Raw genomic sequence first — 134,945 nt, 5'->3', positions numbered from 1 at the left:
TGACCCCGGCCCAGGGAGGCGGCTATTTGGGGACATCACAGCCCGGCCCCGCCGCAGCGGGCGGGGCGGGGGGGCGAGAGGGCGATGCCCTGGGGGGGAATGGTTTGGATCCATCTGTCTGGGGCAGCTCCGGGCCCTCCTGCCCCCCGCCCGCTGTCACAGGGGCAGGAGGGGCCATCCCCACCCCCCCGGCACGGCGGTGCCAGCCCCGCTCCGCTCCTCAGCCCCCGCGCGGAGCCGCTCAGCTCCACCTTCAGAACCCTGCCCGAGGGGTGTCCGGCTGCCCGAGCGCCCCCCGGCACCCCCGTTAAATCCTGACCCCCAAAAATGTCCCGTTCCAGCCCCGGCCGCGGGCTTGGACCCCCCCGGGCACTCCCCTCTCTGCTGCCCCCCCTCCCCGTGCCCTGAAGTTTTGTGTCTGGGGCGCACGGGGGGCTCTGCCGGGAGGAAAAGGCTCTCAGCCTTCGCTCTGGGAGTGTTCGGAGCCCGGAGAGTCTGGGGGAGGTTTGGGGGGCGGGTGATGAAGGCGCTGGGGGGTTCTGCCCGCTCCCCTCGGACCGAGGCTCCGTCACCCTTCACAGCGGCAGCGGAGGGGCTGCGGGACCCCCGTCCCCACCCAGCTCCCCGCACCCCAAAGCGCTCTGCCCGCGCCCCCCGGGGCTCCCCGGCACCTCCGGGACCCTCCAGCCTCCAGACACCCCCTCGCCATGGGGACCCTCCATCCCCCGCTGCCCCCGGGGCTCTGCACCCCCTCCCCGCCGGGCTCTGGGGGCTGCCCCGGGCGCTGCCCCCCGCACTCACCGCCGGCAGCAGGAGCAGCAGCAGCGGCAGGAGCCCGGCCATGGCACAGCGGGGGGAGCGCGGCCGGTGACACCCCCGGGAGCCGGAGCGCGGCCGGTGACACCCCCGGGAGCCGGAGCGCGGCCGGGCTGCCCTCGCTCTGCCGCTCCCCGCCGCGGCGGCGGCCAGAAAAGGGCTGCAAGTCCCTCCCCCTCCTCCTCCTCCTCCTCCTCCTCCTCCTCCCCGCCCCCGGAGCATCACGGAGCGGCCGAGCCCGCACCCTCCGCCGCCGCCACACAAAGCCCGGGCCCCCCCCGGGCTCCCCCCGGGCCCCCCCGGCCGCCCACGAAGCGTTTTTGGGGCGCGCCCGGCTGGGCACGGGGCTCTTCAACCCCTCGGTTCTCGGCGCCCACCCACGGCTTTTTATCTCCTGTGCTGTCTGTCCGTCCTTCCAGCCCCCTCTCTGTCCCCTCCTCTCCCGCGTCTGTCCTTCTGTCCCTGTCCTGTCCCTGTCCCTGTCCCTGTCCCTGTCCTGTCCTGTCCCTGTCCCTGTCCTGTCCTGTCCCTGTCCCTGTCCCTGTCCCTGTCCGTCTGTCCCCGTCCCCGCCGTGGGGTCACCGATGTCCTCGCATCCCTGTGGGATGGGCTGCGGTTTCCAGCCCTGCAGGGGACAAGGGACAGCGTCCCCCAGCCTGGCGACACCCCAGGGCTGTCCCAGCCGTGCGGGTGACACAGAGAGGCCCCCAGAGGGGGAGGAGCGGCGGGGACTGAATTAAATCTTTGTAATTCTGCCCTCCGCAGTGAAATAACCCCAAATGGGCGTCCCGTGGTCCCCGCGTGCCGCCCTCCTTTGTGCTGGAGCCCGCAGGGTGACTCTGCCCGGCCTCGGGCCCTCCCCGACCCCACAGCGCTGGAAATGCCAGGCCTGGAAATTCCTCATCCCCGTCAGCCCCGGGAGCGGCTCTGTGGGGTCACCAGGCCGGGATGGGGTCACCGGGCTGGGATGGGGTCACTGGGCCGGGATGGGGTCACTGGAGCGGGATGGGGTCACCGGAGCGGGATGGGGTCACCAGGCCGGGATGGGGTCACTGGGCTGGGATGGGGTCACCAGGCCGGGATGGGGTCACTGGGCTGGGATGGGGTCACCGGGCCGGGATGGGGTCACTGGAGCGGGATGGGGTCACCGAGCCGGGATGGGGTCACTGGAGCGGGATGGGGTCACCGGGCCGGGATGGGGTCACCGGGCCGGGATGGGGTCACCGGAGCAGGATGGGGTCACTGGGCTGGGATGGGGTCACCGGGCTGGGATGGGGTCACCGGGCCGGGATGGGGTCACTGGAGCGGGATGGGGTCACCGAGCCGGGATGGGGTCACTGGAGCGGGATGGGGTCACCGGAGCGGGATGGGGTCACCGGGCCGGGATGGGGTCACCGGGCCGGGATGGGGTCACCGGGCTGGGATGGGGTCCGGGATGGGGTCACTGGGCTGGGATGGGGTCACTGGAGCGGGATGGGGTCACCGGGTTGGGATGGGGTCACTGGAGTGGGATGGGGTCACTGGGCTGGGATGGGGTCACCGGGTTGGGATGGGGTCACTGGAGCGGGATGGGGTCACCGGGCCGGGATGGGGTCACCGGAGCGGGATGGGGTCACTGAGCTGGGATGGGGTCACCGGGCCAGGATGGGGTCACCGGGCCGGGATGGGGTCACTGGGCTGGGATGGGGTCACCGGAGCGGGATGGGGTCACCGGGCCGGGATGGGGTCACCAGGTTGGGATGGGGTCACCGGGCTGGGATGGGGTCCGGGATGGGGTCACTGGGCTGGGATGGGGTCACTGGAGTGGGATGGGGTCACCGGGCCGGGATGGGGTCACTGGAGCGGGATGGGGTCACCGGGCCGGGATGGGGTCACTGGGCTGGGATGGGGTCACCGGGCTGGGATGGGGTCACCGGGCTGGGATGGGGTCACCGGGCTGGGATGGGGTCACTGGAGCGGGATGGGGTCACCGGGCCGGGATGGGGTCACTGGGCTGGGATGGGGTCACCGGGCTGGGATGGGGTCACCGGGCCGGGATGGGGTCACCGGGCCGGGATGGGGTCACCGGAGCAGGATGGGGTCACCGGGCTGGGATGGGGTCACCAGAGCGGGATGGGGTCACTGGAGTGGGATGGGGTCACCGGGCCGGGATGGGGTCACTGGAGCGGGATGGGGTCACCGGGCCGGGATGGGGGCACCGGGCCGGGATGGGGTCACCGGGCCAGGATGGGGTCACCAGGTTGGGATGGGGTCACCGGGCCGGGATGGGGTCACTGCTGGCACTGGGAACAGCCCGGACCCGCTGTCCCTGCCCCGGGGTGGCTCCTGTGGCCACGGTGGCCGCAGCACAGCGGATTTGGCCTCGTGTGCGTCCAGCTCCAGGTGTTTCCTCCCCGCTCCGGGCTCTGCAGGTGCTTTTGGGGCTCCCGAAATCCGGCCGTTCCCACCCCTGCAGCCACCGGAGCCCCAAAATCCCCGCGGGGTCACGGTGGGAAAGCGCCGCTCCGCTGGATTTCCTCTGGAAAAGCCAATTCTGGATTCTCCGAGGCGCTCGGGGCCGGCTGCTCCCGCCCGCCTCATCCTGGAAAGGCTTGACGGAATTCCCTCTCTCGCAGCTTTTCCATGGGATTAAACCCGAGCCAAAAAGCTGCCGTTTGTTCTCCGTCACGGGCAGAACATCTGCGAGCCACATGGAGAAGCTTTCCCAGCCAAAAAAACCACGCTGGGGCCAGGTGGGAACGGCCGGGAGCTGCCCGGGGCTTGGGATGCCCACCCGGGATTTGGGGTGCCCACCCTTGGGATGCCCACCCGGGATTTGGGATGCCCACCCTTGGGATGCCCACCCGGGATTTGGGATTCCCACCCTCAGGATGCCCACCCGGGATTTGGGATGCCCACCCTTGGGATGCCCACCCGGGATTTGGGATTTTCACTCTCGGGATGCCCACCCGGGATTTGGGATGCCCACCCTTGGGATGCCCACCCGGGATTTGGGATTTTCACTCTCGGGATGCCCACCCGGGATTTGGGATGCCCACCCTTGGGATGCCCACCCGGGATTTGGGATTCCCACCCTTGGGATGCCCACCCGGGATTTGGGATGCCCACCCGGGATTTGGGATGCCCACCCTTGGGATGCCCACCCGGGATTTGGGATGCCCACCCGGGATTTGGGATGCCCACCCGGGATTTGGGATGCCTACCCTTGGGATGCCCACCCGGGATTTGGGATGCCCACCCTTGGGATGCCCACCCGGGATTTGGGATGCCCACCCGGGATTTGGGATGCCCACCCGGGATTTGGGATGCCCACCCTCAGGATGCCCACCCGGGATTTGGGATTCCCACCCTCGGGATGCCCACCCGGGATTTGGGATGCCCACCCTCGGGATGCCCACCCGGGATTTGGGATGCGATAATCCCGCTTTTAAGGGGTTTTTATGGGATCACCGATGTCCCCGCTGCCCCAGCGGGCCGGGATGGGGTGGCCGGGCTCCCTCGGGCTGCGGGGGACAAGGGGCAGCAGCCCTGGGGACATTCCCGGGAGCAGCGGCGCGGCCGGGCTGGCACAGCGGGGGAGCAGCCGCGGGATCCCGCAATTAATTTCCAGCAGCAAGTGGCAAATCCAGATGTTTTCCTCAGGCCCTTGGATAAATCCCTCCTCCTCCCTCCTCCCCCTCCTCCTCCTCCTCCTCCTCCTCCTCCTCCTCCTCCTCCTCCACCGAGCCCCGGCCCTGCCCCGTTCCCGGTCTGGGAATCATCCCGGGAATCGCCGATCCCGGCTGGGCTCCATCTGCGCCGGGAAGGGAAAATTCCAGCTCAAATCCCAACCCTCTGGAAAAGGGGCTGGCGGAATTCCTCAAGGAATCGCCCGTGCGTGGCTTTTCCTGTCCCCCCCCCAAAAAAGCTGCGGCGCTTTCCCGGCTCCGGGAGGTGACAAAAAAACCTCTCAGCGCTCCGGGGTCACCTCCAGGAGCTCAACCCAAAGGCTCCGGGGGTTTTTTTTGGGGGGGGGAAATGGAATTCTCGGAGCTTTGCAACCCCTAAGGTCACCCAAAACTTCACCCGCCTGCCCCTGGCTGTGGAGTGGGGCTGCTCACGGTCCCAAAAAGCCTCGAGGGGACCCAAAATCGGCTCCCGGGGACTCTCGGGGTGCGGTGGGGAAGAGCCGGGGCCGGCTCTGAGGTGCAGGGAGGGCTCGGCCCCGCTTTTCATCCCACAAAAAAACCTCCCCCGGCTTCTCCTCTTGGCTCCCCAGCTCCCCTCGGGCTCAGCGGGTCACGCATGGAGAGGTTTCCCTGCCGGAAAGGGCAGGATTAATTAGCGAGAGGCCAATTAGAGCTGGGTGAAATATTCCCATCCTCGCAGCGTTTTCACCCCCTCGTTTTCTCCCGTCGTTTTCCAGCGGCCGCTCCCAGAAGGATCCCGGGGATTTTCTCCTCTCGGGAAGAGCCCCAGGGACGAGCCCGGGTTGGACACTCGGGGTCTGCGAGGATTTTATGGCTTTTACTCCAAAATTCCCTTCCCGACAGAGCCGATCCCGCGGTCACGGCGAGATAAAAATGAGGATGAATTAATAAATCCACCTCGGGAGCTGCCAGGGAAAACCCGCCGGGAACCAGGGAATGGGGCCCGATCCCGCCTGCTCCGGGGGAAGGGAAAAATCCCTTTTTTGGGGAAAAAGAGGAAAATCCGGCTGGAATCGGGCTCTGAGCTGGTGTCACTTCACTGGGAGCCACCGGAGCATTCCCATCTCCGTGGGTTGGAGCGGAATTTGTGGCAAAAAGGGAACATTTTCAACAATCCCTGCTGGTTTTATTTCCATTTTTTAAAAGAAAAAAGGAGAAAAGTTTTTGTTTGAACTCTCCAGAGCAGCTCGGCTGCGAGATTCGCACCTCGGGCCGTGTCTGGAGCAGGGAGGGAAGCGTGACCCCAAAACCCCAAACACCCCAAAAGCTCCAGGGCGGGAGCACCCAGCGCTCCCCAAGCTCCCCGCAGCTGATTCCCTGCTCGGTTCCCTGGGATTTCATTCCCTGGGATTTCATTCCCTGCTCGGTTCCCTGAGATTTCATTCCCTGGGATTTCATTCCCTGGGATTTCATTCCCTGCTCGGCTCCCTGGGATTTCATTCCCTGCTCGGCTCCCTGGGATTTCATTCCCTGGGATTTCATTCCCTGCTCGGCTCCCTGGGATTTCATTCCCCGGGATTTCATTCCCTGGGATTTCATTCCCTGCTCGGCTCCCTGGGATTTCATTCCCTGCTCGGTTCCCTGGGATTTCATTCCCCGGGATTTCATTCCCCGGGATTTCATTCCCTGGGATTTCTCTCCCCGGGATTTCATTCCCTGGGATTTCTCTCCCGGGATTTCTCTCCCTGGGATTTCATTCCCTGGGATTTCATTCCCCGGGATTTCTCTCTCTGGGATTTCATTCCCTGGGATTTAATTCCCCGGGATTTCATTCCCTGGGATTTCATTCCCTGGGATTTAATTCCCTGGGATTTCTCTTCCAGGGATTTCTCTCCCCGGGATTTCTCTCCCTGATTTCCACGCCTGCAATTCCCGCCTCCATCCCCCTCCCTTCCCCGCTCTGGCAGCTCCCGGCCTCCCCCCTTCCCTTTTCCCTTTCTTCCCGTGTTTTCCAGCGCGATCCATCACCCTGCCGGCAGCAGGGGGGATTCGGGATGGATCCTCGCGCCCTTATAAGGCCGGCCCGGAGGAATCTCCGGGAAAAACAAAGCCCAGAGAGAAACCAGGGCCTGTCCAGCTCCAAACAGCCCCGGGGGGAAAATCCCGGGGGAAAAATCCGGGGGGAAAATCCCGGGGGAAAAATCCGGGGGGAAAATCCCGGGGGAAAATCCCGGGGGAAAATCCCGGGGGAAAAATCCGGGGGGAAAAATCCGGGGGGAAAAATCCGGGGGGAAAATCCGGGGGGAAAAATCCGGGGGGAAAAATCCGGGGGGAAAATCCGGGGGGAAAAATCCGGGGGGAAAAATCCGGGGGGAAAATCCGGGGGGAAAAATCCGGGTGGAAAATCCCGGGAATTGCAGGCGGGCAGGGATAAAGGACGGGACCACGCCCGGCAGCAGCAGCGCCGTTATCGATGATCGATCGATCCCCCCGGGATTGGGAAGCGATTGATGCTGGGATTGGGAAGCGATTGATCCTGGGATTGGGAAGCGATTGATCCCCGGATTGGGAAGCGATTGATCCTGGGATTGGGAAGCGATTGATCCCCGGATTGGGAAGGGATTGATCCTGGGATTGGGAAGCGATTGATCCCCGGATTGGGAAGTGATTGATCCCCGGATTGGGAAGGGATTGATCCTGGGATTGGGAAGCGATTGATGCCGGGATTGGGAAGCGATTGATCCCCGGATTGGGAAGGGATTGATGCCGGGATTGGGAAGCGATTGATCCTGGGATTGGGAAGCGATTGATGCCGGGATTGAGAACGGGAATGGGAACGGGGGAGGGAACGGGAATGGGAGAGTGAACGGGAATGGGAATGGGAACGGGGGAGGGAAAGGGAACGGGAACGGGAACGGGAGAGTGAACGGGAGGGGGACCGGGAGCGGCTCCAGCCCCGTGTCCCTCCCGATCCAGAGCGATCCGTGGGGCCATTCCCGGGTCTCCGCCTTCCCGGCCCCTCCACTGCCATCAGCCCAATTATCCCGCGATGATTTTTGTTTTAATTAGCGGCCGGGGCGGTTTGGGTGGGAACGCCGGGAGCTTTGGGAACCCGGCTGGAGTCTGACAAAGGTCACGCAGCGAGGATCGATCACATCGGGATAATCGGATTGGGACGGGCAGCGCTGTCTCGGCCCCGCTGGAATTCTCCGAGCCGGCAAAGAGCGAGGAGGAAATTGGGTAAAAGCAATTTTATCCTGGCTCAGAGGAGGGAGTTAATGAGGGCCAGGACATGACAGCGACAGGGAAAGCGGCCCCAGCCCAGCACGGAACCTCCCCGCGCCCCCAGACCCCTCTGGGCCACCTTGGGAGGTCGCGGGGATCCATCTCCCCAAATCCAGCGCTGGGATCATTCCTGAAATCCCCCCGGGCCCCGCCGCAGCCCCGAGCGATCCCGGGAGCTTCTCCCGGCTCCGGGCCCTCCTCTCCCCGCTGGATCTGCTGTCCCCGGGGTGGGATTTGGGATGGATTCCTGCTGGATGGACAGCAGGAGATGGAGAGGGGAAGGATCCTCCCGGGACACGGATGAGCTTTGGGATTCTGGATGAGCTGTGGGATGCTCATCCCTGCTCCCACCTATGGGGAATCCATCCATGCATCATCCATGGATCCACGGATCCATCCATCCATCCATCCATCATCCATCCATCCATCCATCCATCCATCATCCATCATCCATCCATCCATCCATCCATCATCCATCCATCATCCATCCATCCATCCATCATCCATCCATCATCCATCATCCATCCATCATCCATCCATCATCCATCCATCCATCCATCCATCATCCATCCATCCATCCATCATCCATCCATCCATCCATCCATCCATCCATCCATCCATCCATCCATCATCCATCCATCCATCCATCATCCATCATCCATCCATCATCCATCCATCATCCATCCATCCATCATCCATCCATCCATCCATCATCCATCATCCATCCATCCATCCATCATCCATCCATCATCCATCCATCCATCATCCATCCATCATCCATCCATCATCCATCATCCATCCATCATCCATCCATCATCCATCCATCCATCATCCATCCATCCATCCATCATCCATCATCCATCCATCCATCCATCATCCATCCATCATCCATCCATCCATCATCCATCCATCATCCATCCATCATCCATCCATCATCCATCATCCATCCATCATCCATCCATCATCCATCATCCATCCATCATCCATCCATCCATCATCCATCCATCCATCATCCATCCATCATCCATCCATCATCCATCCATCATCCATCATCCATCATCCATCCATCCATCATCCATCCATCCATCATCCATCATCCGTCCATCATCCATCCATCATCCATCATCCGTCCATCCATCCATCCATCCATCCATCCATCCATCCTCCATCATCCATCCATCATCCATCCATCATCCATCCATCCATCATCCATCCATCATCCATCCATCCATCCATCCATCATCCATCATCCATCATCCATCCATCCATCCATCCATCCATCCATCATCCATCATCCATCCATCCATCCATCATCCATCATCCATCCATCCATCCATCCATCCATCCATCATCCATCCATCCATCCATCATCCATCCATCATCCATCCATCATCCATCCATCATCCATCCATCCATCATCCATCCATCATCCATCATCCATCCATCCATCATCCATCCATCATCCATCCATCCATCATCCATCCATCCATCCATCCATCATCCATCCATCCATCATCCATCCATCCATCATCCATCATCCATCCATCATCCATCCATCCATCATCCATCATCCATCCATCATCCATCATCCATCCATCCATCCATCATCCATCCATCCATCATCCATCCATCCATCATCCATCCATCCATCATCCATCATCCATCATCCATCCATCATCCATCCATCCATCATCCATCATCCATCCATCATCCATCCATCCATCATCCATCATCCATCCATCATCCATCCATCATCCATCATCCATCATCCATCATCCATCCATCATCCATCCATCCATCATCCATCCATCATCCATCATCCATCCATCATCCATCCATCCATCATCCATCCATCATCCATCCATCCATCATCCATCCATCCATCCATCCATCATCCATCCATCCATCATCCATCCATCATCCATCATCCATCATCCATCCATCCATCCATCCATCCATCATCCATCATCCATCCATCCATCCATCATCCATCCATCCATCATCCATCCATCATCCATCATCCATCCATCCATCCATCCATCCATCCATCATCCATCATCCATCATCCATCCATCCATCCATCCATCCATCCATCCATCATCCATCCATCATCCATCCATCATCCATCATCCATCATCCATCATCCATCCATCATCCATCCATCATCCATCCATCATCCATCCATCATCCATCATCCATCCATCATCCATCCATCCATCATCCATCCATCATCCATCCATCATCCATCATCCATCCATCCATCCATCCATCCATCCATCATCCATCCATCCATCCATCATCCATCCATCCATCCATCCTTCCATCCAATCCCCGTTTCCCCCCCGGTGTTTTTCCGGGGTCTTTTCCCCCTCCCCTCCCGGGATGTGCCGGGACAGCCCCGGGGTCCCTTCGGGGGGCTCGGGGGTCGCTCCCAGCCCGCTTTGACCCCCGTTTGGGGCGGGGCTGAAAGCGGAGCCGGGCCGTGGCAGTGACGGATGGGCCGGGGGCTGCTGGCCTCGCACATCTCCCGCTTTTAAAAGCATTACAGCTCCCAGGCCGATAAAGCCGGGGATTTGCTGAAGCCGCTTGAGGTCCCATTTTCCCTGGAACCCATTTCCATGGCATGAATCACCGAGCGGAATGAACTCAATTAGTCCAGACAGAGGCAGGAGATAAATCAGGGTCCCATTAGGAAACCTGGAGGGGAATTTATGGCCCCGAGCGGCAGCGCTGGCTCGCTCCCTCCCCTGCCCATCTGCAGCCTGCTCCGAAGCCGCGCCGGGACCGCGGGGCCCTCTCCCGGTGCCGGGGATGCTCGGGGGATGCTCCGGGGATGCTCCGGGGATGCTCCGGGGATGCTCCGGGGATGCTCCGGGGATGCTCCGGGGATGCTCCGGGCCGGCTCAGCCCCGTCTTGACCGGCTGACCCAGATCGGAGCCTTCTCCTTCCCGGGCAGCCTCATCCTCCCTCCTTGCTCAGTCATCCAAGGCTGGATTCCTGCTCGGGGACGTTCGGGAGAAACCCGGAGCCTTCCTGGAAATCCGGGCTGCAATTTCCCCGATTCCAGCTGCTGGAGGCTTCAATCGGTGCCGAGCTCCTCGGGGCGCTCCCCGACCCCGCTGTGCAATCCTGGGGGGCTCCTGGGGGGTCGCGGATCCCCCTCAGCAGCCGGGGGTGGAGGGAGGGGGCCAGGGAGGAGCTGGGTGGGAGATCCAGGGCGATCAGGGGGGTTCGGGGCGCTCACGGTCCCCGGGGAGGTTCTGGGCGCTGGCTCTGAGCTCTGCGAGCCGCAGCCCTGCCCCGGGCAGGAGCCGGAGCTGATTTTATCAATCGCTGCAGCCGCCCTGGGCTCCCTCCAGCAGCGGAGTCTGCCAGGGACAATTCCTGGAGCCCGGGAAGCGGCAGCTCCATCCCCGCCCGAGGGCTCCGGGGGCAGCCCGGGGGCTCCCGGCCTCCCCCACATCCCCGAGCCAGCATTTCCCAGGGCTCAAAAAGGGAATTTTTTGTCTTCCGGACAAAATCCGCCTCCGGCGCTGGCCCCGGGAGCCGCTCCAGGGGCTGGGAATGCCCCGCGCCGCCCGCAGCTCCTCCCAAAACCCCCCCAAAACCCCCCAAAAACCCCCCAAAAGTGTGGCAGGAGCTGCTCTTCCCCAGGAGCCTCCCCGGGAACGTTCGGGCGCGGGGCTCGCTCTCCCCAAAATCACCGCTGGCTTTCCCAAGGCTTTTCCCGCAGCCGGGGGCAGCTTTTGGGTGACACAAACTTTGCCCCAGGGGACCCAGTCAGCCCCAAAAAGCGGCTTTTCCACCTTTTCCACCTTTTCCATCCACTTTTTCCACCTTTTCCATCCACCTTTTCCACCTTTTCCATCCACATTTTCCACCTTTTCCGCCTTTTCCACCTTTTCCACCTTTTCCACCTTTTCCACTTTTTCCACCTTTTCCACTTTTTCCATCTTTTCCACCTTTTCCATCCACCTTTTCCATCTTTTCCACCTTTTCCATCCATCTTTTCCACCTTCTCCACCTTTTCCACCTTTTCCACCTTTTCCACCTTTTCCACCTTTTCCATCTTTTCCACCTTCTCCACCTTTTCCACCTTTTCCACCTTTTCCACCTTTTCCATCTTTTCCACCTTCTCCACCTTTTCCATCCACCTTTTCCACCTTTTCCATCCACTTTTTCCACCTTTTCCACCTTTTCCACATTTTCCACATTTTCCACCTTTTCCACCTTTTCCACATTTTCCATCTTTTCCACCTTTTCCACCTCTTCCATCCACCTTTTCCACCTTTTCCACCTTTTCCATCCACATTTTCCACCTTTTCCACCTTTTCCATCCACATTTTCCACCTTTTCCACTTTTTCCACCTTTTCCACCTTTTCCATCTTTTCCACCTTTTCCACCTTTTCCATCTTTTCCACATTTTCCACTTTTTCCACCTTTTCCATCCACATTTCCACCTTTTCCATCCACATTTTCCACCTTTTCCTCCTTTTCCGCCCTGGATTCTCCGCGCTCCGAGCGCGGCCGGATCCGCCCGGCCCTAATGGGAGTCAGCGGGGAATTTGGGGATCAATGGCGGGCAATTAACGCGCCCCGGAGTTGGAAGAGGCGGCGCGGGGATCCCACCTGGGACCCGCCGGTGCCAGGGAATGGGAGCGCTGGGATGGAGCCATGCGGGAAGTGACGCCTGGGGAGCGCTGCGGGCGCATTTGGCACGGAAAGGGCCCGGCCTGGCAGCCACGGGAGCGGGGAAATGGGAGCGCTGGGGGTGCTCAGACAGGGCTGGGGCCGCCGAACCCCCCGTGGGCCACTGAACCCCCACCATGAGCCACTGAACCCCCTCCATGAGCCACTGAACCCCCTCCATGAGCCACTGAACCCTCTCTGTGCACCACTGAACCTTCTGTGAGCCACTGAACCCCCACCGTGAGCCACTGAACCCTCTGTGAGCCACCGAACCCCCACCATGAGTCACTGAACCCCCTCCATGAGTCACTGAACCCCCTCCATGAGCCACTGAACCCCCCCGTGAGCCACTGAACCCCCTCCATGAGCCACTGAACCCTCTGTGAGCCACTGAACCCCCTCCATGAGCCACTGAACCCCCACCATGAGTCACTGAACCCCCACATGAGCCACTGAACCCCCTCTGTGAGTCACTGAACCCCCACCATGAGTCACTGAACCCCCTCTGTGAGCCACTGAACCCCCTCATTAGCCACTGAACCCCCACCATGAGCCACTGAACCCCCACCATGAGCCACTGAACCCCCTCCATGAGTCACTGAACCCCCCCGTGGGTCACTGAACCCCCTCCATGAGTCACTGAACCCCTCCATGAGCCACTGAACCCCCTCTGTGAGCCACTGAACCCCCACCATGAGCCACTGAACCCCCTGCATGAGCCACTGAACCCCCTCCATGAGCCACTGAACCCCCTCCGTGGGTCACCGAACCCCCCCCGTGGGCCACCAAACCCCCCCCGTGGGCCACCCGGCCGGGTGCTGAAAGCGGAGGTGGCCCAGGTTGTGCTGGGGGGGGGGGGGGAGAGCAGGGGAAGGGACCCCTCAGGTGTGACCCCCGATATCCCTGTCCCCGATATCCCTGCCCCCCGATATCCGTGATCCCGATATCCGTGACCCCGATATCCCTGCCCCCGATATCCCTGCCCCCCGATATCCCTGCCCCCGATATCCCTGCCCCCGATATCCCTGCCCCCCGATATCCCTGCACCCGATATCCCTGCCCCCCGATATCCGTGCCCCCCGGTGCCCCCCAGTCTCCCCATCCCATCCTCATTCCCAGCCTCATCCCCGCCCTGTCCCCCCCGGATCCCCCCGGGCTCCGCCCGAGGCTCAGGAGGCAGCGGGGGCTCCCTGACCCCGGGGCGGCTCCTGCTCCACAAAGCTCGGGATTGTTCCCCCCGGCGGCCGCCGAGACACAGGAAAAACGGGGGGAGGCGTTTTCCAGGGATTTCTGCGGCCCCCGGGAACGCTCCGGGCGGATCCTCTGCTCCAAAGGGCTGCGTGTCCTGGGGGGGTGTGGGGTACAGTGACCCCCATCCCATCCCATGGATCCCGTCTAATCCCATCCCATGGATCCGATCCCATCCCATGGCTCCGACCCCATCCCATCCCATGGATCCCATCCCATCCCATGGATCCCATCCCACGGATCCCATCCAATCCCATCCCATGGATCCCATCCCATGGATCCCATCCCATCCCATGGATCCCATCCCACGGATCCCATCCAATCCCATCCCATGGATCCCATCCCATGGATCCCATCCCATCCCATGGATCCCATCCCATCCCATCCCATGGATCTGATCCCATCCCATCCCATCCCATGGATCCCATACCATGGATCCCATCCCATGGATCCCATCCCATCCCATGGATCCCATCCCATGGATCCCATCCCATCCCATGGATCCCATCCCATGGATCCCATCCCATGGATCCCATCCCATCCCATCCCATCCCATCCCATCCCATGGATCCTATCCCATGGATCCCATCCCACGGATCCCATCCCATGGATCCCATCCCTTGGATCCCATCCCATGGATCCCACCCCATCCCATCCCATGGATCCCATCCCATCCCATCCCATCCCATCCCATCCCATCCCATCCCATCCCATCCCATCCCATCCCATCCCATCCCATCCCATCCCATCCCATCCCATCCCATCCCATGGATCCCATCCCATGGATCCCATCCCATGGATCCCATTGTCCCATCCCATCCCATCCGGAATGAGCCGGGACAGGGACAGGGACACCGGGAAGCGAGCCAGGCTCAGCGCTGAGCCGGGGCCTCGTCCCTCTCCAGGATCTGATCGATCCCGAGGCCTGGGGTGGGATGAGGAGGGACCCGCGGGGTCACCCAGCCGCGGACGAGCACCTGGGACTAATTGCGCGAAATAAATGAGCAATTAAGGAGGCCGCGGGAATACTGGAAGATCCCAGACCTCCCGCTGACCCCCGGGCAGTATCCCTGGAAACGGCCGGAGCGGGATGCTCAGCCCGGCTGCTCCCGGCGGGATCGGGGCCCTCGGAGCCCCCCCGGCGGCGGAAGCGGCTCCGGCCCCACGGGCAGCTGGAGCGGCCGCACTGAGGGGCCTTTGTCCGGCCAGGGGTGCGCTGAGCCGGGGAGGGCAGGGAGTGTCCCGGGGAGGGCAGGGAGTGTCCTGGGGAGGGCAGGGAGTGTCCCGGGAATGGCAGGATCTAGCCGGGAATGGCAGGATTTAGTCGGGAATGGCAGGATTTGTCCCGGGAATGGCAGGATCTAGCCGGGAATGGCAGGATTTGTCCCGGGAATGGCAGGATTTAGCCGGGAATGGCAAGGTTTAGCAGGGGAGGGTAAAATTTGTCCCAGAGCTGGCAGGAATGGGGGGATTTTGAGAGATTTGGGGGGATTTTGGGAGATTTGGGGGGATTTTGGGAGATTTTGGGGGATTTGGGGGGGATTTTGGGGGGATTTTGGGGGATTTTGGGAGGTTCTGGGAGATTTGGGGGGATTTGGGGGGATTTGGGGGGATTTGGGGGGATTTTGGGGGGATTTTGGTGGTCCCCACCTCCAGGCCGGGGTTTTTTCCAGCCCCCACTCTCTGCCCCCCATCCCGCCCGGGCCAGCGCGCTGGGAGGAAATGGAAATGGAAATGGAAATGGGAATGGGAATGGGAATGGGAATGGAAATGGGAATGGGAATGGGAATGGAAATGGAAAATGGAAATGGAAATGGAAATGGAAATGGAAAATGGAAATGGAAATGGAAATGGAAATGGAAAATGGAAATGGAAATGGGAATGGGAATGGAAATGGAAATGGGAATGGAAATGGAAATGGGAATGGAAATGGAAATGGGAATGGAAAATGGAAAATGGAAAATGGAAATGGAAATGGAAATGGAAATGGAAATGGAAATGGGAATGGAAATGGAAACAATGGAAAATGGAAATGGGAATGGGAATGGAAATGGGAATGGAAATGGAAATGGGAATGGGAATGGGAATGGAAATGGAAATGGGAATGGGAATGGGAATGGAAATGGGAATGGGAATGGGAATGGAAATGGGAATGGGAATGGGAATGGAAACAATGGAAAATGGAAATGGGAATGGGAATGGAAATGGGAATGGAAATGGAAATGGGAATGGGAATGGGAATGGAAATGGAAATGGGAATGGGAATGGGAATGGAAATGGGAATGGGAATGGGAATGGGAATGGGAATAATGGAAAATGGAAATGGGAATGGGAATGGGAATGGAAATGGGAATGGAAATGGGAATGGAAATGGGAATGGGAATGGGAATGGAAATGGGAATGGAATGGGAATGGGAATGGAAATGGGAATGGGAATGGGAATGGAAATGGGAATGGAATGGGAATGAAAATGGGAATGGAAATGGGAATGGAAATGGAAATGGGAATGGAAATGGGAATGGAAATGGGAATGGGAATGGAAACGGGAATGGGAATGGGAATGGAAATGGGAATGGGAATGGAAATGAAAAATGGAAATGGAAATGGAAATGGGAATGGGAATGGAAATGGGAATGGAAATTGTGCAATTCCAGAGCCGCAGAGGGTCAGGGGTTCACGCGCTAATGCAGGGGATCGGGTTTGATTCATTAAGTCATTAACTCCCTTTTAATTGCAGCCCTGCTCGGGGACGCCCTTTTACCTGCGCTGTGCGGCTGGGGCGGGCGCTTCCCGCAGCACCTGCGGTGTCCCCAAACCCCCGGAATGTCCCCAAAACCACCGGAATGTCCCCAAACCTCCTGGAATGTCCCCAAACCTCCCGGGAATGTCCCCAAATCCCCCCGGAATGTCCCCAAACCCCCCGGGACTGTCCCCAAACCCCCCGGGAATGTCCCCAAACCCCCCGGGACTGTCCCCAAATCCCCGGGAATGACCCCAAACCCCTCGGGAATGTCCCCAAACCCCCCGGGAATGTCCCCAAATCCCCCCGGGACTGTCCCCAAACCCCCCGGGACCCCCTCTCGGTGCCCGGACCCCTTCGCTCTGCAAATCCGCCTCGCTCCCGAGGAAGAGGAGGATGAAGAAGAGGTGGGAACCAGGGGTGGGGGGGGGCTGAGGGGTTTGGGGGGGCTGCGCTTCCCCCAACTCCCCGATTTCCCTGGAGCTGACGATTCCCGGCTCCCGGAGCCTTCCCGGAGCCTTCCCGGGGGAAAGCCTCGGTCCCGGTGCGGAACCGGCCAGTCCCGGTGCAGAAGCGGCCGGTCCCGGGGGAAAGCCTCGGTCCCGGTGCAGAAGCGGCCGCTCCCGGTGCAGAACCGGCCGGTCCCGGGGAGAAGCCTCGGTCCCGGTGCAGAAGCGGCCGGTCCCGGGGAGAAGCCTCGGTCCCGGTGCAGAACCGGCCGGTCCCGGGGAGAAGCCTCGGTCCCGGTGCAGAACCGGCCGGTCCCGGTGCAGAACCGGCCGGTCCCGGGGGGAAGGCTCGGTGCCGGTGCAGAAGCGGCCGGTCCCGGGGGAAAGCCTCGGTCCCGGTGCAGAACCGGCCGGTCCCGGTGCAGAAGCGGCCGGTCCCGGGGGGAAGCCTCGGTCCCGGTGCAGAAGCGGCCGGTCCCGCTCCCAAAGCGGCCCGGGTGGGTTCGGATCCCGCTGGGATCAGGGATAATCCCCCTGTTCCATCCCCCAGCCCCAATCCCGGCCCAGCCCAGCGCTCCCACCCCGCGGGGATTTTTTCGCTTTCCCCGGCGCGGTCGGGCGGGGCCGTCTGAGCGAGAGCCGGGCTGGATTTTAAAGCGGATTAATTAATTAAAGTGCATTGCGGGGCCGCGCGGACAGAGTTCAGAATGCAAACAGCCTTAATTCGATTTCTCTGACTTGCAAATCGCGGCAGGGAACTGGGCTGAAATCACATTAAGGCCGTTTCCACCCCGAGCCGCGTCCTCGCAGAGCTTTAATGCAGTTTGGGTAATTTAATTTAAACGCTTATTGAGCCTAATTCGGGTTTGTGCCGGGCGCGGGGCTGGGCTGGGACCCCCGGGATGGGCTGAGACCACCGGGATGGGCTGGGGACCCCCGGGATGGGCTGAGAACCCCCCCGGGATGGGCTGGGGACCCCCGGGATGGGCTGGGGACCCCCCCGGGAAATGCTGGGGACACCCCCGGGAAATGCTGGGGACACCCCCGGGATGGGCTGGGGACCCCCGGGATGGGTTGGGGACCCCCGGGATGGGCTGGAGACCCCCCGGGAAGGGCTGGGGACCCCCAGGAAGGGCTGGAGACCCCCGGGAAATGCTGGGGACCCCCCCGGGATGGGCTGGGGACCCCCCCGGGAAGGGCTGGGGACCCCCGGGATGGGCTGGGGACCCCCGGGATGGGCTGGGGACACCCCCGGGAAGGGCTGGGGACACCCCCGGGATGGGCTGGGGACCCCCGGGATGGGCTGGGGACCCCCCGGGAAGGGCCCAGGGAGGGGGCCCAGCGCTGTTTTGGGGTGCGGCTCCACAGCCAGCCCCCAATAACGGGGTCCCAGCTCAATTTTGGGGTCAAAGCCCCCGATATCGGGCTCGGGTGGCTTGGGGACATCAGCTGGGACCTGGCCCCGCTTTTAGGGTCCCCTCCAGCCCCCCCTGGGAGGGCGCTGAGCAGCGCCGTGCCTCAGTTTCCCCACGCGAGGTGACACAAACTCGGGGGGGTGACACAAGCTCGGGGGGAGGTGACAAAGTCTCTGTGCCCAGCGGGGTCACCTCGGAGCGGATCCCGCCGCGGGCTCGCGCTTGGGGCGGGGCTTTTTTCCCCTTTTTTCCCATTTTTTTCCCTGTTTTTCCGGGATTCCAAAGGGAGAGCGCTGCTTCCCTCTAGCGGCTCCGGGAACGGGAGGGGACAGGAGGGGACAGGGACGGGGAATGTCCCCTTTGGGACATTGGGACTCCAGGGAGGGACATTGAATCCCGGTGTCGCGGCTCGGGAAGGACAAAGAGCGGTCGGAGAGGACCCCAAAAATGATTCGGGGTCTGGAGCGCCTCGGGTGAGGAGAGAGAGGGAGCCAGGCCTGGTTAGGATGGAGAAGGGAAGGCTGAGAGTGGAAATATCCCGAATTTCTATGGAAATATCTCAAATATCCATGGGAATATCCCGAATTTCTATGGGAATATTCCGAATTTCTATGGGAATATCTCAAATATCCATAAAAATATCTCAAATATCCATGGGAATATCCCGAATTTCTATGGAAATATCTCAAATATCCATAAAAATATCTCAAATATCCATAAAAATATCTCAAATATCCATGGAAATATCCCGAATTTCTATGGGAATATCTCAAATATCCATGGGAATATCCCGAATTTCTATGGGAAATATCTCAAATATCAATGGGAATATCTCGAATTTCTATGGGAATATCTCAAATATCCATGGAAATATCCCGAATTTCTATGGAAATATCTCAAATATCCATGGAAATATCCCGAATTTCTATGGGAATATCTCAAATATCCACGGAAATATCTCAAATATTTGGAATATGTGTCCCCTGTCCCCTCATGTCCCCTGTCCCCCGCGTGTCCCCTATCCCTGTGTGTCCCCTCATGTCCCCCGCGTGCCTCCCCCCGCCGCGCCTACATCTCCCAGGAGGCCTCGCGCGCAGCCCGGCGCTCCAGCCAATAGCGCGCGGCCTTGCTCAGGGAGCCGGGGGGTACCCCGGGGTCTCCAGGCGGGCGGGCAGCGGGGGGGGCAGCGGAGAACTTCATATCCCAGAAAGCCACGGGGCGCGCGGGCCAATGAAGAACGCGCGTCTTGGAGAGGCGCGCAGGCGCGCTGCGGCGGGCGGCCGCGGATTCATGTGGAGGTCAGCGGCGCGGCGGGAGCGGCGGTGGGTGCGGGCGAACCGGGGACACCGGCGGGCCCGGGTGACCGAGCCGGGCCGGGCCCGAGCCGCGCCCTGCGGGCGGGAGGGAGGGGTGGAGACAGCGAGGCCTTGGTCCATGGGGTGTCCGTGCTGGGAGCGAGCGGCCTAGCAGGGAGCGGGCAGGGGGAGGCCTGGGGGGCTCGGGGGGAGCTGGGGACGGGTGTGGAGGGGTGCCCGGGGGGCTGCGGGGCCTGAGCCCGGGGAGGGGTCACGGGAGAGAGACCCCCGGGGCTGGGGAGACCCCCGGGGCTGGGGAGACCCCCGGGGCTGGGGAGCCCCCCAGGGCAGGAGGAGCCCCCCAGGGCAGGAGGAGCGCCCCGGTGTTGGGAGCCCCCCGGGCCATGCGGTTGGCGGTTCCGGGCAGGGCTCGCTCCCCGGGCCCCCCGCTGCCCCCCAGGTGAGGTCTGAGCGGCCCGGGGGGGTTTGCAGGAGGGTTTCGGAGCGGGGGCTGCGGCTGGAGCTGTGAGATGGCTGCCAAGGTGTTCGAGAGCATCGGGAAGCTCGGCCTGGGCTTGGCTGTGGCGGGTGGAGTCGTCAACTCCGCTCTTTACAACGGTGAGTGGCACGGGCTGAGCCCCCGGGTCGCGTTTCTGTCCAGTTTTGACTTCCCGGCGCTTTTATTGCCCAATAAAAACAGACTGAGCCCTTGCAGTGTGAGTTCCTTCCTCCGAAAGGCTCCGTGAGGAGCAGCCTGGGATTCCCTGCGGTTTCAGCTGCGCTTTCTCCGGGCTCTGTTCTCCCGAGGGCCCCGTTCGTTCCCCGCCGGGCTCCGGTGGCCGCGGTGCCGGCCCTGATGTGTCCCTTTCCCTCGGCAGTGGACGCGGGGCACAGAGCTGTGATCTTCGACCGCTTCCGGGGGGTGCAGGACGTGGTGGTGGGAGAAGGGACCCATTTCCTGATCCCCTGGGTGCAGAAACCCATCATCTTCGACTGCCGCTCGCGGCCCCGCAACGTCCCCGTCATCACCGGCAGCAAAGGTGGGTGCTGGCCCCGGGAGGGGCTCGGGGGGCTCCGGGGGAGGTTTGTCCTTCCACACCTGGAGTTGTGTGCAGGCACAGACGGAACAAGCTCCACCTGGAGCTGAGGGAGGCTGAGCGAGCACCGGGACAGGTGAGCTGGGGGTGTCAGTCCCACCCCACCCCGCTCCAGGTGACCCTGAAGGTGTCCTGGGGTCCCGTCTGACCCCAGCTCCGTGGAGATCCCGAGGGTTGGGAGCAGTCAGGGAGGGTTGGTCTCTGATAAAGGGGCTAAGGAGCTCTTTGGTGCTCTGGGGATCCTCCAGCCCAAACCATTCCCTGACCGTGGCGATCCCAGGGGTCCCCCTTTGGCACGGGAATGGTTTGAGGCTTTTAATAAAGAACAGGTTAAGGAGCTCTTCCTTTGGTCCCAAATGTTTGGAGTTTGAAGGGATCTCTGGAGATCCCACAGGTCCCCAGAAAGGTTTGAGCTCTTTAACTCAAGAACTCTTCCTCTCCTGCTGGAAATCGCTGGATCCTGAGCAGTTGGGCTTGGAAGGGAGCCCCGGAGCTCCCCCAGTGCCGGGCAGGGCCAGCCGGGGCAGGTGACAGCGCTGGGGTTGGAATTCTCCCTCCTGGAGGGCAGAGGGGAGTGAAGCCAGCCCGTTTTTCCTGGGATGCGGGGGGTTTATCCGTGCTCGGGGCTCAGCGCAGCTCCCTGAGCGCGGCACGGCTTCCCCAGACCTGCAGAACGTGAACATCACGCTGCGGATCCTGTTCCGGCCCGTGACCGCGCAGCTGCCACGCATCTTCACCAGCATCGGCGAGGACTACGACGAGCGCGTGCTGCCCTCCATCACCACCGAGATCCTCAAATCCGTGGTGGTGAGCAGTGAGAATTCCAGCCTGCTTTGGGTGGGGAGGGACCTGGGAGCTCATCCGGATCCGAACCCCATCCAGCCTGGCTGTGGGCAGTCCCAGGGGTGGGGGTTCCAAAACTCCCTGGGAGGGTTTTTCCATGGGGAAATTCCTGCTGCTGTTTTGGCTGGGGCAGCATGGGGCTGTGTCCGGTCACTGCCTGTTCCCTCTTGTTTCATCCCATTCCCAGTGCTCTTCCCAGTGCTGTCCATCCCATTCCCAGCGCTGTCCATCCCATTCCCAGCACTGTCCATCCCATTCCCAGCTCTGTCCATCCCATTCCCGTCCTGTTCCCTCCCGTTCCCAGCTCTGTCCGTCCCATTCCCAGTGCTGTCCATCCCATTCCCAGTGCTGTCCATCCCATTCCCAGTGCTGTTCCCAGCTCTGTCCATCCCATTCCCACTGCTGTCCATCCCGTTCCCAGTGCTGTCCATCCCGTTCCCAGTGCTGTCCGTCCCATTCCCAGTGCTGTCCATCCCATTCCCAGTGCTGTCCATCCCATTCCCAGTGCTGTTCCCAGCTCTGTCCATCCCGTTCCCAGTGCTGTCCATCCCGTTCCCAGTGCTGTCCATCCCGTTCCCAGTGCTGTCCATCCCATTCCCAGTGCTGTCCATCCCATTCCCAACTCTGTCCATCCCATTCCCGTCCTGTTCCCTCCCGTTCCCAGCTCTGTCCCTCTCATTCCCAGTGCTGTCCCTTGTGTTCTCAGTTTGTTCCATCCCATTCCCATCCCATTCCCGTTCCCAGTTCTGTCCCTCCCATTCCCATCCCATTCCTGTCCCCAGCTCTCCATCCCATTCCCTGTGGTTCCCAGCTCGTTCCTGTTCCCGTTCCCATCCCATTCCTGTCCCCAGCTCTCCATCCCATTCCCCACCGTTCCCAGCTCTATCCCATTCCCGTTCCCATCCCGTTCCCAGCTCTATCCCGTTCCCATCCCGTTCCCAGCCCTGTCCCTCCCGCCCCAGGCCCGTTTCGATGCCGGTGAGCTGATCACGCAGCGGGAGCTGGTGTCCAGGCAGGTCAGCGAGGACCTCACTGAGCGAGCGGCCACCTTCGGCCTCATCCTGGACGACGTGTCCCTGGTGGGTTCCCCTCTCCCGCTTCCCCTCTGGCCACCAGGGAGTCTGAGGGTGGCCACAGGACGGCGGGCTGGACATCTGGACATGTGGACACAGCTCTGGCTGTGTCCCTGTGGCCTCGGGCAGCCCTGGTGGCCCTGGTGGCCTCAGGTTCCCTGTGCAGGGGTTCTGTAGCGCTGCATCCCAAAGCCAAATTTGGGATTTGCTACCCTGGGGCACCCCAGGGAAGCACCAGGAAATTCCCGCTGGTTCCTCTGCTGAGATATCCGAGGGCAGAGCTCTGTCCTCCCACCTCCGTTTATAAATGAAATTACAAATGAGATTTATCCCTTTATGAATGAAAAGCTGTAATCGGGCACAGCTCCCTCTTTCCCCTCGGGATCCTGCAGGGAGCCTGGGCAGGAAGGTGATTTTGTTTGTTTGTTTATTTGTTTGGAAGGTGACTTTGTTTCTGCCCAAAGGGAATTTGGACACTTTGTTTCTGGAGCTTTCCTCATGGGATTCCTGGATTTCTGTGGGGGATTCCTGGATTTCTGTGGGGGATTCCTGGATTTCTGTGGGGGATCCCGGGTGGATTCCTGGATTTCTGTGGGGGATTCCTGGGGGATTCCTGGATTTCTGTGGGGGATCCCGGGGGGGATTCCTGGATTTCTGTGGGGGATCCAGCAGAGCTCTGGTGCCCGTTCCCGCTGTCACCCAGCTGGGTTTGTGCCCCCAGACCCACCTGACGTTCGGCAAGGAGTTCACGGAGGCGGTGGAGATGAAGCAGGTGGCGCAGCAGGAGGCAGAGCGCGCCAGGTTCATCGTGGAGAAGGTACCTGTTCCTGCTGGGAAATCTGGGATTTGGGATTTTCCCTGGAGCAGAAGGGTTTCCCCAAATATCTGACACGAACCCGGCTGGAGGGGGCTCCTCTTTGCTCGTGGTTTGCTCCTGGGTCACTGCTGGGATCCACACTGGATCATCTCTGGGAGAATGGGATGAAAATTTTCATCCCTTGTGTCACCTCACATTTTGGAGACCTCTGGCTTTGGCACACAAAATAATCGGCATTTCCACGTGGGATGGAGAGGTGGAAAATCAGCAAAATTCACCTCAAAACTGCCTTTTTTCCTTTTCCCGCAGCAGGCAGATCCGTTATTTCCTGTCCCACTTTAGAGACCACCAACCAGAACCTTCCATCCCTCTCCTGGCTGGGGAATCCCTGCGGGCTGGGGTGGCTCCTCCCGCTCTCCCTCCTTTCCTGCGCCGCATTCCTGGTTTTCCTTCATGGTTTTCCTTCATGGTTTTCCTTCATGGTTTTCCTTCATGGTTTTCCTTCCCGGTTTTTCTTCCCGATTTTCCTTCCCAGTTTTCCTTCACGGTCTTCCTTCCTGGTTTTCCTTCACAGTTTTCCTTCCTGGTTTTTCTTCCCGATTTTCCTTCCCGGTTTTCCTTCATGATTTTCCTTCCCAGTTTTCCTTCCTGGTTTTTCTTCCCCGTTTTCCTTCCTGGTCTTCCTTCCCCATTTTCCTTCATGGTCTTCCTTCACAGTTTTCCTTCCTGGTTTTTCTTCCCGATTTTCCTTCCCAGTTTTCCTTCACGGTTTTTCTTCCCGGTTTTCCCCGCAGGCCGAGCAGCAGAAGAAGGCGGCCGTGATCTCGGCAGAGGGTGACTCCAAGGCTGCAGAGCTGATTGCCAACTCGCTGGCCACGGCTGGGGACGGGCTGATCGAGCTGCGCAAGCTGGAGGCGGCCGAGGACATCGCGTACCAGCTCTCGCGCTCCCGCAACATCACCTACCTGCCCTCGGGCCAGTCCGTGCTGCTGCAGCTGCCCCAGTGAGCCAAGGGGGAAAAACAACACAGCCCCCCGCACCCCCCCACAAAAAAACAAAAATTAAAAAAAAATCATCGCGGTTTCCTCGCGGAGGAAAAGGAAATTTGGAAATTGGAGGGATTTTATTTTTTTTTTTTTTTTTTTTTGGATGGGTAATGGAATAAAAAGTGAACAGGCTTGAGGTTCCTCCCCTGTGTGGTCACAGCGGTGGCTTCAGTGACTCCGAGCTGGGGAACTGAGGAAAATTTGGGAAGTGAGATTTGCCCCTTTCCGGGCAGCTGGAGCACCCGGAGCTGAGTTTTCCCGGGATGGAGCCCAGGAATCCACAGCAAGTCCAACGCTCTGGAATTCGGCATTTGCAGCTCCGGGGCAGAGAGGGCGCCGAGATTTTTTTGGCAGAATAACAAATCCAGCGCCCTCCGCTGTTCGTAGGTGAGGAAACAAACCCCAGGCAGAGCTTGCAGACGGGAGGATTTAGAAAAGGAACAGAAAGATGTGGGAGCAGCCCTGAACTCCTTTGGAAAGAGCCAAAGGGCTCGGTGCCCTTCCCCCTGCGGGCCGCTCTCACTAATAATTCCTGCACGGCTGCCAAAGCCAAACCACAGCAGCGCTGTCCCCTCCTGCACAGCCCCGGCAGCGGTTCTGGGGCTGTGCCCGGGGCTCCGCCGCCGCCCGGGGCGCCGAGCGCTCCGCTCCTGCCCCAGTTCCCTGCCCGAGGTGCCGCTCCTCGGCCGCGGCCGCCGCTCCTCAGCGAAACCGCGGCTGGGATTGAGCAGTGATTAATTAACGTGCCGAGGGCAGGGGGAGGTTTGGGGCAAGCGGGAATTGTTTGGGTTTGGCACCGTCACGGACGGGAGCGGCCCCTCCGGCCCTGCCCGCGGCTGAGGGGCCCCGGGAGCCCTGAGGGCGGCAGCGGCCGGCTCCGGGAGCCCTGAGGGCGGCAGCGGCCGGCTCCGGGAGCCCTGAGGGCGGCAGCCGGCCCCGGGAGCCCTGGGGGCCCCAGCCGCCGGCCCCGGGAGCCCTGAGGGCGGCAGCGGCCAGCCCCGGGAGCCCTGAGGGCCCCAGCCGGCCCCGGGAGCCCTGAGGGCCCCAGCCGGCCCCGGGAGCCCTGAGGGCGGCAGTCGGCCCCGGGAGCCCTGAGGGCCCCAGCCGCCAGCCCCGGGAGCCCTGAGGGCTCGCTCAGGCCGCGGTCACCGCAGCCCGGCCGCGGCCTGCCCGCCTCACCCGGCTGCGCTAATTACGGCGGGCTCGCTAATTACCCGCGTGGAATAATGGGCGGGCGGCCCTGCTGAGGGGAGCCCCCCGCTCCATCGCACCCCCTCACGCGACACCCTCACCCCCGCCATCACCTGCCTGCGCTAATTAGGGCACGGTCGCTAATTACCGGAGGGGTAACGAGCCCCCTTCGTGCCCCCCGCGCATGCGCACGCTCCCCCCCGCCTCACCTGCACCGCGCGCGCCGCCGCCTCAGGTGCAGCAGCGGCGGGAAAGGGGCGGGCGCGCGGGAACGGCCCCCGGCGGCGCATGCGCACAGCGCCGCCTGCCCCCGGCCCGTGAGCGTCCCGTGCGCGCCCCCGGCCCGTCCGCGCGCGCTCCCGCCCCTCTCGCCCTGTGCGCGTTACCCCCGCCACCCCTGCGCGCTCCCGCAGGCGCGCACTCGCCGTCCCCGCTCCTCTCGGCCTACGCGGCGCTTCCCTCCCGCCTGCACAGCACGGTCCGTTCCCTCCCCGCCTCCGCGCGCGCTCCCGCACACGCGCACTTACACCCCCTCACCCCCCCCCCCCCGCCTCCCCAACCCTTCCCTTCCACCGCCGCCTCGGCCCGCGCGCGCTCCCGCCGCACGGGCGCGCTCCCGCCGCGCACCGGTCCCAGGCACCCCCCCCCCCCACCGTTCCCTCCCTCCACCTCCGAACCCCGCGCGCGCGCGCGCCCCCGCGAGGACCGGCGGCGGCTGCGGCGGCGGCCACGTAGCGCTGCGGCGGCGGCGGCGGCGGCGGCGGCGGCCGAGGGGCAGCGGGAGCCGCGTCCGCCCGCCCGCCCGCCCGCGGCGGCAGCGCCTGGGCCTGAGCGCCGGCCCCCCCCGGGCCGAGGCAGCGGCGGCGGCGGCCAGCGGAGCGCGGGGGCCGAGCGGAGGGGCCGGAGGGAAGGCACGGAGGGAGGGCCCCGGCCGCCCTGCCCTCCGCCCTCCGCCGCCGCGCCCGCCCGCGCCCCCCTCCCCGCGCCGCCCGGCATGGACGGCGGCGGGGGCGGCCCCGAGGGCACCGGCCTGGGTGAGTGCGGGGCCGCCCGCGAGGCCGCCGAGCCCCTTCCCCCTTCCTTCCCCCGGGCCTGGCGGCGCAGCCGAGCGGCGCTAGGCCCGGCCCGGCGGTGGGCGGCGGGGGGAGCGGGGCACGGGCGCCTCAGGGCCCGGGGGGGAGCGGCGGCACCGGGGAGCCGCGGGGGAGGAGGGGGCGGGAGGGCAGGGACGGGACCGGGGGGCTCTGGCCGGGATCGAGGGGTTCCCCCGGGATCGGGGTGGTTTTCCCGGGGTCGGAGGTGTCCCCGGGGCTCCGGGGGCTGCGTGTCCCCTCCCCGCGGGCCCGGGGCTGTGTCACCTGCCCGGGGGAGGGGAGGGGAGGGAGTTCCCGGAGCCGAGCCCGGGGAATCCGGCATTCCCGCACGCTTGGGCTTTGGCTTTGCAGCGCGTCCCGTGCCCGGTGCCGCTCGGTGTCCCGGGGAGGTGAGCACAGGTAGCCGGTACCGGGGGGGGTTCCCTCATCCCCGGCCTTTTCCCATCTCTGCCGGGATTCTCGGGGTGTCCCGGTGCAGGACAGAGCACCCTGGCAGCTCCCCGGGCTTAGCGCAGATCCAGCTGCATCCCTGGGTCCGGGGAAGGAGGGAGAAGGCCCGGAGGAGGATGCGAGGGATGAGGATTCCATCCTCCCGCCCCGGCAGGGGATGGAGGAGAGCAGCTTTGGGAAGCACCTGGGCTCTTCCCAGCTGCAACTTCTGCTTCCTCTCTGCGCTAAAACAAAACAAACAAACAAAAAAACTGGAATTTTTCCGCTGGTTTTGAAAGGATCGCGGAGTTGCCAAGTGGGATTTGACGAGGGCTTTGTGTGTGTGATATCTGCTGATTTCCCCCGTGTTTATCGCATCTGATATTTCCCTCTGCCTCCACCCCTGCGCCAGGTGCGTTTCACTCCATCTCCTGCCATCCCCATCCCATTCCAGATGTGATCCCTGAGCTTTTTCCAGAGGCTTCGTGAAAGAAAAGTGCAAATTCATGAAGCTCTTTTATTTTTCCAGCTAAGCAAAATCACGTTTCCTGCGCTGCCCGGGGGGTTTGGGGCTGGATTCTGATTTTTATTTTGCTCGGGGGGAAGCTCAGAACTGCAGAAATTGGGATTTGGGTTTGGGATTATTTGTTCAAACACCTCTGGGATATTGGATATTGAGTATTTTTGGTAGATATTTTAATAATTTGAATATTTGGAATATTGCTCTGAGCAGAGGAGGGTTTGGTGTGGGAGGTTATTGCGAGTTTTGAAGGGTTTAATTGACTTTTTAATCCAGTAATGATTAACTGATATTTTCAGGGCAATTCTTGCTGTGGGCAGGGGGTAAATAGAGGCTAAATCATCCCAAAATTGAAAATATTGTGTTGCCAAAACCACGGGACGCGGAGATTTCACCCCAAAATCTCCAGTTTTTATCCATCCAAAGGCTTTTCCTTGGGATGGGAGCAGGAGATTCCCTGTGGGAAGGATTCCCAGAGTTCAGGAGGGATTTTTGCAGTAAACAGGAGGAGCAGGGCACACCTGAGGTGGCACAGGTGGATCTCAGGCGCTTACAAAACTCCTCTCCTCGCTGACCTATTTCTCTCTGCCGCTCTCGGGGGCCTGCCAAAATCAAAAATAATTCCATTTATTATTTATTATTAATTAATTCCCTGCTTCCACCAAAAAAATAAAGGGGCAGAAGTGAAAGGAAGCAGCAGGCAGCTGATGAGAGGGGGATTTCTTTCATATTCTGTGCATAATTATAATATTAAAACATTTTATAGTATGTAATAAATGCTATTTATATCTATATAATATATATTATATTATATTATATTATATTATATTATATTATATTATATTATATTATATTATATTATATTATGTTGTATTATATTACATTATATTATATTATATTATATTTTACTATATTATACTATATTATACTATATTATACTATATTTATAATATTATATTATATTTCTATCTATTACATTTATTAATAGTATCATTTTATATATTGCATGTTATATATTCATACATATAATATATATCCATATATATAATATATTCATATATATAATTTGATACAGATATAGAAATGTTACATGTTTTATAATGTATGTATTTTATATTATACATTATAAATAATGTATCATTTATTATAGAATATTTACTATTATATTATAATATAATATAAATTTTATATATAATTCTATATATTCTATAATTTAATATAGAATATTTAATATAACAATAATTATTATATAATATATATTCTATATTTTATATGCAATTCTATATATCCTATAATTTATGATAGGATATTTAATATAATGATATTAATACTTCATATTTAATATTAAATATTTATAGAATATATAAAAATATTTCATTTCTCCTGGTTCAATTCCTCCAGCACTCTCTCAGCCTGCTCTGCTCTCTCCCTGCAAGATCCAAAAGGGAGGTGAAGTCAATTTTCAAAGTTGATTTTACTCTCCAAAACATCATTAATTTCCCTTTTGCTAAATCTCTGCTCTTTGCCCTCTCGGAGTTTTATTTTGTGAATATTTGGAGGTTTCCCCTCACAATAATTAGGAAAAAATGTGGATTTTTCTGCAGTGTTCATTTTTAAACTTTATTAAGTTTCACCCTTGAACGGATCCAGGTGAGATCCCCCTGCCCTGAGCTCCCTCAGGGGATGACGTGGTTCCATTTTCCCAGCGTTTTCCACCAAAAAAACCTGGATTTTTCCTCCTGGATTGGAGCAAAATTGAGGGAATCTCTGGAGCCTGGGGGTGTTTTGGGTGGGATCTGTCCCGGCTTTGGTGCCTCAAGGAGAATTTGAATCAAAACCTGATTTTTTTCATCAAATCCCCGTAGAAATCAGGCAAATCCTATCCCGGTTTTTGCCTTTTCATGGAGTTTCCCAGGATTTGGGAGCAGACTTCCCTAAAAACCTCCCGAATCCCCAAATTCCGACGTTTTTCCAGGTGGTTCTGGGATTTTTTGGGTTGCTCCTCCCTGCTGGAAAAGAGGGAGTGAATCCCTGGCAGTGCCAGCAGGAGATTCCTGCCCTTCCCTCGGGAGGTTTCGCACTGGGACTTTTCCCAGCATTTCCCAGCAGCTTTTCCAGCACCTTCTGCTGGGCCTGCTCCCTTTACAAATGGGATTTTTTTCCCCTGGAAATGGGATTTTTTTCCCCTCTGGAAATGGGATTTTTTCCCCCTAGAAATGGGAATTTTTCCCCCTAGAAATGGGATTTTTCCCTGCCCGGAAATGGGATTTTTCCCCCTAGAAATGGGATTTTTCCCTGCCTGGAAATGGGATTTTTTTCCCCTAGAAATGGGATTTTTTTCCCCCTGGAAGTGGGAATTTTTCCCCCTAGAAATGGGAATTTTTCCCCCTAGAAATGGGATTTTTTCCCCCCTGGAAATGGGATTTTTCCCTGCCTGGAAATGGAATTTTTCCCCTAGAAATGGGATTTTTTCCCCCCTGGAAATGCGGGTTTTAGGGAGGCGATGGGAAAGGCAGGGGAGCTGCTGGGATTGGGATCTGGGTTAGGATTTGAGGGGAAAAAAATGGGATAAAATCCAGGGAATCTGTGGGAAGAGGGTTTGAGCTTGAGATCCTTTGGGAATTGCGGGAGATCCATCGGGAATTGAGGGAGATCCATCAGGAATTATGGGAGATCCATTGGGAATTGCAGGAGATCCATCAGGAATTGAGGGAGATCTGTTGGAAATTGAGCGAGATCCATTGGGAATTACCAGAGATCCCTCGGGAATTGCAGGAGATCCCTCGGGAATTGCAGGAGATCCATTGGGAATTGCAGGAGATCCATCAGGAATTGAGGGAGATCCATTGGGAATTGCAGGAGATCCCTCGGGAATTGCGGGAAATCCCTCGGGAATTACCAGAGATCCTTTGGGAATTGCGGGAGATCCATCAGGAATTGAGGGAGATCCATTGGGAATTACCAGAGATCCCTCGGGAATTGCAGGAGATCCCTTGGGAATTGCGGGAGATCCATCAGGAATTGAGGGAGATCCCTTGGGAATTGAGGGAGATCCATTGGGAATTGAGGGAGATCCATTGGGAATTGCAGGAGATCCCTCGGGAATTACAGGAGATCCCTCAGGAATTACCAGAGATCCATTGGGAATTGCAGGAGATCCCTCAGGAATTACCAGAGATCCCTCAGGAATTGCAGGAGATCCATTGGGAATTGCAGGAGATCCCTCGGGAATTACCAGAGATCCCTCAGGAATTACCAGGATCCCTCGGGAATTGCAGGAGATCCATTGGGAATTACCGGAGATCCCTCGGGAATTGCAGGAGATCCCTCGGGAATTACAGGAGATCCCTCAGGAATTACCAGAGATCCATTGGGAATTGCAGGAGATCCCTCGGGAATTACCAGGATCCCTCGGGAATTGCGTGGTGGCTCCAGGGCAGGGTTGGGAGCTTTGGCAACGCCCGCTGGAATTTGGGTCACACCGGGGATGGAGCAGCCACCGGTGGCAAGCTCGGGGCTGATCCAGGAAAATCCGGGAATCCAGCGCTGGAATCCCACCGGGAGCTGGGAGCGGAGCCCTGCAGGTGGATTTTTGATGGGATTTGGGGATCTGGAGATCCCAAAGATGTCGAGGTAAAGACACCAGGGGGAAGCTCCCGGTGCTGTTTGCCCATCGGCACCGAGGGGAATTCGGGAATTCAGCAGTGAAATTCCCACTGGAAGATCCAAACCCAGAGTTTCCAGGGGTGATTTTCTGGGATTTTGGAGGGAAATCCCAAAAAAAGTCCAGGTGAGGACAGGAAGGGAAAGCTCTTGGTGCTGTCATTCCATCAGCACTGAGGAGAATTCTGGAATTCAGCAGTGAAATTCCCACTGGAAGATCCAAACCAGAGTTTCCAGGGGTGATTTTCTGGGAATTTTGGAGGGAAATCCCAAAAAAAGTCCAGGTAGGCACAGGAAGGGAAAGCTCTTGGTGCTGTTCCATCAGCACTGAGGAGAATTTGGGAATTCAGCAGTGAAATTCCCACTGGAAGACCCAAACCCAGATTTTCCAGGGGTGATTTTCTGGGAATTCAGCAGTGAAATTCCCACTGGAAGATCCAAACCCAGATTTTCCAGGGGTGTTTTTGTGGGAATTCTGCGAGGCAGAGCTGGGAGGAGGATCCAGGTGAGGACGGGATGGGCTTTGGGGCCGTCTCGGAGCCTTTCCCAAACTTTTTGGGGATCCCAAAATGCAGATTTTGGTGGTGCAGTGAAAACCAGGAGGGATTTTGGGCTCCCCAGGAGAACATTCCAGCCGCGGGATTCCCTTTGGAGGCCGGAGTTGATTTTTGATGATTTTTTTTTGCCGATAAATTTCAGGTTTTTCTGCCACATTCCGCTCTCAGCAGAGCTCCAAAATGTCCAGTGGGATTTTTTAGGATGAGCTGGAAGCCTAGAAATGAATCCCCAAGGGTTTAAAAATGGTGTTAAAGCGTGAGTGAGAGACTCTGGAGTTTGTGTGTGACATTCCAGTGGAATTATTGTGACTTTTTATTATTATGGAATATAAATTATACCGGGGCAGGGATGTACAATGCGAAAAAATCCGGAATTCTTCTGTAAAAAAAACCCCAAATTTGCTCGTTTTCCCCATTCTCCTCATTGCAAAAAATCTCATTTAAGAGTCTGGGCATAAAAATTCCTTCATTTTTGCCAAATTCGTGCTGAAATTGAGATTTTTTTTCCTGCCGGGAAATGTCCAGGTGGGAATTCCAAGGTGGATTTGGAGCAGGATATTCACACTTCATTGACACCTCTGCATATCCAAGGACACCGAGACACCTCCGGGGCCTCTTTGGGGGGAAAAATGCTAATTTTGGGCAAGAGATCTTGATGACAGATTTCCTTTTTTAGGCTTTCACCGGGCTTGGAGCTCGGGGTCAGTGATGCTTAATGGGAAGTGCCAGGATTGAAATAAAATCTGAATAAAATCTTTTCATTTTCTTCAAGCTACATCAGCAAAGAGGTGTGAAAATAAGAGATTTTAAAGGAAAAAAAGGGATTTTGGCACCTATTTGGACAATTTTACAAATTTAAAGGGTCAAAAGACCCTGTAGTGTGGTCATAAATAGCTTTTTTTTTTGTATAAAAATGGTGAAATATTGATTCAGAAGTGATAAATGGAAAATGTGAACTAGGGAAGCATCTGGGGGTGTTTTAAACTTATTTTCAGGGTTAGTTTTTTTTCAAAAAAGTATTTCCTAATTCCAAATTTTTTAATTTTTAAATATTTCAGGCTGTGGGAAGGGCCTGGAGTTGTGATTTGAGGGTAAAGAACTAAAAGTTATTTTAAAGCTTTTTTTTTTTTCCTACTTGGAGAAAAACATTGAGTTTGTGGCTGTTCTTAGATTCAACAACAACAAAAAAAAAACCTCGTTTATTGCAAAATCCGAGGGATTTAAATGCTGAATTCCCAAATGGAAACCTCTGGAATGTATTTTTCACGGAGATAATGCTTGAAAAAAATCCAGGAATCTCTGGTCGGAAAGGGCTTTGTGTCTCCCAAAAATCCGGATTGCAGCCAGATGATTCCTCCCGAAAAATGGGAAAACCCTGAGGGTTCTTCCTCGTGGTTTTTCTGTTCCAGTGGCAGCGTTACGTAGATATTTTTTATTTTTTTTTTATTTTTTTTTCCCCTGGGATTTGGGAATGTGATTTTTTCCACTTGGAGGGAAATTCCCAGCTCCCAGGACAAGGGAGAGAGAGGGGGGGAAAAAAAAAAATTAAAAAATTCAAATGTTGCCTGCTGAGCCAGCAAAATCCCCGTTTATTATTTAGTTATTTTGGGAATTCCAAATCCAGCTGGAAAAAGCAGCGGGGTGAGGTGGGAGCTCTGGAATTGCAGAACTCACAGGATTTATCCTTCCGTTCCCTCTCCTGCACCTAAATCCTGGATTATTCCAGGAATGCTCAGGAAAAAGCTGGGGAAAAAGGCTCAGGTGAGGTGGGAGCCCTGGAATTGCAGAACTCGGGATTTATTCCCTCTTTCTCCAGGCTTTTGTGTCCCTGCCCAGGAACTGAAGGAAAAGCTTTTCCCAGGGAATTCAGGACAGGAGAGTTCTGATTTCCCGGTTTTCCGCAGGAATTGGGAATGCTGCTCCCAAATCCCCTCCTGCCGGGTGCAAAAAAAATGGGATTTCTCTTCCCTGATTCCCTTTCAGGATTATTTTCCTGAGGATTTTTGAGGCTCAGGTGGATCCCGAGCTTTGGGAATGGTTTTGGGAATGGGAATAGGGTCGTTAGCAGCACTCAAGGCTTTATTTTGCTTTTCATTTGCATTTATTTTGCATTTATTTTGCATTTCCATGGGCTCAAGCAGCTCCAGCACTTCCCATGGAAATGCAAAATTCGGGATGTGCCAGAGTGAGGCTCGGGGAGATAAAACCTCCCCTCTTAAAAACAGATTTTCAGGGATTTTTTTTGCACCTAAAGCAGCTGAAATGCACAAGAAAGAAGGGATATGGGGGCTGAGGGGAATAATTGAAATAATTCCCTTCAGATATGTTTTCCCACTCTTTGGGAAAGGCTGGGCCTTTCCAGGCACCGGTGCTTCCAACTGGGAGAGTTTATTGAGGCTTTTTTATTGCAAATAAAATTTGTTGCAGATTTATTGAGCTGTTACGGAATTGTGGAATATCCTGATAAGGGGACCCTCAGGGTTTGAATCCAATTCCTGCACGGGACACCCCAAAAATGTCATTTTTAGCCCTCACTTTGTGTTTTCTCGGTGCAATCTGTAGTTTTTCCCTGCTGGTTAATTCTTCATAATTCACATGACCTGGGGATTTCAGTGTTTCAGTGGGAAAACATCCTCAAATCCTCAATTTTCGCCTCACACCCTCAGCTTTTCCTCAAGTCCTCAGCTTCTCCTGAAATTCTCAATTTTCCTTCTCATCCTCAATCAGATTTTCCCCAGTTTTTCCTCACATCCTCAGCTTTTCCTAAAATCCTCAGTTTTTCTCACATCCTCAGTCAGTTTTCCCTTAAATTTTCCCTCAAACCCTCGGTTTTTCCTCAATTTTTCCCTCACATTCTCAATTTTATCTCAATTTTTCCTCATTTTTTCCTCAGTTTTCCCCTCACACCCTCAGTTTTCCCTCACACCCTTGATTTTTCCTCAGTTTTTCCCTCACACCCTCAGTTTTCCCTCAATTTTTCCTCAGTTTTTCCTCAGTTTTTCCCTCACACCCTCATTTTTTCCTCAATTTTCCCCTCACACCCTCAGTTTTCCCTCACACCCTTGATTTTTCCTCAGTTTTTCCCTCACACCCTCAGTTTTCCCTCAATTTTTCCTCAGTTTTTCCTCAGTTTTTCCCTCACACCCTCATTTTTTCCTCAATTTTCCCCTCACACCCTCAGTTTTCCCTCACACCCTTGATTTTTCCTCAGTTTTTCCCTCACACCCTCAGTTTTTTCTCAATTTTTCCTCAGTTTTTCCTCAGTTTTTCCCTCACACCCTCATTTTTTCCTCAGTTTTCCCCTCACACCCTCAGTTTTCCCTCACACCCTTGATTTTTCCTCAGTTTTTCCCTCACACCCTCAGTTTTCCCTCAATTTTTCCTCAGTTTTTCCTCAGTTTTCCCCTCACACCCCCTCAGTTTTCTCCCCAGTTTTTCTCTCACGCCCTCAGTTTTTCCTCAGCTTTTCCTCACACCCCCGTTTTTCCTCAAATCCCTTTTCCCTCACATCCTCACCTTTGGAAATCCTGCTTTTCCTCAGTTTTTTCCCACTTTTCCCTCAGTTTTTCCTCAGCTTTTCCTTCGGGCCGAGCCCAACCCAGGCCGGGCCTGAGGCCTGCCCAGCCGAGCTCAAATCTCTCTATTTTTAGCGCCGATAACACCAAAAAATGCGGTTTTTCTTCAGAATCTCGGTGTGAAGTTGCTCCCACACACTCACCAGCTTCCTCCACCCACTCTTTTGTCTGCAAATTGTGCTTTTATTTCTTCAGAGTTGGAGCTTTTTATGTCGGAGACCTCGCAAACCTTTGGTTCTGTAGATATTCCCCAGGTTTGGGGCTTGATAAGCATCAAAAATCGCTTTGAAACTTTTGTTTCCTTTTTACATCTTAATCAACGCCTTCATCTCTCCTTTGGCAGCGTGACCGGGGATTTGTTTTGTGGAAAAATCAGCCTTGATTAAATTAAATTCACCTTTAAAACAACAAAAAACGCTTGGGTGTTTTGGGATTAAAAACACCCAAACGCTGCTTTGGGATTAGAAATTTAAAAGCAGGGCGGGGAAAGTGTTTTAAGAGCGTTTTTTGGGCAGTATTTCACAGCTGTTGTTTGGACTAAATGACCGTGGAAGGTTTTGTTTTTTATTTAAATAATGTTTTGGAAAGTTGTGGGTCCCTCGAGGGAGGCAGTGAAAGGTTTGGAGCAAACAGCTTTGATAATTCAGAATAAACCCCACTGTGGCCTCGGTTTGAGGTGGTACCTGTTGATAAAAAAAGGATTTTTTTACACTTAATAAATATCCTTTCAGTGAGCAGAGGTGAAATATTGGAAGGAATTTTCACAATAAAGGTGAAATTTCCTTTTCCTGTCCGAATTTTTTGCGCTTTCCTGGCTCTGCAGTGGAATTCCGGATTTCCTCCTGCAGCCTCCTAGAGATGTTTAATATGATGATGAAATAAATCAGATGTTTTCTACGTGGAACAGGGAATTTTCTGAACTCCTGAATAATTCATCCCACTCCAAGGAAAAGCTACAATGGGATCCATCCTTCCCAAGACAAAACCACTTCATTTTATATTTGGAATAATTTGGAAGCCCCTTTTAATGAAGTTTGTAATCAAACTGGTTTTTTTCCCATTCTTTCCCCGGTGTGGCACTTCACAAAGATAATTATTATTAATAATTAATATTAATTATTCAGGCAGCGGTTGGTTCATCTCCTGTTCAGTTAAAATTCCCTCCAAAGAGGGGGAAATTTTGATGGGACAAAAATGATAATGCAGGAATGTCTGGAAGAGAGGAGGATTGGGTGGGATATTGGGAAGGAATTCCTTGGGAAGTTGGGGAATTCTGTCCCTGGAAGTGTCCCAGGCCAGGCTGGGATCAGGGAAGGTGTCCCTGGGTGGGATTTGATGGGATTTGATGGGATTTGATGTCCCTCCCATCCCATTCTGGGGTGTCTCCATCCCTAATTCTCCTGCACCCTCTGATCCCGGGTTTAACTCCAGCTTTGGCTCCGGAATTCCCGGGGTGCTCCTGATGGGATCAGCCCATCCCAAACTGGAATTGTCCCTCTGGAAACAGGAGGAATGTGTGGGGTTGGTTGCTGTGTGGCCATGAGGGACCGCGTGGCGCTTCCCGCAGGAAGCCAATTCCAGCTTGGAAAACCGCGTGGGAAGCGATGCCGTGCCGTGGGGATTTGGGAGCTGGGGGAAGAATTCCTCAAATCCCTCCGAGTCCAGGGTCTCTGGGGTGTTCTGATCCCAGTGGTGATCTGCTGACCCCAGTGATGATCTCCTGACCCCATGGATGATCCCCTGACCCCAGTGATGATCTCCTGACCCCATGGATGATCCCCTGACCCCATGGATGATCCCCTGACCCCCTGAATGGTCCCCTGACCCCATGGATGATCTCCTTACCCCAGTGATGATCTCCTGACCCATGGATGATCTCCTGACCCCATGGATGATCCCCTGATCCATGGACGATCCCCTGACCCCATGGACGATCCTCTGACCCATGGATGATCTCCTGACCCCAGTGATGATCCCCTGACCCATGGATGATCCCCTGACCCCCTGAATGATCCCCTGACCCCATGGATGATCCCCTGACCCCAGTGATGATCTCCTGACCCCAGTGATGATCTCCTGACCCATGGATGATCTCCTGACCCCATGGACGATCCCCTGACCCCCTGGATGATCTCCTGACCCCAGTGATGATCCCCTGACCCCATGGACGATCCCCTGACCCACGGATGATCCCCTGACCCCATGGATGATCCCCTGACCCCATGGATGATCCCCTGACCCCATGGATGATCCCCTGACCCCCTGAATGATCCCCTGACCCCATGGATGATCCCCTGACCCCATGGACGATCCCCTGACCCCATGGATGATCTCCTGACCCCAGTGATGATCCCCTGACCCCAATGATGATCCCCTGACCGCTCTCCCGTTGTCTCTTGCAGATAAAATGCTCGAGGGCTCCTCTTCCTGCCGAAGATCCCTCCCCGCCCTGCCCCTGCCGTGATCCCGACCCCGCTCCAGCCCCTCCAGGACCCCCGAGGCCGCCGGGCTCCGATGGAAGAGGCGCCGGGCCGCAGCAGCCGCCCCGAGCCGCAGCCCCGTGGGCCGGAGGGCGCCCCATGAGCCCCCCCAGATGAGCCAGGCAGCCAAGGGCGAGCCCCCCGGGGCCGGCATGGCGCAGGAGGGGCCGCCCGCCTTCTACCCCGGCCAGGAGCTGGACCTGTCCACCAAGGTGTACAAGAGGGAGTCAGGGAGCCCCTTCTCGGTGCTGGTGGACAGCAAAGTGAGCAAAGGCCACCTCCACGAGAGGGAGGAGCAGCCGTTTTTCAGGGAGAGCAGAGCGGTAGGAGAGGTCCGGGCTGTGAAAGAAGACAGGGAAAACTCTGACGACTCTGAGGAGGAGGAAGAGGAGGAAGATGAAGTGACTTACAAAAGGGAGCAGATTATAGTGGAGGTAAACCTTAACAACCAAACCTTAAATGTGTCCAAAGGGGAGAAGGGTGTCCCCTCCCAGTCCAAAGAGACTGCTGTCCTTAAGAGCAGCAGTGAGGAAGAGGAGGGTGACAGTGGGGAAGAGGCCACGGAAGACAGCAACGATTACGAGGAGAACGAGAGGCAGAAGAAGAAGGAGAAAAGAGCGGAGGAGAAGGTTAGCGTTGGCCAGAGGAGAAGCAGGAGAGCCGCCTCCGCCGCGGCCGCCGCCGCCTCGCCGGCGCCCCGAGCCACGCGGGGCCGCAGGAAGAGCGCGGAGCCCCCCAAGAGGAAGAAGAAAGCTGCAAAGGAGCCCAAGGCGCCTGTGCAGAAAGCCAAGTGCGAGGAGAAGGAGACTCTGACCTGTGAGAAGTGCCCCAGGGTGTTTAACACACGCTGGTACCTGGAGAAGCACATGAACGTCACCCACAGGCGGATGCAGATCTGCGACAAATGTGGGAAGAAATTTGTGCTAGAGAGCGAGCTGTCCCTCCACCAGCAAACTGACTGTGAAAAAAACATCCAGGTAGGTGTGCTCACCTGCTGGCCGGGTCCCCACGCCTGGATCCGGCTGCTGGACGCTTCACAGGGGGAAAAAAATCTCTTTTTGCGCGGCCCCGGGTGCTGAGCTGGGCCCGGGCTCTGCCTGATCCCACATTTTGGGGTGTCCCAAAAGGAGGGAATGGCAGGGAAAAGAGTGCTGAGCTGCTGTGAGCTGGTACTCCAGGAGTAAGCTGTGAGTTTTGGGAGCACGGAGCTCCTTTGGCAGGGTCGGAGCCTGGAGTAGCCGGTCCCAAAAATGTGAAGTTTTGTGGTGAATCCTCCTCATCCTCATCCTCATCATCCTCGTGCCGAGCGCCCGCAGCTCCCACTGCATTCCCAATTCCCGGGGTTCCGGGGGCCAGCTGAGCCTCCAGGGGAAGCAGAATCCCAGGGATTCCCTGGAATGGGAGATCTGTGAGATTGGAATGAGATTTAAACCCTCCCGAGACCACGAGGCAAAGGGAATTCCCGGAGTTTGGGAAGGGCTCGGAATTCCGACCCTGCACCCCGAGCCTGCCCAGAAACCCCAGCAGATCTCGACACCCAAATCTCATTTTTTAACTCCCTGGGAACTTTTAACTAAATGGGAATTTCTGGGAAGCGCTCCCGGGTTTCCAATCCCTGGGGATCGGGCTCTGCTGCTCTCTCCAGCACCCCAAAATCTGCTTTTTTTTAGCCTCATTCCCACCCACCTCCTCCCCAAATCCTCCCGGTTGGAATTTTGGGCAGCTGGAATTCGTAGGGCGAGGAGGGGATTTTTTTTTTTGTGTGCGTGTGAGAGAGTTTGAGCACAATAATCGAATATTTTTCATTGTTTGTTTGCTGGGTTGATCCTCAGCTCCCACTGTGTGGGAGATGGGGAATATTTCTTGCAATTTCTCTTTTCCCAGCTCTGTGTAACTCTGGGTTGGTTTTTTTCCCCTTGTGTTTTCAGCTCAAGGAAGGATTTATTAATATAAATTTAATTTTTGCGTCTTTTGAAAGAAATATTTTCAAATTTCAGCGCGGCGGGGGAAGATTTAAATGGGAATTTAAGAGATGCCCCAGCGTGTGCAGGGGGTTCGTTCACAGCATAAAATTCAAAGGGATTAAAGCAGGAATTAAAATGAAAATTTAAGCAGCAATTCCTGAATATTTTGAACACATAAAATAGAGAAATATCCCTGTATCCATCCACTTGTGTCCAACGGTGATGGGAAAAGGAGAAATGATGGAAATTATGGTTTAAATCCAGCGGAATTCCAGAAACTTCCTGGGGCCAGCAGCACTGGGAGTCACCTTCAAATCCTCAACATCCAGGAATGAATCCAGCAATCCTCGTTCTGTCCTGACCTTTGGGATGTGATTTTTGATGTGTTTTTATTCCCATTGCCAGCAGGATCGAGGGGAAAAACCTGAAACTTTCCTTAATTCGGGGTTAAAGGTGCCAAGGGGGAGCTTTACCCCGGAATAAAAACGGTTTGGTGTTGGATGGAAACGGTTTTTCATCCCAGGGATGGAATGGATCTGTTTTTCCAGGTGATTTCTGTCTGCCCCAGGCAGCACCTGCAGGGAATTTCTGTCGTCACCTGGAGCTGGGTGTTTTAATCCTAAAATTCCCTGGCAGCCCTGACCCCTCCAGGGGCTCGTCCCGCTGAAAATCCGAGGATTTGGGATCATTCCCTGGGATTTCTCTACTCCCTAGGAGGTTTTTTTTCCCTCTCCCATGAGGAGAATTCCAGGATTCCCCCTCGGTGCCTGCGCCAGAATTCCCTGCAGAGATTCACAGAAGGAGCAGAGTTGATTAATTCGTTAATTAATCAGCGCCCAGCCCTTTCTCCTGATGGGCTGGGACGTGGAGATATCCCAAAAACCCCAAACATCCCAAAAACCCCAAACATCCCAAAAACATGGCCAGAAGTTGCTCCCTGTGCCCTCCGAGGTGAGGATGGTTTGGTTTCCTCGCACTCCAGGATTTCCAGCCGGAATTTCCACCCCGGGCGCGGATTTTTTGATGGAATTCCAGGAAGAGCTGCCTGAAGTCCTCGGGGGGCAGATTTCCTGGGCAGCCCACGGGAGTTCTGGGGGGGAATTGTCACATTCCAGTGTCACTTTGGAGCCCCAGTGGTGCCTTTGGTGGGTGAAGAGAATGCAGCAGGAGGAGCTGATCCCGGAGCTGATCCCGGAGCCAATCCCAGAGCTGATCCCGGAGCTGATCCCAGAGCTGATCCCGGAGCTGATCCCGGAGCTGATCCCGGAGTGTCCAGTGGGATCGGAGCTGCTTTCCATGAAGATCCAGTGGGATGGGAACTGCTTTCCTTGGGGATCCAGGAGGATCAGAGCTGCTTTCCATGAAGATCCAGTGGGATGGGAACTGCTTTCCTTGGAGATCCAGCGGGATCAGAGCTGCTTTTCTTGGAGATCCAGGATGAGAACTGATTTTCTTGGAGATCCAGTGGGATCAGAGCTGCTTTCCATGGAGACCAAATGGGATCAGAGCTGTTTTCCATGGAGATCCAGTGGGATCAGAGCTGCTTTCCTTGGGGATCCAATGGGATCAGAGCTGCTTTCCTTGGAGATCCAGCAGGATCAGAGCTGCTTTCCTTGGGGATCCAGGATGGGAACTGATTTTCTTGGAGATCCAGTGGGATCAGAGCTGCCTTCCATGGAGACCCAGCGGGATCAGAGCTGCTTTCCTTGGAGATCCAATGGGATCAGAGCTGCTTTCCATGGAGATCCAGCAGGATCAGAGCTGCTTTCCTTGGAGATCCAGCAGGATGGGATCTGCTTTTCTTGGAGATCCAGGATGAGAACTGATTTTCTTGGAGATCCAGTGGGATCAGAGCTGCTTTCCTTGGGGATCCAATGGGATCAGAGCTGCTTTCCTTGGAGATCCAGCAGGATCAGAGCTGCTTTCCTTGGGGATCCAGAAGGATCAGAGCTGCTTTCCTTGGAGATCCAGGATGGGAACTGATTTTCTTGGAGATCCAGTGGGATCAGAGCTGCCTTCCATGGAGATCCAGCGGGATCAGAGCTGCTTTCCTTGGGGATCCAGAAGGATCAGAGCTGCTTTCCTTGGGGATCCAGAAGGATCAGAGCTGCTTTCCTTGGAGATCCAGGATGGGAACTGATTTTCTTGGAGATCCAGAAGGATGGGATCTGCTTTCCTTGGGGATCCAGCAGGATTGGAGACCCTGGCCTGGCCACACCTGGATTTGGGGGGGCAGGAAGGGCTGGATGGGGCTTTGGGAATTTAACGGTGTCGGCCTCCTCCAGCTGCGTTGGGTTTTTCCCTCCCCAAGGGTTTGGATTTTCCCACTCCAGAGTTTGGATTCTTTCTACTCCAATGGTTTGGATCCTTCTCACTGAAAATGTTTGGATTTTCCCATTCCAAGGGTCTGGATCCTTCTCTCTCCAAGGTTTTGGATTCTTCCCTCTCCAAGAGTTTGGATTTCCCCACTCCAGGGTTTGGGTTCTTCTCACCGGAAATGTTTGGATTTTCCCTCTCCAAGGGTTGGATTTTCCCTCTCCAAGGGTTGGATTTTCCCTCTCCAAGGGTTGGATTTTCCCTCTCCAAGGGTTGGATTTTCCCTCTCCAGGGCTTTGGGCTCTCCAGCAGCTCGGGGCTGTGGATTTTCCCTGCTCGGCTCCCTCCGGTGCTCTGGGCTGTGAGGATCGGGAGGCACCGGAGCGCCGGCGGTGCTGCCCCTCCCTTGGGGTGCCAATCCCCAAATCTGGGGTGCCAGTCCCCAAATCTGGGGTGCCAATCCCCAAATCCGGGGTGCCAATCCCCAAGTCCGGGGTGCCAATCCCCAAATCCGGGGTGTAAATCCCCAAACCTGGGTGCCAATTCCCAAACCTGGGTGCCAGTTCCCAAATCCCCACACCCAGGTGCCAATCCTGGCACCCCATTCCTGGTGCCCTGGCACCCCATTCCCAGTTCCAATCCCCCAGCCCCAATCCCCCAGCCCCAATCCCACCCCCCATTCCCGGTTCCAATCCCAAACCCCATTCCCGGTTCCAATCCCACCCCCCATTCCCGGTTCCAATCCCAAACCCCATTCCCGGTTCCAATCCCAAACCCCATTCCCAGTTCCAATCCCACCCCCAATCCCAGCCCCAATCCCACCCCCATTCCCAGTTCCAATCCCACCCCCATTCCCAGTTCCAATCCCCCAGCCCCATTCCCAGCCCCAATCCCACCCCCATTCCCAGTTCCAATCCCCCAGCCCCATTCCCTGTTCCAATCCCCCAGCCCCATTCCCAGTTCCAATCCCCCATTCCTGGTTCCAATCTCCCAATCCCAGCCCCAATCCCAGCCCCATTCCCCCAATCCCAGCCCCAATCCCAGCCCCAATCCCAGCCCCATTCCCCCAATCCCAGCCCCAATCCCAGCCCCAATCCCAGCCCCAATCCCCCAATCCCAGCCCCATTCCCGGTTCCAATCCCCCAATCCCAGCCCCATTCCCGGTTCCAATCCCCCAATCCCAGCCCCATTCCCGGTTCCAATCCCACCCCCATTCCCAGCCCCAATCCCAGCCCCATTCCCGGTTCCAGTCCCACTCCCGTCACCCCGTTCCCGCTGACGCCGCCCGTCCGTGTCCCCCCAGTGCGTGTCCTGTAACAAATCCTTCAAGAAGCTCTGGTCGCTCCACGAGCACATCAAGATCGTGCACGGCTACGCCGAGAAGAAATTCTCCTGCGAGATCTGCGAGAAGAAGTTCTACACCATGGCCCACGTGCGCAAACACATGGTCGGTGAGTCCCGGGAAGGGCCGGGAAGCACCGGGAACGGCCGGGAAACACCGGGAATGGCCGGGAAACACCGGGAATGGCCGGGAAACAAACACGGGAATGGCTGGGAAACACCGGGAAGGGCTGGGAAACACCGAGAAGGGCCGGGAAACACCGGGAACGGCCGGGAAACACCGGGAACGGCCGGGAAACACCGGGAATGGCCGGGAAACACCGGGAATGGCTGGGAAACACCGGGAATGGCTGGGAAACACCAGGAACGGCCGGGAAAAACCAGCCTGGGAGAGCTGGGAATGTCCAGCTGGAGAAGGGAAGGGTCCAGGGAGAGCCCAGAGCCTCTTGCAGGGCCTGGAGGGGCTCCAGGAGAGGGACTGGGACAAGGGATGGAGGGACAGGTATTATTATTATTATTATTATTACTATTACTATTACTATTACTATTACTATTACTATTACTATTATTGCTATTATTACTATTAATGATTGAATAGATTTATTTATAATTAATATAATTAATATAATTGATAATAATGTGTGTATATATATATAATATTATCATAATGCTAATGCTAATAATAATAATAATAATCAGCCTCATTCCCCCAGCTGGGATTGGGAAAGGTGTGTCCTGAGGCAGTTCCCGGTTTTCCAGAGGGGTCCAGCCCTGTTCTCCCAGCTGGAATTTGGGAATGCCAAATTCTCCGGGTGTTTTCCCGGTTTTCCAGCCCAGCTGGGACTGGGGAATGCCGAATTCTCCTGGGTGTTCTCCCAGTTTTCCGGCCCAGCCGGAATTCGGGAATGCCGTATTCCCCGGGTGTTTTTCCCATTGTTTCCCGGCGGGGTCCAGCCCTGTTCCCCCAGCCGGAATTCGGGAATGCCGCATTCCCCGGGTGTTCTCCCAGTTTTCCGGCCCAGCCGGAATTCGGGAATGCTGCATTCCCCGGGTGTTTTCCCCGCCGTTTCCCGGCGGGGTCCAGCCCCGTTCCCCCAGCCGGAATTCGGGAATGCCGCATTCCCCGGGTGTTTTCCCCGCCGTTTCCCGGCGGTGACGCCGCTCTGTGTCGCAGCGCACACCAAGGACATGCCCTTCACCTGCGAGACCTGCGGCAAGTCCTTCAAGCGCAGCATGTCCCTCAAGGTGCACTCCCTGCAGCACTCCGGGGAAAAGCCCTTCCGCTGCGAGGTGAGACCGGGAATGCCGGGAATTCCGCCCGGGAATTCCGCCCGGGAAATCCGGGGAACGGGGGCCGGCTCCATCAGAGACCGGGAATTCTCTGTGCGGGGGAATCGGCCAGCGGGGATCCCAGCAGAGATCCCTCCACGGGGATTGAGGGGTTAAATCCATGGGATAAATCCGTGGGAATGGCCCTGGGTGGGATGGGAATGGGGGCTGGTTCCATTAAAATTTGGGAATTCCGATCACCCAGCAGTGATCCCAGCACAGGGGGGATCCTCAGGGATCTCTGGAGGGATTGAAGGGTTAAATCCAGTGGGTAAATCCATGGGATGAATCCATGGGAACACTCCCAAGAAGCGGGAATGGGATTGGACAGGAATCCAGGGCAGTTTGTCAAAGTTTGGGAATTCTCCCTGGAGGAGCCATGGAGCGGCGATCCCAGCACGGATGGATTTGCTCGGTTGTGTTTCTCCCGGATTTAAATCCCGGTTTTTCCCTCCACACCGAAGCCTGATCCAAACCCCGTTGGTTTCCCCTGCTCCCATATTAATTTTCCCTGGAAGTTGGAGCTGGGAGAAGTGAAATTTCAGGGAAAAACACCCAAATTCCGGGTTTTGAGGGGAATTCTCTTATCCTCCAAAAAACTCCCAAAAATCCGAGCCAGCGCCGCAGGTCCGAGTTCAGTTTGGTGGGAAGTGCGACATTCCCTGGGAAATTCCCGGGAATCGGGGCCGGGATTCCCTGGCCCCCTTGGGAAGGGGCCAGCACAGCCTCCAGCAGGGAAGCTCCCCCCGCCCGGTGGGGAAATTCTGGGAATCCCCAGGGAATTGGGGGCTGGGAGAGGGGAAGGGTGGTGGTGCTTGGGAATGGGAATTCCAAGGGAAGGAATTCCCGGGAAGGGCCGTTCGGGGGGGAGGCAGAGTCCTCTAGTGGAGAGAGACGCTTTGTGCCGGGAATAACCCCACCCCTTTCCCAGCTTTTCCCCATTCCCAGCTTCCCAAATCCCCAAAATTCCCCTTTTTTCCCCCAAAATTCCCTTTTTTTTTTCCCGTGAAAATACATTTTTTTCCCTGAAATTCCCATTTTTTCTCCAAAATTCCCATTTTCCCCCAAAACCCCTATTTTTTTCCCCAAATCCCCATTTTTTCCCAAAAAAATTCCTGTTTCTTCCCCCCAAAATTCCCCGTTTTCCCCCCTCAAAATTCCCATTTTTTCCCCCCAAAATTTCTGGGTTTTTTTCCCCCAAATCCCCATTTTTTCCCCCCAAACTCCTATTTTTTCCCCAAATTTCCCATTTTTTCCCCTGAAATTCCCGTTTTTCCCCCCAAATCCCTGTTTCTCCCCAAAATTCCCATTTCCCTCCTCCAAAATTCCCATTTCTTCCCCTGAAATTTCCCGTTTTTCCCCTGAAATTTCCCGTTTTTCCCCCGAAAATTCCCGTTTTTTCCCCTGAAATTTCCCGTTTTTCCCCTGAAATTTCCCGTTTTTTCCCCAAAATTCCCATTTCCCTCCTCCAAAATTCCCATTTTTTCCCCTGAAATTTCCCGTTTTTCCCCTGAAATTTCCCGTTTTTCCCCTGAAATTTCCCGTTTTTTCCCCTGAAATTTCCCGTTTTTTCCCTTGAAATTTCCCGTTTTTCCCCTGAAATTTCCCATTTTTTCCCCAAAATTCCCATTTCCCTCCTCCAAAATTCCCATTTTTTTCCCCGAAAATTCCCATTTTTTCCCCGAAAATTCCCATTTTTTCACCTGAAATTTCCCGTTTTTCCCCTGAAATTTCCCGTTTTTTCCCCTGAAATTCCCGTTTTTTCCCCAAAACTCCCACCCCCCTCCCCCAAAACCCCCGTTTCCCCCCCGCCATTCCCGTTTCCCCCCGGAATTCCGGCGTCTCCCGCAGAACTGCGACGAGCGGTTCCAGTACAAGTACCAGCTGCGCTCGCACATGAGCATCCACATCGGGCACAAGCAGTTCATGTGCCAGTGGTGCGGCAAGGACTTCAACATGAAGCAGTACTTCGACGAGCACATGAAAACTCACACCGGTGAGGAATTCCCCAGGGATTCCCCCCCGGGAATTCCCCGGGGATTGCCCCGGCCTCCCGTCCCTCCCCTTTCTGCTGGGAAAATCGGGATGGATTCCCCACCCCGGGGCGGGAGGTGGGAGCTGGTTCCTGTTGTGGTCTGGGGGAGCCCCTGGGTGGAGGTGTCTGGTCCCAAATCCTGGGGAAAGCCAGGAGAATCCTGGGAAAAATCAGGAGAATCCTGGGAAAAATCAGGAGAATCCTGGGAAAAGCCAGGAGAATCCTGGGAAAAATCAGGAGAAGCCTGGGAAAAATCAGGGGAATCCTGGGAAAAGCCAGGAGAATCCTGGGAAAAATCAGGAGAAGCCTGGGAAAAATCAGGAGAATCCTGGGAAAAGCCAGGGGAAGCCTGGGAAAAATCAGGAGAATCCTGGGAAAAGCCAGGAGAAGCCTGGGAAAAATCAAGAGAAGCCTGGGAAAAATCAGGAGAATCCTGGGAAAAATCAGGAGAATCCTGGGAAAAATCAGGAGAAGCCTGGGAAAAGCCAGGAGAATCCTGGGAAAAATCAGGAGAATCCTGGGAAAAATCAGGAGAATCCTGGGAAAAGCCAGGAGAATCCTGGGAAAAGCCAGGAGAATCCTGGGAAAAATCAGGAGAAGCCTGGGAAAAATCAGGAGAATCCTGGGAAAAGCCAGGAGAAGCCTGGGAAAAATCAGGAGAAGCCTGGGAAAAATCAGGGGAATCCTGGGAAAAGCCAGGAGAATCCTGGGAAAAATCAGGAGAAGCCTGGGAAAAATCAGGAGAATCCTGGGAAAAATCAGGAGAATCCTGGGAAAAGCCAGGAGAATCCCGAGGGGAGGCAGGATTCCCTAAACACCCCCTGATCCCCAAAGGCAGTGGTGTTTCCCGGGGATCAGGGACTTCCCCAGGATCCCCCATGGATCAGGGATTTCCTGGGATCCCCCAGGGATCAGGGATTTCCTGGGAATCCCCAGGGATCAGGGATTTCCTGGGATCCCCCAGGGATCAGGGATTTCCCAGGATCCCCCAGGGATCAGGGATTTCCTGGGATCCCCCAGGGATCAGGGATTTCCCGGGAATCCCCCAGGGATCAGGGATTTCCTGGGATCTCCCAGGGATCAGGGATTTCCCGGGAATCCCCGGTGTCTCTGTGGGATTTCCTGGGAATTCCTGGTGTCCCTGTGGGATTTCCTGGGATTCCCCGGTGTCTCTGAGGGATTTCCCGGGAATTCCCGGTGTCCCTGAGGGAATTCCCGGTGTCCCTGAGGGATTTCCTGGTGTCCCTGAGGGATTTCCCGGGAATTCCCGGTGTCTCTGAGGGAATCCCCGGTGTCTCTGCGGGATTTCCCGGGATTTCCCGGTGTCCCTGAGGATTTCCCGCTGCGTTCCCAGGGGAGAAGCCGTTCATCTGCGAAATCTGCGGCAAGAGCTTCACCAGCCGGCCCAACATGAAGCGTCACCGGCGGACGCACACGGGGGAGAAGCCGTACCCGTGCGACGTCTGCGGCCAGCGCTTCCGCTTCTCCAACATGCTCAAGGCGCACAAGGAGAAATGTTTCCGCGTCACCAGCCCCGGCGGCAGCCCCGGCCCCGCCGCGCTGCCCCCCGGGCCCTGCCCGGCCCCCGCCGCCGCCGCCGCCGCCGCCGCCGCGCTGGGGCTGGGCCCGGCGGCGCCGCCGCGCCCGCTGCCGCACCCGTACGGAGCCCTGGCGCTGGCGCACGCGCAGCACCCGCAGCACCCGCAGCACCCGCAGCACCCGCAGCACCTGCCCGTGCCCCCCGTGCCGCACCTGCCGCCGCCCCCCGCCCTCTTCAAGAGCGAGCCCCTCAACCACCGCGGCCACGGCGGCGACGGCTTCCTGCGGCACCTGGACAAGGGCGGCGCGGCGCAGCCGCACTGAGACGGCCGCGGGAGCCGGGACGGGAACCGGGACGGGAGCCGGGATGGGAACCGGGATGGGATCCGGGATGGGAGCTGTGCCGGGATCTCTGCCAGGAGCTGCACCGGGAGCTGCACCGGGATCTGTGCCGGGAGCTGTGCCGGGAGCTGCACCAAGATCTGTGCCAGAATCTGTGCCAGGATCTCTGCCGGAATCTCTGCCGGGATCTCTGCCGGGATCTCTGCCAGGATCTGCTCCAGGACCTGTGCCAGGATCTGTGCCAGGATCTGTGCCAGGATCTGTTCTGGAATCTCTGCCGGGATCTCCGCCGGGAGCTGCTCTGGGGTCTGTGCTGGGATCTGCTCCCGGATCCGGGATGGGATCGAGCCCCCGGCCCGCGGCGAGCGCTTCCGGCGGCGCCTGGACGAGGCACGGCCACGCCGAGACACTCCGGGATCTGGGAGCCGGGATCCAGGTTTGGGATCTCGGCTCCGGGATGGGATCTGGGATGGGATCGAGTCCCCAGCCGCGGCTTCCTGCGGCGCCGGGATCCGGGATCTGAGTTTGGGATCTCGGTGCTGCCGCCCCACACGGTGCTTGGGATCGGGGATTGGGATCTGGGCTGGGATCGAGGCCCTGAGGCACCCCGGGCACGGCCCGGCCCCGCTGCCGCGCTCTGGGACGGGATCCAGCTCTGGGATCTGGGCTTGGGATCTAGGATCTGCCCTCCCGCTCCCCCACAGCGCACCTGGGACCTGGGATCCGGCTTTGGGATCCAGGATCCAGTGATGGGATCCAGGATCCAGTGCTGAAATCCGGGATCCAGTGGTGGGATCAGGGATCCGACTTTGGGATCCGCTCTGGGTCTGGGATTTGGGATCCGCTCTGGCATCTGGGATCCGGGATCCAGCCTTGGGATCCTCTCTGGGGTCCAGGATCCAGCTTTGGGATCCACTCTGGGATCCAGGATCCCCCTCCCCCCCCCGCTCTGGGCCGAGCTCTGCCCCCTCCCCTCCCCGCCCAGGGCTGGGATCCCCCATCCCAAATCCGCGTTTTCCCGGTGGCGTTGGAGGATCCCGGTGGATCCCGCGCCGGGGGCGGGTGGATCCCGGCGGGATTTTCTAATTTCCTATCAGCTGACGAGGTTTGCTTGGCTTTTATATCCCGGCCCCTCCTCAAAGAGGAGCGGGCGCGGGGCCCTTTGTACTAACGGGAAAGGCTGTGAGTTCGTTAATACAGAGCGTTAATGAGCACTGCGTGCGTCCTGCTTCCTTCCACAACCTTCCACAACCTTCCACAACCTTCCACAACCCGGAGTTGCCCCTCCCCCCCACCCCTCCCCAAAAAAATAAAAAACCAAACAAAAAATGAGTTAAAAAAGCAAAAAAAAAAAAGGAAAAAAAAAAAGATTAATAATAATTAATAATAATAATAATAATTACCCCCAGCCCCTCCCCCCCCACCCAGCGCCCCTCCCCCCCCCTCCCCCGCCGTGGTTTTTTGTGTAGCTCTCCTAACACATGTCTTTATTTTACTACAGAAATTATTTTAGAGGGTTTTTGGTTTTTTTTTTTTGTATAGATCCTATTTAGTAGAGTCTGTTTCTAAAACGACAACGACAAAAAAAAACAAAGAAACAAACAAAAAAAAAATTTGATAATAATTAATAATAATTAATAATAATAATTGTATTTCCATAAGCGGTGTAATTTTTTTTTTCCAGTGTAGCTGCAGCTCTGTTGTACAATAGAGAACTTTTTATAATCAAGCCCAAATGTGATTCCTCAAAGATGCTTTTCCCAAATTCCCCCATCCCAGTGACTCCAAGGTGCTTCGGAGAAGAGAGGAAAAAAAAAAGAAACAAACCCCGAAGTTTCTGGAAAATTCCCCCCGGATCCGGTGGCAATTCCTGGGTTTAATTTATTTTTTTAGGGGTTGTTTTTTTTTTTGGATATTTTTGTCATTTTATTTCCCTTTTCCCGCTTCCTCTGCAGCCCTCGGGGTCAGATTTTCCCGCTGGACGCGGATTCGGGAAGGGGAGGATGGGAATTCCCTTGGGATGGCTTTGGGAGGGAGATCCTGTCCTTGAAATTCGGGAAAATCGGGAAAATCGGGATCTGCCAGCGGGGGAAGGGAGGTGTCCCGAGCCAGGCCGGCTTTGGAGCGGGATTCCCTGGCTTTTCCATGGGATCGGGAATTCGGGATGAGCCCAGCGCTGCCCTCCGCATTCAGGGAATTCCCGGAATTCCTGGGAGAGAGAGGAGAGAGCAGCGGGATCAGGGAATTCCCGGAATTCCTGGGAGAGGAGAGAGCAGCAGGATCAGGGAATTCCTGGAATTCCTGGAATTCCTGGGAGAGAGCAGCGGGATCAGGGAATTCCCGGAATTCCTGGGAGAGGAGAGAGCAGCGGGATCAGGGAATTCCCAGAATTCCTGGGATTCCTGAGAGAGCAGCGGGATCAGGGAATTCCTGGGATTCCTGAGAGAGAGCAGCGGGATCAGGGAATTCCCGGAATTCCTGGGAGAGGAGAGAGCAGCGGGATCAGGGAATTCCCGGAATTCCTGGGAGAGGAGAGAGCAGCGGGATCAGGGAATTCCCGGAATTCCTGAGAGAGAGCAGCGGGATCAGGGAATTCCCGGAATTCCTGGGAGAAGAGAGAGCAGCGGGATCAGGGAATTCCCGGAATTCCTGGGAGAGAGCAGCGGGATCAGGGAATTCCCAGAATTCAGCGGGATCAGGGAATTCCTGGGATTCCTGAGAGAGCAGCGGGATCAGGGAATTCCCGGAATTCAGCGGGATCAGGGAATTCCCAGAATTCCTGCCCGGTTTTTGGGACAGGGGGATTTTTGGGATGAAGCTGTTCCCCAGCCCGGGATGTTCCCAGATGGTTTTTAGGGACAGAGTCGGGGATTTGGGGCAATTCCAGGTCCAGGCTGGAGCTGTTCCCGTGGGAATTGCCCCGTTCCAGGCTGGGATTCCCTGGGGCTCCCTCGGGACCCCTGGAGCCAGGAAAATCCCGTTTTCCTGGGAATTCCTCCCCTTTGTGCCGCTGTTCCCGTCCCGACCCCACCGAACTCCCCCGGGGGGGGAATCCCGGCCTGATCGCGGATTTTGGGATTCGTTCTCAGCCGGAAAAGGCGGAATTCTCCCCCAGGACAAAGCTGGGTTGGGAAAACCTCTGGAATTTGCTCCTCCCAAGGTTTTCCCAATCCCGGAGTTGGGTTTTCCCATTCATTGGAAACTCCGGGACCGTTCTGGGTCCAAACCCCTCATTTTTGGCTGAACCGAGGCCCCTCAGAAATGACATTTTTAAACCATTTTCTCCACAATAATTCACCCTCCCCACCCCGTTCCCTCCTGGCAGGAAAAAATTCCAATCCTGAATTCCCAACCGCTGCAATTCCCTGGAATTCTCTGCCTTCCACCCTTGCCATTCCCTGCTCAGGCCTGGGATAATCTGATTTTTAAACGCCGGGAAAGCCCCAAACGGACGAGCAATAATTTCTATTCCAGGTTCTTTTCCCCCTTCCCAATAAATCCTCCGGCATTCCAGGCTGCTCTCCCGAGAATTCCAGAATCCGGGACGGGTGTTTTGGGTTTTTTTTTTTCCTGTTCTTCAGCTCCGCTCTGTATCGGATCATTCTGAGAATTTATGAACTTCCTTTCTGTGGAAGAAGATTAAAAATTCCAACCCCTCTTTCCCGCTCTGGCCGTGATCTGAGGTGCTGGGAGGGGCGGGATCCATCCCAAGGGATTTATTCCAGGGAAAAAAGGGTGGGAAATTGGGGTTTAAAATGCAGGAAAGTCAAAGATTTGAACAAAAATTCCGGGCGGATCCAGGGGTTGGGAAAGGCTCCCGTGGTTATCCCGGAGCTGCCGGGAGCGTCCCGGGGCTCTCCGCAGTGGAAAATCACCGGGAGCGACCCTGGAAATTCCCGGGATGGGATTGGGAAGGGATCGGGATGGGATTGGGATGGGATCGGGATGGGATCAGGAAGGGATCGGGATGGGATCGGGATGAGGCTGGGATGGGATCGGGATGGATCCGGGATGGGTTCAGGATGGGATTGGATCAGGAAGGGATCGGGATGGAGCCGGGATGGGATCGGGATGAGGCTGGGATGGGATCGGGATGGGATCAGATCAGGAAGGGATCGGGATGGGATCAGGATGAGGCTGGGATGGGATCGGGATGGATCCGGGATGGGTTCAGGATGTGATCGGATCGGGAAGGGATCGGGATGGGATCAGGAAGGGATCGGGATGAGGCTGGGATGGGATCGGGATGGGATCGGATCGGGAAGGGATCGGGATGGAGCCGGGATGGGATCGGGATGGGATCAGGATGGGGCTGGGATGAGCCCAGGATGAGCCCGGGATGGGATCGGGATGGGATCGGATCAGGAAGGGATCGGGATGAGGATCGGGATGGGTTCAGGATGGGATCGGGATGGGTTCGGATCGGGAAGGGATCGGGATGGAGCCGGGATGGGGCCGGGAAAGGATCGGGATGGGGCTGGGATTGGGATGGGGCCGGGATGAGCCCAGGATGAGCCCAGGATGGGATCGGGATGGGATCGGATCGGGATGGGATCGGGAAGGGATCGGGATGGGATCGGATCAGGAAGGGATCGGGATGAGGATCGGGATGGGTTCAGGATGGGATCGGGATGGGTTCGGATCGGGAAGGGATCGGGATGGAGCCGGGATGGGGCTGGGATGGGGCTGGGATGAGCCCGGGATGGGATCGGGATGAGGCTGGGATCGGGATGAGCCCTGGACGGGTCCGGGATGGGATCAGGGTGGAGCCGGGATGGGATCGGATCGGGATGAGCCCGGGCTGGGATCGGGCTGGGTCCGGGATGGGATCGGGAAGGGATGGGGATGAGCCCGGGATGGGTCCGGGATGGGTTCGGGGTGGAGCCGGGATGGGTTCAGGATGGGTTCGGGACGGATTCGGGAAGGGATCGGGACGGATCCCGGTGGGAAGCGGCAGGAACCCGTGGGGAATTCGCCCTTTGGAATCTCCCGCTCGGCCGCGCTCGGAGCGGGGCTGGAGCGGCTCCAGAGGGGGAGAAACGTCCCGGAAAAAGCGGGAGCGAATTCCAGAGCCGGAGTGTCCCGGGCTGAGGAGGGGATCAAATAATCCCCTAAAAGAATCCCTTAAAAGAATCCCCTAAAAGAATCATCTAAAAGGATTCCCTACAGGAATTCCCTACAGGAATTCCCGGTATTCCCTCCCCAGGAGAGGCCGCTGGGGCAGGGTCGGCACCGGGCTCGGTGCCGGGAGCGCTCCGGGCTCTGCTCCGCGCTGGAATTTCATGGAAAAGAGGAAAAATCGCGACCTTTGTGGCCGGGACAACGTGGCACCGCCGGCCCCGCCGCGGCTCTTCCCGACCTTTGGAATCCCGGCCCGGGATTCCATTCCCGGACACCTTTAATTAAAAACCAGCGAAAAGCCCCAATTCCGCTGGGCTTTGGGTTTTTCCTGCCCAGGCGGCGCCCGGCGGGCGCTGCTCGGGGTTTTTATCTCGGCGGCTCCTGCGGGGCCGCGATAGCGGCGGGGCCCGGGCGGGGCGGGGGGTCCTGGCACGGGCACCCCGCAATTCCCGGGATAGCGCCGGTCCCGCCCGGTCCCGCCCGGTCCCGCCCGGCCCCGCCCGGTCCCGCCGCTATTCTGGGCACAATTCGGGCTTTTCTCGCTCAACCGCGGCGCCGGGGGCGCTCCGGGGGCTGAACCGGACCCGGGGGCGCCCCGGGGGCAGAACCGGACCCGGGGGCGCCCCGGGGGCAGAACCGGACCCGGGGCGCTCCGGGGGCTCAACCGGACCCGGGGGGGGCTCCGGGGACAGAACCGGACCCGGGGGGGCTCCGGGGACAGAACCGGACCCGGGGGGGCTCCGGGGACAGAACCGGACCCGGGGGGGCTCCGGGGACAGAACCGGACCCGGGGGGGCTCCGGGGGCTGAACCGGACCCGGGGGCTCCGGGGACAGAACCGGACCCGGGGGGGCTCCGGGGACAGAACCGGACCCGGGGGCGCTCCGGGGGCAGAACCGGACCCGGGGGCGCCGGGGACAGAACCGGACCCGGGGGCGCTCCGGGGGCTGAACCGGACCCGGGGGAGCTCCGGGGGCTGAGCCGGACCCGGGGGGCGGCGGGGGAGAGGAGCCGGGATAGAGATCGGGTTTGGGATCAGGATCAGAGTTTGGATCGGGATCGCGGCTGGGATCGGGATCAGGATCAGGATCAGGGTTGGGATCAGGACCGGGATTGGGTTTGGGATTGGGATCGGGGCTGGGATGAGGATGAGGATGAGGATGAGGATCAGGATGGGGATCAGGATCAGGATGGAGGATCAGGGTTGGGTTTGGGATCAGGGTTAGGATCAGGGATCAGGATCGGGATCGGGATCAGGATCAGGGATCAGGATCAGGATCAGGGATCAGGATCGGGATCAGGATCGGGATCAGGGATCAGGATCAGGATCGGGATCAGGGATCAGGATAAGGATTAGGATCGGGATCAGGATCAGGATCGGGATCAGGATTAGGATCGGGGTTGTGTTTGGGTTGTTTTGTCCCCATTTGGGGACTTCGGCGGGGGCGGGACCCGCGCGGCCCCCCCGGGAAAGGGGGCGGAGCCTGTCAGGGCCCCGTCCCTCCGCGGCGGGGAAGCTGCGCTGCCATTGGCTGCGCTGCCGATGACGTCGCGCACTGCGGCGGCCCCGCTGGCGTCGCTTTAAAGGGGCCGCGCTCGCGGCAGCGCCGGCGGCGGCACCGGGCACGGAGCGGCCCCGAACCGGCCCCGAACCGGCCCCGAACCGGCCCCGAACCGGCCCCGAACCGGCCCCGAGCCCGGGCTGCCCCCGCGCCGCCCCCGCACGCTCCGGCACCGGGGCGGACCGGGCGCTCCCGGCAGGTTCTGACCCGGTAAGGAGGCGAGAGGCGGCACCGCGGCGGTACCGGGAGATACCGGATCCGCCACGGCTGCTGCCGGTACCGAGGGATCCCCCCGGTTGGATCCTGTCGGTTCGGATGGTGCCGGTACCGGGGGTCTCCAATCGGCGGGATCCTGCCGGGACCGGAGCTGATGGTGCCGGTACCGGGGGATGCCCACACGGTCGGACCCTGCCGGTACCGGAGCGCTCCCCAGCCGGTTGGACCCTGCCGGTTCCGCTGCGGCTGCTGCCGGTACCGGGAGGTGCCTCCCGGGCGCGGAGCGGCCGCGATCCAGCCCCGCCGGTACCGGCAGCAGCCGCGGAGCTCGGGGAGGGCTGAGCCGGTACCGGAGGCGCTGCCGGCCCGGTGGCACCGGGGGAGAGGCCGCGGCCGCGCCGGGATCGGGGATCGGGGCTGGATCTCCCGAACCGGGCGCTCCGGGGCCGCGCATTCCCGGCAGGAAAAACAAATCCCGGGAAAAGCCGGAGCAGCCCCGGGTGACCTGGGAGGGGCCGCCCGCTCCCAGCCCCGGGAATCCCGGGAATCCCGGGAAGAGCGGAGCCCGGGAAGGGTCCAGGGCACCCCGGGACCGGCTCCCAGCGCTCCCAGCCCCGGGATTTCCCCTCAATTCCCGCATTTCCTCCTCTTCGGGTTCGGGGCGGGTTCCGTTCCAGCGGCGCCGGGACCGGGTCCCGCTCCCGGTTCTCCCCTGGTGGCTTTGGGATTCTCCCCGCTCGGTTCGGGAATTCCGCTGCGGGGCAGGAGCCGGAGCTCCTTCAAATCCGAATATCGAGCGCACCAAAATCCCCTTTGGGGTTAAAAACCTCCAGAGCCGCCACGATCGGAGAGCGCCGGCGGAACCCCGGGAATTCCTCCGGGATCCCGGAATTCCCAGGCTCCGGGAGCGGCTCCGGATTTCTGGGAGATCCCAAAATCCCGAATTTCGGGGCACAAACCGCGCCGGGAAACCATTCCCAGCAATTCCCAGGCGGTTCCCGAGCCTCATCCCGAACTCGGGGAGTTGAAATCTTTATTCCAGAGAAATTATCCCATTTTTTTTTTTCCCCTCCCGACTCTCCGGCTGCGCTCGTTTTTGGGTTTTTTGGGGATTTTTGGGGTTTTTTTTTTGGGAAATTCGGCTGCTCCGCTGCCCAAGGGAGCTCCTTTTTCTGCGGGAAGGGAAGCGGGATCCGCTCCCGCCGGGATTTCCCTTCCCGCTGGGAATTCCAGAGCCCGGGCTGAGCTCTGCTCTGTTGGGATTTCCTTCTCCGTATCCCAAGGATTTTGGGGGATGCCCGGGATCCCGCAGCCCTCAGGGGATTTCAACCCCTAAATATCCCCCGGGATTCAATCCCGAAATAACTCCGGTTCTAAGGCCCGTTTTGATCCCGTTCATCACGGGTTTGGGTCCGGTTTGGGTCCGGTTTGGGTCCGGTTTGGGTCCGGTTTTGGGGCCATTTTTGGATCCGGTTTTGGGGCCTTTTTGAGGCCGTTTTGGGGCGATTTTTGGGCCGGTTTTGGGGGGAGCAGCTCCTGCAGCCGCATCTCGGGGATGCTCCGGGTGGGGAGATGGGGCTGGGATTGTCCCGGGATTGTCCCGGTGGTCCCGAGATGGTCCCGGGATTGTCCCGGTGGTCTCGGAATTGTCCCGGTGGTCCTGGGATGGTCCCGGGATTGCCCCGGTGGTCCCGAGATGGTCCCGAGATGGTCTCGGGATTGTCCCGGGATTGTCCCGGGAGCCGCGTTTTCCTCCGGGATCCCTCAGGACCGTCCCGGTTCCGCCCTGCCCGGGGGTGCCGCCGGTCCGGGGGGGTTCGGGCTGAGTTTTCCAGGGCTTTGGAGCAGCGGGGAGGTTGGAATTGCTGCGGGAGCGCTGCTGAAGCCCGGGGCCGCTCCCGGAGCTCGGGATCTCGGTCGGGACCGGTTTGGATGCCCAGGACGAATCTCCGGGAGCGGCGGCTCCGGGCGGCTCCGTCCGACCTCGCCTGCCCCAAAATTCCATCCCTGGAACTTCTCCCGCTCCCCAAACCCCAAACCCTGGGGAGTTTTCGGGCCGGTTTCACTCCCCGTGTCCCCCAGGGACACCCCAGGGCTCTTCCAGCCCCACAAACTCTCCCGAATTATCCCAAATTATTTTCTCACTGCTGCCAGCGGCCAAGCAGTGACCAAAATTCCAGTTCCTCTTTCCTGTTTAATCCTTTTTTTTTTGTTGTTTATTTGTTTTTTTCCATCTCTCCCTCTTTGCGAGCCGCTCCCAGCCTGGCTCCGGCGTTATTTGGCTCCAGATTTTGTCCGTAAATAAACCCTCAGCTTCTGACGGGGTTTTTTTTTAGCAAAGAAACACCCAGTGTGTGGTTCCAGGCCACACAAAAAAGGGATTTTTCCAAAATTTCCAGCCCGGCTGCTCCGTTTCCCCGCGCCAGGTGCCACCGCAGCCGCGGTTTTTTTATTCCAGCGGAGTCATGGGGACCGCGTTTGTTCCCAAAATAATCGGGAGCCGGGATCTGATCCAGCCAAATCCCCCAGAAATCGCCCTCAGCCGCAAAACTCTTCCTGCTGCTGCTGGTGGCGAATCCCCGGGATCCTCCCGGGGCCGGCTCCAGCTCCCGGCGGGATATTCCTAAATTCCCAGAGGGATATTCCTCAATTCCAGAGGGATATTCCTAAATTCCCAGAGGGATATTCCTCAATTCCCGGTGGGATATTCCTCAATTCCAGAGGGATATTCCTCAATTCCAGCGGGATATTCCTAAATTCCAGCGGGATATTCCTAAATTCCAGAGGGATATTCCTCAATTCCAGAGGGACATTCCTCAATTCCAGCGGGATATTCCTCAATTCCAGCGGGATATTCCTCAATTCCAGCGGGATATTCCTCAATTCCAGAGGGATATTCCTCAATTCCAGCAGGATATTCCTAAATTCCAGAGGGATATTCCTCAATTCCAGCGGGATATTCCTCAATTCCAGAGGGATATTCCTCAATTCCAGCGGGATATTCCTCAATTCCTGCGGGATATTCCTCAATTCCAGCGGGATATTCCTCAATTCCCGGCCATCCCGGAGATTTTTTGGGGAGGTTTTTCCCTCTCTTTGGACCACCAGGGGTCGGCAGAACTCCGCCTTTGGTGCCATTCCAGGAGAATCTTTCCATCCAAAGGAACTCCCCAAAATAACTCTGGAAGAAAATCGGGGTGGGTTTGGAGCAGGGCCGCTCTTCCCGGGATTTTTCCGCTTTTCCCGGGATTTTTCCGCTTTTCCCGGGATTTTTCCGCTCTTCCCAGGATTTTCCCGCTGTTTCTGGGATTTTCCAGTGATCCCTTTTTATGGTTTTATTTTTTTTTTTGGTTTTTTTTTTGCTATTCCCATTTTATTTTTGCCATTCCCGTTTTTTTTTTTTTTAGTGCTCCCGGTTTTTTTTCCTCTTCCCGGCTTTTTTTTTTTTTTTTTTTTTTTTCTTTTTTTTTTCTCCCGTTTCTTTTCCCTCATCGCGATTTTTTCCCCCCTCTTCCCGGAGTTTTTTCCCTCGCTGCCCTCAGTGGGAATTGGGAGCGAGCAGAGGCTTTAAACGGGCTCTGCTCCGCTCCAATTCCTCCTCCCCGGAGCAGAATCTCCCAAAGTCGGGGATATCCAGGGAAAACACTCCAGGGCTGACGGAATTCCCTGTTTTCTGTGCAGAGCTGGCCCGGGATGCTGCCGGCATGAGGAGGTGCTGCCAGGCCCTGGGGCTGCCCTGCCTGTTTAAGGTCAGTGAATTGCAGAATTCCAGCCTGGGATGCGCCGGGATCACCCCAAAATCCCAGCCCGGGAATGTGCCCCTTCCCTGGGGAGCTGCTCCAGGGCTTTTGCCACCCTCGGAGGGGGAAGAACTTTTCCCTAAAATCCCTCCGGAGCCTCCCTGGGCTGTCACCCCCGTGTCCCCGCGGTGGCACAGGGCCAGGCTGGGCTGTCCCAACCCCAATAACTGCGGGGTCAGTCTGTCCCACACCCCAATAACTGCGGGGTCTGTCTGTCCCACACCCCAATAACTGCGGGGTCTGTCTGTCCCACACCCCAATAACTGCGGGGTCTGTCTGTCCCACACCCCGGTGACAGCGGGGTCTGTCTGTCCCACACCTCAATAACTGCAGGGTCTGTCTGTCCCAACCCCAATAACTGCGGGGTCTGTCTGTCCCAACCCCAATAACTGCAGGGTCTGTCTGTCCCACACCCCGGTGACAGCGGGGTCTGTCTGTCCCACACCCCAGTGACAGCGGGGTCTGTCCCAACCCCAATAACTGCGGGGTCTGTCTGTCCCAACCCCAATAACTGCGGGGTCTGTCTGTCCCACACCCCGGTGACAGCGGGGTCTGTCTGTCCCACACCCCAATAACTGCAGGGTCTGTCTGTCCCAACCCCAATAACTGCGGGGTCAGTCTGTCCCACACCCCAATAACTGCGGGGTCTGTCTGTCCCACACCCCGGTGACCGAGTCTGTCCCCCCAGCAGGGCTCGGCCATGGCCGGAGCGCGCTCGCCGCGGTTCCTGCTGGTGTTCGACTTCGACGAGACCATCGTGGACGAGAACAGCGACGATTCGGTGCTGCGGGGCCGGGCGCTGCCGGCGGCGCTGCGGCAGAGCCCCCGCGGCTCCTACAACGAGCACATGCAGCGCGTCCTGGCCTTCCTGGGCGAGCAGGGCGTGCGCCCCGCCGACTTCAGGGCCGTCTACGAGAACATCCCGCTGGCCCCCGGCCTGGCCGAGCTCTTCCAGTTCCTCTCCAAGCACCGCGAGCTCTTCGAGCTGGTGCTCATCTCCGACGCCAACGTGTTCGGCGTGGAGGCCAAGCTGCGGGCGGCCGGCGTGCGCTCGCTCTTCCGCAAGGTCTTCAGCAACCCGGCCGGCGTCGACCGCCGCGGGTTCCTCACGCTGGGGCCCTACCACAGCCACAAGTGCCTCGAGTGCCCGGCCAACATGTGCAAGAGGAAGATCCTGAGCGAGTACCTGGCGGAGAGGGCGAGGGAGGACGTGGAGTTCCAGCGCGTCTTCTACGTGGGGGATGGCGCCAATGATTTCTGTCCCTCGGGGATGCTGAGGGCGGCGGACGTGGCTTTCCCCAGGAAGGGTTACCCCATGCACAGGCTGATCCAGGAGAGCCGGGAGAAGCAGCCCGGAGCTTTCCAGGCGGCCGTGGTGCCGTGGGAGTCGGGCGTGGAGGTGGCGCGGTACCTGCAGGAGCTGCTCAGGAGGAAATGCTGAGGGAAGGCGGCTCCCGGGATCTCCCCCCGCCTTTCCCGGCTCCGTTCCCCGGGGAATGAAGCACTTTCCGTGGGCTCCTGGCCCTGCCCGGCCGCGGCACGGCCGGACCCTGTGCCGGCGCCGGGGCTGCCGGGCTGCAGCTGTTGCTTCCTTTCCCTTTTGGCCTCGAAAGAGAATTCCCGAAAATCCAGAAGCCGGCTCCCCGTGGGCCGGGCGCGTCCCTGCTCCTGCCGTCCCCACCCCGGCCCTGGATCCTCCCCGCTTCCTGATCCCACCGGGAATTCTGGCTGGGAAATCCCTGCCCCTGGGCTCCCTCCCGTTCCTGGAGGGGGATCCCACTGGGGGATCGTGCCGGGCTGCGGTGTCCCCGTGGTGTCCCCATGGTTCCCGTGGTGTCCCCATGGTGTCCCCATGGTGTCCCCATGGTTCCCATGGTGTCCCCATGGTGTCCCCATGGTGTCCCCATGGTGTCCCCATGGTGTCCCCATGGTTCCCGTGGTGTCCCCATGGTGTCCCCATGGTTCCCGTGGTGTCCCCATGGTTCCTGTGGTGTCCCCATGGTTCCCGTGGTGTCCCCATGGTGTCCCCATGGTTCCCGTGGTGTCCCCGTGGTGTCTCCGTGGTTCCCATGGTGTCCCCATGGTTCCCGTGGTGTCCCCATGGTGTCCCCATGGTGTCCCCGTGGTGTCCCCATGGTGTCCCCATGGTTCCCGTGGTGTCCCCATGGTGTCCCCATGGTGTCCCCATGGTTCCCGTGGTGTCCCCATGGTGTCCCCATGGTGTCCCCATGGTTCCCGTGGTGTCCCCATGGTGTCCCCGTGTCCCCCCCTGCCCCAAGCAGGACAATTCCCCCCCGCCCTGGGCACCTGAGCGGTGCCAAAATCCCCCCGGGGCGGTTCCGTGGCACTTCTGGCACTGGGTCCCCAGAGACCAAAGCCGGCCCGTGTCCCCCTCCCCCCCGCAGTATTAATTACCCCTTAATTACCCTTTCTAATTGCACTCTGCAGGGGGCACCTCCAGACCCCGCTGCTCTCTGGGGCTGGCTCCTCCTGGATTTATCCCGGATTTATCCCGGGTTTATCCACAGCCTTACCGGCCCCCGGGGGTGGCCCTGACTCCCCCAAACCCTCGGAACCCCCAAAGCCCCGCAGGAAAAAACCAAAGCGGCCCCGAGCTCTTCCTCCTCCCTCCTCCTCCTCCTCCTCTTTGGACTGTGTGGAACTCAAAGCCATGGAATTAAAGAGACAAATCTGGATGGGAGCCAAATCTGGTATTGCAGGAAGCCCCGCGCGTGGCCCAGCGGTGCCAAAGCCGAAATTCCACGGGAATGCCGAGCGGGGCTCAGACGGGATCCACGAAATTCCCGGGAAGAATCCCGAGCCGGGCTCCAGCAGGCGGCGGGTGACGAACGGTGCCCGGCTCCGGGGACAGCTCGGTGTCCTTCTGTCGCGGCTACGGGAACAGGGCCAGCACTGCGGGAGAGGGGACACGGGGACATGGGGACACGGGGACATGGGGACACGGGGACATGGGGACATGGGGACATGGGGACACGGGGACATGGGGACATGGGGACACGGGGATATGGGGACACGGGGACACGGGGACAGGGGGACATGGGGACACGGGGACACGGGGACACGGGGATATGGGGACATGGGGACATGGGGATATGGGGACATGGGGGACACGGGGACACGGGGACATGGGGACACGGGGACACGGGGACATGGGGACACGGGCACCACTGCCGGGCCGCCCCCGGGCTGCTCCCCATGCCGGCCAGGGGTTCGGGATGCTCCTGCCCTTCTCCAGGGGTTCGGGATGCTCTGTACCTTTCTCCAGGGGTTCGGGATGCTCCAGGTAGCTCTCCGGGGCCCACAGCGCGTCCTCTGCGGCCGGTGGCGGTGGCGGTGGCAGGTCCCCAAAGTCGGGCAGGGCTGAGGGTGGCGGCGGCGGCTCGAGGTCATCGGGGGCTGCCCAAAAACCCCAAAAGGGGCGCGGGATGAAGGGGCTGGCAAAGGCCGGGGTGGATGGGGACGGGACAGCCCCCCGTGTCCCTGTCACCCCCCGGAGCACCGAGCACTCACCTGGGGGCGGCAGGACCCCGGGGAGGGGTGGCAGGTCCCCAGGAGGTGGCAGCAGGTCCCCGGGAGGTGGCAGCAGGTCCCTTGGAGGTGGTGGCAGGTCCCCGGGAGGTGTCCGCAGGTCCCCGGGGAGGGGTGGCGGAGGCGGGATGGCGGCGGCCGGCGGGGGTGGCCCGGGAGGGGACGGTGCCGGCGGGGATGTCCCTGGCAGTGGTGGCGGGGCAGGAATTCCTTCCCCAGGGGCCCCGCTGGAGCTGCGGGGGAGGAGCGGCAGTGCCAGGGTGGGGCTGGCTCTGTCCCCACCCCGAGCTCGGCCCCGTGCCGGCACCAGGTGGCACCGGCCGTGGGGGACGGGACTCCCCAAAACCTTCCCCAGGCCCTGTCCCCTTTCCTCGCACCCGTGTCCCGTCCTCGGGCATCCCCCGGGCATCCCCCGACATCCCCCCGGCATCCCCCCGACATCCCCGGGCATCCCCCGGGCATCCCCCCGACATCCCCGGGCATCCCCCGGGCATCTCCCGGGCATCCCCCGGGCATCCCCCGGGCATCCCCCGGCATCCCCCGACATCCCCCGGCATCCCCCCGACATCCCCGGGCATCCCCCGGCATCCCCGGGCATCCCCCGACATCCCCCGGGCATCCCCCGACATCCCCCGGGCGTCCCCCGGGCATCTCCCGGGCATCCCCCGGGCATCCCCCGGGCATCCCCCGGGCATCCCCCGGGCATCCCCCGGGCATCCCCCGGCATCCCCTGGGCATCCCCCGGCATCCCCCGGGCATCCCCGGGCATCCCCCCGGCATCCCCGGGCATCCCCCGGCATCCCCCGGGCATCCCCCGGGCATCCCCCGGGCATCCCCGGGCATCCCCCGGCATCCCCCGGGCATCCCCCGGGCATCCCCCGGGCATCCCCGGGCATCCCCCGGGCATCCCCGGGCATCCCCCGGGCATCCCCGGGCATCCCCCGGCATCCCCCGGGCATCCCCCCAGCATCCCCGGGCATCCCCCGGTCATTCTCCTCTCCCTAAAGGAGAATTTTGCTCCGGACACGAGCCCTGCCAGGGCACCAAAGCCCCCAAAATCCGCAGTTTTCCCCCCAAACCCGCGGTTTTCCCCCAAAAGCCCCGGTTTTCCCCCGGCCCCGCGGCCGCACCGGAGGGCCAGCGCGGGGCTGGGGGAGGCTGCCCGGAGCTTTCCCTCGGGAACCACGGGCGGCTGGACGGGCTCGGGAACACGGCTGCTCCTCCTGCGGGGCGGGAGGGGGTCGGTGGGACCCAGGGGGTCGGTGGGATCCAGGGGGTCGGTGGGATCCAGGGGGTCCGTGGGATCGGTGGGATCCGTGGGACGGGACCCCCGCGGTCCCCAGGGCCATCCCCCAGGCCCGGCTCACCCCGCTGTTCCCGCAGCCTGTGCCGAGGAGGATTTGGTGCTTTTCCGAGCCAGGGTGCCCGTGCGGGACAGCTGCGTGCTGGTGTCCTGGGACACGGGGACAGACGGACACACGGACACGGGGACACGGGGACACACGGACACGCACAGATGACATCCCTGCCCTGCAACCTCCGGGCACCCCAAGGCTGTGACATCCCCCCCAAAGGGAAGCAGCCCCGGGGCTGTGGGGGATGTGGGGGCAGTGGGGCTGTGGGGGATGTGGGGCAGTGGGGCAGTGGGGGATGTGGGGCTGTGGGGGATGTGGGGGCTGTGGGGGCAGTGGGGGATGTGGGGGCAGTGGGGGCTGTGGGGGATGTGGGGGCAGTGGGGGCTGTGGGGGATGTGGGGGCAGTGGGGGATGTGGGGCTGTGGGGGATGTGGGGGCTGTGGGGGCAGTGGGGGATGTGGGGGCAGTGGGGGATGTGGGGGATGTGGGGCCCTGGGGCCGTGGGGGCTGTGGGGCCGTGGGGCAGTGGGGGCTGTGGGGCCGTGGGGGATGTGGGGCAGTGGGGGATGTGGGGCAGTGGGGGATGTGGGGCAGTGGGGGATGTGGGGGCAGTGGGGCTGTGGGGGCTGTGGGGGCTGTGGGGCCGTGGGGCTGTGGGGGATGTGGGGCAGTGGGGGCTGTGGGGCAGTGGGGGATGTGGGGCAGTGGGGGATGTGGGGCCGTGGGGCTGTGGGGCCTCTGAACCCTCCCGTGGGGGATTTCTGCAGTGGGGGAGGATCAGTGGGGCTGGGAAATCTCCAAAACTCTTTCCTGGGCCCCACGGGGGGGCTCTGAGGCTCCCGAACCCGTCCCGTGCGCTGGCCAAGGGGGCTCTCGGGGACCCTGGGGACAGCGGGGACCCCGAGATGCCACCCGGGGGGCCCCTCCTGACCTTGACCCCGTGGCCGACGCCGTCCAGGGCGCTGAAGCTCAGGGGTCTCCGCTGGTAGGGCTCCAGCAGCGGGGGGCTCGGGGGGGCCGCGATCTTGGGGCGGCTCGGGAGCCTCCTGCTGCCGCTCAGCGCGCCCAGCCCGCGCCGTGCCACCTTCTCCTTGTGCATGTCCACCCTCTGCCGAGGCCACGCTGTCCCCAGAGTGCCACCACGGGCCACCCGCAGCCCCCCCCGGGTCCCCCCTAGAGCCGTGTCCCTGCTCTGGGGGGGCTCAGGTGACCGGCGGCTCCCCCCAGCAGTGTCCCCGAGTGTCCCCGAGTGTCCTCAAGTGTCCCCAAGTATCCCCAAGTGTCCCCAAGTGTCCCCGAGTATCCCCAAGTGCCCCCAGCAGTGTCCCCAAGTGCCCCCAAGTGTCCCCAAGTGCCCCCAAGTGTCCCCGAGTATCCCCAAGTGCCCCCAAGTGTCCCCAAGTGCCCCCAGCAGTGTCCCCAAGTGTCCCCAAGTGTCCCCAGCAGTGTCCCCAAGTGTCCCCAAGTGTCCCCAAGTGCCCCCAAGTGTCCCCGAGTGTCCCCAAGTGCCCCCAGCAGTGTCCCCGAGTGTCCCCAAGTGCCCCCAAGTGTCCCCAAGTGCCCCCAAGTGTCCCCAAGTGTCCCCGAGTGTCCCCCAAGTGCCCCCAGGTGCCCCCAAGTGTCCCCAGCAGTGTCCCCAAGTGTCCCCAGCAGTGTCCCCGAGTGTCCCCAAGTGTCCCCAAGTGCCCCCAAGTGTCCCCAAGTGTCCCCAGCAGTGCCCCCAAGTGTCCCCAAGTGCCCCCGAGTGTCCCCAAGTGCCCCCAAGTGTCCCCAAGCTCGGGCCCGCAGCGGGGGACGCTCGGGCACGCTCTGGGCTCCCGATTTTGGGGCGGTTTGGGATTTCTGGGTGTGATGATGAATCACCCCCGAGCTCCCCGCCGGGCCGGGCCGCGGTTCTGCACTCCCAGAGCTCGGGGAGGGTCTCCATCCCCCCGGAGCCCTTTCCCCAGAGCCCACCCCCCCGGGCACGGTCCCACCTGTGCCACGCAGGTGATGTCGGCCTCCAGCCGGCGCAGCCGGGCCGCCTGCAGCTCCAGCAGGCGCAGGAAGGCGGTGGCCAGGCTGCAGAGCTGGGAGGTGACACTGGCCAGGGCCTGCGTGCTCAGAGCCATCGTCTCCTCCAGCGCCTTCCTCTTGTCGCCGGCCTGGGGGGGACAGAGCCGGCCGGGGCTGTTTCCTTCTGCTTTTCTCGCGCTTCCCCCGGCCCCGGGCGGGAGCAGCCGGGGGTTCACGGGGTTCCAGAAGGTTCCGGGGGTCACCGGGGCCATCAGGGCAGGTCCCGAGTGGGGCAGCAGTGGGAGCTGGCTCAGCTCTCAGAAGGGCTCAGGACATTTCCCCCCCGCCCCAGCGGCTCCAGGACCCCCGGGGGAGCCTCGGGGCACGGGGGGACGGCCAGAACGGGATTGTCCCCGTGGGGAGAACTCCTGCCCCATCAGCCAGGCAGGGAGGAGGAGGAGGAGGGAGGAACCACCAGGGAGGGTGCGCGTCCTGCCAGGTGCCACCTCCCAGCCCCGGCGGCCACCCCGGAGGCGCTGCTGGGCCCCCGCAGGTTCCTCCAGAGGCACCAAAGCCCTGCAGAACCCTCCCTCCATCCCAAACGCACCAGCAGAGCTGCTGGGGAGCAAGAGGAGAAGCCAAGGCAGGGGGAAATGCAGCTGGGGAGCCCCAGGCACGGGGAAATGCAGCTGGGGAGCCCCAGGCACGGTTCCTCTGGGTTCCTCATGGTTCCCATCCTGGGAAATGCAGCAGAGGAGCCCGAGGCACCGGGAAAAGGCAGCAGAGGGCGGCAGGGGAAGCTGGGCCGGGAGCCAGCAGTGATGCTCGGGCTCCCAGAGCAAAAGCTCCAGTGGCCACCCCTGGGGAGTGCCCAGCGGGGCCAGCATCGCCCCCAGCGGGGCCAGCATCGCCCCCAGCCCTGCCGGGATCACCCCCAGCCCTGCCGGGATCACCCCCAGCCCTGCCGGGATGTCCCCTGACCTGCCGGGATCACCCCCAGCCCTGCCGGGATCACCCCCAGCCCTGCCGGGATGTCCCCTGACCTGCCGGGATGTCCCCCAGCCCTGCCGGGATGTCCCCCAGCCCTGCCAGGATCGCCCCCAGCCCTGCCAGGATCACCCCCAGCCCTGCCGGGATCACCCCCAGCCCTGCCGGGATGTCCCCTGACCTGCCGGGATCACCCCCAGCCCTGCCGGGATCACCCCCAGCCCTGCCGGGATGTCCCCTGACCTGCCGGGATGTCCCCCAGCCCTGCCGGGATGTCCCCAGCCCTGCCGGGATCACCCCCAGCCCTGCCGGGATGTCCCCCAGCCCTGCCGGGATCACCCCCAGCCCTGCCGGGATGTCCCCCAGCCATGCCGGGATGTCCCCCAGCCCTGCCGGGATGTCCCCCAGCCCTGCCGGGATGTCCCCAGCCCTGCCGGGATGTCCCCTGACCTGCAGGTAGCCGCTGTGGCAATACTCGGCCACCCTGAGCAGGTTCCCGTGCTGCTCCCGCAGCCGCTGCCGGCCCGCGGGGAGCTCGCTCTGCTGCAGCCGCTCCAGCTCCGACATCGCGCCCGGCTCGGCTCCCACTTCCTCCCCGCCGCCGTTTTGAGGCTGCCGGGGGTGCTGAGGCGGGGCCCGCGGTGTCCCCGTGGTGTCCCCGTGTCCCCGGGACAGCCCAGCCTGTGGGGACAGCCCCGGCACGGGAAGAGGGGCTGCAGGGTCGGGGAGTGACCCCAGAAGGATCCCGACCCCAAGAGGATCCGGACCCCAAAACCATCCCAACCCCAAGAGGATCCTGACCCTCAAACCATCCCGACCCCAAGAGGATCCGGACCCCAAAACCATCCCGACCCCAAGAAGATCCGGACCCCAAAACCATCCCGACCCCCTCTCTGCCAGCTGTGCTCGCCACCCCCGGGCCACCGGGGCCCATCCCGGGATCCTCGGGCTGTCCCTGGCGCCCCGCCCGGCTGATAGACGGACAGACGGACACGGGGACGCACGGACACGCACAGATGACATCCCTGCTGTCATCCTCCGGCTGATGGAGGCTCAGGGCAGGGAACGTTCCCGGATCCCGGGATGCTCCCGGTGCCTCTCCCGGGGCTGGCAGCGCTCGGGACGAGCCCGGGGAGCCCCGCGGTGCCCGGGCCCCCCTCGCTGGGGACAGCGCGTCCTTCGCTAAGGACCTTTCACATCCCCGCGGGCGAGGCCGCAGGAAATTCCCGCTTCCCCCGGTGCCTGGGAAGCCCCTCCGCCCTCTGCTGCTGCTGCTCCTCCACCCCCGGCTGTCCCCTGGGCCCTTCCTGAGCCCCGGCCCCAGGGAAATGATGGATTTCCTCCGCTCCCCTCCGGCACCGAGCGGCCCCCGCGGCTCCCCGCGGCCCAGCTCCCCTCCCGAACCGGGGACAGAACAGCCGGGACCCCCGGGACAGGCCCGGGACACTTGGGGGGCAGGTTCGGGGTCAGTTCTGGGGTCATTCCCGGGGTCATTCCCGGGGGTCATTCCCGGGGGTCATTCCCGGGGGTCATTCCCTGGGTCAGTTCTGGGGTCATTCCCGGGGGTCATTCCCGGGGGTCATTCCCGGGGGTCATTCCCGGGGTCATTCCCGTGACCATTCCCAGAGATCATTCCTGTGACCAGACATTCCCAGGGGTCACTCCTGTGACATTCCCAGGGGTCACTCCTGTGACATTCCCGGGGGTCATTCCCGTGACATTCCCAGGGGTCATTCCTATGGACATTCCCGGGGGTTATTCCCAGGGATCATTCCCTCCGGCCATTCCCGTGGCCATTCCCCGGGATCACTCCCGCCGCTCCAGGCAGGATCCGGTCCCCGGCAGTCCCCAGGTGTCCCCAGGTGTCCCCAGGTGTCCCAGCGCTCCCTTCCTGCCCCTCCCAGCCCGATTAGCCGCCTCTCGGGGCTAATTCCCGACACCTGACCGGCTTAGGCTGCCGAGGGCTGAGCAGCTTAGGACAGGGACATCTGCTCCAGGAGAGCCCCGAGAGCCCCGCAGCTCCCGAGGAGCTCCCGAGGAGCCGCCTCTCCCGTCCATGCGGCTCTGAGCGGCCCCGGAGCCCCCGGGTGAGCGCCTTGGCTGCTCCCAGCTGGGTTTTGGGGTCGGGAATTGCTCTCCCCGCCCGTTTCTGGCTCCCCGAGGAGCTCCCGGGGATGTGTGGGCGCGGCACGCGTGCCGTGGGGGTTTTTTGGGGAACAGGGTTGGGTTTCCCCAACCTCCACACTCCCAAAAACTTCCAGGGCTGTGCAGATAATGGAGTTGAGGGCGATGGAGGAGCCATGCCCTAAAAACCCGGGGGAAATGGAGACTGAAATGGGTTGAACTCCTTGGGAAAGCTGGGAAGATGCTCCAAGACGCCGCTCAGGGGCACTGGGGGGGTCACAACCCTACTGGAACCCAGCAGGAATCCCAATAATCGCTGATTCCCGCAGTTCCAGGGCAAAATGGCTCAGGACATGACAGAGAAGGAGCTGCTGAAGATGGAGCTGGACCAGCTGAAGAAGGAGGTGAAGAACGAGAGGCAAATGGTGAGTTCTGCACTTTGGCACCTCAGGGGATCTTCCTTCGACCCCCAGAGCCGGGCAGGAGCACCCCCACATCCCTGAACCCCTCCCAGCCCCACATCCCTGAACCCCTCCCAGCCCCACGTCCCTGAACCCCTCCCAGCCCCACGTCCCTGAACCCCTCCCAGCCCCACACCTGGCCAGGTGTTCGTGGCACCCCAGGGATGCTCTGGGTCACCCCAGGGATTATTTGGGGCACCCCAAGGATGATTTGGGACACCTCAGGGATGATTTGGGGCACCCCAAGGATGATTTGGGACACCCCAGGGATGATCTGGGATGCTCTGGCACAGCCCAGGGATGATTTGGGGCACCCCAAGGATGATTTGGGACACCCCAAGGATGATTTGGGACACCCCAGGGATGATTTGGGGCACCCCAAGGATGATTTCAGTCACTCTGGCACAGCCCACGGGTGGTTTTGGGGTGCCCCATGGATTATTTGGGATGCTCTGGCACAGCCCAGGGCTGGTTTTGGGACACCCCAGGGATGATTTCGGTCACTCTGGCACAGCCCACGGGTGGTTTTGGGGTGCCCCATGGATTATTTGGGATGCTCTAGGACACTCTGGGATGCTCTGGCACAGCCCAGGGCTGGTTTTGGGGTGCCCCATGGATTATTTGGGATGCTCTGGCGCAGCCCAGGGCTGGTTTTGGGGTGCCCCATGGATTATTTGGGATGCTCTGGCGCAGCCCAGGGCTGGTTTTGGGGTGCCCCGGAGATGATTTCGGTCACTCTGGCACAGCCCACGGGTGGTTTTGGGGTGCCCCGGGGATGATTTGGGTCGCTCTGGCACAGCCCAGGGCTGGTTTTGGGGTGCCCCGGGGATGATTTGGGTCGCTCTGGCCCAGCCCAGAGCTGGTTTTGGACATTTGGGGTGTCCCCACAGCCCCCGGGCCGCTCTGGCAATGTCTCCTCCCTGGCAGGTCTCCAAGACCGGCAAGGAGATCAAGGAATACATCGAGTCCATGGCAGGCGAGGACCCGCTGCTCAAGGGGGTCCCCGAGGACAAGAACCCCTTCAAGGAGAAGGGGGGCTGCACCATCAGCTGACCCCACCGCGGCCGTGCCATCCTGCTTCCCCTCCAGTCCCACCTCGGCCCTCAGCCCAACCCTGGAGCAGTTAAAGGAGGAAAAGAACCCCAAAAAACCCCAAAAAATCCCCCCAAAACCCCAAAAAAACCCCAAAAAAACACCCAAAAAATCCCCCCAAAACCACCCAAAAACCCCAAAAAAACCCCCAAAAAAACCCAAAAAATCCCCCAAAAACCCCAAAAAACCCCCCAAAAAACCCCCCCAAAAATCCCAAAAAACCCCCCATAAAAACCCCAAAAAACCACAAAAAACCCCCCAAAAAACCCCCAAAAAAACCACCCAAAAAAACCCCAAAAAACCCCCCCAAAATCCCCAAAAACCCCCCATAAAAACCCCAAAAAAACCCCAAAAAACCACCCAAAAAAAACCCCAAAAAACCCCCAAAAAACCCCCCCAAAAACCCCCCATAAAAACCCCCAAAAAACCCCCCCAAAAAAACCCAAAAGACCCCCCAAAAAAACCCCAAAAACCCCCCAAAAAACCCCCCAAAAAACCCCCCCAAAAACCCCCCAAAAAAACCCAAAAAAACCCCCAAAAAACCCCCCAAAAAACCCCAAAACCCCCCCAAAAAACCCAAAAAAACCCCCAAAACCCCCCAAAAAACCCCAAAAAAACCCCCAAAACCCCCCCAAAAAAACCCCAAAAAACCCCAAAATATCCAAAAAAAGCCCCAAAAAACCCCCAAAAAGCCCCCCAAAAAACCCCAAAAAACCCCACTACGAACGGAGCAAAAAGATGAAAATAATATAAAATAAAAAAACCCCTTCGAGAGACGCCAGCCCCGCTGGTGCCGGCGTTTGTGGGTTCACAGCTGAGCTCCGCTTTCCCACGGGCAGAAAACGCCAAACTTCTGCATTTTCAGCAGCCTGAAAAACACCAAATTTCTGCATTTTCAGCAGCCTGGGCGAGTGGGGGACGGGAAAAGGGCGAGCTCGGAGTGTGGGGTACAGCCAGCGCCCCAATTCAGCGGGGTTTTGTTGTTTGGAGCTGTTTTGTTCTTTGTTTTTATTGAAAATCCATTCCGGCTCCGTTAAATCTCGGGGAAATCTCTCCCCAAAGCGCCCCAAAGGAAAAGCGGCAGAAATTTGAATTTTGATCTTTCAGAGCGGTTGAAATCCCAGGAAATCCCTTTGGATCCCGGGTGGGATTTAATTTTTCCTTTTTTTCCTGCCTGGATCTCTGCTCGGGGCGCTCCAGACACCCCAAAAATGGGAGAAGAAGACAGAAAAAGTGGATTTTCCTCAAGATCCCTGCAGCAAGAACCCCCTCCCTGAGCCCTCAAAACACCCCAAAACACCCCAAAATACCCCAAAACACCCCAAAACACCCCAAAACACCCCAAAATACCCCAAAATACCCCAAAACCCAGGTAATTTTGTTCTTTCTCGCAGATGCTCAATAAACCCCCCAGCACCACCAAGGCCTCTTGTTTTTCTTGCAGGAAATCCTCTCTGAAAACCACAATTGATTTTTGCGCTCGAAAGGTTTTTATTTGTTACAGAAATGGGTCCCAAATGTCGCCCATTGCTGCTTCACCTCTCAGCGTTTCTTTTTCACCTTTATTATGGGGCTGGACCCCGCTTTTTGGTGTTTTTTATGGTTTTGTTGGGGGTTTTGGGAGTGTAGAATCTTATTTTTTCATTATTGAATTGCTGTGTTTTTTTGGGGGGGTGAGGTGATGGAGCTGAATGTGAGATGCTCCATAATTATTTTGTAAAAAAAGGTTTTGATTCTTCTCCTGGCCACCGCTCCAAGACATTTTAAAGCTATTTAGGTAAAAGAAATAATCGTATATTCCTGTCGTGGCCTTGAGGCGATCGGCGGCCTGAGCTGCCCCTAATCCGGGGCAATAACCGGGCCGCGGCCGGAGGGGATTGACCCGTTAATCGACGTTAAACGGCTGGGATCGTGCGTCAGAGCCGCCTAAGCCGTCTCGGAGGGGATTCGGGACGCTGCCGGCGGAACAGCGGCTTAGGGCAGCACCGAGAGACCGCTCCTTGCCCTGAGGGCTCCAACCCGCCATGATAGCTCCGGGGCGCTGAGGGGGAGGCGGGGAAAAGGCAGGTCCCAGCCAATAGCAGTGCGGGATTGGCAGAGTGACATCGCTCTCAGCCAATCAGCGGTGAGGAACGGAGGGGGCGAACCCGCTCCGGCGGGAAACGGCTTACTGAAGTGGGAGGCGGTATAAAGCGAGGTAACATCCAATAGGAACGCGATATTGCTAGAGTGACAGCAAGTGTAGCAAATCAGTGACGGGGAACGGAGAGCACGAACCCTCCCCGGAGGGTACGGATTTCTGAAGGAGGAGGAGGAGGTGCAGAGAACAGTCTCAGCCAATAAAAATAGGAGTTTATGAGAGTGACAGACCGAACAGGGAATCGGAGATGGAAAACGGAGACCGCGATTCTACCCGGAGGGCTCCGAACCGCGCCGGTGGAAGGCGGGGCGAAGCGCGCGGCCAGCCAATAGGAACGCAGGGATCGCAGAGTGACATCCTGCTCAGCCAATCAGCGGCGGAACACGGAGAGCGCCCTTCGGCTTCCATCCGCCGCCTTTCCCCCGCGCCTGCGCCGTGAAGCGATGGTGCCCACGCACAAAATGGAGAGCGGCGGGCGCCGGTGCGGGCCCGGCGCTCCCGGTGCGGCCTCCGCGGCTCCTCATCTTCCTCCGCTCCTTTCCCCTTCCCTCCTCGGCCCGGGGGCGGCGGCAGCGGCGGGCAAAAAGAAACGCGAGGTCCCACCGAGATTTGAACTCGGATCGCTGGATTCAAAGTCCAGAGTGCTAACCATTACACCATGGGACCGCTGGGTGTACCGGGAGGCGCCGCGCGCCCTCCCTATCCCTCCGCCCGCGCCAAATAGTCCCGGCCCGCGCGCTGGCTCCGGGAATTCCGGGAATTCCGGGAATTCCGGGATATTCCCGGCCATAAAACCCTCCTGAAATCCCGCTCCCGGCGCCGTTCCACCCCCCCGGGACAGCCCCGAGCTCCGCCGCCGGCGCTCTCTGCCCGGCGCTCTGATTCCCACCTTTAATTTGGGATTTTCTTGTTTTATTTCTGCCTTTATTCCTCTGGGATTTTCCTTTTCCTTCCTCCCTTCCCTTCTCTATTTCCCACTTGAGTTTTTCCCACTCCGTTTCCCATTCGTTCATCTGCTTTTTCTCTGTTCCCCCTTCTTTCCTGGCCCTTTATTTCCCAATTCTCTGTTCATTTCTCCTTTCCATTCTCCCCCTTTCCCCAATTTAATTTTCCTATTTTCCCTCTATTTCATTTTATTCCCTCCTTTTCCCATTTCTCCTTTAACTTTTCCCCATTTCTTGATTATTTCTCTTCCATTTCCCTGATTTTTCCCTTTTATTTATCCCTTTTCCCTTTATTACCTCCAATATTCCTCTTTTCCCCTCCATTTTTTTTTCCTCTTTATTTCCCCCTTTAATTTCCCTTTTTTTTTCCCCATTTATTCTCCTATTTCTCATCTATTTTCCCTCTATTCTCCTTTCCTTTTAAATTTAAATTTTCCCCTTTATTTTTTCTCCTCCCTTTTTCCCTCCCCGATCCCACAAATCCACGCAAACACTTGGAATTTTTAAATTTTTTTGTTTGTTTGTTTTTTTCTCTTTTATTTTTCACGACCAAACAGCGGAAATAAAGCGATTTGTGGCCAAAATAAAAAATAAAACTAATAAAGAAAACCCTCCTGCCTGGAAAAGAAACTGAGCCCGGATCCATCCCAAATCCCAGGAAAAGGGAAGGATGTGGATCAGGAGAGGCGAGAGGGGAAAAAAAAGGTGAAAACAACTCCAAAAACATCCCAGAAATCACCGTTTTTACCTAAAAAGGCTGAAATTTCCTGGGAAAAGCAGCACCTTTGGATGCTCCCAAAAATCAGCTCCACCCCCCCCCCAAAAAAAAAAACCCAAAATGTTGGAAAAATAGGAAAAAATAAAGAAAAAATCAAGTTGGATTCCGCGGGGAGGCCGGAGGGGGAAGGAGGAAATATCCACGGAAAACAAAGGAATCGAAAGGGAAATCGAGGATTAAAAGTAAAAATAGAAATAAAAATAAAAATAGGAATAGGAATAAAAATAAAAATAATAAAAATAAGAATCAAACTAGAACTGGGATCAGTCCCAGCCCAGTCTGGGGCTGCTGAGGTCTGGAGCTTCCAAGGATTCCCGATCCGCTTTCCTCGAGGAAAAGCAATCCCAGAAATCCTCGATGATTTTTTTTGTTTGTTTGTTTTTTAATCCTATTTTTTATTATTATTTTTTCAAAGATTTTTTTCTTTGGAAAAAAGTGAAATTTTTTCTTTTTTTTTTTTCTATTTTTTTTTTTGGTATTTTTTTTTAAAAAACTTTTTATTTTTTTTTTTCCTTAAAAAAACTTTTTATTTATTTTATTTTTTAATTTTTATTTATTTTTTTTTTAATGGAATTTTCCTTTTCTCTCCAAAGTTGCTCCCGGGAGCGTCACCTGTGCCTGAGGTAGATCAAAATTCGGGATGAGAATTCCCGGGATCATCCCGGGCTCCTTCCCCGGCTCCGCGGGCGTTTCCTTGGGATCATCTCCCGCTTCCCTGCCTTTTCCCGGGATTTAACTCATCCCAGAGCTGCAACAGTGGGGTCCTGGATGAGGCCATTTCCTCCTGGAATTCCAGGGAATTCCGGATGCGAGGAGCCGATGGAACTCGGGGGGTTTTTGGGGCTGAATTCCCGCCCTGATTCCCGTCAATCCCGCGGATTTCCCGGGATTTAATTCACCCCCAGGTGCAGGTTAAGGCTGGGTTTCTCCTGGAATTCCGTGGAATTCTCCATCCCAGGGTGAAGCTGGATGCGAGGAGCCGATGGAATTTGGATCCAATCACCCTAAGGATGAATTCCCGCCCTGGTTCCGCTGAATCCCGCGGATTTCCCGGGATCGGCCGTGGGAGAGGTGTTCCCTGCCCGGGATCTGCTCTTCCCGCCCGGAAAATTCCCTCCCCCAAAATTCATCCGGCTCCAAAGACATCCCAGTGCCGGGATCCCAAAAATCCATCCCAGTGCTGCTGGGATCCCAAAAATCCATCCCAGTGCCGGGATCCAGGAATCCATCCCAGTGCCGGGATCCCAAAAATCCATCCCAGTGCCGGGATCCCAAAAATCCATCCCAGTGCTGGGATCCCAAAAATCCATCCCAGTGCTGGGATCCCAAAAATCCATCCCAGTGCCGTGATCCCATAATCCATCCCAGTGCTGATGGGATCCCAAAAATCCATCCCAGTACCGGGATCCCAAAAATCCATCCCAGTGCCGGGATCCCAAAAATCCATCCCAGTGCCAGGATCCCAAAAATCCATCCCAGTGCCGGGATCCCAAAAATCCATCCCAGTGCTGCTGGGATCCAGGAATCCATCCCGGAAATCATCCACACGTTCTGCTGGAGCATCCCAAAATCCTGATGGTCCAGGAGAACTTCCCGAACCCTCCGGGGTCCGGCAGAGAATTCCCAAAATCCAGCGGAACGTCCCAGCCCAGCTCATCCCACTTCCATGATTTTGGCGGAAGATCCCGCCCGGCTCCCAGAGATCCCGGGAATTCCTCTCCCACGCGGAAACTCCGGGAATTCCGGATGAGGAGCCGGGATCGAGCGGGTGCTGGAGCCAGCCGGGCTTTTCCAGGGGATTCTTGGGAATTCTCCCTCCTCTCCGCCTTCCTGGAATGTTCCAGAGCCTTCCCCACGGCTCCTCCTCTTCTTCCTCCTCGGCTCCATCCCAAAATTCCGCCTCCAGCGGGAAGATCTGAGGTAGTTCCAGGTGTGTGATCCCAGCTGGAAGCGCTTCCCAAAAACCAAAAAAAAATGGGAAAATCCAGGCTGGAAGAGCATCGGGAGGGTTCCGCTCCACTCGGGAATCCGTGGGAAAAGTGGGATCAAATCCAAAGCCAGCCTTAGGGAATGGGGGGATTCCCAAGGGAATTCCAGCCGGGATTGGTTTCTCCGAGGCCGATTCCCGGGATCCGCGTGGGAAAATCCAGCCAAGCTCTGGCGCCGCCGTTCCCGGAACCAAATCCCGGTGCTCCTTGTCCCGGTCTTCCATTCCAAGCTGGATCCGCCTCATTCCCGTTTTCCTGCTGGATTTTTTGGGAACTTTTCCAGGTTTTTCCCTTCCAGGCCGGATCCGCCTCTCTCCCGTTTTCCTGCCCCCTCCAGGATCCCGATTTTCCAGCTTTTTTCCAGAGGAAAGCGGGAGAAGCTCCGAGGTCTCTTCCTTCCCATAAATCTCTTGGATATAAATTAAATTTCCCGCTGGAAAAGGCAGCGGGAATTCCCCCGGGAATGGGAACAGGGTGGGAAAATCACCAGAGATTCCCGGAATTGTTGGAATTTCAGGTCGAGATCTTCCCAGGGATCCCAGAGATGGGATCTGGGAATTGTTCTCCCGGTTTTTAGTGCTGGGTTGGGACGGGATGGGAAAAGTTTGGGAATGGGAGTTTCAAGTATTCCAAACCACCTTTTCCTGACAAAAATTCCCGGGAAAAGCTGGAAAAGGCCCAAAGCGGCTCTTCCCCCCTGGAGATTTTTGGGAATAAAAGCTCCGAGCTCCGCCCCCGGCGGAGGGGATCCCGCATTCCCGAATCCCGGATTTTCGGGATGGGGAGAGGTGGGAAGTGGGATCGGGGAAACAGCACCAAAAGCGGCTTTTTGGGATCAGCTGGGATTGGATTTTCATCCAAAAATTGGATTTTCCTGCAGGGCCGAAAAAAATGGAATAAAATGGGATTTCACCCTCCAAAAAATGGGATTTTATCAAGAAAAAATGGGATTTTACCAAGAAAATTGGGATTTTAGCAGAATAAATTGGGATTTTAACAAAATAAATTGGGATTTCCCCCCAAAAACTGGGATTCACCAGGAAAAATTGGGATTTCCCCCAAACCAGAAGGGATTTTGGGACGAGCGATCACCCTGGGGGGTTTTGGGGCAGGGAGAGGCCGATCCCGGACTGGGAATTCTCCTCTCCCTCCTCCCTGTGCGTTTGTAGGGAATAAAAATCAACTCCTGCTTAACGAAGGAATTCCTTAATTAATTTCTCTCTCTCTCCTCCTCCCTTTTTAAAAATGATTTTTTAATATTTTTAAGCTTTTTTAAATTTTTTTTCCCTTTTTTAAAGATTTTTTTCCTTTTTAAAAATTTTTTTTCTTGTTTAAAATGATTTTTTCCTTTTTTTTAGATTATTTTTTCCTTTTATAAATTCTTTTTTCCTTTTTAAATTTTTTTCCTTTTCTAAAAATTATTTTTTCCTTTTTAGTTATTTTTTCCTTCTTTAAAAATTATTTTTTTCCTTTTAAAAATTATTCTTTCCTTTTTAAAAAATTATTTTCCCTTTTTTTTAAAAAAAAATATTTTCCCTTTTTTTAATTAATTTTTAATTTATTTTTTTTTAATTAATTTTTTTTCCCTTTAATTAATTTTTTTCCCCCCTCTGTAAAACGGAGGCAAAAAAAAAGAAAAAAAAGAAAAATCTCTTTAAAAATAAATTTGTTTTTGTGTTTTTTTATTATAATTTTTTAATTTGAATTTTGGCAGCGCCGTAGCGGATCCGACGGATCGACACCACCCCCCCGGAATTCCGGGAAGCTCGGGATCACCTCGGGATTTTGGGATCTTTAGGAATTTTCTATCAAATATAGAAAAAAAACCCAAAAATCTCTTTATGGCTTCCGAGAAACAAAACCAGCCCCAAAATCCCGTTTTTTCACCCCGTTTTGCATAGAAAACGCTGCCCAGGAGTGGAAAAATTCCTAAAAATCCACGGATTTGGCTGGATCTGATGGGGAAAATCCTTTCAGGCAGCACCGGGTTCAGGTTTGGTTTTTCCCCTTTGAAATCCCCGGAAAAAAAAACGGGGAAAAAAATAAAAAAAAATTCAAGTTTTTCCCGCTGGGAAAATTGGGATTTTCCCGAATTTTTTTGTTTGGAGAGCTCCGATGCCCGAGAGCCGAAATCCCTGAGCTGGGAAAAGCTCCAAAATTCCATAAAAACCACAAAAGCTGAGGGAGCCGCTGCCATCTTTTCCATTGGATCCTGAATTCCCGGAATTCCGGGGAAAAAAAAAAACCAAAAAAAACCAAAACTCAAAAAAATTTCTCTTTTCCTTTTCTCTCTTTCCTTACAAAAATAAAATCTCCGGCCCGGCCCCGAGCGGGGAGAAATCCCGGAATTCCCGATATTCCGCGGCTGAGGTAATGGCGCCTGAGGTAGCTTCTTCATTCCCGGGAATGGCGGAATTCCAGGGAATTCCCGCTGCCCTTCCCGAAATTCGCTTTTCCCGCTGCTCCCAGGGGCGTTTTTGGGAGGATTTTCCCCCAGAATTCCTTTCTGGGAAGGGCTGGGTTCTGTTAAATCCATGGCAAAAGCCTCGGGGCCGGGTTTGTCCCAAATTCCCGGTTTTTAGACTCATCCGGGAGCTTCCCAAGTTTCTTTTCTGTCCCTCAAAATCCATCCCGGTTTCCCTTTTTTTATCCCGAATTCCCAATTTTTAAGCTCGTCTGGGAATCCTCCCATCGCCCTTCTCCCTCAAAACCCATCCCCGTTTCGCATCCCGCCCCAAATTCCCGATTTTTCCGTCTCCCGGGAATATCCCGGCTTTCCTTCCACCATTCCTCTCCAAACCCATCCCAATTTTCCTTTTTTCCTCCCCAAATTCCCGTTTTTCTCCCCCCCTCCTCCAAATCCATCCCAATTTTCCTCTCCCGCCCTCCCCCTTCCAATCCTGAGGGAATTCCCTGGAAAATCCCTGGATTTGGGGCTGGAATTCCCGGAGCCCAGCCCTGGCGGGAAGCGGCAGCTCCGGACCCTTCCCAAAATATTCCCAAATCCCAAATCCTTCCCCCCTCCCCGGAGCGCTGGGAATCAGCGACCGCCGACATTCCTGAAATTCCCTTTTTTCTCCCCTGGGAACCGGGATTTTCCTGCAGGAATGAGGAATTTGGGAATTCTTTTTTCCTCAAATCAGGAAAAAAAAAAAATCGTTTTTTAGCCCCGATCCCAAATTTTTGGGAATTTTTTTTCCTTGCTGGAGGGATTTGGGAATGAGGAGCCCCAGATTTGAGTGGATTGAAAATTCCTGAGGGATTTTCCTGCCTTTTCCAGCTCTCCCCAATCCCTTGTGCACGGAATTCCTGGATTCTGGTGGAGATCGGGATGAATTCCATGGGTTTTTACCCAAAAAAAAAGGAATTTTGGGCCTTTTCCCCTTCTTTTTTCCGGCCGTTTTTGGGGTGGGTTTATTGCTGTTCCCGATGGGAAAAGCTGAAACTTTTCCCGGGATAAATTTTCCTCATCCTGAGGAAAGGTTGGCACCTCCACAGCAGGAATTGGTGGGAAAAAAAAGAGGGAAAATGGGAAAAAAGAGAGGGAAAATGGGAAAAAAAAGAGGGAAAAAAGAGGGAAAAAGTCTCGTGTCCCATTCCTGCCAGAATTCCAAAGGCTTCCAAAAAACCAAAAATAAAAAAATTAGAAATCAATGGATGAAATCCATTCAAGGAATGGAAAGAGGGAAAAAAAAATCCCTGGAAAATGCAGGTTTTTCCTGGCTTTAAAGGATTTCCAAGGCACTGCACCCCAATCCTGCTGGGGGGTGAGATTCCCAATGGAATTCCCAATGGAATTCCCAATCCTGCTGGGGGTGAGATTCCCAATGGAATTCCCAATGGAATTCCCAATCCTGCTGGGGGTGAGATTCCCAATGGAATTCCCAATCCTGCTGGGGGTGAGATTCCCAATCCCTTCAGGGGGTGAAATTCCCAATGGAATTCCCAGTCCTGCTGGGGGATTCCCGATCCCTGTGGAAGTCATTCCCGATCCCAGCTCATTCCCGATCCCTGTGGAAGTGATTCCCGATCCCAGCTCATTCCCGATCCCTGTGGAAGTGATTCCCGATCCCAGCTCATTCCCGATCCCTGTCTCCCTGCAGTTGCTGATTCCCAGGCACTCGGAGCCCGGCCTGGCTGCGCCGTGTCCTGGTTTTTCCCGGGATTTGGGATCCGGGGGTTCCCTATTTCCTCCGGGATTGGCTCTGGCCCTTCTGCTGCTGCTGCTTCACCTGCGCCAGGATGTCCCGGATCTTGCGCTGAGCCATCTGGGAATGACAGCCAGGGATCCATGGAATCCGCCCCCATTCCCCGCTCCAGCCCCTTCCGCTCCCAATTCCCACCCAAATCCGGCTGCCCGTCCCAAGGCTCTGCCCTGCTCGTCCTGGGAATAACGGAAGGGATCCATGGGATAACGACCCCAAATGTGCGGTCTGAGCACCCCGGGAGCACCCTGGGAACCTTGGAGAACCTTGGAGAACCCTGGAGAACCCTGGGGAACCTTGGAGAACCCTGGAGAACCTTGGAGAACCCTGGAGAACCCTGGAGAACCCTGGAGAACCCTGGGGAACCCTGGGGAACCTTGGAGAACCCTGGGGAACCCTGGGGAACCTTGGAGAACCCTGGAGAACCCTGGGGAACCCTGGGGAACCTTGGGGAACCTTGGGGAACCCTGGGGAACCCTGGGGAACCTTGGGGAACCCTGGGGAACCCTGGGGAACCCTGGGTAACCTTGGGGAACCTTGGAGAACTCTGGGGAACCTTGGAGAACCCTGGAGAACCCTGGGGAACCTTGGGGAACCTTGGAGAACCCCTGGGAAACTTCTGGAGAACCCTGGAAAAGCTTGGAGCAGCCTGGAGAACCCTGGGGAATCCCTGCAGCACCCTGGATTCCCCAGATCCCCCTGGATCCCCCCAGATCCCCCCGGATCCCCCGGATCCCCCGCACCTGGCTGGCGTAGAAGTGCCCGATGATTTTGACGATCACCTGCTCGTTCTCGTCCGGGCTCTGCTCCCGCGGCACCACAACCTCGGCGGCCGTCAGGTTCTGCAGCTCGTTCACCTGGGGGAATCCCGGGATCACCCTGGGATCACCCTGGGATCATCCCGGGATCACCCTGGGATCACCCTGGGACCCTCCCGGGATCACCCTAGGACCATCCCGGGGTCACCCTGGGACCCTCCCGGCGGCATTCCCGGGAATCCCGGGATCACCCTGGGATCACCCTGGGATCACCCTGGGATCACCCTGGGATCATCCCGGGATCACCCTGGGACCATCCCAGGGTCACCCTGGGATCATCCCGGTGTCACCCTGGGACCATCCTGGGACCATCCCGGGATCACCCTGGGATCATGCCGGGATCATCCCGGTGTCACCCTGGGATCATCCCGGGATCATCCCGGGATCACCCCGGGATCACCCTGGGATCACCCTGGGATCACCCTGGGATCATCCCGGGATCATCCTGGGATCACCCTGGGGTCATCCCGGGATCACCCTGGGATCACCCTGGGATCATCCCGGGATCACCCTGGGACCCTCCCGGGATCACCCTGGGATCACCCCGGGATCACCCTGGGACCATCCCGGGGTCACCCTGGGATCATCCCGGTGTCACCCTGAGATCATCCCGGGATCACCCTGGGACCCTCCCGGGATCACCCTGGGATCACCCCGGGATCACCCTGGGATCATCCCGGGATCATCCCGGGATCACCCTGGGATCACCCTGGGATCACCCTGGGATCACCCTGGGACCATCCCGGGATCACCCTGGGATCACCCTGGGATCACCCTGGGATCATCCTGGGATCACCCTGGGATCACCCTGGGATCATCCCGGGACCATCCCGGGATCACCCTGGGATCACCCTGGGATCACCCTGGGATCACCCTGGGATCATCCCGGGACCATCCCGGGATCACCCTGGGATCATCCCGGCCGCGTTCCCGGGAATCCTGGCCCCTTTCCCGGGAATCCCGACCCCTTTTCCGGGACTCCCGGGATCACCCTGGGATCATCCCGGCCGCGTTCCCGGAATCCCGGCCCCTTTCCCGGGAATCCCGGCCGCTTTCCCGGGAATCCCGACCGCTTTCCCGGGATCCCGGCACTCACGGTCTTGCCGCCCTTGCCGATGACGCGGCCGGCGGCCGAGGCCGGCACACGGATGTGCGTCTCCAGCTTCACCTCCTCCTTCGGCCCGAAGAAATTCTCCTCCTTCAGCTTCCCGTAAATCCTGCCCTGCGCCTGGAGAGGGATGGAGCCGGGAATGTCCCACCCCGAGCTCCACCCCTGGATGGGGCATCATCCCAAAAAATCCCGGCTCCTTGGAATTCCGGACCCGCTCATCCCCTGGGGGCAGGGAGCCGGGAATGTCCCACCCCAGCTCCATCCCCGGACCTGGGGTCCCGTAAAATCCCGGTTCTTTGGAATTCCAACGCCCTTTGTGCCCGGCTGGGGGCGGGGGGCTGGGCTGGGGTCACCCCCCGAACCCCGCGAGGGACAGAGGGCAGGGGGACAGAGCAGGGGGACAGGGCAGGGGGACAGGGCAGGGGGACAGAGCAGGGGACAGGGCAGGGGGACAGAGGGCAGGGGGACAGAGGGCAGGGGGACAGGGCAGGGGGACAGGGCAGGGGGACAGGGCAGGGGACAGGGCTGGGGGACAGGGCAGGGGGACAGAGGGCAGGGGGACAGAGGGCAGGGGGACAACCTTGAACTGCGCCTCGGGCGGGCCGGTGATCACCACCATGCGCACCTTGGAGTCCGGCGTGTCCGGGGGAGCGATCTGCAACGGCACCGGCACCGGGTGGGCACGGGGAGACACCGGGGGGACACCGGGGGGACACCGGGGACACGGCACCGGCACCGGGTGGGCACGGGGAGACACCGGGGGGACACCGGGGGGACACCGGAGACACGGCACCGGCACCGGGTGGGCGCGGGGGACACGGGGGGGACACCGGGGAGACACCGGGGACACGGCACCGGCACCGGGTGGGCGCGGGGAGACACCGGGCGGACATGGAGGGACACGGGATGGAGCTACAGCCCCGCCTGGGCTTCCTGGGGCTTTTCCCAGGAAAATCGGGACAGAGGGACAGAAGGACAGAGGGACAGAAGCCCCCGGGCCGTGCCCACCTTGATGGAGGCGCTGGCGAAGCGCGAGAGCTGCTTGATGTGCTGCCCCTTCTTGCCGATGATGGCCCCGACCGCCTGCGCCGGGATGAACACGTGCACCGTCTCCTGCTCCGGGGGCTGCGGGCACCGAGCCGCGCTCAGCGGGACCGCGGGGACAGCGGGGGGACAGCGGGGACCGGGGGGGACCGGGGGGACCGCGGGGACAGGGGGGGACCGCGGGGCAAAGGGGGCTGCGGGCACCGAGCCGCGCTCAGCGGGACCGGGGGGGACAGCGGGGGGACAGCGGGGACCGGGGGGAACCGGGAGGAACCGGGGGGACCGCGGGGACAGCGGGGGGACAGCGGGGACCGGGAGGAACCGGGGGGACCGCGGGGGGACCGCGGGGACAGGGAGGGACCGGGGGGGACCGCGGGGACAGGGGGGGACCCTCGGGGACAGGGGCTTCCTTTGGGATCCTGGGCACCCCTCGGGGTCAGGGGGTCCCCTCGGGGTCAGGGTCACCGTTTGGGGTCAGGGTCACATCCCTGAGCTGGGAGCAGGAGCTGCCGGGGGTCACCTGCCCATCCCGGGGGTTCCATCGGGAATGTCCCCGGGGGTTCTGTGGGAATGTCCCCGGGGTTCCATCGGGAATGTCCCCGGGATTCCGTGGGAATGTCCCCGGGGGTTCTGTGGGAATGTCCCCGGGGTTCCATCGGGAATGTCCCCGGGATTCCGTGGGAATGTCCCCGGGGGTTCTGTGGGAATGTCCCCGGGGTTCCATCGGGAATGTCCCCAGGGGTTCTGTGGGAATGTCCCCGGGGTTCCATCGGGAATGTCCCCGGGGTTCCATCGGGAATGTCCCCGGGGGTTCCATCGGGAATGTCCCCGGGGATCCATCGGGAATGTCCCCGGGGGTCACCCGCCCATCCCGGGTTTCCACCGGGAGCGTTCCCGGCTGGAATCGCGCTCGCTCACCAGGAAGGAGCTGTAGGGAGCGGCCCCGGAGATGCTGCTCGGGGGCGGCGGCACCGCCGAGGAGGAGGAGGCCGGGAAGAGCCCGACGGCGGCCAGGTTCAGTCCGGGAATGAGGTGGGATTGCAACTGGGGGGAAAAAACCGGGAATGAGGTGGGATTGCAACTGGGGGAAAAAACCGGGAATGAGGTGGGATTGAATTGAGGGAAAACAAAATCAGGGATGAGCAGGGACTGATCTGAGGGGAAAAAATGGGATCAGGAGGAGCTGGAATCATGCAGGGATGTGGATTTGTGGGATCAGGAATTGGGTTGTGAGGGATGTGGATTTGTGGGATCAGGAGGAGTTGGGATGTGAGGGATGTGGATTTGTGGGATCAGGAGGAGTTGGGATCATGCCAGGATGTGAGGGATGTGGATTTTCAGGATCAGGAGGAGCTGGGATGTGGATTTTCGGGATCAGGAGGAGTTGGGATGTGAGGGATGTGGATTTTCGGGATCAGGAGGAGTTGGGATGTGAGGGATGTGGATTTTCGGGATCAGGAGGAGTTGGGGTGTGAGGGATGTGGATTTTCGGGATCAGGAGGAGCTGGGGTGTGAGGGATGTGGATTTTCGGGAGCAGGAGGAGCTGGGATGTGGATTTTCGGGATCAGGAGGAGCTGGGATGTGAGGGATGTGGATTTTCGGGATCAGGAGGAGTTGGGATGTGAGGGATGTGGATTTTCGGGATCAGGAGGAGCTGGGATGTGGATTTTCGGGATCAGGAGGAGTTGGGATGTGAGGGATGTGGATTTTCGGGATCAGGAGGAGCTGGGATATGGATTTTCGGGATCAGGAGGAGTTGGGGTGTGAGGGATGTGGATTTTCGGGATCAGGAGGAGTTGGGATGTGGATTTTCAGGATCAGGAGGAGCTGGGATGTGGATTTTAGGGATCAGGAGGAGTTGGGGTGTGAGGGATGTGGATTTTCGGGATCAGGAGGAGCTGGGATATGGATTTTCGGGATCAGGAGGAGTTGGGGTGTGAGGGATGTGGATTTTAGGGATCAGGAGGAGTTGGGATGTGGATTTTAGGGATCAGGAGGAGTTGGGGTGTGAGGGATGTGGATTTTAGGGATCAGGAGGAGTTGGGATGTGGATTTTCGGGATCAGGAGGAGCTGGGATATGGATTTTCGGGATCAGGAGGAGTTGGGGTGTGAGGGATGTGGATTTTCGGGGTGGCCCCACTCACGCTCATGGCGGCCACGTCGTTCTCGTAGGCCTCGCGCACTTTCCTCATGATCTCCTGCTCGGCGCGGCAGCAGCTCTCGGGGGAGCCCTTCACCGTGATGGTGCGCTCGGGGTTGTACAGGGTCAGCTCCTGCAGCCTGCGGCACCGCGACACCGGGACGTGGGGACACCGGGATACCAGGACACCGGGATGTGGGGACACCAGGACACCGGGATGTGGGGACACCGGGACATGGAGACACCAGGACACCGGGACATGGGGACACCGGGACGTGGGGACACCGGGACACCGGGACGTGGGGACACTGGGACACCGGGACGTGGGGACACCGAGACACCGGGATACCAGGACATGGAGACACCGGGACATGGAGACACCAGGACACCGGGACACCGGGACACGGGGACACAGGGACATGGGGACACCAGCCATGGGGACACCGGGACACGGGGACACAGGGACATGGGGACACCAGCCATGGGGACACGGGGACACCAGCCATGGGGACACCGGGACACGGGGACACAGGGACATGGGGACACCAGCCATGGGGACACCGGGACACGGGGACACAGGGACATGGGGACACCAGCCATGGGGACACGGGGACACCAGCCAGGGCTCACTGTGCCGGGGGCTCTGGCTGCTGTCCCCAAAAGGGGTTTTGAGAGGAAAATCCCAATCCCGGCCACCAGAACGGGTGGTGCTGGTTCTGCTGCACCGAGAGGGCGGCAGGGGACATTGCAGGGACCCCACAGGGACCCCAAAGGGACCCCAAAGGGATGGGAAGGGCAGCACAGAAAATCCAACCCCAAAAGTGAGGAAAATTGGGGAATTCCTGCCCCGGGTCCTTACGAGGAAATGGTGATCTTGGTCTCCGTGTCCTGCTCCACCTTCTTGAGGTTCCGGCCCTCTTTGCCGATCAGGCGCCCCACAAAGTTATTGTGGGCCAGGATTTTCAGGGGGACCTCGTCTGCCCTGGGAACGGGAACGGGAACGGGAATGGGAATGGGAATGGGAATGGGAACGGGAACGGGAATGGGAATGGGAATGGGAATGGGAATGGGAATGGGAATGGAACAGGAATGGGAACGGGAATGGGAACGGGAATGGGAATGGGAATGGGAACGGGAACGGGAATGGGAATGGGAATGGAACAGGAATGGGAACGGGAATGGGAATGGGAATGGGAATGGGAACGGGAATGGGAATGGGAATGGGAACGGGAATGGGAACGGGAATGGGAATGGAACGGGAACGGGAATGGGAATGGGAACGGGAACGGGAACGGGAATGGGAATGGGAATGGGAATGGGAATGGGAATGGGAACGGGAACGGGAATGGGAATGGAACGGGAATGGGAATGGGAATGGGAATGGGAACGGGAACGGGAATGGGAACGGGAATGGGAATGGGAACGGGAATGGGAATGGGAATGGGAACGGGAACGGGAATGGGAATGGGAATGGGAACGGGAATGGGAATGGGAACGGGAATGGGAATCGGAATGAGAATGGGAACAGGAACAGGAATGGGAACAGGAAAGGGGGTAAAGCCCCACAGGAAGGATTAGGACAGCTGGGAAAAGGGAAAAACCCCAAAGGATGGATTATGGGAACTGGGAAAGGAGGGATTGGCACAGAGGGCCGCGGGAAGCCCCAGCCCCATCGCTCAGAACCCCCAAAACCAGAATTCCGGTGCCGCAGAGGCCGGGCAGGATCCCGGGATGGGAGCAGTGGGAATCCTCACGTCTTGGTGTCCTTGGCCTCCTTGTGCATGATGTCCAGGATCATCCGGCACGCGGCCGAGCAGCCCTCGGGCGTGGAGTGGATGCTGATGGCCTTTTCCGCCGCGCCCGCGTTCTCCTTGCGGTGCACGTCGATCCTGAAAGGGATGGCACGGCCGCTGGAACCGGCACTGGCACCGGCACCGGCACGGCACCGGTACTGCACCGGCACTGGTACCGGGACTGGCACCAGCACTAGCACCGGGATTGGAAGCAGTGGGAGGGGCTGAGGGACCAGCGCTGGCTTGGGGGGTAGGATGGGGTGAGCACCTAAATCCCAAAGAAACCCCAAATCCCAAATCTCCTGAAAACAGCAACAACAAAATCCCTGCGGAGGGAAATTCTGGGAGAGGATTTCCCTGCAGAACCCCAGAGAATCCCTGGAAAACCCTGGAGTTCTCCCGGAGAATCTCTGAAGAATCCCTGGAGCACCTCTGGATCCCCCAGATCTATCTGGATCCCCCTGGACCACCCTGAATCCCCCCCCCAGATCCCCCTGGACCATCCTGGATCCTCCTGGATCCCCCTGGAGCACCCTGGATCCCCCCTGGATCCCCCTGGACCATCCTGGATCCTCCTGGATCCCCCCAGATCCCCCTGGAGCACCCTGGATCCCCCCTGGATCCCCCCAGATCCCCCCGGCTCACTTGGACTGGCTCTGTTTGGTGATGCCGCGGATGGTGGCCCCCTCCTTGCCGATGATGGCCCCCACGAACTGGGTGGGCACCAGGAGCCTCAGGGGCACCTCGGGGGGCGGCGGCGCCTTTGGGGGAGCCCCCGGGGAGCCCCCGGCCGCCCCCCCGGCCCCGGCCCCGGCCCCGGCCCCGCGCCCGCCCTCGGCCGCCTCGTCCGGGATGTAGGAGACGCGCAGAGCGTGGCTCTCCAGCTGCTGCCCGTTGAGCCGCTGCAGCGCCCTGGGAACGGCAACGGCAACGGGAATGGGAATGGGAATGGGAATGGGGGAATGGGAATGTGGGGATGGGAATGGGAATGGGGGAATGGGAATATGGGAATGTGGGAATGGGAATGTGGGAACGGGAATGGGAATGGGAATGGGAATGGGGGAATGTGGGAATGTGGGAATGGGAATGGGAATGGGGGAATGTGGGAACGGGAGAATGGGAATGGGAATGGGAATGGGGGAATGGGAATGTGGGAATGGGAATGGGAATGGGAATGGGGTAATGGGAGAATGGAAATGGGAACAGGGGAATGGGAATGGAGGAACGGGAATGTGGGAATGGGAATGGGAATGGGAATATGGGAACGGGAATGGGAATGGGAATGGGAATATGGGAATGGGGGAACAGGAGTGGGAATGGGGGAACGGGAGTGGGAATGGGGGAACGGGAATGTGGGAATGGGAATGGGAATGGGAATGGGAATGTGGGAACGGGAATGGGAATGGGAATGGGAATGGGAATGGGGCTGTGGGAATGGGAATGGTAGAATGGGAATGGGAATGGAAATGGAAATGTGGGAACAGGAATGGGAGAATGGGAATGGGAATGTGGGGATGGGTCTGTGGGAATGGGAATGGGAATGGGGCTGTGGGAATGGGAATGGTAGAATGGGAATGGGAATGGAAATGTGGGAACAGGAATGGGGGAATGGGAATGGGAATGGGAATGGGGCTGTGGGAATGGAGCCCTGGGAAAGGGAATGGAGCCCCGGGTCCTCACTGCCGGGTCTGCTCCCGGTTGGCGTAGGTGACGTTGACCACGGCGGTCTCGCTCTCCGTGTTCACTGCGGGAATTCGGGAAAAGAGGCAGGGATTAGGGAAAAGGGGTCGGGGATTCGGGAAGAGGAATTGGGAATTTGGTAAAGAGGCAGGGATTGGGTTTTTATTCCCTCCTGCTGCTGAAACAGGGCAGGAGTTCCCAAAGTTCCCCGCAGAAATTCCCAAAATCTGGGTTGAATTCCCAAAATCCGTGTTGAATTCCCAAAATCCGGGTTGAATTCCCAAAATCCGGGGTGAATTCCCAAAATCCGGGGTGAATTCCCAAAATCCGGGGTGAATTCCCGTGATCCGCGGTTTCTCTCTCCCTACCTTGCTCGCAGCTCTCCACGGTGCCGTACTGGGCCAGCAGCCCATCCAAAACCTGGGAAAAAGGGAAAATCAACCCCCAGGAAATCCCGGGAAATCCCATCCGCCCCTCCCGTCATTGGGATCGTTTAGAATTCCATTGGGATCGTTTAGAATTCCATTGGGATCGTTTAGAATCCCACTGGGATCTCGTTAAGAATTCCCGAGCAATTAAGGCCGGGAAGCTGCAGGAGCCAGCGGGGGTGGGACACGGAGCCGGGGGAATTCCCAGCGGGAATCTCGGATCCGTTTTATTCCCCGCACGACGGAGGAATCCCAGCTGACGGGAGCGAACGGGAAGGGCGGAATTCCCGGGGATTTCCGATTCCCGGGATCGCCGGGATGGGCTGGGGCTGCCAAGGGCAGAGTGGGGAAAATCCAGCCGGGATCCCCAGGGTGGAATCCCGGAGAGCGGGAATGATTCCGGGAATGAGACCGGGAACAATTCCGGGAATGAGACCGGGAGCGATTCCAGGAGCGATTCCGGGGCCGCTCTCACCTCCCAGCGCAGCTGCGGCGGAATGTTCCGGATCTGGATTTTCCGGCTCCTGGAAGGAAGAAAAAGGAGGATTTCGGATCCATTGGGATTGTTCCATTGGGATCAATTCATTTGGATTGATTAATCTGGATTGATTAATCGGGATTATTCCACCGGGATCGATTAATTGGGATTGTTCCGCTGGGATCGATTTGTTGGGATTGATAAATTGGGGTTGATCAATTGGGATTGTTCCATTTGGATCTATGAATTAATTGGGATTATTCCATTGGGATCAATTAATTTGGATTAATTAATCCCGGGCACTTCCCTGCACAGCCAGGGCTGATCCCACGGCTCCGGAATTCTGCGGGAGTCGAGGCAAAGCCGGAGTTTTGCTGGCGAAATTCCAGGGAAAACGTGGAGTTGGGCTGGAGATCGGAGCCTCTCCGTGCCCCTCATCCACAAAAAAACCTGGAATTCCCAAAGCCTGGGACATTTTCCAGGGCTAAAACCACTTCCCAAGGCAAGGAGGGAAAATCGGGAATTCCTCTGGATCCGGCACCGAGGGACCCGGGAAGAGCTGGAATTTCCCAGTGGGATCCCAAATTCCGGGATCCGAGGGAATCCAGCGGTCTGGGATTGCCGGGAGCAAAGAATTCCAGGATTTTCCCTGTGGGAAATGCGGATTTTTCTGACGGGAAACCCCAGATTTGAAGGGGAATCCAAGGAAAAAAAGCGGATTTTAGGATTTTTCCAACGTTTCTCCGCCCTGGGGGGAAATTTGAATTCCAAATCCTCATTTTGGGAATCAGCAGAACCCCGGGAGGGGCTGGGGGAGGGAAATTCCTTTTCATTCCCATTTTTTTGGGGGGAAAATCCATCCCGAATCTGACGGCAATCCCAAAATCCCAATCCAAACCCAGAATTTTGCGTTTTGATTCCCTCTGAAAAAAATCTTCTCTTTTAAAACTCCCCCGGCCAAATTCGGGAGATTTCAGGCTCGGAATTTCCCAGTTCCACCCAAATTTTCCCATCAACAAAATCCAAGGAAAAACAATTCCCAAAAAACAACAATATAATCCAAAAGACCCCAAATTCACCCCAAATCTCCTTTCGGCCGTCAAATCCCATTTGGAGCAACTTTTTTATTGGAATTTCAGACTTTTAAGGAATTGGGCTCAAATCATTCCCCAAAGCATTAAAAAATCGGGAGAATCCCGGGAATGAATCCCAAATAAATCCGATGATTCCTCTCGGAGCCGTGCCTCAAATCCCATTTTTTTTCCTGATTTTTTTTAAGTTTTGGGCTTTTCCGAATTCTTTTCCCAACGTTTCGTTTAGGAGAGGTTTTAAAAACCGGGAAGAAACCACGAGGAAAGAATTCCCGGGAATTTTTTTTGGGAACGAACGGGTGAAAAGCGACGAAATTCGGGGGTTTTTGAGTCGTTTTTTACCCTTTAACCCAAAGGAAAATCCCAATTTTGGTGTTTTTGGGGTGGTTTTTGAATAAACGAAGGGGCTGGGAACGCTCCGGACTCGTTTTCCCACATTTTTAAAAGGATCAAAAAAGGGGGAAAAAAGGGAAAAAAAAAAAAAAGATCTCGGGTTTTGGGGGAGGGGCGAGGGGAGGAATTTCGCTCCCGATCCCATCAAAGGTTGGATTCTCCCTCTTTAACCATTTCCTGCTCCCGGCGCTCCCGACTGGAAATTCCAGCCTGGGAAAAGCCACGGAAAGATCCCAAAAACCAAAAAAAACTCCCCAAAAATCCCCCAAAATTCGTTTTTCAGGCGGCGTCTCCCTCTTTTCCCGGGGTTGGAGCAGCCAAAATGCCCCAAATTCCCCCCAAAATCCCAAAAATTCCCCACAAAACCCCCAAATTCCCCACAAAAATCCCCAAATTCCCCCCAAAATCTCCCACAAAATCCCCCAAAATTCCCCACAAAATCCCCAAAATTCCCCCCAAAATCTCCCACAAAATCCCCCAAATTCCCCCCAAAATCCCCCAAATTACCTCCAAAATCCCCCCAAAATCCCCCAAATCTCCCACAAAATCCCCCAAATTCCCCCCAAAATCCACCAAATTTTCCCCAAAATCCCCAAATTCCCCACAAAATCCCAAATTCCCCACAAAATTCCCCAAAATTCCCCACAAAATCCCTCAAATTCCCCCCCAAATTCCCCCCCCCAAAATTCAATTTCCAGCTCCCCACCCCCAGTTGAAGGGAAATGCCCCAAAATCGCCTTTTCCACACCCAAAACCCCCAAATCCTTCCCAAAGTGTCCGGGACGCTCCCGAAATCCCCCAGAATTCCCTCAGAATATTCCAGGAGGGAAAAGTGGGAAAAGCGACGCTGGCCCTTTAAGAGAAGCCCCCGAGTTGAGGGGGGGGGGAGGGCGAGGATTTGAACCCCAAAATTCCCCAAAAATGGGATTTTCCAGCTCAATCCCGGCGTTTGTGGGGGACACCCGGGAGGAAAACAAATCCAAATCCCCAAATATTCCAAAGTTGTTTTTTTCCCAGCGTTTAAATCCCAGATCCCGAAGGAATATTCTCATTTTTAGGGATTTTTTTTTTGGGGGGAAAAGGGGGAAATTTGCTCCTCCCTCCCCAAATTGTTGATTTTCCAGAAACTGGGAGGAAACGGGATTTTCCTGGATTTTTTTAAGGGATATTTTGTAACTTTTCCTGGAATTCCATCCCAATCTTTCCCCCATCCCTGGATACCGAAGGCGCAGGAAAAAAAATCCTTAGGGAGTGGGGGGGGGGGGGGAAAATGAATCAAAATTATAATTATCCCAGGAAAATCCGGGAATTCGGGCCGGGAAAAGGAGGCTGGGGAATTCCCGGCTGGATTTGGGATCGCCCTTTGTGGGATCCAAATTTTTTGGGAATTTTGAGGCGAGACCAAAAAGGGGGAGATCCCAAAACGGGGCAGGGAAAAGGAAGGATTTGGGAATTCTCGGGTGGGATTTTTGGGAAGTTTTGGGCTGGGATTTTTGGGAATTCTCGGGTGGGATTTTTGGGAAGTTTTGGGCTGGGATTTTTGGGAATTCTCGGGCTGGGAAGATCCCGCCTCGTCCCCTCCCCTCTTTTTTCCCCCTTTGGAAAAGGCGCCTCCGTCACGTGGCGATGGATTCGGACCCAACGTGGAATCCTCGGGATCGGGAATTCCGGGAATTCCGGGAATTCCGGGACTTTGGGGGAGGGGGGAGGGCGAAAAACGGAGGAGGGGGGGGAGGAAAAAAGGGGAATTTCTGGGGAAAAACCCCAATTCTTGGAATCCAGACAGGATTTCCTGGATTTCCCGGGAATTGCGGAGCGCGGGGAGGATTCTCCAGAGCGCTCCCGGCTCCAGCCGGGAACAACAAAGGCCAGGAAAGATGGGAATGGGAATGGGAATGGGAATGGGAATTGGGAATGGGAATGGGAATGGGGATGGGAATGGGAATGGGATGGGAATGGGAATGGGAATGGGATGGGGATGGGATGGGAATGGGAATGGGAATGGGAACGGGGATGGGATGGGATGGGATGGGATGGGATCCATGGGATCCATGGGATGGGATCCATGGGAATGGGATGGGATCCATGGGATGGGAATGGGATGAGAATGGGAATGGGATGGGGATGGGAACAGGAATGGGAATGGGAATGGGAATGGGAATGGGATGGGATCCATGGGATGGGATTGGGATGAGAATGGGAATGGGGATGGGATGGGATGGGATGGGAATGGGAATGGGATGGGATGGGAATGGGAATGGGAATGGGAATGGGAATAGGAACGGGAACGGGAATGGGATGGGATCCATGGGATGGGATCCATGGGATGGGATCCATGGGATGGGATGGGATCCATGGGATGGGATCCATGGGATGGGATCCATGGGATGGGATCCATGGGATGGGATGGGATGGGATCCATGGGATGGGATGGGATGGGATCCATAGGATGGGAAACCCCAAATCCGCCGCTTCTCCCGCAAAATCCCAGGAATTCGGCTGGGATTCCATCCCTGCCCCCCGCAGCTGCCGCGTCCCTTCTGTTCTCCCCAGCAAAATTCGCTTTTTTAAAGCGGTTTTTAAATAAATATTAATTTTTTACATTTTTTTGTTGCATTTTCCTTCTCCCAAAACAAAGGATTTTCCCTCATTTCCCAACCCGGGAGCCAAAAAGAGCCGGGAAATTTTTCCACAAGTTTGGAAATCCCAGCCCAAACCCATCCATCACCTCGGAGAATTCTTTATTTCACTTCTTTATCCCTTTTTTTTTTTTAAATTAAAACCCCCCAGATTCAGCTTTCTTTAGGAAAAAAATTAATTAACCCATGAAATTATTAATGAATTAATTTAACTCGCTGGGGACAAGTCCCAGCCCAAAATCTCCATTTCTTCTTTTTTTTCCCCACTTTTAGCTGGAATTTTTTGCCTTTTTTCCTCTGCTGTTTTCTCCCTCCAACACAAATCAATAATTCCGATGATTCCAATTAAAAACCAATTAAAAACCAATTAAAAACCAATTAAAAATCAATTAAAAATCAATTAAAACCCCGCCTTTACCTTTGCTTTTTGGGCACCGAGTGTTCGATCTCCAGCTGCTTCCCGTGGAGCTCCACCTTCCCTAAAAAACAAAACGTGGAAAATCCAGGAAAAACTCGGGATAAATGGGAATTTTCCCATGAAATTCCACCCAAATTCTCCGGAATTCCAACCCTCAGCCCCTCGCGGGTGGGCTCTGGAATTCTTCCTTGGGAATATTTCATTTCCAGCCGGGAAGGACTCGAGGGATGAAATTTGGGATTTATTTTTTTTGGGGGGGGAGGGAGTTTGGAGAATTTCTCCCCTTTTCCTTCCAGCCCTCCAGGAAAAAATCTTTGGAGAAAATTCCTTCCCTTTTTCCCACCAAAAAAGGGCTCCAAACTGGGGATTCCGCAGGAATTCTCCTGGAAAACGCGGCGGGATTTCCTCGCTGCTGCTTTATTCCAGAGTTTTTAATCCAGGTTTTGGGGGGAGCAGGGAGGAAGAGGAGGAGGAGGAGGAGGAAGAGGAGGAAGAAGAGGAGGAGGAAGAAGAGGAACCAGATGGGAATGGGAAGGAGCCGGGAGGGAAAAGGAGATGGAGAATAGGGGGGGAAATATAACTTCAAAAGCCTCAAAATTCCCGTTTTTCGGCCCAATTCGCTCTTCCCAAGCTTTTCCTGGCTCCCATCACGGAGACCCCGCGGAGCCCAGCGGGGCCGGGACCGAACCCCCCGGGGCTGGGGAAGGATTTTGGGGACCCCCGAGCGCTTTGGGGCCGCTCCGGGACCCCGGATTTTGGGGAAGGGACAAAAAACGGGGGAGCGGCCCCGAAGGGAATGGAGAGGTTTGAAGGGATTTGGGATTTGGGATCGGGGGGCAGGAGGGGCTGGGGGGTCGGGATTGGGGGTCGGGATTGGGGGGCAGGAGGGATTTGGGATCGGGATTGAGGATCGGGATTGGGGATCGGGATTGGGGATCGGGATTGGGGGACAGGAGGGATTTCGGGATTGGGGTTTGGGATCGGGATTTTGGGGTCCAGAGGGATTGAGAGTTGGGAATTGGGGGATCGGGATTGGGGATTTGGGGGTCGGGATCGGGATCGGGGTTGGGGTTCGGGATCGGGGGGCAGGAGGGATTTGGGATCGGGACTGGGGGGTCCAGAGGTGGGAATTGGGGGATCGGGATTCGGGATTTGGGGTTCGGGATTTTGGGGTCCAGAGGGATTGAGAGGTGGGAATTGGGGGATCGGGATTGGGGATTTGGGGATCGGGATTTTGGGGTCCAGAGGGGTTGAGAGTTGGGAATTGGGGGGTCGGGATTGGGGATTTGGGGATCCGGATTTGGGATCGGGGTTGGGGATCGGGATCGGGGGGCAGGAGGCATTTGGGGATCGGGATTTTGGGGTCCAGAGGGATTGAGAGGTGGGAACTGGGGGGTCGGGATTGGGGATTTGGGGATCGGGATTTTGGGGTCCAGAGGGATTGAGAGGTGGGAATTGGGGGGTCGGGATTCAGGGAGTCCGAGGGATTGGAGGGTCGGGATTGGGGATCGGGATCGGGGACCGGGACTGGGGGATCCGGAGGGATTGAGGGGTCGGGATTGGGGGGTCGGGAGGGAGAAGGGGGTCGGGATTTCGGGGATCGGGATCGACTGAGGGCTCAGCAGGGTCTGAGGGGGCCGGGAGTGAGGGGCTGGAGGGGATCGGGAGGGATCGGGAGGGATCGAGGGGCTCAGGAGGGATCGGGAGGGATCGAGGGGCTCGGGAGGGATCGAGGGGCTCGGGAGCGATTCCGGGGCTCGGGATTCCGGCGCTCGGGAAGCATCGAAGCACCCAAAAGCCTCGGGAAAGCCCTCGGGCTCGGGATCTCGGGATTCGGGCTGGGAATTGCGGCTCGGGGGAGGATTCGGGCAGGGTTGGGCGCCTCACCCGAGAAAGTTTCGATGGCTTTCATGGCCCACTGCTCGTCGGGGCAGTCCACAAAGGCATAGCCGGCCTTGACGAGGAAGCGGCCGCTGAAGGAGATGCGGTGCTCGGTGAACACCCGCTCCAGCTCGGCCGCCGTGACGCCCTCGGGCAGGTTCCCGATGTAAAGCTTGTTCATCCTGCCCGGGGGGCTCTGCCCGGCCCGGGGGGCTGCGCTGGGCGGTTCCGCTGCGCCCCCCGAGCTTTCCCCCGCTTCTTCCCCTTCTTGTATTGCCTTTTTTTTTTTGATTTTATTTTATTTTTTATTTTTTTGAATTTTTTTAAAAAATTTTTTCCTCCCCCTTTTTATATTTTTTTATTTTTTTTTTTTTTTTGCCCAGCGGATTTTTTTGTGCCGTTGGGGAGGGGGCGGCGGCCGCTGGAGGAGGAGGAGGAGGAGGAGGAGGAGGAAGGAGGGGAGGGGGCGGCCCCGGCGGTGGCTGCGGGGCCCCCGAGCGGCACCGGACACCGGGGGAGGGGGGGAAAAAGCAGCTCCGAGCCCGGGGTGGGGGGAGAGAAAAAACGGGAAAAATATAAAAAAATGTGGGAATGTTTGCGGGAGGAAGCCACGTGGTGATGCGGGAGGGGGGGGAGGGGCCGCCGGGGGTGGGGGAGGGGTGGGTTTTTATGGATTCGAATTCCATGGAATCCCCGCTCGGGATGGATGGGGGGGGGGGAGGGGGGGGGGCGCGTCCTTCCCCGCCCCCTCCCCGCTCCCAATCCCGGGATCCGGGGGCTCTTCCCCATCTGCCGCGCCCCTCCCCCCCCATTCCCGCCCCTCCCCCTCCCCCTCCCCCCGCCCCTCCCCCCGGAGCCTCGCTGGGAATTCTCCGCCTGGAAAAAAAAAAAAAAAAAAAAAAAAAGCGGGATCAAAGGGGCCGGGATGGGGGCGGGGGGGGCTCGGCCCCTCCCCCCGGACCGCGACCCCCCCCCATTGTTGGGGAGGGGGGGGGAGGGGCACCAAGGGACCCCCACCCCCCCCCCTTTTATCCAGCCCCTCCCCCCCCGCTGATTTTGGGGGGGTTTGGGTTGGAAACGGCAGCGAGAGACCCCAGACCCCTCCCGGGGGGATCGGGGGGGTTTTGGGGGTCCCCGGGGGTCTCTGGGGTCCCCCCCCGCAATTAACCCCTAACGAGGGCAGCTCTTAACGAGACAGCGCCTTAATGAGCGCGGTGGGGCCAGAGGCGGCACGTGCGGGAGAATTCCCGGGAAAATCGGGGAGAATTCCCGGGAAAATCGGGGAGAATTCCCGGGAAACTCGGGGAGAATTCCCGGGAAACTCGGGGAGAATTCCAGAGAAACTCGGGGAGAATTCCCGGGAAACTCGGGGAGAATTCCAGAGAAACTCGGGGAGAATTCCAGAGAAACTCGGGGAGAATTCCCGGGAAAATCAGGGAAAATTCCCGGGAAACTCGGGGAGAATTCCAGAGAAACTCGGGGAGAATTCCCGGGAAAATCGGGGAGAATTCCCGGGAAAATTGGGGAGAATTCCCGGGAAACTCGGGGAGAATTCCAGAGAAACCCTTGGAGAATTCCCGGGAAACTCGGGGAGATTCCTGAAAATACTGAGAAATTCCTAAAAAAATGTTGGCAACTTCCCAAGAAACTCTGGGAGAATTCCCGGGAAAGGCTGGGAAATTCCCGAAAACGCTGAGAAATTCCAAAAAAATGTTGGGAAATTCCAAAAAAATGCTGGAGAATTCCTCAAACTCTTCCCAAAGGTTTTGGTGCCGCTTTGGGAATTCCCGAAGGGAGGAATTTGGGGCTGGGGGTGAAAAATCAGCCGGGAATTGCCCCAAACAGGGATTGGATCCAAAGCCGGGAATTTCCTGGATTTTCCTGAGCTCTCCTTGATTTCCGGCAAAAAAAAATGATCTGAAATTCCAATTATTTATAAGGAATTTATTTAAATTTAAGAGGTTAAAGAACAGAATTTATTCACTTTATTTTTAATATTTTAAATATTTATTTTATTAATTTTTTAATTTATTTATTGTTTTATTTTTCACATTAATTTGTTTCATGTTTTTTATTATTTTTAACATTTCTTTTGTTTCCTTTTATTTATTTAATTTTAAATATTTATTAAATATTGATCACATATTGATTACATATTGATTACATATTGATTACATATTGATTACATATTTATTAAATATTTATTACATATTTAGTAATTAATTATTAATTAATTATTAATTATTTATTACATATTATTACAAATTTATTACATATTTATAAATATTTATTTTTCTTATTTTGATATTAATTTCACTTTTTCCTCCTTCTTTATCCTCTCCAGGATAATTTTTCTCTCTCTCTCTCTGACGATTTTATTTTTCACCCTTTCATTTGAGCTTTTAATTAAAAATTAATTAAAAATAAACGCCCTCAGAAATTCCCAGAAAAATTGAGGATAAAAAAAATATAAAATCTGAATTTGGAGAAATTTGAATTTTGGGGAAATTGGAAAAGTTTTAAATTTATAAAAAATTTATATTTTATAATATATTTATAAATATTTTAAATTTATAAATATATTTTATAAATTTATTAAATTTATAAAAAATATCGTGATTAAAAAAATGGAATTTTTCAGGAAAATTCAGAGTTCATAAAAGGGGGGAAAAAAAACCCAGAATAAATTCCAGGAGCGGAATTCCCGGGAAGGAGGAATTTTCCCTTAAAACCAAGTCAAGGTTGGAAAGGGATCCTTGGGAATCCGCGGGGCTTTGGAGATTCCTCCTGGAATTTTCTGGGAATTCTGGAGCAGCCAAAGGGCTCAGGGAGAGCCCCCGGATCCCGCGGGAATTTCAGGGGGGATGGGAAAGGCGGAACCTGGAAACCCAAAACTCTGAGTCTGGAACATGAAGAACCCGAGTCTGGAACCCGAGCTAGAACCGAGTCTAGAACCGAGTCTAGAACCCGATCTAGAACCTGATCTAGAACCCAGTCTAGAACCTGATCTAGAACCCAGTCTAGAACCGAGTCTAGAACCCAGTCTAGAACCCAGTCTAGAACCCAGTCTAGAACCTCTAGAACCCGATCTAGAACCGAGTCTGGAACCAGGGTCTAGAACCGAGTCTGGAACCAGGGTCTAGAGCCTCAAAAGTTTGAGGCTGGAAAAAACTGAGCCTGGAACCCCAAAAACCTGGAATGAGAAGCCCAAAAATTTGGGAAGGAAGGAAGGAAGGAAGGAAGGAAGGAAGGAAGGAAGGAAGGAAGGAAGGAAGGAAGGAAGGAAGGAAGGAAGGAAGGAAGGAAGGAAGGAAGGAAGGAAGGAAGGAAGGAAGGAAGGAAGGAAGGAAGGAAGGAAGGAAGGAAGGAAGGAAGGAAGGAAGGAAGGAAGGAAGGAAGGAAGGAAGGAAGGAAGGAAGGAAGGAAGGAAGGAAGGAAGGAAGGAAGGAAGGAAGGAAGGAAGGAAGGAAGGAAGGAAGGAAGGAAGGAAGGAAGGAAGGAAGGAAGGAAGGAAGGAAGGAAGGAAGGAAGGAAGGAAGGAAGGAAGGAAGGAAGGAAGGAAGGAAGGAAGGAAGGAAGGAAGGAAGGAAGGAAGGAAGGAAGGAAGGAAGGAAGGAAGGAAGGAAGGAAGGAAGGAAGGAAGGAAGGATCCCGAAGGCCATTCCCAATCCTGTTTTCCAGGGTTCCAGGGACACCCAGACCCTTTGGAATCCAGGTTTCCCTCGGGATGTTCCCGAGGCATTCCCGAATTCCCGGAGCCGCGGCTCCTCCAGCCCCGCTTGGATTTTCCGGGATGACAATTCCAGGGCTGGAGCCAGGAATGATCCCCGGGAAGGAGCCGGGAATGGGGAATTGCGAGCTTTGGAATTCCTGGAATTCCCGGAACCAGCCAGGTTCCGTGCTGAATCCCACCTTCCCGAGCTTTATTCCCGGCACTCCGGGAAATCCGGGAATGCTGCCGCCGGGACCACCGGGAGCGGATCCAGCTGGGAATTCCTCTCAGCCAATTAACTCCGGCCCTAATGAGCGGGAAGCGAATGGAATTATTGCCCCTGGAGCCGGGGGAGGGCCCCGCGCACACATCGTAAAGATACCGGGATCGATATTCCCGCTTTTCCATCGGGAACCGCCCGCCCTTTATGGAATTTTCTGTTCCAGCCGCGGGAGAACGGAGCGGCTCCCGGGGGGGGTAATTAGTCCCTAATGGCCTTAATGAGGCCGGTAATCACTCCTCGGGATGGCGGCTGCTGGGATCCATGGAGCGGGAATATTCCTGGGATTCATGGAGCTGGAATAGCCCTGGGATTCATGGAGCTGGAATATTCCTGGGATTCATGGAGCTGGAATATTCCTGGGATTCATGGAGCTGGAATAGCCCTGGGATTCATGGAACGGGAATATTCCCGGGATTCATGGAGCTGGAATATCCCTGGGATCCATGGAACAGGAATATTCCTGGGATCCATGGAGCTGGAATATCCCTGGGATTCATGGAACAGGAATATTCCTGGGATTCATGGAACAGGAATATTCCCGGGATTCATGGAACAGGAATATCCCCGGGATTCATGGAACAGGAATATCCTTTCCCTGGGATTCATGGAGTGGGAATATCCCTGGGATTCATGGAGCTGGAATATCCCTGGGATTCATGGAGCTGGAATATCCCTGGGATTCATGGAGCTGGAATATCCCTGGGATTCATGGAGCTGGAATATCCCTGGGATTCATGGAGCTGGAATATCCCTGGGGTTCATGGAGCTGGAATAGCCCTGGGATTCATGGAGCTGGAATATCCCTGGGATTCATGGAGCTGGAATATCCCTGGGATTCATGGAACAGGAATATCCCTGGGATTCATGGAGCTGGAATATTCCCGGGATTCATGGAACAGGAATATTCCCGGGATTCATGGAACAGGAATATTCCCGGGATTCATGGAACAGGAATATTCCTGGGATTCATGGAGCTGGAACATCCTGGGCTGCTGGGAATGGGGATCCATGGAGCAGGGAGATGCCGGGTCTCTGGGAATGGGGATCCATGGAGCAGGGAGAGCTTTCCCGGGATTCCAGGTTTCTGGGAATGGGGATCCATGGAGCGGGGAGAGTTTTCCCGGGATTCCGGATTTCTGGGAATGGGGATCCATGGAGCGGGGAGAGCTTTCCCGGGATTCTGGGAACAGGGATTGGGATCCTCCCCGCAGCAGCAGCTCTGTCCCCGCGGGAGGAAAACCCTTCCCAGGGAAAAATCGGGAAGAGGCTCAGTGGGATGAGGAGACGCGGGCTCATCCCGCTGGATCTTCTGGATGTTGGGATCAACCCCAAATCCCAGCTCCCGGAGCTCCTTTCCCACATTCCCGGGATTCTGGGGATGAGCCCCGGGCACCAATTCCCGTGGGAATGCTGGGATGGGAGCTGGAGCGAAAATCGGGAATGCTGCTCTGCTCCCCGGCCCGGGAGCGCTGGGATGGGAGCTGGAGAGCCCGGAATGAGAGCTGGGAATCGAAAAAGAGGATTTGGGAACCCCAGAGAGGGATGTGGGAATCCCAAAATGGATTTGGGAATCCCAGAGTGAGATTTGGGAATCCCAAAATGGATTTGGGAACCCCAGAGAGGGATTTGGGAATCCCAAAATGGATTTGGGAACCCCAGAGAGGGATTTGGGAATCCCAAAATGGATTTGGGAACCCCAGAGAGGGATTTGGGAATCCCAAAATGGATTTGGGAACCCCAGAGAGGGATTTGGGAATCCCAAAATGGATTTGGGAACCCCAGAGAGGGATTTGGGAATCCCAAAATGGATTTGGGAATCCCAGACAGGGATTTGGGAATCCCAAAATGGATTTGGGAATCCCAGAGAGGGATTTGGGAACCCCAGAGCGGGATTTGGGAATCCCAGAGTGGGATTTGGGAACCCCAGAGAGGGATTTGGGAACCCCAGAGAGGGATGTGGGAATCCCAAAATGGATTTGGGAACCCCAGACCGGGATTTGGGAATCCCAAAATGGATTTGGGAACCCCAGAGAGGGATTTGGGAACCCCAGAGAGGGATTTGGGAATCCCAGAACGGGATTTGGGAATCCCAACCCGGAATTTGGGAATCCCAACCCGGAATTTGGGAATCCCAACCCGGATCTGCCCCTCTCCATCCCAAATTTCCTCTTGAAGATGCCATTTTTGGGGAAGAACCGCTGGATTTGGGGCTGGCACATCCCTGGATCAAACCGGAATGGACAGAATCCAAGGATTTCACCGAAGCAGGAGCAGGCTGGGGATTTTCCATGGCAAAACCGGGAATCCCGGGAGGTTTTTCCATGGAATTAGCAGTGGAGCAGCCCCATTAACCCCCTGATGAGGAAATGGTTAATTGCCATTAATGTCAATATTTCCCGAGGTGATTTCCCGCCGGGAATTGCCCCAATTCCCGGTTGGATTTCCTGGTTACCCTCTGGAATGGGAATAAAAGCAGCCCCGGGCGGCCCCGCGGCTCCAGAAGCGCCGGGAGCTGCTCGGAGCCAGGTGAGGAATTCCGGGAAAAGCGGGAATTCTGCATCTCCCTGCGGGCTTTGGCAGGGAGATCTTCCCAGGGAGGATTTGGAATCTCGGGGGAGATCCCGGCTCAGGGAAATCGGGATTTCGGCTTTTTTGGGATCGCTGGGATGCGGATAAAGCGGGATAACGCTCCTGGCTGGGCCGCGCGCTGCAGGGCCCGGTGATCGGTGATCCCGGGGGTGATCCCGGAGGTGATCCCGGAGGTGATCCTGGTGATCCTGGGGGTGATCCCAGAGGTGATCCCGGTGATCCCAGAGGTGATCCCGGAGGTGATCCCGGAGGTGATCCCGGTGATCCCGGGGGTGATCCCGGTGGTCCCGGGGGTGATCCTGGGGGTGATCCCGGAGGTGATCCCGGTGATCCCGGAGGTGATCCCAGTGCTGATCCCGGTGCTGATCCCGGTGCTGATCCCGGTGATCCCAGTGCTGATCCCGGTGCTGATCCCGGTGATCCTGGTGGTTATCCCGGTTATCCCGGCAGTGATTCCGGTTATCCCGGTGCAGATCCCGGTTATCCCGGTGCCGATCCCGGTTATCCCGGTGCCGATCCCGGTTATCCCGGTTATCCCGGCAGTGATCCCGGTTATCCCGGTGCTGATCCCGGTTATCCCGGCAGTGATCCCGGTTATCCCTGCAGTGATCCCGGTTATCCCGGTGCTGATCCCGGTTATCCCGGCAGTGATCCCGGTTATCCCGGTGATCCCGGCGATCCCCAGGGAGGCTCCAGAGGGACGATGGCGCTGCGGGCGCTGCCGCTGCTGCTGCTGGCCGGGCTGGGAGCGGTGAGGATGGAGCAGAGCGGCCCCGGGTGAGAGCGGAGCGGGGGATCCCGGGGATTCGGGAGGGATTCCATGGTTTTGGGGGATCCTGGGGATTTGTGGGGATCCCAGGGATTCAGGAGGGATCTCATGGGTTTGGGGAGGATTCCGTGGTCTGGGGCCTGATCCCATGGATCACCAGGGTCAGGAATGATCCCATCCCACTGGGCTCAGGAGTGGGTGGATCCCAAGAGGATCAGGACTGAGCAGATCCCGATGGGGCCAGGATGAGCAGATCCCGATGGGATCAGGAATGATCAGATCCCGATAGGATCAGGACTGAGCAGATCCCGATGGGATCAGGAATGATCAGATCCCGATAGGATCAGGATGAGCAGATCCCCATGGGATCAGGACTGAGTGGATCCCGATAGGATCAGGATGAGCAGATCCCCATGGGATCAGGACTGAGCAGATCCCGATGGGATCAGGATGAGCAGATCCTGATGGGATCAGGAATGATCAGATCCCGATGGGCTCAGGATGAGCAAATCCTGATGGGATCAGGAATGATCAGGACCGAGCGGATCCCGCCGTGCCCATCCCTGATCCCATCCCGCTTTCCCCACTCCAGAGGCGGCGCTCCCGGGCTGCAGCGCCGGTACTCGGAGGCCACGCTGGCCAGCGACTACAGCCGCACCATGGACCACGTGCTGGGCAAGAACTTCGTGGAGTGGCTGCTGGCCCGGCGCGAGAGGAAAAGCCAGTGAGCATTCCCAGATCCCTGCCCAAAGCATTCCCAGATCCCTGCCCAAAGCATTCCCAGATCCCTGCCCAAAACATTCCCAGATCCCTGCCCAAAGCATTCCCAAATCCCTGCCCAAAGCATTCCCAGATCCCTGCCCAAAACATTCCCAGATCCCTGCCCAAAGCATTCCCAAATCCCTGCCCAAAGCATTCCCAGATCCCTGCCCAAAACATTCCCAGATCCCTGCCCAAAACATTCCCAAATCCCTGCCCAAAACATTCCCAGATTCCTGCCCAAAGCATTCCCAGATCCCTGCCCAAAGCATTCCCAGATCCCTGCCCAAAGCATTCCCAAATCCCTGCCCAAAACATTCCCAGATTCCTGCCCAAAACATTCCCAGATCCCTGCCCAAAACATTCCCAGATCCCTGCCCAAAACATTCCCAGATCCCTGCCCAAAGACATTCCCAAATCCCTGCAAAAACATTCCCAGATCCCTGCAAAAACATTCCCAAATCCCTGCCCAAAACATTCCCAGATCCCTGCCCAAAACATTCCCAGATCCCTGCCACAGAGCCAAGGATCATTCCCAAATCCCTTCCAGAGCCATTGGCATTCCCAAATCCCAAATCCCCATTCCCAGCCCAGCCTCTCCCGTCCTTTCCCAAAACCGCGGGAGCTCCGCGTCCAGAGCGGGGATGGATTCATGGATGGATTAATGGATAATCCATGGATAATCCATGGATAATTCATGGATGATTCATGGATGATTCATGGATAATTCATGGGTAATTCATGGATGATTCATGGATAATTCATGGATGATTCATGGATGGATCCATGGATGGATTCATGGATAATTCATGGATAATTCATGGATGGATTCATGGATGATTCATGGGTGGATCCATGGATAATCCATGGATAATTCATGGATGATTCATGGGTGGATTCATGGATAATCCATGGATGATTCATGGATGATTCATGGATGATTCATGGATAATTCATGGATGATTCATGGATGGATTCATGGGTGGATCCATGGATAATCCATGGATGATTCATGGATGGGTTCATGGATGATTCATGGATAATTCATGGATGATTCATGGATAATTCATGGATAATTCATGGATGGATTCATGGATGGATTCATGGATGGATCCATGGATAATTCATAGATAATTCATGGATAATTCATGGATGATTCATAGATGATTCATGGGTGGATTCATGGATAATTCATAGATAATCCATGGATAATTCATGGATGGATCCATGGATAATTCATGGATGGATTCATGGATGGATTCATGGATAATTCATGGATAATTCATGGATAATTCATGGATGGATCCATGGATGGATTAATGGATAATTCATGGATGATTCATGGATAATTCATGGATGGATTCATGGATGGATTCATGGATGGATCCATGGATAGATCCATGGAAAAGCGGGATTCTGGCACCCTCTGCTGGACCCGCGGGATTCTCCAGCTTTTCCTTTCCCAGGGACATCGCGGAGCCGCTCAGGAGAGAGGCCGAGCCCCAAAAAACGCCGGAGAAATTGGATTTGGGAGCTCCGGGAGCCACAGAATTCCTGGCGTGGCTCTGGAAAAACCAGGAAAACCAGAGGTGAAGCGGGAAGGGAAAATCGGGAGGAGCAGAATTTCGGGAATTTGGGGGATTTTTTAATGGAATTCCGGGATTTGTTGGTTTTGTGCAGAATTTTGGAGGTTTTTATGGAATTTTGGGTGGATTTTTGGGGGTTTTTAATGGATTTCTGGGATTTTTTTGGGGTGTGTTTTACAGAATTTCAGGATTTGGGGTTTTTTTTTTATGGAATTTGGGGATATTTGGTGTTTTCCCACCTTTTCCATGCAAACACCTCCCGAAACGAGGCTTTGGGCTGGGGGAAAGGATCCGATTTGCGCTTCCCTTAATTTTGGGAACAAACCCTTGGAAAATCCCACCCCAGGACTCCCAAAATCCCAGGAATCCCCTCGTTTCCAGAAGAAATCTCAAATTTCAGGCTCTTTATCCCAGTGGGAGATTTAAATCCCAACATTCCCTGTGGTTTTAGGACTGGGAGAAGGGGATGTTGAAACCTGGAATTTTTTTCGCTTTAATTCCGTTTTTATTGAATTTATTTGGATTTTTTTTTTGCAGTTTTCCGGCTCTGGAAGGTTCTGAGGGCCTGAGGGAATTCTTGGAGCAGGAATTCCTGACGTGGCTGATGTCGGGAGAGCTCTGCAGGGCCACGTGAGTTCCGACATTCCCAAAAATCCCTTTATCCCCCAAAAATTTGGGTTTTTTTTTTTTTTTGGGATCACATTCCCAGAGAAATCCCGGCTGCCCCATCCCTGGAAGTTCCCAAGGCTGGGGAGTAGAACTGGATGGGATTCGGGATTTTTCCAAACCAAAGGATTCTGGGATTTTCCAAAATTATTTCAGGCAATTCCCACAAAAAAAAAAAAAAAAAAAAGCAAATTTCCAGCCATTCCTGCCCTTTTTCCTTCTTTTTAATGGAAAATCGGTGATTCCTGGGATAAAACAGAGACAAAAAAACCCAAAATCTCTGGAAAGTGCAGCCGGAAAAACTCGGCAATGGGGGAAAAAAAACCAAAATAAAGGGATGAATAATTCCCTGAATAAATTAAAATTTGGAATAAGAGAATCGGGATAGGGAAAATCTGGAATTCGGGTGGGATACAGGAGGCGAGGAGCAGAATCCAAGGAAAACCGGGCACTGTCCTGCAGGAAAACCCTTCTTTAAATCCCTTCCCTCCCAAATTTCCAGCGTTTTCCCACTGGAAATCCCTCTGGATGCCCTCTGATCCGCAGGTTCCATGGATCAGGGGGGAATCACTCAAGTCTCATCACCCACAGGGATAAAATGACATTTTTCAAGGGTGATTCCACAGGAATTTATTGGAATTTTTGTCTCCGTGCCAGGACCACGTAGCTCCAGGACTTTCCACAGAATTCCCTCCTCATCCCACGGACACGGGAGGAGCAGAAGGATTTTTGCCCGTGGGGAGTTTTCCTGGTGAAATAAAAGATTTTAATTCCAAGCTGAAGCAAGATTTGGGTGAAGCCGATGTGGGGAGGGGATAAAAACACCGCGGAATTCCCAAAGAAATTTCCCGGGAATATCGGAAGGGCTTGGGAAGGACCCTAAAGCCCATTCAGGGACATCTCCCACCATCCCAGGGTTACAATCTGGACATTCCCAAAACCTTCCCTGGTCCCAGAAAAACCTTTTCTGATCCCAAAAAACCTTCCCTGCTCCCAAAAGAACTTCCCTGGTCCCAAAAATCCTTCTCTGGTCCTGAAAATCTTTCCTTGGTCCCAAAAATCTTTTCTTGGTCCCACAGAACCTGCCTTGGTCCCAAAATATCTTCCCTGGTCCCTAAAATTTCTCCTTGGTCACAAAATTCTTTCCCTGGTCCCACAAAACCTTCCTTGGTTCCACAGCCCTCCCCCGCTCCCTCAGACCCTTCCCCGCTCCCTCAGAACCTTCCCTGCTCCCTCAGACCCTTCCCCGCTCCCTCAGACCTTTCCCCCCTCCCTCAGACCCTTCCCCGCTCCCTCAGACCCTTCCCCGCTCCCTCAGACCTTTCCCCGCTCCCTCAGACCCTTCCCCGCTCCCTCAGACCTTTCCCCGCTCCCTCAGACCCCTCCCCGCTCCCTCAGACCTTTCTCTGCTCCCGCCGCATTTTCCTCCATCCCAAACCCTCCCTCAGGACCGCCACGGAGCCCGCCCTTTCCCGCCCACAGCCGAATTGACAGATATCTCACCCAATCAGCGAGCGCCCAGCGTGCGCAACCAACCAATCACCGCCCGCCTTTCCGCCCGCCTTCTTCCCGCCGTCCCCGGATGCGGGAAGGCGGGGCTTTCCCGAGGCTCGGCCAATGGGGAGGGCGGGTTCGGGCGCGCGCGCGCGGCGGCAGCCAATGGGCGCGGAGGACGCCGGGGGGGACACGGCCAAGGTGACGCTCCCCACAGAGCCGCTGCCGCCGCCGGCCCGAGCGGACCCTGCGCAGGTGGGAGCCGGCCCGGGCCGGGCCCGCGCCCGCCGCCCCCGCCGCCTCCTCCGGGGCTCCCGGCGAGAGCCGCGGGCCCGGCCGCTGCTCGCTGGGGTCGTGCCCTTCGCTGCCCGGCGAGCGGTGGGGCCTGCGCTGCCCTCGGCGGGTCGTGAGGGCGCCGGTGTGGGAGGGAGGGGGGACGGGAGGAGCCGCCCGGGGAAGGCACCGAGCGGGGATTAACAGGAACGGTGGGACAAGGCCGAGGGGATAGCGGGGACACGGTGGGGTGGAAACCTTGGGGACACACTGGGGACAGTCGGGGAAACGGTGGGGACAAAGCCTTGGGGACACGGCAGGGACAAAGCCTTGGGGACATGGCGGGGGCAAAGCCTTGGGGACACGGCAGGGACATGGTGGGGTTAAAGGCTTGGGGACATGGCGGGGGCAAAGCCTTGGGGACAACGGGGACACGCTGAGGACACAGTGGGGTTAAAGCCTTGGGGACACGGTGGGGACAAAGCCTTGGGGACACCCTGGGACAAAGCCTTGGGGACACCCTGGGACAAAGCCTCGGGGACAGCAGGGACACGCTGGGGACACAGTGGGGTTAAAGCCTTGGGGTCACGCTGGGACAAAACCTTGGGGAAACGCTGGGGACAAAGCCTTGTGGACACGGTGGGGTCAGTGGGACACAGCCCTGGGGACACTGAGCCATGCTGGGGACACAGCCCTGGGGACACTGAACCACGAGCTGTGTGTGAGCGCAGGGGTCGCCTGGGGACAGCAGCACCGGGAATTCACCGCCGCTAAATCTGGTTAATAAACCTTGCTTTGGTTTATCCCCCTCGTTCTCCCTTGCAGATCCAGCAAAATGCAGGCTCCCGTGGCGCTCCTCAGCTCCCCAGCGCTGGTAGGTTCCCTCCCTGGCAGGGCTGGGCTCATTCCCACCGGGAATGTGGCGTTTCTCCCGCTCTCCCCTCCTGCACACCCCCAGCTGGGGTGGGCTCCAGGCCGTGCTTTCCCAGGATTTACAGAGGAAAGGAACAAGGTGACCTCTGGTGACACCATGTGAGTGGCTGGCACTGAGCTGCAGGCCCCGCCGCTGCTCCCAGCAGCAGATCCCGCATTTCCACCGAGTTGCTCGGGAATCCCTTTCTTTCCAGGAGGAAAACGTGTGGAAACGTGGGAGGGATGGAATTTCTGGGGCTGGCACCTCGCTGTGCTCAGCCTGGGGTGTGTGGAGTTGCTCGTGGAGCTGATCCAAGTGGCTGAAATAGAAACACCCTCCGCTGGTCACCCTTTCTTTTCCAGTCCTGGCTCCCAGCTGGGATGTTCTGGGGGGGATTTTAATGCTCCATCAACCAGCTGGCCTTTCCTGAGGGTTGGTGCACATAAATCCAGCTGTGGGAACACTGATCTCGGCTCCCTGCAAGGGTTTGGGTCGGATTTTAGGGAAAACTTCTCCATGCAGAGGGCACTGGGAATGGTCACAGCTCCAGGGCTGTTTGGCAGGGTGGGATGTGGAATTTGGGGATATTCCCCATTCCTCCTGAGCTGTCCGTGTTCCTGCAGCTCCAGGGCTGTTTGGGCAGGGTGGGATGTGGAATTTGGGGATATTCCCCATCCCTCCTGAGCTGTCCGTGTTCCTGCAGTTCCGCTGCTGCTCCAGGGCTCTGGCCAGGCCCGTGTCCGTGGCTGCGTTCAGCAGGCCTGAGGCTCAGAGCACACAGGTGAGCCTGGGGGTGGGCTTGTGACTCATCCTGATCCTGATCCTTCATCCTCATCCTTCATCCTGATCCTCATCCTGCATCCTGATCCTGATCCTCCATCCTGATCCTCATCCTTCATCCTGATCCTGATCTTCCATCCTGATCCTGATCCCTGATCCTGATCCTCCATCCTGATCCTCATCCTTCATCCTGATCCTGATCCTCCATCCTGACTCTACTGATCAGGGCCAAGCCCCACCCCACCACTCCCCATGCTGGGTGCCAGCCCTCAGGTGTCCCCTGAGGTGTCCCTGAGTGTCCCTGAGTGTCCCAGTGTGTCCCCACAGTCCCTGAGTGTCCCGGTGTGTCCCCACAGGTGCCGGTGCCGCTCCCGGCGCAGCCGCTCCGGCAGTTCCGCACCAGCGCCCTGGCCCGGGACATCGACACGGCCGCCAAGTTCATCGGGGCCGGCGCCGCCACCGTGGGCGTGGCGGGCTCGGGGGCCGGCATCGGCACCGTGTTCGGCAGCCTCATCATCGGCTACGCCAGGTCAGGGTCACTGCTGCTGCTGGGGGGCTGCGGGGGGCTCTGGGGACCCTCCACAGGCTCTGGGGACCCTCCACAGGCTCTGGGGACCCTCCCTGGGCTCTGGGGACCCTCCCTGGGCTCTGAGGGGCTCTGTGGACCCTCCCTGGGCTCTGGGGACCCTCCCTGGGCTCTGAGGGGCTCTGGGGACCCTCCCTGGGCTCTGGGGATCCTCCCTGGGCTCTGGGGGGGCTCTGGGGATCCTCCCTGGGTTCTGAGGGGCTCTGGGGACCCTCCCTGGGTTCTGGGGACCCTCCCTGGGCCCTGGGGGGCTCTGGGGACCCTCCCTGGGTTCTGGGGACCCTCCCTGGGCTCTGAGGGGCTCTGGGGACCCTCTCTGGGCTCTGGGGACCCTCCCTGGGCTCTGGGGACCCTCCCTGGGCTCTGGGGACCTTCCCTGGGCTCTAGGAGGCTCTGGGGACCCTCCCTGGGCTCTGGGGGGCTCTGGGGACCCTCCCTGGGTTCTGGGGACCCTCCCTGGGTTCTGGGGGGCTCTGGGGACCCTCCCTGGGCACCGGGGCTGGGCTTCAAGGGCAGCAGCACTCGGAATGTCCAAGGGCTCTGGTGGTCCAGCATTCCCCTAAAAATGATCCTTTAAATAGTCCCCTCTTCCCTTAAAAATGGTCCCTCATTCCCCTAAAACCGAGCCACTGCTCCCCTAAAAATGTTCCTTTAAAATGAGCCCCCCATTCCCCTAAAATGATCCACTCTTCTCTCCAAAAATCTGTTAAACACATTCTATTAGAATAATCCATTGTTCTCTTAAAAATAATCCTTTCTAATTAAATAATCCACTCTTCTCCTAAAAGGATTCCACTCTTCTATTAAAATTAATTCACTTTCTTAAAACAATTATTCTAATAGAACAATGTTTTTATCCTAATAGAATCCATTCTATTAAAATAATCTATTAATCTATTAAAATAATCTATTAATCTATTAAAATAATCTGTTAACCTATTAAAATAATTATTTTATTGGGGTGATCCATTCTATTAAAATGATTATTCTCTATTAATAGTGCTCTGTTCTGTTAAGCAATCCACGATTTTATTCCATGAATCCATCATTCTGTTAAAGTTCCTGGATTGTTTGAACCCACCCCTCTAACTCATTCCCGATTTCCCTCTGGAGCTCTGCTGCCTCTGGAAGGAATTGCAGCTTGGAAGCACCAGGTGCCAGCTAAATCCAGGGTTTAGCATCCCTAAAAACTGGGAAAAACCCTGGATATCCCATCCCATCCCAGCTGCTCCTGGATCCGGCTGGCTTGGGGTATTCCCTGGATTTATTCCCTGGAGTTATTCCCTGGATTTATCCCCTTGTTTGGGGCATTCCCTGGATTTATTCCCTGGATTTATTCCCTGGATTTATCCCCTGGTTTGGGACATTCCCTGCAGTTATTCCCTGGATTTATTCCCTGGAGTTATTCCCTGGATTTATCCCCTTGTTTGGGGGATTCCCTGGTTTGGGACATTCCCTGGTTTCATTCCCTGCTGTGATTCCCTGATTTATTCCCTGGTTTGTGGCTGATTTGGCTCAGGATTCCCAGGATTTACCCCCAGTTTAGCTCAGGATTCCCAGGATTTTCCCCTGGTTTGGCTCAGGATTCCCAGGCTGGTTTGGCTCAGGATTCCCAGGCTGGTTTGGCTCAGGATTCCCAGGATTCCCAGGCTGGTTTGGCTCAGAATTCCAGGATTTTCCCCAGTTTGGCTCAGGATTCCCAGGATTTACCCCCAGTTTGGCTCAGAATTCCAGGCTTTTCCCCAGTTTGGCTCAGAATTCCCAGGCTGATTTGGCTCAGGATTTCCCCCCAGTTTGGCTCAGAATTCCAGGATTTCCCCCAGTTTGGCTCAGGATTCCCAGGCTGGTTTGGCTCAGGATTCCCAGGCTGGTTTGGCTCAGGATTCCCAGGATTACCCCCCAGTTTGGCTCAGGATTCCCAGGCTGGTTTGGCTCAGGATTCCCAGGATTCCCAGGCTGGTTTGGCTCAGAATTCCAGGATTTTCCCCCAGTTTGGCTCAGGATTCCCAGGCTGATTTGGCTCAAGATTTCCCCCCAATTTGGCTCAGAATTCCAGGATTCCCCCCAGTTTGGCTCAGAATTCCAGGATTCCCCCCAGTTTGGCTCAGAATTCCAGGATTTACCCCGCTGTTTCCCGTGGCAGGAACCCCTCCCTGAAGCAGCAGCTCTTCTCCTACGCCATCCTGGGCTTCGCGCTGTCCGAGGCCATGGGGCTCTTCTGTCTGATGGTGGCATTCCTCATCCTCTTCGCCATGTGACAGCTCCGGGGGCTCCTCCCGACATAAAAACAGAATTCCCTACGGAATTGCCGCTCCTGCCTTCCTTCTTCACCTCCTGGGGTGGATTGCAGCCGGGTTCATCCGGGGTTTGGGAAGGGTTTCGGTGCGGGAATCGCCGATTTGGGGTTTTCTTGGGTTTTTGTTTGTCAGTTTCTGGGATGGCTGGGAAATCCCAGCTGTGGGATGGGAGTGGGACATGGGATTGGGACACGGGGACAAAGGGAATGGGACACGGGAATGGGACACAGGGATGGGAATGGGACACAGGGAATGGGACAGTGGGACATGGGATTGGGAATGGGACACAGGGATGGGACACAGGGAATGGGAATGGGACACAGAGATTTGGAATGGGACACAGGGACGGGAATGGGACACAGGGATGGGAATGGGACATGGGGATGGGACACAGGGATGGGACACAGGGAATGGGACATGGGAATAGGATTGGGATACAGAGATGGGAATGGGACACAAGGAATGGGAATGGGACACAGGGATGGGAATGGGACACAGGGATGGGACACAGGGATGGGAATGGGACAGTGGGATGGGACACAGGGAATAGGATTGGGATACAGAGATGGGAATGGGACACAGGGAATGGGAATGGGACACAGGGATGGGACACAGGGAATGGGACACAGGGAATGGGACACAGGGATGGGAATGGGACACGGGAATGGGACACAGGGAATGGGACACAGGGATGGGTGGCTCTGCTCGGGACATTCCTGGGAATGGGGATGGATGGAATTCCTGTGAGGGGAAGAGGGAGGGGAGAACTCGGCTCCAAAAGCCGCAGGATCTGGAGAAACGTGGCTGTGAAGACAGAAGGAATTCGGGAGATGCTGGCTCAGCTGGAGAGGGAAAATTCCCTGGATTCTGGGCGGGAATGTGTCCGTTTAAAGGCGGGACAGCCCTTCGGGAATGTTCCCAGGGAGAAGGACACTGTTACTGCGCGAGGAGTTACATTTATCCTCCCTGGGGAATCCCTCGGATCCCTGGGAAGCAAAAGCGTCCTTGGAGCTGGAACTGGGGGCTGGGATGCTCCTGGAATGTTCCTTTTCCCATTTCCCACCTCTCTCTTCCATCCTGGGGGTGCTGGGAGCCGCTGGCTGCTGCCTGATCCCGCTGCTGGGATCCAGAGGGGATCCAGAGGGGATCCAGAGGGGATCCAGAGGGGATCCAAAGGGGATCCAGAGGGGATCGAGCCCTTCCCTGTGTCCCCAGCACCCCGAGCCCGTCCGGCACCCCGAGTTGTGCCAGGAGAGGTTTGGGTTGGAATTTCGGGAAGGGATCTCTCCGCTGGAAGGGCCCCAGCCCTGGCAGAGCTGCCCATTCCCGGGAGGGGTTCCGAGCATCCCGGTGAGCGCTGGCGGCTGATGATCCTGGAAAAATCCTGGAATGTCCCGAGCGGGAAAGGATCCAGCCGATCCGAAAAGGGCTCATCCCGCCCGAGCCCTGCCCGCTGCGCATCCCTCAGCGTCCGGGATCTCCGACAGCCCCGTTCCCTGCCCAGCGCCGATCCCAGAGCTCTTTCCCACCTTTTTCCTTCCCTGATCCCGCCGTTCTTCAAATTCCCTCTCTCCCAAAAATCTCCAGCGCCCATTTCTCCCTGCGGACCTCCCGGCCGCCAGGGGGCGCCATCGCGGGCTCGCCCTCCCCTGCTCCCCTGCGGCGGGGCCGCTCCTGCCGCCGCTCTGTGGTGCCGGGGGCGGGCGGCGTGGGCGGCGCGGGGCCGCTCTGGCCGCGCGCCTCGGTGGTGCGGAGTCCCGGAAGCGGCGCGGGCCGAGGCCGCAATGGCGGAGAGCCCGGCGGCCGAGGACGCGGCCCCGGCCCCGGCCCCGGCCGCGGTGCTGGCGGCGGGCGGCGGCAGCGCCTCCCCGGGCGCCGCGGGGACCCCCGGCGTGTTCATCCCCGCCGAGCTCTGGGCGGCGGCGGGTTTCGGCGCGGCCGCGGCTCCCGGCAGCGGCGCGGCTCCCGGCGGCGGCGGCGCCCCGATGGCGGCGGCGGCGGCGGGGGCCGCGCTCCTCACGCACTCCGCCTTCTGGGACCCCACGGTCAGCGGCGACTGGGACAGCGAGCGGCCCAGCCCGGCCTGCCTGCTGCGGATCAAACGGTGAGCGGTACCGGCAGCGACAGCGGTACCGGTACGGGCAGGGACAGCAGTGCCGGCAGGGACAGGGGCAGCGGTACCGGTACCGGCAGGGGCAGCGCAGGGCCCGGCCCCGCGGCCGGTAACGGGCCCTGCGGCACAGCGGGCTCCCGGCAGCCGCGCTGGGCACCGGGACAGGCCCGGGAACGGCACCGGGCCCTGCCGGTGTCCCGGGACAAACACGGGGACGGGTCCTGACCCCTCCCGGTGTCCCGGGACAAACACGGGGACGGGTCCTGACCCCTCCCGGTGTCCCGGGGCTCTCCCGGGCACAGCCCCCGGTTCCCCCCCGTGCCCTGGAGGCGCCGGGTCCCGGCTTTGCTCTATCCCGGGCTGCTGCCAGCCCTGTCCAACCCGGCCGGGATCCCCCTGGAATCCCCGGTGGATCCCCCTGGAATCCCCGGTGGATCCCCCTGGAATCCCCGGTGGATCCCTCTGGAATTCCCTTGGATCCCCCTGGAATCCCCGGTGGATCCCCCTGGAATTCCCTTGGATCCCCCTGGAATCCCCGGTGGATCCCTCTGGAATTCCCTTGGATCCCTCTGGAATCCCGGTGGATCCCTCTGGAATTCCCTTGGATCCCCCTGGAATCCCGGTGGATCCCTCTGGAATTCTGGTGGATCCCTCTGGAATTCCCTTGGATCCCCCTGGAATTCCCTTGGATCCCTCTGGAATCCCGGTGGATCCCTCTGGAATTCCCTTGGATCCCCCTGGAATTCCGGTGGATCCCCCTGAAATCCCCGGTGGATCCCCCTGGAATTCCCTTGGATCCCCTGGAATCCCGGTGGATCCCTCTGGAATCCCCGGTGGATCCCCCTGCCCGGGTGTTGGGCTCAGGGGGATCCCCCTGTGCCACCCCGGGCTCTCCCAGCAGAATTCCCTGGTGCCAATCCCGCCCTGGGCATCGCTGGCAGCTCCCGGGACGTGCTGGAAATCCGGGATTGGGTCAGAAATCCGGGATTGGGTCAGAAATCCGGGATGTGGCAGAAATCCGGGATGTGGCAGAAATCCGGGATTGGGTCAGAAATCCAGGATTGGGTCAGAAATCCGGGATGTGGCAGAAATCCGGGATGTGGCAGAAATCCGGGATTGGGTCAGAAATCCGGGATTGGGTCAGAAATCCGGGATGTGGCAGAAATCCGGGATGTGGCAGAAATCCGGGATTGGGGCAGAAATCCGGGATGTGGCAGAAATCCGGGATTGGGTCAGAAATCCGGGATTGGGTCAGAAATCCGGGATGTGGCAGAAATCCGGGATTGGGGCAGAAATCCGGGATGTGGCAGAAATCCGGGATTGGGTCAGAAATCCGGGATTGGGGCAGAAATCCGGGATTGGGTCAGAAATCCGGGATTGGGGCAGAAATCCGGGATTGGGGCAGAAATCCGGGATCGGGTCAGGTTTCCCGGCCCTTCCATGCTCAAACTCCAGGATTCCCCCCAAGCCCCCATTCCCGTCCTGTGGATCCCGGCGGGACGAGGATCCAAACGCTGCCGTTAATTCACCGGCTCCATCCCGGGAGCAGGAATCGCTGCCTGCCGGGCTCATCCCGGCTTTTTTGGGAATGTTCCAACCCGGAGCTCCCCAGGGCAGGCGGGGAAGGGGAAATTCCTGCTGGGAACCCCCGGGAGCTCGGGAAGGGGCTGGGAAGGATGGGATTGTCCCGTTCATGCATGGGCTGCACGGAGCTGCTGGGATTTCCTGGGATTTCAGCTGCTCCCAGTCCTGGAGCTGTTGGGATGAGGTTTGGGAAGGGAAGGAGCTCTGGAATCCCTGCCCTGATCCAGTAACCCCAAATCCATCCCGGCCTGGGGAAAAGAGCGCTGGGAACACCCTGAGCCCCACCCGAGAGAACCTGGGGACAGATCCCGAGGGGAATTCCCAGTGGGAATTTATTTATATTTTTTATTTTTATTTTTTATTTTTTATTTTTATTTTTATTTTTGTTATTATTTTATATAATTTTTTTTAATTTTAATTTTTATTTTTATTTGAATTGGTGCTGCTGGAGGTGGTGAAACCCCAGGGGTGGGGATTCCAGGGGGGATTCCCAAGGATTCCAGCCGGGATTCCCAAGGATTCCAGGGGAGATTCCCAAGGATTCCAGGAGGGATTCCCAAGGATTCCAGGGGAGATTCCCAAGGATTCCAGGGGGGAGTCCCAAGGATTCCAGGAGGGATTCCCAAGGATTCCAGGAGGGATTCCCAAGGATTCCAGGGGGGATTCCCAAGGATTCCAGGAGGGATTCCCAAGGATTCCAGGGGAGATTCCCAAGGATTCCAGGGGGGATTCCCAAGGATTCCAGCCAGGATTCCCAAGGATTCCAGGGGAGATTCCCAAGGATTCCAGGGGGGATTCCCAAGGATTCCAGGGGGGATTCTCAAGGATTCCAGCCAGGATTCCCAAGGATTCCAGCCAGGATTCCCAAGGATTCCAGCCGGGATTCCCAAGGATTCCAGGAATGCTCTGGAATGCCTCGGCTGCTCCTGGAGCTCCCCCAAAACCCGCCTGGAGCCGGGACAGCACCTCCCAAATCCCGGTTCCAGTCCTCAGCCCTGCAGGGGTTTGTCCCTGGAGCCGTTCCGGGCCGATCCCGGCTAATTCCCGTCGCCTTTTCCAGGGATATCATGTCCATTTACAAGGAGCCGCCCCCGGGAATGTTCGTTGTGCCTGATCCCCACGACATGACCAAGGTGAGGATCGGCTGCGATTCCTTCAGCCTCCTCCTCCTCCTCCCCAAAGGTGGGGCTGGCCGGGGCTTCCGGGGGCATTTCCCAGCTGGAATATTCCCGGAATGTCCTGGTGAGGGACCAGCGAGGCTCCAGCTTTCCTGGGGATGTTGGGATGGGATTCAGAGGAGCCGTGGAGGCTTTGGGAACAAAGGCCGGAGCCTTTGGGGATGTTGGAGGCTTTGGGAACAATGGGAGGTTTGGGAACGCTGGGAGGTTTGGGAACACTGGGAGGTTTGGGAACGCTGGGAGGTTTGGGAATGCTGGAGGGTTTGGGAACGCTGGAGGCTTTGGGAACGCTGGAAGGTTTGGGAACGCTGGAGTTTTTGGGAACGCTGGAAGGTTTGGGAACGCTGGAGTTTTTCGGAATGCTGGAGGGTTTGGGAATGCTGGAGGTTTGGGAACGCTGGAAGGTTTGGGAACGCTGGAGTTTTTGGGAACACTGGGAGGTTTGGGAACGCTGGAGATTTTGGGAACGCTGGAGTTTTTGGGAACACTGGAGTTTTTGGGAACACTGGAGTTTTTGGGAACGCTGGAGGCTTTGGGAACATCCAGGCGCTGTTCCCGCAGATCCACGCGCTGATCACGGGCCCCTTTGACACCCCCTACGAGGGCGGCTTCTTCCTGTTCCTGTTCCGCTGCCCCCCGGATTATCCCATCCACCCGCCCCGCGTCAAGCTGATGACCACGGGCAACAACACCGTCAGGTTCAACCCCAACTTCTACCGCAACGGCAAGGTCTGCCTCAGCATCCTCGGGTAAGCCAGGCCTAGGGGCTGCCTCAGCATCCTCGGGTAAGCCAGGCCTAGGGGCTGCCTCAGCATCCTCGGGTAAGCCAGGCCTAGGGGCTGCCTCAGCATCCTCAGGTAAGCCAGGCCTAGGGGCTGCCTCAGCATCCTCGGGTAAGCCAGGCCTAGGGGCTGCCTCAGCATCCTCGGGTAAGCCAGGCCTAGGGGCTGCTGGGATGAGCTGGGCCTGGGGTTAGGCTGGGGCCAGGTGGGGTCAGGCTCTGCTCCCAGGTGAGCACAGACAGGACAGGACAGAAGGACAGGACAGGACAGAAGGACAGGACAGGACAGAAGGACAGGACACAGTTTAGGCTGTGCCAGGGAAAAGTTCAGGCCCAGCTCTGCTCCCCCAGGTTTCTGGGCTCTGCCACAAGGGGTTTGCTGCTTTAATTAATGAATTCATTAATTAACGGCTGTCTCTGCTGCCCCAGCACGTGGACAGGCCCGGCCTGGAGCCCGGCCCAGAGCATCTCCTCAGTGCTGATCTCCATCCAGTCCCTGATGACCGAGAACCCGTACCACAACGAGCCCGGCTTCGAGCAGGTGAGAGCTGGGAGCCGGGATCCGAGCCTGGGATTGGGATCTGAGCCTGGGATTAATTGGGATCTGAGCCTGGGATTAATTGGGATCTGAGCCTGGAACTGGGATCTGAGCCTGGAATTAATTGGGATCTGAGTCTGGAACTGGGATCTGAGTCTAGAACTGGGATCTGAGTCTAGAACCGGGATCTGAGTCTGGAACCGGGATCTGAGTCTAGAACCGGGATCTGAGTCTAGAACCGGGATCTGAGTCTGGAACTGGGATCTGAGTCTAGAACCGGGATCTGAGTCTGGAACCGGGATCTGAGTCTGGAACCGGGATCTGAGCCTGGAACCGGGATCTGAGCCTGGAACCGGGATCTGAGCCTGGGATTGGGGGGTCAGAGAGAGCTGGGATTGGGGTGGTGAGGAAGAGGATAACGGGGATTGGGGTGCTCAGGGAGCCTCAGGGGCCGGTGGGGCACAGCTGGGCCCTGCTCCCACCATCCCGAGCCGTTTTCCAGGAGCGGCACCCCGGGGACAGCAAGAACTACAACGAGTGCATCCGGCACGAGACGATCCGCGTGGCCGTGTGCGACATGCTCGAGGGGAAATGTCCCTGCCCCGAGCCCCTGCGGTACGGCATCCCCGAAATCCCAGGGCTGGGGGGCACCAGGAGCCGCTTCCCAACCGGCATTCCCGAAATCCCGGGGCTGGGGGGCACCAGGAGCCGCTTCCCAACCGGCATTCCCGAAATCCCGGGGCTGGGGGGCACCAGGAGCCGCTTCCCAACCGGCATTCCCGAAATCCCAGGGCTGGGGGGCACCAGGAGCCGCTTCCCAGCCGGCATTCCCGAAATCCCGGGGCTTGAGGGCAGCAGGAACCGCTTCCCAACCGGCATTCCCGAAATCCCGGGGCTGGGGGACAGCAGGAGCCGCTTCCCAACCGGCATTCCCGAAATCCCGGGGCTTGAGGGCAGCAGGAACCATTTCCCAGCCGCAATTCCCGGGGTTTGGGGCGGATCCCGGGAGCTGGGAATGTGGGAATGTGCGAAACGAGCTCTGCCCGCGGTTGGAAATTAAAGTTCATTTCCTGGGAGGGGGGAACAATTCCCAGAAAAACCTGGGAGGAGGGAGGGAAGGGGGACAGGGGGCGCTGGGGGTGACCCCGTGCCCGCCCTGCCCGTCCCCAGCGGCGTCATGGAGAAATCCTTCATGGAATACCTGGATTTCTACGAGGGCGTGTGCAAGGAGAGGCTGCACCTGCAGGGCCAGACCATGCAGGTGAGGGTGGGGCAGGGGCACGGCCGGGACCTGGGGGGCACAGCTGGGATGGATGTGGGGCACAGCTGGGGATGGGGACAGATGTGGGGCACAGCTGGGGATGGATGTGGGGCACAGCTGGGATGGATGTGGGGCACAGCTGGGGACAGATTTGGGGCACAGCTGGGGATGGATGTGGAGCACAGCTGGGGATGGATGTGGGGCACAGCTGGGGACGGATGTGGGGCACAGCTGGGGACGGATGTGGGGCACAGCTGGGATGGATGTGGGGCACAGCTGGGGACGGATGTGGGGCACAGCTGGGGATGGATGTGGGGCACAGCTGGGGATGGGGACAGATGTGGGGCACAGCTGGGGATGGATGTGGGGCACCAGGGGGATTTCAAGGATCCTGTCCAGGGGCAATTTCAGGATCTCCTCTGGGGGAATTTCGGGATTTTCCCCAGGGGGAATTTAAGGGGACGGGGAATTTCAGGATCCTTCCCAGAGGGAATTTCAGGATCCTTCCCAGGGGGAATTTCAGGATCCTTCCCAGAGGGAATTTCAGGATCCTTCCCAGAGGGAATTTCAGGATCCTTCCCAGGGGGAATTTCAGGATCCTTCCCAGGAGGAATTCCAGCACTCCCCTCCAGACTGGCCTTTCCCCCTGGAATTTCCCCCCCTTTCCCACCCCACCACCTCTCCCCCTCCATCCCACCCTCACCCCCGTTGGTCATTCCCGTTTTTCCCCAGGATCCTTTCGGGGAGAAGCGCGGCCACTTTGACTACCAGGCTCTGCTGGGGCGGCTGCAGGGGCTGCGGGCGCGGCTGCAGGAGCGGCTGCAGCAGGACAGCGCCGACATGGACTCGGAGAGCAGCTCCTCGGAGCCCGAGCCGGACACTCAGGGCTGCCCCAAGGCCTAAGGAGGCTGGGCCCGGCCCCGGGACTGCAGCACAGCCGGGCCGGGAGAGCCGCCGGATCCCTCCCTTCCTCCCTCCCTCCGGAGACTTCCCACAGAATTCCCAAAAAGAGACAAAGCCGAGCTCGGGACAGGCTCCTGTTGGACAAAAGGTACTTCCTGGCACGTGGCATCAGGTTCTTTTTGGGGTTTTTTGGGGGTTTTTTTTGGAGAACACCTACACTGGTTGGGGTTTTTTGCTTTTTTTTTTTTGTTTTTTTGGTTGTTTTTTTTCCAGGTTTTTTTTTTTTTGGTTTTTTTTTTTGTTTCTCCGATTAAAGAATGAGCTCTAGACTGCAAATCCTCGAGAGCTTTTCTGCTCCTAGGCAGGGAGGGAGCTCTTCCCTGGAGCTTTGGGAGCGCTCGGATAACCCTGGGGCGCATCCAGGTGGAATTCGGGAGAGCCGGGGGCGTTCCCGGGGGTTTTCTCCTAAGCAGACCAAAGATAAGAAGGAATTCTCCCCGCTGGAATCGCGGCTCCTTCCCCAAAGCTTCCCCCGAGCCTTGGGGCGCTTTGGAAACTTCACGTGGAAAGCGGGAACTGCGGGAATCCACGGATTTATTCATCCGGGAGGTTTGGGAAAGGGAGGATGAGGAAAAACGCTCGGAGAGGAGAGGAGGGGAACGCTCAGGGGTTGGTGTTTTATCGTCGGAAGCGTCGCTTTGGATTTTGCGTTTTGGGAGGGTTTTTGTTCCTGGTGGAGCTGGTTTTTCCTTACCTGGAATTCTGGTGTCACCTTTCCCATCCCCTCCCTCCCTGTCCTTCCGTGGAGAGCCCGGAAAAGGGACAATTCCAGGGGGAATCTCGGGAAAATTCCTTTGCCAAACCTTGGGAAATCCCGGAGTTTTGGGAAATCCTGGAGTCTTGGGAAATCCCAGGTTTTTGGGAGCGCTGGGAGTGCTCGGAGCAGGATTTATCCCAGCATTGCCTTGGAGAGGTGGCAGTGGCCGTGCTGCCCCGCCCAGCCGCGGGTGCAGGTGAAAATTCCACGTTTTCCAGGGAGCTGAGCCCGGGGAGGATCCGTTGGAGCAGAGGTTGGGTGACCGAGAGCTTCAGGAGCTGATTTTCCCCATCCCGATGTTTTCATGGACAGAAAGCCGAGCACAAAGTTGCACATTTTGCCCTCCCCCACTCCCCTCCCCACCAGTTTGGCCCCGGTTCGGATCAGCTGGAGCTGGGAAAACTTCCCAGCCCGGGATGCTCGTCCTGAGGGGCCTGGAGGAGCCAAAAAAACCCTGGAATGATTTGGGGATTGCTCTCAGCAGAAAGGTGGGAAATGGGGGAATTGTGCTGGAACAGCTCGGGAGTTATCCCGAACAACCTGGGAATGGTTTATCCCAAATAATCTGGGATGGTTTATCCCAATGGAATGGTTTATCCTGAATAACCTGGGGATGGTTTATCCCAAATAACCTGGGGATGGTTTATCCCAAATAACCTGGGATGGTTTATCCACTTGGGAATGGTTTATCCTGAATAACCTGGGGATGGTTTATCCCAAATAATCTGGGAGTGGTTTATCCTGAACAACCTGGGAATGGTTTATCCTGAATAACCTGGGAATGGTTTATCCCAAATAACCTAGGATGGATAACCTGGGATGGTTTATCCCACTTGGGAATGGTTTATCCTGAATAACCTGGGAATGGTTTATCCCAAATAACCTGGGATGGATAACCTGGGATGGTTTATCCCAATGGAATGGTTTATCCCAAATAATCTGGGATGGTTTATCCTGAACAACCTGGGAATGGTTTATCCCAAATAACCTGGGATGGATAACCTGGGAATGGTTTATCCTGAATAACCTGGGAATGGTTTATCCCAAATAACCTGGGATGGATAACCTGGGATGGTTTATTCCATTGGAATGGCTTATCCCAAATAATCTGGGAGTGGTTTATCCTGAACAACCTGGGAATGGTTTATCCCAAATAACCTGGGATGGTTTATCCCAAATAACCTGGGGATGGTTTATCCCAAATAACCTGGGATGGTTTATCCCAAATAACCTGGGGATGGTTTATCCCAAATAACCTGGGATGGTTTATCCCAAATAACCTGGGGATGGTTTATCTCAAATAATCTGGAATGGTTTATCCCACTTGGGAATGGTTTATCCTGAATAACCTGGGAATGGTTTATCCCAAATAACCTGGGATGGATAACCTGGGATGGTTTATCCCAATGGAATGGTTTATCCCAAATAATCTGGGAGTGGTTTATCCTGAACAACCTGGGAATGGTTTATCCCAAATAACTTGGGAATGGTTTATCCTGAATAACCTGGGAATGGTTTATGCCAAATAACCTGGGGATGGTTTATCCCAAGTAATCTGGGAGTGGTTTATCCTGAATAACCTGGGAATGGTTTATCCCAAATAACTTGGGAATGGTTTATCCCAATGGAATGGTTTATCCTGAATAACCTGGGATGGTTTATCCCAATGGAATGGTTTATCCTGAATAACCTGGGAATGGTTTATCCCAAATAACCTGGGATGGTTTATCCCAAATAACCTGGGATGGTTTATCCCACACAACCTGGGAATGGTTTCCCCTGCTCCTAACCCCCCAGGGCCAGTTGGGATTTAACCCTTGAGGGGATCCCCAGGTGTCACCTCCTCACCGTCACCTTTTGTCCCCGGGAGCTTTCCCACCCTGCCGGGCTGGGAATTGTGGGAATTGTGGGAATTGCCTTATCCCGTTTTCCCGGAGGATGGGGCTGTCCCAGTTCCCAGTGACAATCCTTGGCCGCCGCTGTGGGCAGAGCTGTTTTAGGAAGGGATTTTCAGGCTGAAATGGAGCTCAATAAATGCACAGGAGGCGCTCGGAGATCTCCGCCTGTTTTGTTGGACAGAAGAATTCCGGCTTTTTTTTTTTCCTTGGATTGGGATTTTTCTGGGCTTTTTTCCCCCTTTTTTTTTTATTTTAATTTTTATTTTTTTCCCCTTTGTGCAATAAAGTTTTGTTTTGGCAGAACGGAGCCTGTGGTATTCCTTAGTGGGAATTCTCCTGGAATAACGATTTCCCGCGGCACCGCAGGACAGGGTTCCCAGAGCCCAGATCCCATTTCCCACTGCAAATCCCATTTGGGTCTCTGACACTCCGCTCTCGGCTCCTTTTCCTGGTTTCCCCAATCCGAGCCATTTCCACCCCAAACCAGGCAGGGAATCCAGCGGGAATTGATCCCAAACTTCCCCAAACTCAGGAACCTTTTACAAAACTTTTATTCCCAGTCCCACTGTCCCTGGGATTGGGAGGGATCCCGAGGATTCCGGGAGGGATTTCTGAGGATCCCATGAAGGATTCCCAAGGATTTTGGGAGGGAAACCAAGAGGGATTCCCAAGGATCCCGGGAGAGATTGCAGGAAGGATTCCAGCCAGGATTCCTGAAGATTCCAGGAGGGATTCCAGGGGGGATTCCCGAGGTCTCCAGGAAGGATTCCGGAGAATTCCAACTGGTATTGCTGAGGTTTCTGGCCAGGATTGCGGAGGATCCCAGCAGGGATTCCAGACGATTCCAGCCAGCATTCCCAAGGATCCCAGCTGTCATTCCCGATGATCCCGGTGCGCTCAGGGCTGCGGGGCGGCTCCGTCCTGGGCGAGCAGCTCAGGGAAGAGCGCGGGCAGCCAGAACTGCGGCTCGGCCGGAGCCTGAGCGTCCAGCCAGGCCATGCCCTCCTTCAGCAGCTGCTCCTGGGAACAGCAGGAACCAGCTGGGAATGGGCTGGGAATGGCTGGGAATGGGCTGAGAATGGCTGGGAATGGGTTTGGGATGGGCTGGGAATGGCTGGGATGGGCTGGGAATGGCTGGGGATGGGCTGGGAATGGCAGGAATGGGCTGGGAATGGCTGGGGATGGGCTGGGAATGGCTGGGAATGGGCTGGGAATGGGTTGGGAATGGGTTTGGGATAGCTGGGAATGGCTGGGATGGGCTGAGGAACTGTTCCCATTCCCACTCTCCCATTCCCACTCTCCCATTCCCATTCCCACTCTCCCATTCCCACTCTCCCATTCCCATTCCCACTCTCCCATTCCCACTCTCCCATTCCCACTCTCCCATTCCCATTCCCACCTACCAGAACCTGCTTCGCTCGCTCCGTCTCCCACTTGAGGCTGGCCCGGATCTCGCTGACCGTCACAAACCCCTTTTTCTGGGAAAACATCCAGGAAAAATCCCGGCTCTCTCTCATCCCAGCTCAGCCCAATCCCAGTTTATTATGGGAAAAACAAGATTTTTCCAGCTGGTTTTCATCCAGATTTAAATCCACACTTCAGCAGCTTTACCCACAAACCAGATCCAATCCCAATTCCCCATTCCCAGCCCTTTTCCGGGATCATTCCCACCAATTCCCCATTCCCAGCCCTTTTCTGGGATCATTCCCATCAATTCCCCATTCCCAGCCCTTTTCTGGGATCATTCCCACCTCTGCCAGCTGCAGCACCACCGTGTGATCCATGTTCAGCTCCGCCGGCACCGACTGCACCAGGAATGTTCCTCCCACCGGGATGATCCCAAATCCGTTCCCCAAAACCTTCAGCTTCTTGATGGCCCGGAGCAGATCATCCCTGGGGAGCAGCAATTCCAGCTGCAATTCCAGCTGCAATTCCAGCAGCAATTCCAGCTGCAATTCCAGCTGCAATTCCAGCCCTGGGAATGCCGGAGCCTCCAGCAGGAACGGCCCCGTGCTGCTGTTAAAAACCGGGAATTCCTTCCATAAAGGAATTTGGGATTGGGATTTTGGCATCTGGGCAGCCTTGAAGGTTCAGCCCCCAAAAATGGGAGTTTTGTCCTAAAAATCTGTGTCTGATGGGATTTATCCGTCCCTTCCTCGCAGTTCCAGCAGGAAAAATCCTCCCAGGGCTGGATTTTTGGGGAAAAAATCCTCCCAGGGCTGGATTTTTGGGGAAAAAATCCTCTCAGGGCTGGATTTTTATGGAAAAAATGGTCTCCAGCCGCAGGCAGGAATTGCTCAGGATCCCAGAGCATCCCGTGGGAAGGGCGGATCCAGCAGGCCTGGCTGCAGCTCTGGGAATTCCCGAGGCTGGGAAGGGACCCCCCTTTTCCCAATCCCGAATTCCCGGCACTCACTGGCTGACGTCCTGAGCGAATTTCCCCCTCCCCTTCAGCACCTGCTGCTGCAGCTCCTCCAGCGTGATCAGCCCTGGGAGCGGGGAATGCCGGGATTAGCCCGGGATTAGCCCGGGATTAGCCTGGAACAGCGCCCGGGCTGCTCCCAGCTTCCCATGGATGGATGGGATGGATGGGATTGGGACGGATGGGACTGGGATTGATCCCTGGGAATGGGAAGGATCCCTGAAGCAGGGAAGGATCCCTGGATCAGGGATGGATCCCTGGGATTGGGATGGATCCCTGGGATTGGGAAGGATCCCTGGGAATGGGAAGGATCCCTGGGAATGGGAAGGATCCCAGGATCAGGGAAGGCAGATCCCTGGGATTGTGAAGGATCCCGGGATCAGGGATGGATCCTGGGATCAGGGAAGGCGGATCCCTGGGATTGTGAAGGATCCTGGGATCAGGGAAGGTGGATCCCTGGGATTGGGAATGATCCTGGGATCAGGGAAGGCGGATCCCTGGGATTGTGAAGGATCCCGGGATCAGGGATGGATCCTGGGATCAGGGAAGGCGGATCCCTGGGATTGGGAAGGATCCCGGGATCAGGGATGGATCCTGGGATCAGGGAAGGCGGATCCGTGGGATTGGGAAGGATCCCTGGGATTGGGATGGATCCTGGGATCAGGGAATGCGGATCCCACCTCCGTTGCGGTGTTTCAGCGCCAGGCACACCTCGATGATCTGCACCCCCAGCTCGTAGTAGAAGTCTCCAACTCCCAACATCTCCGCCCAGAAGCCTTTTCCAGCTGGGAAAGGAGAGGGAAAAGGGATCAGAGCACCGGGAAAAACCTCCCGATCCCCCCGCCGTTCCCGAGGGATCCCAGCGGCTCCGGGAGAAATCCCAGCGGATCCCTCACAGGCCAGGGGATCCACGCCGATGGTGGCGCACATGTCCTGGAACTGCAGCCGGAATTCCGGGCTCTTGCGGATCTCCTGCTTGTGCTTGCTGGCAAACGCCTCCAGGTGCGTCCGGAACGTCTCCAGCTGCTTGGACATCTGGGAGCCGGGAAAAACGGGATTGGGAACGGGAAACGGGCTGGGAACGGAGCGGGGGGGACGGGAATGGGGATGGGGACAGGGATGGGAATGGGATGGGATCCATGGGATGGGATGGGATGGGATGGGATGGGATCCATGGGATGGGATCCATGGGATGGGATGGGAATGGGATGGGATGGGAATGGGATGGGATGGGATGGAATCCATGGGATGGGAATGGGATGGGATGGGATCCATGGGATGGGATGGGATGGGATGGGATCCATGGGATGGGATGGGATCCATGGGATGGGATCCATGGGATGGGACGGGATCCATGGGATGGGATGGGATCCATGGGATGGGATGGGAATGGGATGGGATCCATGGGATGGGATGGGATGGGATGGGATGGGATGGGATGGGATGGGATCCATGGGATGGGATGGGATCCATGGGATGGGATGGGATGGGATGGGATGGAATGGGATGGGATGGGATGGGATCCATGGGATGGGATGGGATGGAATCCATGGGATCCATGGGATGGGATCCATGGGATGGCTCCAGCCCCATCCCAAGGGAATTCCCACCTGGGCCAGCTGATCCTCGGCCAGCACCGTCCCTCGCTCCTTGTACTTGGCCTGCGGGAAGGGCGGGACATTCCCGAACCGGGACAATCCCGAACCGGGACATTCCCGAACCGGGACAACCCCGAACCGGGACATTCCCGAACCGGGACAACCCCGAACCGGGACATTCCCGAACCGGGACAATCCCGAACCGGGACAACCCCGAACCGCTGCCCCCCACAGCCCCCCGCGCCCTCCCCGGCTCCGTCCCCGCTCCATTCCCGCTCACCTCGGTCAGTTTTCTCCTGGCGATCGCCCCCGCCCCCACCCCCCGCCGGTGCATCCCGGCCCCGCCGCCGGCGCGCGCGCCCTGACGTCACCGGCCGCCGGGCCTGACGTCATCGCCCGGCGCCGCGCGCGGGGAAGGGCGGGGCCGCCTCAAGCCCCACCCCCCCTCAGTGATGGACGGCGGAACCGCCGGGGGGGAATAAAATAATTGTGAGGAGATAAAGGGGAATTAAAGGGGGATCTGAGGGGGAAGACGGGGAATCTGAGGGGAAAAGGGGGAATCTGAGGGGATAATGGGGGCTCTGAGGGGATAATGGGGGATCTGAGGGGAAAAAGGAGGATCTGAGGGGATAATGGGGGATCTGAGGGGGTAAAGGGGGATCTGAGGGGATAATGGGGGATCTGAGGGGGTAATGGGGATCCTGAGAGGGCAGTGGAGGTTCTGAGGGGCAAAGGGGGGATCTGAGTGGGATAAAAGGGATCCTGAGGGGATAAAGTGGGATCTGAGGGGATAATGGGGGATCTGAGGGGGTAAAGAGGGATCTGAGGGGATAAAGAAGGATCTGAAGGGGATAAAGGGATCCTGAGGGGATAAAGGAGGATTTGAGGGGGTAAAGGGGGATCCTGAGGGGGTAAAGAAGGATCTGAGTGGGATAAAGGGGATCCTGAGGGGATAAAGAAGGATCTGAGTGGGATAAAGGGGATCCTGAGGGGATAAAGGAGGATTTGAGGGGGTAAAGGGGGATCCTGAGGGGGTAAAGAAGGATCTGAGTGGGATAAAGGGGATCCTGAGGGGATAAAGAAGGATCTGAGTGGGATAAAGGGGATCCTGAGGGGATAAAGGAGGATCTGAAGGGGATAAAGGGGATCCTGAGGGGGTAAAGGGGGATTTGACGGGGGTAAAGGGGGATCTGAAGAGATAAAAGGGGCTCCACCTCCTGTGTCATTTATTCCCAGCGTGACGGGACGGGTCCCTGGGGATGCCGGATATCCCATAAATAACAGCATTTTCCGGGGTTATTTATGGGATCCCGGGAGCCCTTCCCGTGCTCTTCCCTCATTTCCATCACAATTCCCCCTCTGGAGCCGCCAGGGGCCGGCACTGCTGGGGTCGGCCCGGGAGAAACAGCTGGGAACGGGAATGGGGACTGGGAACAGCCGGGAATGGGGACTGGGAACAGCCGGGAATGGGAATGGGGGACTGGGAACAGCCGGGAATGGGGACTGGGAACAGCCGGGAATGGGAATGGGGGACTGGGAACAGCCGGGAATGGGGACTGGGAACAGCCGGGAATGGGAATGGGGGACTGGGAACAGCCGGGAATGGGGGACTGGGAACAGCCGGGAATGGGGGACTGGGAACAGCCGGGAATGGGAATGGGGGACTGGGAACAGCCGGGAATGGGAATGGGAACAGCCGGGAATGGGAATGGGGGTCTGGGAACAGCCGGGAATGGGAATGGGAACAGCCGGGAATGGGAATGGGGACTGGGAACAGCCGGGAATGGGAATGGGGGACTGGGAACAGCCGGGAATGGGGGTCTGGGAACAGCCGGGAATGGGAATGGGGGTCTGGGAACAGCCGGGAATGGGAATGGGAACAGCCGGGAATGGGAATGGGGGACTGGGAACAGCCGGGAATGGGGGACTGGGAACAGCCGGGAATGGGGGTCTGGGAACAGCCGGGAATGGGAATGGGAACAGCCGGGAATGGGGGACTGGGAACAGCCGGGAATGGGAATGGGGGACTGGGAACAGCCGGGAATGGGGACTGGGAACAGCCGGGAATGGGGGTCTGGGAACAGCCGGGAATGGGGGTCTGGGAACAGCCGGGAATGGGAATGGGAACAGCCGGGAATGGGGGACTGGGAACAGCCGGGAATGGGAATGGGGGACTGGGAACAGCCGGGAATGGGGTTCTGGGAACGGGAATGGGAATGGGGACTGGGAACAGCCAGGAATGGGGAGCAGCTGCGGGGCGGGAGCGCTGGGATCCAGCCGGGATGGAGAGCCGCAATTCCCGGTGGGAATGAGCTCGGGAATGATCCCGGGAATGATCCTGGAGAGCCGCAATTCCCGGTGGGAATGATCCCGGGAATGAGCGGCAATTCCCGGCGGGAATGGCAGGGCCGGGAATGAGCCCGGGAATTGTCTCCAGGGCTGGAGAGCCGCAATTCCCGGTGGGAATGAGCTCGGGAATTATCCCGGCAATGATCCTGGAGAGCCGCAATTCCCGGTGGGAATGATCCCGGGAATGATCCCGGGCTGTGTCCCCAGGGCCATCCCGGTCCCAAATCCATCCCAGCTCCATCCCGACCCTATCCAGATGGATCCAGAGGGGCTGGATGGCTCCAGGCTCCCTTCCCGAGGTTTTCCCGGCCTGCAGGAGCGGGCGGGGCTCCTCGCCCGGATCCATCGGGAATTCTCCGGCTGGAGGCAGCAGCTGCTCCCGGTAATTCCAGCCCCGGGGCTCTGGGACGAGCCTGGAATATTGCCGGGACTTTATGGCCCCAATTCCCATGGGAATTCCGCGGCTTCCAAACGCCACCTGTCACGGGCAGGGACAATGGGAAAGGCTCAGCCCTCCCTCCCCCTCGACATTCCCAATTTTTTTCCCCTAAATTCGCCTTTATTCAATAAAAACTTCCCATTTTTCTCCGCCGCGCACTGAATTTAATCCGTTTTTAAACCGTGTTTGTATTATTTGGAATATTTGGGGAGCAGCTGCCGGCTGGTTCTGCCGCACATCTGAGGGAACAGATGGAATTTTAATTCCTGGGAATTCTGGCCGTTTGGGCGGCCCCAAAGGAGCCATCAGGGACTGACAGCCCTTCCCAGAAAATGGGATTTTGTTGGGAAAAACCTGATCCCGAACCTTGGGGGGGTTGGGGAGAGGGTCTGGGCTGATCCTTGCAGGAAACAGAGAATTTTATTTTATTTTATTTTATTTTATTTTATTTTATTTTATTTTATTTTATTTTATTTTATTTTATTTTATTTTATTTTATTTTATTTTATTTTATTTATTTTATTATTTTATTTTATTTTATTCTATTCTCTATTTTATTCTCTATTTTATTTTATGTTATTTCATTCTAGTCTATCCTATTATTTATTTTAGTTTATTTTATAATTTTAATTTAATTTAATTAATTAAAATCCTGCTTGGAAACCCCCAAATTCCGACCAGAAACCCCCCAAAATCCGTGGTGGGGCCCCGCCCCTCATGAATATTCAAATTATCGCACTGTGATTGGCCGCAGGGTGGTCGTAAGTCACGCCCACCCTAGAGCGTTCCTGGTTGCCGTAGCAACGCTTCCCCTTTGTTTTATCCAATCAGCGACCGCCCTGTGGCTCCGTGGCCCAATCAGAACGCAGTATGCTAATGAGGGGGGCGTGACCCCGGCTGGCCCGGTCCGGCCGCGTTGGGTCCGCTCCGGTCCCGGCTCCAAATCCCGGGAAAATCCTCGGGAAAATCCCGGGAAAATCCCGGGAAAAGGAGCCCGGGAGCGGGGCCGGGGCCTCCCCCCGGGATCCCGGGATCGGCAATTCCCGCCTGGATCAGCGCTGGGGCCTGGGGAGCGCTCCCGTGTCCCGGCTGGAGACACCTGAGCCCAAATTGCTGAGCAAAAAAACGGGATTTCATCAGCAAATTGGGAACTTTATCCACAAATTGGGCTTTTATCCCTAAAAAACCTGACTTTTTCCATCCCTAAATCCATGAGGGACGTCAAACCCAGCCAGGAGCTGCGCTGGCACCTCTGAATTCCAAGGATAATCCCATTTTTCCCGAATTTTCCGGCTCTGTCACCGAGCCGAGGCTCCTGCAGCCTTGCCCGGGGTGAGCCGCAAATGGAATTTGGCCCTCATTCCATCACTGCCAGGGGGAGACAAATGAGCCTTTCCCGGGTAATTCCGGAGCTTTTCACCTTGGCAGGAATTCAGGGATGCGGGGGAATTTTATCCCTCGTCGACCTCTGAGATAAAAAACGATTTTCCTTCGTCCTTTTCCAAGGAATTTTCTCCCCGGCGAGGTTTTTGATTGGCTTTTCTATTTCTATTTCTGTTTCATTCTTATTAAATTGTGATTTTTAATTTTTATTATTCCTATTATTGTAATTATTTTTATTTTTATTTTTATTTTTTATTTTATTTTTATTTTTATTTCTATTTTTATTTTTATTTTTATTTTTATTTTTACTTTTATTTTTATTTCTATTTTTATTTTTATTTTTATTTTTATTTTTATTTTATTTTTATTGTTATTTCTATTTTTATTTTTATTTTTATTTTTATTTTTATTTTTATTTTTATTTCTATTTTTATTTTTATTCCTATTTTTATTTCTATTTTTATTTTTATTTTTATTTTTATTTTTATTTTTATTTTTATTTTTATTTTTATTTTTATTTTTATTTTTATTTCTATTTCTATTTCTATTTCTATTTCTATTTCTATTTCTCCCTCTCAGCCTCTCTCCCCACTTTTTCCTGGGAATGTTTTGGCTCCCGGGAATTCTCGGCCGGCAGAGGGGGACAGACTCCAGCGAATCTCCGGGAATTCGGGATCATTCCCGGCTCACCCCGGGGGGGGATTTTTAGGGATGGAAGGGGCGGGATGTGACAAAATCCCGACCCCTCCTCTCTCCCAGGGCTGGAATTCCCAACTGGAATTCCGAAATCTTTATTTCCCGTGTTGCGATATTATTGAAAAATCACTTTACCCAGGGCAGGGAGGATAAAAAGGGGATTTTCCACAATTTAAATCCGATAAAATCGGTTCAAAAATAGAAATATTGGAATTTCTGTCCCTCAGGGATTCACTCCGGGCATCCTGACCTCTGGATCCTGGAAATTCCATTGGATTTCCAAAGGGATTCCCGTTTTTCTGGAGTTTGGGGATCCTTTGGGAAGGGCTGGAAATTCACACCCAGGAGATCCCAGGGCCAAATCGGGAGGAAAAACCCTTTGGAATTCCAGTTCCAGGCCTCCCAAACCTGCATTTATTTTCCTTCCAGACCTTTCAAATCCCAAATTCTTCCCTAATTCCAAATCTTCATTTCCTTCTTAATCCCAGCCTTTAAAACCTCAAATTTTCTTTCCTAATTCCAGCCCCTAAAACCTCGATTTCCATCCTAATTCCAGCCTTCCAAAACCTCAATTTCCATCCTAATTCCAGCCTTCCAAGTCTTTATTTCCATCCTAATTCCAATCCCTAAAACTTTAATTTCTTTCTTAATTCCAGGCCTTTAAAACCTCGTTTTCCATCCTAATTCCAGCCCTCCAAAACCTTCATTTCCACCCTAATTCCAGGCCCTAAAACCTCGATTTCTCCTCAAATTCCAGCCCTCCAAAACCTCAATCCCTTCCCTAATTCCAGACCTTGGAATTTGTGCATTCCCAGCTCTCTCTGCTCAGGACGATCTCGACAATAATTCCCATTTTTTCCCCCCCCCTCTGGCTCCATTTATCATCCGGAGTGGGAAAAGCTCCCAAATTCCCTGATTTTCATTGGAAAAGCGTTCAGGGATGAAGGATGGGGAGCGGGAAATGATTCATGGGGAACATCCCGGGCACGGAAGCGCCTCGGGAATGACGGATGAGCTCCAGGGAATTGATTTGTGTCAGGAAAATCCTTGAGGAGGAGGAGGAGGCGCTGCCTTGGAGCTCCCAACACAAATCTCCGGGCAGAAATGAGGATTTTCGGGATGTTTCCCAAATTGTTCCGCACCAGGAGGAGGAAAATTGGGATTTGTTCCATGCCAGGGTTCCGGTCTCTTCCCAAAAATCCGGATTGGGGAGCTGGAAACGGCACC

The 134,945-nt window shown here is 57.1% G+C and overlaps 11 protein-coding genes, 1 long non-coding RNA gene and 1 other non-coding gene across 21 annotated transcripts in view; 8 read left to right on the top strand and 5 right to left on the bottom strand.

Moving 5' to 3' along the window:
• NGFR (nerve growth factor receptor) overlaps positions 1-933 on the bottom strand; it is a 12,812-nt gene extending 11,879 nt beyond the window's left edge. The window contains exon 1 of the mRNA XM_086864413.1: positions 802-933. Within this exon, the coding sequence (XP_086720539.1) occupies positions 802-843 (42 nt within the window). The 5' untranslated portion in view covers positions 844-933. The remainder of the gene's footprint in view (positions 1-801) is intronic.
• An 18,562-nt stretch (positions 934-19,495) lies between these two features.
• Positions 19,496-24,576, top strand: PHB1 (prohibitin 1). Of its 3 annotated transcripts, none has more exons than XM_086864234.1 (7): positions 19,496-19,571; positions 20,061-20,186; positions 20,447-20,608; positions 21,330-21,472; positions 22,471-22,587; positions 23,303-23,398; positions 24,193-24,576. In XM_086864234.1, exons 2-7 carry the CDS (start codon positions 20,099-20,101, stop codon positions 24,403-24,405), a joined length of 819 nt encoding a protein of 272 aa, XP_086720360.1. In that variant the 5' UTR covers positions 19,496-19,571; positions 20,061-20,098; the 3' UTR covers positions 24,406-24,576. The 3 variants fall into 3 exon arrangements, 2 of the variants coding, with proteins under 2 accessions (XP_086720360.1, XP_086720361.1); XR_015279477.1 differs by having other exon boundaries at positions 19,498-19,571; positions 21,330-21,874; positions 22,089-22,587; XM_086864235.1 differs by having other exon boundaries at positions 19,498-19,595.
• A 1,930-nt stretch (positions 24,577-26,506) lies between these two features.
• ZNF652 (zinc finger protein 652) lies at positions 26,507-52,477 on the top strand. Its single transcript, XM_086864233.1, has 6 exons — positions 26,507-26,669; positions 37,876-38,930; positions 43,537-43,684; positions 44,749-44,864; positions 46,755-46,899; positions 48,293-52,477. The coding sequence occupies exons 2-6, from the start codon at positions 38,067-38,069 to the stop codon at positions 48,799-48,801; spliced, it is 1,782 nt and encodes a 593-aa protein (XP_086720359.1). The 5' UTR covers positions 26,507-26,669; positions 37,876-38,066; the 3' UTR covers positions 48,802-52,477.
• Positions 52,478-55,574: 3,097 nt separating this feature from the next.
• PHOSPHO1 (phosphoethanolamine/phosphocholine phosphatase 1) lies at positions 55,575-62,213 on the top strand. Of its 4 annotated transcripts, none has more exons than XM_086864342.1 (3): positions 55,575-55,711; positions 59,399-59,466; positions 60,209-62,213. In XM_086864342.1, the coding sequence occupies exons 2-3, from the start codon at positions 59,422-59,424 to the stop codon at positions 60,956-60,958; spliced, it is 795 nt and encodes a 264-aa protein (XP_086720468.1). In that variant the 5' UTR covers positions 55,575-55,711; positions 59,399-59,421; the 3' UTR covers positions 60,959-62,213. The 4 variants fall into 4 exon arrangements, with proteins under 4 accessions (XP_086720468.1, XP_086720467.1, XP_086720470.1 ...); XM_086864341.1 differs by having other exon boundaries at positions 60,206-62,213; XM_086864344.1 differs by lacking the exon at positions 55,575-55,711 and having other exon boundaries at positions 59,183-59,466; positions 60,206-62,213.
• Positions 62,210-67,976, bottom strand: ABI3 (ABI family member 3). The gene is made up of 7 exons (XM_086864340.1): positions 67,854-67,976; positions 66,398-66,565; positions 65,353-65,529; positions 64,434-64,519; positions 64,197-64,289; positions 62,794-63,299; positions 62,210-62,430 (listed from the first exon to the last, which is right to left on the bottom strand). The coding sequence occupies exons 1-7, from the start codon at positions 67,968-67,970 to the stop codon at positions 62,411-62,413; spliced, it is 1,167 nt and encodes a 388-aa protein (XP_086720466.1). The 5' UTR covers positions 67,971-67,976; the 3' UTR covers positions 62,210-62,410.
• Positions 67,977-69,820: 1,844 nt separating this feature from the next.
• On the top strand, positions 69,821-71,382 carry GNGT2 (G protein subunit gamma transducin 2). The gene is made up of 2 exons (XM_086864315.1): positions 69,821-69,952; positions 70,916-71,382. Exons 1-2 carry the CDS (start codon positions 69,869-69,871, stop codon positions 71,039-71,041), a joined length of 210 nt encoding a protein of 69 aa, XP_086720441.1. The 5' UTR covers positions 69,821-69,868; the 3' UTR covers positions 71,042-71,382.
• Positions 71,383-73,814: 2,432 nt separating this feature from the next.
• Positions 73,815-73,886, bottom strand: TRNAQ-UUG (transfer RNA glutamine (anticodon UUG)). The gene has a single exon. It is a non-coding gene; the product is annotated as a tRNA-Gln (tRNA).
• Positions 73,887-81,045: 7,159 nt separating this feature from the next.
• IGF2BP1 (insulin like growth factor 2 mRNA binding protein 1) lies at positions 81,046-97,274 on the bottom strand. Of its 2 annotated transcripts, XM_086864240.1 has the most exons (15): positions 97,058-97,274; positions 95,171-95,231; positions 90,627-90,675; positions 90,092-90,143; positions 89,724-89,787; positions 88,689-88,955; positions 88,005-88,139; positions 87,110-87,232; positions 86,255-86,390; positions 85,027-85,152; positions 84,073-84,189; positions 83,645-83,719; positions 83,050-83,181; positions 81,879-81,992; positions 81,046-81,198 (listed from the first exon to the last, which is right to left on the bottom strand). In XM_086864240.1, exons 1-15 carry the CDS (start codon positions 97,230-97,232, stop codon positions 81,115-81,117), a joined length of 1,710 nt encoding a protein of 569 aa, XP_086720366.1. In that variant the 5' UTR covers positions 97,233-97,274; the 3' UTR covers positions 81,046-81,114. The 2 variants fall into 2 exon arrangements, with proteins under 2 accessions (XP_086720366.1, XP_086720367.1); XM_086864241.1 differs by lacking the exons at positions 88,005-88,139; positions 88,689-88,955.
• Positions 97,275-103,555: 6,281 nt separating this feature from the next.
• GIP (gastric inhibitory polypeptide) lies at positions 103,556-108,197 on the top strand. 2 transcript variants are annotated; one of them, XM_086864293.1, is made up of 6 exons: positions 103,556-103,572; positions 104,284-104,412; positions 104,997-105,128; positions 106,630-106,752; positions 107,287-107,379; positions 108,073-108,197. In XM_086864293.1, exons 2-6 carry the CDS (start codon positions 104,339-104,341, stop codon positions 108,080-108,082), a joined length of 432 nt encoding a protein of 143 aa, XP_086720419.1. In that variant the 5' UTR covers positions 103,556-103,572; positions 104,284-104,338; the 3' UTR covers positions 108,083-108,197. The 2 variants fall into 2 exon arrangements, with proteins under 2 accessions (XP_086720419.1, XP_023803396.1); XM_023947628.2 differs by lacking the exon at positions 103,556-103,572 and having other exon boundaries at positions 104,202-104,412.
• An 827-nt stretch (positions 108,198-109,024) lies between these two features.
• ATP5MC1 (ATP synthase membrane subunit c locus 1) lies at positions 109,025-113,766 on the top strand. Its single transcript, XM_086864350.1, has 5 exons — positions 109,025-109,164; positions 110,008-110,056; positions 110,799-110,876; positions 111,232-111,404; positions 113,605-113,766. The coding sequence occupies exons 2-5, from the start codon at positions 110,018-110,020 to the stop codon at positions 113,717-113,719; spliced, it is 405 nt and encodes a 134-aa protein (XP_086720476.1). The 5' UTR covers positions 109,025-109,164; positions 110,008-110,017; the 3' UTR covers positions 113,720-113,766.
• A 1,761-nt stretch (positions 113,767-115,527) lies between these two features.
• UBE2Z (ubiquitin conjugating enzyme E2 Z) lies at positions 115,528-125,134 on the top strand. Its single transcript, XM_086864316.1, has 7 exons — positions 115,528-115,862; positions 118,516-118,588; positions 119,195-119,382; positions 119,844-119,955; positions 120,455-120,567; positions 121,123-121,213; positions 121,946-125,134. The coding sequence occupies exons 1-7, from the start codon at positions 115,543-115,545 to the stop codon at positions 122,114-122,116; spliced, it is 1,068 nt and encodes a 355-aa protein (XP_086720442.1). The 5' UTR covers positions 115,528-115,542; the 3' UTR covers positions 122,117-125,134.
• Positions 125,135-125,364: 230 nt separating this feature from the next.
• Positions 125,365-129,227, bottom strand: SNF8 (SNF8 subunit of ESCRT-II). 2 transcript variants are annotated; one of them, XM_086864317.1, is made up of 8 exons: positions 129,132-129,227; positions 128,864-128,914; positions 128,150-128,288; positions 127,934-128,038; positions 127,248-127,320; positions 126,583-126,724; positions 126,235-126,309; positions 125,365-125,851 (listed from the first exon to the last, which is right to left on the bottom strand). In XM_086864317.1, the coding sequence occupies exons 1-8, from the start codon at positions 129,183-129,185 to the stop codon at positions 125,729-125,731; spliced, it is 762 nt and encodes a 253-aa protein (XP_086720443.1). In that variant the 5' UTR covers positions 129,186-129,227; the 3' UTR covers positions 125,365-125,728. The 2 variants fall into 2 exon arrangements, with proteins under 2 accessions (XP_086720443.1, XP_086720444.1); XM_086864318.1 differs by lacking the exon at positions 126,235-126,309 and having other exon boundaries at positions 129,132-129,208.
• Positions 129,228-129,260: 33 nt separating this feature from the next.
• Positions 129,261-131,789, top strand: LOC147649218 (uncharacterized). The gene is made up of 2 exons (XR_015279504.1): positions 129,261-129,340; positions 131,457-131,789. It is a non-coding gene; the product is annotated as an uncharacterized LOC147649218 (long non-coding RNA).
• The last annotated feature ends 3,156 nt before the right edge of the window (positions 131,790-134,945 follow it).

This window comes from Cyanistes caeruleus, chromosome 27, assembly GCF_971803275.1.
Source record: "Cyanistes caeruleus chromosome 27, bCyaCae1.hap1.1, whole genome shotgun sequence".
Taxonomy (NCBI): domain Eukaryota; kingdom Metazoa; phylum Chordata; class Aves; order Passeriformes; family Paridae; genus Cyanistes; species Cyanistes caeruleus.
The sequence above is the reverse complement of the archived record's forward strand: the minus strand, read 5'-3'. Positions and strand labels throughout refer to the sequence as shown.

Coding starts and splice junctions, on each gene's coding strand:
- ZNF652 (XM_086864233.1), top strand. CDS start 38,067: ATGAGCCAGGCAGCCAAGGGCGAGCCCCCCGGGGCCGGCATGGCGCAG. Junction 38,931..43,536: donor ACTGTGAAAAAAACATCCAG/GTAGGTGTGCTC, acceptor GTGTCCCCCCAG/TGCGTGTCCTGTAACAAATC. Junction 43,685..44,748: donor CGTGCGCAAACACATGGTCG/GTGAGTCCCGGG, acceptor TCTGTGTCGCAG/CGCACACCAAGGACATGCCC.
- IGF2BP1 (XM_086864240.1), bottom strand. CDS start 97,232: ATGAACAAGCTTTACATCGGGAACCTGCCCGAGGGCGTCACGGCGGCC. Junction 90,144..90,626: donor CGCCGCAGCTGCGCTGGGAG/GTGAGAGCGGCC, acceptor CCTTTTTCCCAG/GTTTTGGATGGGCTGCTGGC. Junction 83,720..84,072: donor TCGCCAGCGCCTCCATCAAG/GTGGGCACGGCC, acceptor GTGCCGTTGCAG/ATCGCTCCCCCGGACACGCC.
- PHOSPHO1 (XM_086864341.1), top strand. CDS start 59,422: ATGAGGAGGTGCTGCCAGGCCCTGGGGCTGCCCTGCCTGTTTAAG. Junction 59,467..60,205: donor GGCTGCCCTGCCTGTTTAAG/GTCAGTGAATTG, acceptor CTGTCCCCCCAG/CAGGGCTCGGCCATGGCCGG.
- ABI3 (XM_086864340.1), bottom strand. CDS start 67,970: ATGTCGGAGCTGGAGCGGCTGCAGCAGAGCGAGCTCCCCGCGGGCCGG. Junction 65,530..66,397: donor ACATCACCTGCGTGGCACAG/GTGGGACCGTGC, acceptor TGGCCTCGGCAG/AGGGTGGACATGCACAAGGA. Junction 63,300..64,196: donor AGCCCCGCGCTGGCCCTCCG/GTGCGGCCGCGG, acceptor CCTCCCCCGCAG/CTCCAGCGGGGCCCCTGGGG.
- GNGT2 (XM_086864315.1), top strand. CDS start 69,869: ATGGCTCAGGACATGACAGAGAAGGAGCTGCTGAAGATGGAGCTGGAC. Junction 69,953..70,915: donor TGAAGAACGAGAGGCAAATG/GTGAGTTCTGCA, acceptor CCTCCCTGGCAG/GTCTCCAAGACCGGCAAGGA.
- SNF8 (XM_086864317.1), bottom strand. CDS start 129,185: ATGCACCGGCGGGGGGTGGGGGCGGGGGCGATCGCCAGGAGAAAACTG. Junction 128,289..128,863: donor CCGAGGATCAGCTGGCCCAG/GTGGGAATTCCC, acceptor CCCGGCTCCCAG/ATGTCCAAGCAGCTGGAGAC. Junction 125,852..126,234: donor AGCGAGCGAAGCAGGTTCTG/GTAGGTGGGAAT, acceptor TGCTGTTCCCAG/GAGCAGCTGCTGAAGGAGGG.
- ATP5MC1 (XM_086864350.1), top strand. CDS start 110,018: ATGCAGGCTCCCGTGGCGCTCCTCAGCTCCCCAGCGCTG. Junction 110,057..110,798: donor TCCTCAGCTCCCCAGCGCTG/GTAGGTTCCCTC, acceptor GTGTTCCTGCAG/TTCCGCTGCTGCTCCAGGGC. Junction 110,877..111,231: donor CTGAGGCTCAGAGCACACAG/GTGAGCCTGGGG, acceptor GTGTCCCCACAG/GTGCCGGTGCCGCTCCCGGC.
- PHB1 (XM_086864234.1), top strand. CDS start 20,099: ATGGCTGCCAAGGTGTTCGAGAGCATCGGGAAGCTCGGCCTGGGCTTG. Junction 20,187..20,446: donor CAACTCCGCTCTTTACAACG/GTGAGTGGCACG, acceptor TTCCCTCGGCAG/TGGACGCGGGGCACAGAGCT. Junction 23,399..24,192: donor CCAGGTTCATCGTGGAGAAG/GTACCTGTTCCT, acceptor TTTTCCCCGCAG/GCCGAGCAGCAGAAGAAGGC.
- GIP (XM_086864293.1), top strand. CDS start 104,339: ATGGCGCTGCGGGCGCTGCCGCTGCTGCTGCTGGCCGGGCTGGGAGCG. Junction 105,129..106,629: donor CGGCGCGAGAGGAAAAGCCA/GTGAGCATTCCC, acceptor TTCCTTTCCCAG/GGACATCGCGGAGCCGCTCA. Junction 106,753..107,286: donor AAAAACCAGGAAAACCAGAG/GTGAAGCGGGAA, acceptor TTTTTTTTGCAG/TTTTCCGGCTCTGGAAGGTT.
- UBE2Z (XM_086864316.1), top strand. CDS start 115,543: ATGGCGGAGAGCCCGGCGGCCGAGGACGCGGCCCCGGCCCCGGCCCCG. Junction 115,863..118,515: donor TGCCTGCTGCGGATCAAACG/GTGAGCGGTACC, acceptor CGCCTTTTCCAG/GGATATCATGTCCATTTACA. Junction 119,956..120,454: donor ACGAGCCCGGCTTCGAGCAG/GTGAGAGCTGGG, acceptor GCCGTTTTCCAG/GAGCGGCACCCCGGGGACAG.